The sequence below is a fragment of the Palaemon carinicauda genome, chromosome 17, assembly GCF_036898095.1.
Source record: "Palaemon carinicauda isolate YSFRI2023 chromosome 17, ASM3689809v2, whole genome shotgun sequence".
In the NCBI taxonomy this organism is placed as follows: Eukaryota; Metazoa; Arthropoda; class Malacostraca; order Decapoda; family Palaemonidae; genus Palaemon; species Palaemon carinicauda.
The window spans coordinates 60,134,792-60,261,211 of NC_090741.1; the positions used below are offsets into that span (position 1 = coordinate 60,134,792).

Sequence of the window (126,420 nt, forward strand, 5' to 3'; positions counted from 1 at the left end):
TGTGACATAATGCACAACACTTAATTACTTAGAACTTTTAGTCATTGTAAATTACCCCCAAACATGATGGATGGGGGATAAACCTAGTACAGTACAAAACTCTATAAATGAGAAAGCAATGACCCTTTTTAAAGAAAGCCAAAACAAGACGTGGTATGATCACATATTCATCAAAGAAGCTGATTGCTTGAGATAAGATATACACGCTGTTGTTCAAGGGAAATGAGACAAATACTCTGTTGCTTAAGAACAATTCAACCCATGGCTAATGTACTGTACATCAAATGAACAATAGCATATCGCAAAACTTGCAACTACCTTTTTATTTAGTCCTGGTGATATTTTCGACCAAAAATTTTTTCGTTACTTTTCCTTGACGAAACCAGATAGAACAAAAAGCTAAAGATTCAATGATACGTGTAGCTCATAATCGAATGAAGGGTGCAACTGCACTGTTTTTACAAAATACTTAAGTAAAACATCTAAAAAATGTTATTTTTATTAATAAAATAAATTTTTGAATATACTTACCCGGTGATCATATAAGCTGCAACTCTGTTGCTCGACAGAAAAACCTACGGTCAAAATACGCCAGCGATCGCTATGCAGGTGGGGGTGTACATCAACAGCGCCATCTGTCGAGCAGGTACTTAGTACTCCAAGTAAACAAAGAACCAATTTTCTCCTCAGTCCACTGGGTCTCTATTGGGGAGGAAGGGAGGGTCCTTTAATATATGATCACCGGGTAAGTATATTCAAAAATTTATTTTATTAATAAAAATAACATTTTTCAATATTAAACTTAGCCGGTGATCATATAAGCTGATTCACACCCAGGGGGGTGGGTAGAGACCAGCATAACATGTTTACATTATTATGAGCTAAGTATTTTGTATTTCATTTTAGCAGTTATTCAAAATAACAAACATAAAATAAATAAGTACCTGGTAAGGAAGTCGACTTGAACAATTACTCTGCCTTTTTAAGTACGTCTTCCTTACGGAGCCTCGCGATCCTCTTAGGATGCTGAGCGACCCCTAGGATCTGAAGTATCAAGGGTTGCAACCCATACAACAGGACCTCATCAAAACCTCTAATCTAGGCGCTTCTCAAGAAATGACTTTGACCACCCGCCAAATCAAGTAGGATGCGAAAGGCTTTTTAGCCTTCCGGACAACCCAAAAACAATAATAAAACATTTCAAGAGAAAGATTAAAAGAGGTTATGGAATTAGGGAATTGTAGTGGTTGAGCCCTCACCCACTACTGCACTCGTTGCTACGAATGGTCCCAGAGTGTAGCAGTTCTCGTAAAGAGACTGGACATTCTTAAGATAAAAAGACGCGAACACTGATTTGCTTTTCCAATAGGTTGCGTCGATTATACTTTGCAGAGATCTATTTTGTTTAAAGGCCACGGAAGTTGCGACAGCTCTAACTTCGTGTGTCCTTACCTTCAGCAAAGCTTGGTCTTCCTCATTCAGATGGGAATGAGCTTCTCGTATTAACAGTCTGATAAAAATAGGATAAAGCATTCTTTGACATAGGCAAAGATGGATTCTTAACTGAACACCATAAAGCTTCAGACGGGCCTCGTAAAGGTTTTTAAATAGAACTTAAGAGCTCTTACAGGACATAAGACTCTTTCTAGTTCATTTCCAACCATACGATAAGTTTGGAATATCGAACGATATTGGTCAAGGCCGAGAAGGCAGCTCGTGTTTGGCTAGAAAACCAAGTTGTAGAACATGTAGCCGTTTCGGATGAGAATCCGATGTTCTTGCTGAAGGCATGAATCTCACTGACTCTTTTAGCTGTGGCTAAGCATATCAGGAAAAGAGTCTTTAAGGTGAGATCTTTCAGGGAGGCTTATTGTAGCGGTTCGAACCTGTCTGACATAAGGAATCTTAGTACCACGTCTAAATTCCAACCAGGTGTAACCAAACGACGCTCCTTCGTGGTCTCAAAAGACTTAAGGAGGTCCTGTAGATCTTTATTGTTGGAAAGATCTAAGCCTCTGTGACGGAAGACTGATGCCAACATGCTTCTGTAACCCTTGATAGTGGGAGCTGAAAGAGATCGTTCTTTCCTCAGACATAAGAGAAAGTCAGCTATTTGAGTTACAGAGGTACTGGTCGAGGATACGGATAATGACTTGCACCAGATTCGGAAGATTTCCCACTTCGATTGGTAGACTCTAAGGGTGGATGTTCTCCTTGCTCTAGCAATCGCTCTGGCTGCCTCCTTCGAAAAGCCTCTAGCTCTCGAGAGTCTTTCGATAGTCTGAAGGCAGTCAGACGAAGAGCGTGGAGGCCTTGGTGTACCTTCTTTACGCGTGGCTGACGTAGAAGGTCCACCCTTAGGGGAAGTGTTCTGGGAACGTCTACTAGCCATCGAAGTACCTCGGTGAGCCATTCTCTCGCGGGCCAGAGGGAAGCAACTAGCGTCAACCATGTCCCTTCGTGAGAGGCGAACTTCTGCAGTACCTTGTTGACAATCTTGAACGGAGGGAATGCATATAGATCTAGATGTGACCAATCTAGTAGAAAAGCATCTATATGAACTGCTGTTGGGTCCGGGATTGGTGAGCAAAATATTGGGAGCCTCTTGGTCATCGAGGTTGCGAAGAGATCTATGGTTGGCTGGCCCCAGGTGGCCCAAAGTCTCTTGCATACATCCTTGTGGAGGGTCCATTCTGTTGGAATTATTTGTCCCTTCCGACTGAGACAATCTGCCATGACATTCAAGTTGCCTTGGATGAACCTCGTTACTAGTGATATGTCTAGACCTTTTGACCAGGTGAGGAGGTCCCTTGCGATCTCGTACAATGTCAGAGAGTAGGTCCCTCCTTGCTTGGAGATGTACGCCAAAGCCGTGGTGTTGTCCGAGTTCACCTCCACCACTTTGCCTTGAAGGAGAGACCTGAAGCTTTTCCAGGTCAGACGTACTGCCAGTAGCTCCTTGCAGTTGAAATGCATTGTCCTTTGACTCGAGTTCCATAATCCCGAGCATTCCCTACCGTCTAATGTCGCACCCCAGCCTACGTCCGATGCGTCCGAGGAGAGAACGTGGTTGGGAGTCTGAACAGTCAGGGGAAGACCCTCTCTAAGGTTGATATAGTCCTTTCACCAAGTCAGACAAGACTTTAACTTTCCGGAAACCGGGATCGAGACCGCTTCTAGCGTCTTGTCCTTTTTCCAGTGAAAAGCTAGATGGTATAGAAGAGGACGGAGGTGTAGTCTTCCTAGTGACACAAATTGATCCACGGATGACAGTGTCCCTACCAGACTCATCCACAGCCTGACTGGGCAGCGTTCCTTCTTCAGCATCTTCTGGATGGATAGCAGGGCTGGGGGCTGATCGTCTTGTTCAGCAACGTCCTCATCAGAGGGTTCCTCATCCGAAACTGATGAGGAAACGGCAACGGAGTGGGCAACGTCTGACTCGCTGAATCCGGTCGCACTGGTGGATGCGTGACGGAGCCGGACGCAATATCATGGCACTGCTGCACAGTCTGTGAACTGTCAACAACCATGGGTGCGCGAGGAAGTACAGCGTCAACCCGAAACTGTCTAGACTGTCTGGGTTGTGCAGTCAACACCCTACCGGGTTGCTGAGGTTGACACACTGCGTCACAACAAGTCACCTCTGCTGGTTGTTGAACGTCCTGAACGTCAACAACCACCTCCGAGCGTCGCTTAACGTCAACGTGCGACTGGCAACCCACACTGGGTCGCATCGGTGGAGGAACCACCTCAACTGGCAGACGCGAGTAGGTTACCTCAGCGTCAACAGGGCGCACAACCGACCGGTTGGAAGGTTGTTGGCCAGAAGGAGGAACCACCTCAACTGGCAGACGCGAGTAGGTTACCTCAGCGTCAACAGGGCGCACAACCAACCGGTTGGAAGGTTGTTGGCCAGAAGGTTCTTCTCCGCATTTAAGTCCTCTATCAAGGACGCAAGCTTGGACTGCATGTCTTGCAGCAAAGCCCATTTAGGGTCTACGGGAGCAGGTGTGGCAACAGACGGGGTTAGCGACTGAGGCGGAACCATTTACCATCCCTGAAAGCCTTGTTATGTGTGACATAATAGTACAGCAAAACTTCAAAGGCTCGACAAAAGTTGAGAAGTTGACCTGTAAACAACTTGGAGCGTCTCCTGGCTAGGCGCCAGGGCGAGTCTACCAGAATTGAGAAGTCTATCTGGGCAGAGGCATGAACTCCCAAGCCGAGAACTTCTCTCGTGTCCTATCAGACTCTCGCTCTATAAGCCAGTTTAAAAGAAGGGAAATCAAAGGCTGTATCCCTAAAACTCCTCCTGGTGCAAAAACCAGTCGCCTAGCCAACGTAACGCTCTCTAGGAGAGCGAGAGAGCACTAGCTTAAAAACAACGGCTTCGAAGTAGCTAGGCCTAGTGTAAGTTCTGACGTTTAGGCGAACGAGGAGCAGCAGTTACAAGATCCGGACGAAGATCCTTAAAAAATCATCATGATTTAATTAATGTCCATAGGAGGCTAAGCAGCTTAAGGCTCCTCTCCAAATGACAGAGTCCTCAAGGGAATATCAGTAGGAGGGAGAACAGCACTTTCTCATCCACAGGAACCTTGTCCGATAAAAGCTAGGTTATCTCAGTGTCTCTCTCACTGGTGCATTAGTAGCAGACCAGAAGGCAACGTCATGTAACTGCTTGACAGTCTGTGAACTGTCAACAACTGAACTGTCAACCACAACAGGTGCGTGAGGACATACAGCACTGGTGCATTAGTAGCAGACCAGAGGGCAACGTCATGTAACTGCTTGACAGTCTGTGAACTGTCAACAACTGAACTGTCAACCACAACAGGTGCGTGAGGACATACAGTGTTCACTCGAGACTGCTTTGACTGTCTATACTGAGCAGTCAAAACAACTCTAGAATGCGGAGGTTGACGCACCGCGTCAAAACAAAACAACTTAGACTGTTGTTGTACCTCGCGAACGTCAACGGAAGGTTCCGTGCGTTACTGAACGTCAACATGGCAGGGTACACTGGAACGCATGGGTGGCGGGACTCTCTCAGCTGGAGTGCGGCAGAAGGTCGCCTCAGCGTCCACAGGACGCACAACCGTGTTGGTTGTAGGCTAGAGGTTGGTGCAGTGTCAACCTTCTCCGCACGAAAGTCCCGCATCAATGACGTTAACTGAGACTGCATGGTCTGCAGCAAAGACCACTTAGGGTCTACAGGAGCAGGTGCGGCAACAGACGGTGTGACTGCCTGATGCGGTACCGCTTTGCCTCTCTTAGGAGGTGAGCAGTCGTCGGAAGACTGCAGCGAGTCCGAACTGACCCAGTGGCTACAACTGGGCCGTTGGACTTGCGCGGAAGGGACCGACTTGCGCTTAATAAGCTGCGAGACCTTGGTCCATGGTTTCTTACGAGAAACCTCTTCCGCAGACGAGAAATAAATGGGCTCTCTCGTCTTTGTGTGGGTGGGGCGATCTTGGGTAGATACGCCCGAAACCACGGAGGGAAACGTCTGTTCGTTGATCAAGGCCTGACGAACCCATAAGTCGTTCGACATTACTTCTCCCCTGGGCTTGGGAGCTTGCAAGAGGTCCCGGACTAGGTGAACGACAGGCACGAACAGACGAACACTCGGACGCAACACTGTAACACTTTGCGCATATCACTTTATCACTTCGATTTTCTGTTTTGCACTCATTTCACTGAAATCGAAACTTTTACTGATTTCTACCTGAAACACGCAATTCTACCCTTCATTAAAAGGTAGTAATTGCGAAATCAGTCGTATAATGCAGCTCATTAATACTAGCAAAAAACAGAAAACATATATAAAGATAAAAAATTCAGTGGCTGGGAAAGAGACTAAACACTAGTTCAAATAAATTACGTTTACAATCTCTCACCGCACATAGCCTGGGGACAAGAATAAAACCCTAGAAACGTTTTACCTTCTTCCCCGTACAGCGACTAGGGAGGAGAGTAACACGAGAACAACGATACCCGCTTGAACGGAACGTTTTCTCTCCTCTCTCTCCCTCCGTCTCTATCTCTCTCTCTCTTTCTCTCTTGATTTCGCACCTAAGAGAAGAGCCCAATTATATATCGTCAAAAAAACATGTTATTTGACTAAAGGAAAAAACTGAAAGGTTTTCCAAATAAAAAGTTCCTTTAATTTAGAATTTAAAACATTTAAGCTAAGAAAGAATGAACGAAACGTCAGAATCGATTTACTCTTACTGCAAAGTGAAACCGTGATACACTCTCTCTCTATCGTAACGATAGAGCGCATGTTGAACGTCCTGAACGTCAACAACTGCGTAGTCTAAAAAACTAAACGTTAGTTCATCTTTGAAAACAGTACGAAGACTATCAAAGAAATTCTTTCATAAAACATTAAATTTAAAAAGTTTTAAATTCTTTAAAGGCTAAATACGATATAACGGGCTCACGTTGATTAACTTCGGTTCCAAGTTAGGACCGCCTACTATCAGGAAAGGTCGCATATAAACAAAACATAAAAATTTATTTTTATATGTTTATAATAAATGGAAAGTTAATCGAAGAGGCCTAATAAAGGCGGAGAGATATAAAATATATAGATCTATAACGTGTTAAGCAAAATTACTAAAAACCTAAACACACTTCCGTCTAAGGGAAGGGTCGGCCATTTAAAAGTGGAAGAGAGTCCATACTCTCTTTGTCACCGTAATTAAATCTATCCAAAACGAGTTCAAGTTTTGAGATGAAGATAAAACACCTGCATAGCGAAAGCTCAAAACTAGAATAGTGTACTTCACCAAATAGTTGTGAAAACAAATCCAGTTAGTAACAGCGTATTAGTAGGTCTTGCCGGTAGCCCGACAGAGAGAAAATTGGTTCTTTGTTTACTTGGAGTACTAAGTACCTGCTCGACAGATGGCGCTGTTGATGTACACCCCCACCTGCATAGCGATCGCTGGCGTATTTTGACCGTAGGTTTTTCTGTCGAGCAACAGAGTTGCAGCTTATATGATCACCGGCTAAGTTTAATATTGAAAAAAAGTTAATAATCAAAAGGCTTATACTCTTCAAAGACACTGGGATGGGGAAAAATCATTAAAATTATAAATACAGTACACCAATGCTAAAAACAAGCCAGTATATAAAGAAAGAATAACAAGGTATTGAAAATAAAATTTGCACTTAGCTAAAGCTTACCAAATCTGGAAAGACGAGTATTAACTACAGAATTAAAACTAGAGGGATACATGGCCACATGAAAGATTCTTCTTTTCTTCTATGATGTGTATCTGCAGAGCAGCTTCCTGCAGGATTTAGGAATTGTTAACTGATGGGGTTGTTATATAAAGCATGATTAATACAGCAAGTTGACCATGAAACTCCTCCAATATGGTCAAGAAACACTTCAGAAATGGTTAGAAATTTTATTCCGACTTATGAAAAATACACTGAAAAGAAAAAAGGGAGAAAATGTCACTTCATAAAATATTATATTCAATTAATTTATAAAAACAAAATCAACAGTATATACTGTATAAGGAATTGAAAAGGAATCTAGAAAATTTAGGAATATCAGAGAAAATTCTTCGGCAGAGCACTGACAAGTCTTTGATATTCCTATTTCGCAATTTCCATAATAAATAATTCTTTTACCTCAATAGAAATTTATACAATTTGAAAATAAATAAATACATATAAATATATAATTAATTACGTTATAGTGGTTTGCGGACTTTATAACAGTAGAGTGAACCCTCGCTACTTCGCGGTTCGACCATCGCGGATTCACCACTTCGCGGATTTTTTCCATAACCCATATATATACAGTAATATATATATATATATGTATGCATGTATTTATGTATATATGTAGGTATGTATATGTGTATACATATAAATATATATATATATATACACACACACACACATATATATATATATATATATATATATATATATATATATATATATATATATCTAAAGTAGGAAGATGTGATGTAGTTCTAAGGGAAAAGTATGGGAAATATGTCTGGGTAATAAGCAAAGCTCTACCTCCAGTTTGTTTCTTCATTATGATCAGAGATAAATGTAAACAAAACATTGGTTGCCATTTTTTATCGTGCTTTTTAGCGTGTTTAGGAAATGCATGATATAAAATCACCTTTAATATTTGTGCCTGTTTTAGTTTAGGGTACTGTAGTACATGCATTAAGTGTTCTGTACATTAAAGGGTAGTTTGTTAACAGTACTACTTACAAGGGAAGGTTTTAAAAGTCTGAATATACATGTTGAATAAATAGGTAAATAGGGTGTCACTACTTCGCGGATTTTCACCTATCGCGGCCGCGACTGGAACCTATCTACCGCGATAAACGAGGGTTCACTGTACTTGAAATGGTACTTTATGCAACAGAAAGGGATATCACTTATTGTTAGCATAAAGTTCAAATAAAATCTAGTTTGGTTTTTGTACGATAATATTATTTTGAAGGATATCATCGGTACAAACACTATCACCTTCACTACAAAGTCATAGAATTCAACTGTGTTGCCATTAATCACAGAGGTATGGGCACACGGACATTGCCTATGCAACAATTCCTCTTAATTTTGGTCTGTATGACGCAAAGCCATCCATTTTCACTACATGCATCTTAGGAGGCTGGAGAGAAGCATTTGCAGGATATCTCCGGCCAGCAATGTCTATTTCAAAGCGAGATTTGCCTATGATGTATTCAGGAGCCACAGCTTTGCCATCATGATGTTTTACCCATCCAAGGCATATCATTTTATTGAGAGTAAATCCAAAGCTGAAAAAAAGGAAAATAATTTAAGTCAACAGTTATTATTATTATCATTATTACTTGCCAAGCTATAACCCTAGTGGGAAAAGCAAGATGCTACAAGTCCAAGGGCTCCAATAGGGAAAAATAGCCCAGAGAGGAAAGGAAATAAGGAAATAAATAAATGATGAAAACAAATTAACAATAAATCATTCTAAAAACAGTAACAACGTTAAAACAGATATGTCATATATAAACTATTAACAATGTCAAAACAGATATGTCATATATAAACAACAAAAAGACTCATGTCAGCCTGGTCAACAAAAAAAATTTGCTGCAACTTTGAACTTTTGAAGTTCTACTGATTCAACTACCCGATTAAGAAGATCATTCCACAACTTGGTCACAGCTGGAATAAATCTTCTAGAATACTGTATAGTACAGTATTGAGCCTCATGATGTAGAAGGCCTACAAAGTTTTACAATGTTAAAAATATGAAAGAGAAACACGTAAGCCAGGCTTCAAAAGGGATTTCTTATTAAATTCTTTGTTAGCATTACACTTTCAACAGTCAGCTTGAGTTCCTTGCTTCAACAGGGGTTTTCACATCTCCACTTAGGAAATGTTCTCATTACTTAAATAAAGAATCATCATATAATTTCCAATGATCAATATATACTTTCTATTGAGTTATACTGTATACATGATATATTCAGGATTCATTTACAAAAAAAGAATTCCAATACAAATATTTTTCAGTGGAATATGTTATGAAATTTTCAAGACAGATGATCTCACAACATTGAATTCTATATAAAACCCAAATGCCTTTATCATGCATTACCAAGTTTTTATACTCATGATGTTTTATCTCATCTTGTTAAAACCCTATATTTATTTATGAATAATACTTCAAGAGCATTGTTCTCAAGATAAAGTCAGCCCTCATTATTCGCAGGTTCTATTTATGTGGATTTGGCTATATGCTATTGAATAAAAAATCATGTATTCGTGGCTTTGCGATATGTGCTCTTGTGGCCTGATGTTTCAAACCGACCACACTCCTTTGCGCCTGGCATGATTTGTGCCGTTTCCCTTTCTTCACAGTACAACACCCCATCTCTCGCTGACTCTGCCTCAGTCCTGCATCGTTTTCCTCGTGTGTGCATCTCCCGCTTCAGTCCTTTTTGTGCAGAAACATGTTTTGGTGTAAAAAAGTGATGTAAGAAACTTGTACAATTCCAGTGTTTATAGTGACTTTAGTATAAAACATGATACGTATATTACGCTACTCCGTGCGCAAAACAGTCGACGGCTCAAGAGTTGCATCATACTTCAAATTTACTGCGTAGACTTTGTATGTAAATGGTTAGTGGTGTTGTACAGATACTTTTTATTTAAATTTTTATTGTGTTAGTGAATTCATTGTATATTAGTGCTATTGTATCAACTACTTTACGGTACTGTATACGAATTACCGTATTTTACAGGAGTACTGCATTATAATGTAAGTACTGTATAGGCTACGTGTACAGTGAGTTTGAATAGTATGAGTAAACATGCCGAAAAGAGCGATCACTTACGAGTGTTACCTTAGCTAATTAAGCTGTACTGTAGTACTGTAATAGTACTCGACATATATTACAGTAATATACACTTCAATATCAGTGTGTTGTTAGATTGGAGCAACACTTTTATTGTTACTGTACGCATTATATTTACATGTATAAGTGTGGCGATAACTCGCGTTAAGTACGTAGTACACGTGTACATGTACTGTGCACTTACTAAAATGTGTTCCTTCATTAGCACAATACTTATACTGAGATAAAAACCTAAGTAAAACAATATCAGACAGTACAGTGGGTTACCATGTATAGGTAATGGGCAGCAAGTTGGTAGGTTGGGAGTTAACCCACCCTAGAGCAAGTAAGTATTCGCATTTCACACTTGTTTCTGTTATCTACCTCCCGCATTCGAATAAGGAGGGCTATATAAGCTTTAAAGTATAAAATCAATAATAAAATCACAGAGAACATCATTCATGAATAAATTAATGATGCTGTGTTGGTCATTTCCTATGAATGTTGAGATGAAGTCTGGGAAATTCCTTCAAAATCTGAATACTGTATTAGCTATTCAAGTGATGTTCACTGAGAGCTACCTCCATCTTTCTTAATACTGTACTGACCTTGATGTCTAAGACTGTGAATCTAGCTGAGAGAAATTTTTAGAGCAGGATGTAATCAAATCCCTTGCTTTAATGCAAACAAACTGAAAGTTTACTCAAGAAGCCTAACTGGCAACTTCTGGCTTGAAATGTAGGATATTCAGATTATTGCACTTCTGGTTATGGGAATGTCTATATCTCATGTTTTAAATATTTATTTGTTATGAAAACATTGATTTTATTGCTAAATAGTCCTTTTTATAAATCTATTTATTATTGGCGGTGTAGCCTGCTACGGGAGAGTACCAAGCAAATGCTGGTGTGGAGAAATCAATGGGGAATTCCACCAAACCCTAAAAAACTTGCTGATGCAGATGCAAGTACTCTTGGAGCATACTCACCAGGGCTCGAACCGAACCAGGGGAGCATATCTAAGAGCTTTAGCAATCGACAAACTTGATGAAGAGAGAAAAGTACTATACTGTACAGACTCTTCGGCATAACCTTGGACGTTGCTAAGGATGATGTTGGAGAAGATTTACCCTTCCTTTTCATTTTCAAAGAATATGTCTGCCGACAATCTTTCCCCCACCAAGTGCAAGAGTCAGTGGATTTACATTGATTGTTGCCATGAACCAGTTACAGTGTTCATCCTTTTCTATGCATTTATGAGATTCCTGCTTCAATTAAAAAAATTGATGTGAAGCCAAAATTTAATCATTCACTCAATAAAGAAAAAGATAAAAAAGCTTTAGGATAAGACGCAACAGAACATGTACTCATTGTAGCAGATGACAAAAGTGAAGTGTCTCTGACAGGAAAGTGGACAGGGCTACTCACCTGCACTCATCACCAGTCATTAACTACCTCGTTAACAAATTCAACAGTCATTCCATTTCTACTAAAGACATTCAGAGACAAAAGGTTTGTACAGTATATGCATTGGAAAAATTTTCGTGTCGCTTACTTCTCTACATACAAATCTCCATGTCAGATATCTGTAAGGCACTTTAAACAAGTGCATTCTTTTTTAAAATTAACCACTAAAGCAGTACATTACATTTAAAAGAACCAAAAGTAATGAACACAGTAATTAAGACTTACGATGATGAGGTAGTATTCCCGACGTAAATGCCATTCCTATAGATAGGCTCTCCTCCCCAAGGCCATATATCTTCATCTACGTCAAAACTGTCATCTAATGTGAAATGGACCAGACGCCTTGTCATGCCCTGATTGGCCTGACGCATAAGGGCAAATTTACCAATAAAGTATTCTTTCTGAAAAGTAAAAATAAAATATGTACCAAAAGCATCATATTTAAAAGAAAATCAACAATCAATGGTAAGATTACTGATCTAGAAGTTCACTTATTAATTACAAGTGAAAAAATACAATAAATCCTAGCTTGTTTAAAACAAATATAAATTGACTGAGCTACAGAAATCTGTCATTGTAAATGAATTCGGACTATCAACAGAAATATCCTTAATAACATTGTCATAGTTTATTAAGCAATTTATTTCTCTCTACGGAACGAAAGCTATTACTGTATTACCGAACTACAAATCCAAGAATACAGAACGAGAAGGTCCAGTTCTCTTTTTGCCGTGCAACTCGTAAGAGAAAAACTCATTATGTATATTGTTTGACAGCAGTGAAAGTATCAAAAGAAATAAGGATCAAACACATTATCACTGAATCTTCTATATATGACCAAAAGTAGCATTTCCCAAACTGGGGAAAATTAGAAGCTACCTGGGGGGAAATAATTACTCTGCTCACTAGCAATAAAGCAATAAAAAAGTTAGATACCTTTTCTCATGAGAGAGAGAGAGAGAGAGAGAGAGAGAGAGAGAGAGAGAGAGAGAGAGAGAGAGAGAGAGAGAGAGAGAGAGAGAGAGAGAGAAAATATCATTGTTGTAAATGTAACTACAGTATACATGTATCAATATATCAGAAATTTTTGTAAATAAATTAGTAAATAGTCAGTGTGTTTTGACTATTCTTTCTCTCATATTCATGAAGGGGGAAATCTTGATGGTTGAAATGGGTGCAGGGGGAAATGACAAAAAAAAAAAAATTGCTTGGGAACCAGTGATTTACAGTGACAAAATGTCAAAATCTTGAGATCTTACATTTAATTTGACCTTGTACCCACGTCCGACTTCATAGGGCGTTACAGAAGAATCTAGCTCCTCGGCCCAAAAGGGAATAAATTTTTCCACTCGTAATGCTCTCATGGTCATCATGCCTACATTTCGTAACCCATAATCATGACCAATCTGAAAAACCAATGTATCAATAGAATCAGATATACATCACTAAAGTATCTAATTTATCTTTAACCCTTTTACCCCCAAAGGACATACTGGTACGTTTCACAAAACACATCCCTTTACCCCCATGGACGTACCGGTACATCCTTGCAAAAAAATGCTATAATTTTTTTTTTTTTTTTCATATTATTAATAATTTTTTGAGAAAATTCAGGCATTTTCCAAGAGAATGAGACCAACCTGACCTCTCTATGACAAATATTAAGGCTGTTAGAGCAATTTAAAAAATGATATTTTAATTATAAAATAAATTTTTGAATATACTTACCCGGTGAATATATATAGCTGCAACTCTGTTGCTCGACAGACAAAAAACAGTAAAAACTCGCCAGCGATCGCTATACAGGTTGCGGGTGTGCCCACCAGCGCCAACTGTCGGCCAGATACCATACTCGATGTAAACAAAGACTCAATTTCTTCTCATCCCACTGCGTCTCTATTGGGGAGGAAGGGAGGGTCGTTTAATTTATATATTCACCGGGTAAGTATATTCAAAAATTTATTTTACAATTAAAATATAATTTTTAAATATTTAACTTAGCCGGTGAATATATATAGCTGATTCACACCCAGGGTGGTGGGTAGAGACCAGTTAAATATGTTTACATCGTATAAGCTAAGAGTTTTTATTTCATTTTGGAAGGTATCAATATAACAAAAACAAAATAAATAGGTACCTGGTAAGGAAGTCGACTTAGACGATTACTCTGCCTTGTAAGTACGTCTTCCTTACGGAGCCTCGCGATCCTCTTAGGATTCTGACAGACCCCTAGGAGCTGAAGTATCAAGGGCTGCAACCCATACAACAGGACCTCATAATCTGGGCACTCTCAAGAAATGACTTTGACCACCCGCCAAATCAACCAGGATGCGAAAGGCTTCTTAGCCTTCCGGACAACCCAAAAAAAACAACATTAAAAACATTTCAAGAGACAGATTAAAAGGATATGGAATTAGGGAATTGTAGTGGTTGAGCCCTCACCCACTACTGCACTCGCTGCTACGAATGGTCCCAGTGTGTAGCAGTTCTCGTAAAGAGACTGGACATCTTTCAAGTAAAATGACGCGAACACTGACTTGCTTCTCCAATAGGTTGGGTCCATTATACTTTGCAGAGATCTATTTTGCTTAAAGGCCACGGAAGTTGCTACAGCTCTAACTTCGTGCGTCTTCACCTTAAGCAAAGCTCGGTCTTCCTCACTCAGATGTGAATGAGCTTCTCGTATTAACAATCTGATAAAGTATGACAAAGCATTCTTTGACATAGGCAAGGATGGTTTCTTAACTGAACACCATAAAGCTTCAGATTGGCCTCGTAAAGGTTTAGTACGATCTAAATAGAACTTAAGAGCTCTAACAGGGCATAAGACTCTTTCTAGTTCATTGCCTACGATCTCCGATAAGCTGGGAATATCGAAAGATTTAGGCCAAGGCCGAGAAGGTAGCTCATTTTTGGCTAGAAAACCAAGTTGCAGCGAACAAGTAGCTTTTTCCGACGAAAATCCGATGTTCTTGCTGAAGGCATGAATCTCACTGACTCTTTTAGCCGAGGCTAAGCATACTAGGAAAAGAGTCTTAAGAGTGAGATCTTTCAGGGAGGCTGACTGTAAAGGCTCAAACCTGTCTGACATGAGGAATCTTAGTACCACGTCTAAATTCCACCCAGGAGTAGCCAAACGACGCTCCTTAGTGGTCTCAAAAGACTTAAGGAGGTCTTGCAGATCTTTATTGTTGGAAAGATCTAAGCCTCTATGCCGGAAGACCGATGCCAACATGCTTCTGTAGCCCTTGATAGTGGGAGCTGAAAGGGATCGTCCTTTTCTCAGGTATAAGAGAAAATCAGCTATTTGGGCTACAGAGGTACTGGTCGAGGATACAGAAACTGACTTGCACCAGTCTCGGAAGACTTCCCACTTCGATTGGTAGACTCTAATGGTAGACGCTCTCCTTGCTCTAGCAATCGCACTGGCTGCCTCCTTCGAAAAGCCTCTAGCTCTCGAGAGTCTTTCGATAGTCTGAAGGCAGTCAGACGAAGAGCGTGGAGGCTTTGGTGTACCTTCTTTACGTGTGGCTGACGTAGAAGGTCTACTCTTAGAGGAAGACTTCTGGGAACGTCTACTAACCATCGAAGTACCTCGGTGAACCATTCTCTCGCGGGCCAGAGGGGAGCAACTAACGTCAACCTTGTCCCTTCGTGAGAGGCGAACTTCTGCAGTACCTTGTTGACAATCTTGAACGGTGGGAATGCGTAGAGATCCAGATGTGACCAATCTAGGAGGAAGGCATCTATATGTATTGCTGCTGGGTCCGGGACTGGGGAGCAATAGATTGGAAGCCTCTTGGTCAGCGAGGTTGCAAAGAGATCTATGGTTGGTTGACCCCAAGTGGCCCAAAGTCTCTTGCACACATCCTTGTGGAGGGTCCATTCGGTTGGAATTACTTGCCCTTTCCGACTGAGACAATCTGCTATGACGTTCAAGTCGCCCTGGATGAACCTCGTTACTAGGGAGATGTCTCGACCTTTTGACCAGATGAGCAGGTCCCTTGCGATCTCGTACAACGTCAGTGAGTGGGTACCTCCTTGTTTGGAGATGTACGCCAAGGCCGTGGTGTTGTCCGAGTTTACTTCCACCACTTTGCCTCGAAGGAGATACTCGAAGCTTTTCAAGGCCAGATGAACTGCCAACAGCTCCTTGCAGTTGATATGCATGCTCCTCTGACTCGAGTTCCACAGACCTGAGCATTCCCGACCGTCCAGCGTCGCGCCCCAGCCCAAGTCCGATGCGTCCGAGAAGAGAACGTGGTTGGGTATCTGAACAGCCAGGGGAAGACCCTCTCTTAGGTTGATATTGTCCTTCCACCAAGTCAGACAAGACTTTATCTTTCCGGAAATCGGGATCGAGACCGCCTCTAGCGTCTTGTCCTTTTTCCAGTGAAAAGCCAGATGGAATTGAAGAGGACGGAGGTGTAGTCTTCCTAGTGATACAAATTGCTCCAGGGATGACAGCGTCCCTACCAGACTCATCCACAGCCTGACTGAGCAGCGTTCTTTCTTCAGCATCTTCTGGATGGATAGCAGGGCTTGATCTATTCTGGGGGCCGACGGAAAAGCCCGAAAAGCTTGACTGTGAATCTCCATCCCTAAATACAGAATAGTTTGGGATGGGACCAGCTGCGACTTTTCCAAATTGACTAGGAGTCCCAATTCCTTGGTCAGATCTAGAGTCCACTTGAGATCCTTCAGACAGCGACGACTGGAAGAGGCTCTGAGAAGCCAGTCGTCCAAATAAAGGGAGGCTCGGATGTCCGATAAGTGGAGGAATTTGGCCACATTCCTCATCAGGAAAGCTGAACACATGATTATGCTTTACAAAACTTATGTGCGTAGTACACTCGAGTACTGCAATGTGATATGGTACCCACACTACCAAAAGGATATTGCGCAAATAGAGAGTGTACAAAGGTCCTATACTGCTAGAATAGAAGAAGTTAAGGACCTTGATTACTGGGAAAGACTGCAATTTTTAAAACTATACAGTCTAGAAAGGAGAAGAGAACGCTACATGATAATACAAGCATGGAAGCAAATAGAAGGAATTGCTGAAAACATCATGGAGCTTAAAGTATCAGAAAGAGCAAGCCGAGGTAGATTAATAGTGCCAAAAAGCATTCCAGGTAAACTGAGAAAGGCGCACAGGACATTAATCCACTACGCACCAGCATCGATAATGCAGCGACTATTTAATGTGCTGCCAGCTCATCTAAGAAACATATCAGGAGTGAGCGTAGATGCATTTAAAAATCAGCTCGATAAATACCTAAGATGCATCCCAGACCATCCAAGACTGGAAGATGCAAAATACACCGGAAGATGTATTAGCAACTCTCTGGTGGATATACGAGGTGCCTCACACTGAGGGACCTGGGGGAACCCAAACAAAAAATAAGGCAAATAAGGCAAATAAGGAAGCCTCGTAAATACGAGAGGAGCTGTGCTTAGGCCAAAGCACAGGGCCCGAAACTGGTAAACCACATCTTCGAAGACGAATCTCAGAAAAGGTTGGGAGTCTGAGTGAATGGGGATGTGGAAGTAGGCGTCCCTTAGGTCTAGCGAGACCATCCAGTCTTCTTTTCTGACCGCTGCTAAGACTGACTTTGTGGTCTCCATGGAGAACTTCGTCTTTGTGACAGACATTCAGAGCACTGACGTCTAGCACCGGTCTCCAACCTCCTGTCTTCTTTGATACTAGGAAGAGACGGTTGTAAAATCCCGGTGATCGAAGGTCCGAGACTTTGACCACCGCTCCCTTCTCTAGCAAAAGAGACACTTCCAGTTTCAGGGCTTGTCTCTTTTCTTCCTCTCTGTACCTGGGAGAGAGATCGATGGGGGACGTCGCTAGAGGGGGTTTGCGTACAAAAGGGATTTTGTACCCCTCTCTGAGTAACTTCACAGATTGTTGATCTGCACCTCTCTTCTCCCAGGCTTGCCAGAAGTTCTTGAGTCTGGCTCCTACTGCTGTCTGAAGTTGCGGGCAGTCAGACTCTGCCCTTAGAGGACTTGGATCCTTTCCTCTTCCCTCGCTTCCCTTCGGCACGAGCACCTCCTCTGCTGGAGGCTCTGCCACGAAAGGGCGGAATAAAGCGAGACGCTGGAGTGTCTATCCTCGGTCTAGCAGACAATGTAGGCAAAGGGGGAGCTTTGCGAGCCGAGGACGCAACTAGATCGTGGGTGTCCTTCTGAACTAAAGATAAGGCAATTTCCTTTACCAAGACTTCAGGAAACAGGCACTTGGAAAGGGAAGCAAAGAGTAGCTCAGATCTTTGGCATGGCGTCACTCCAGCAGACAGGAAAGAACAGAGAGACTCTCGCTTCTTCAGGACTCCGGACGTGAATGAGGCGGCTAGCTCGTTGGACCCATCACGGACGGCCTTGTCCATGCAGGACATAATGAGCAAGGAAACATCCTTATCTGCAGAAGAGATTTTCCTGCTCAGGGCTCCTAAGCACCAGTCTAGGAAGTTAAAGACTTCGAAAGCCCTAAATATCCCTTTAAGAAGGTGGTCCAGGTCCGATGGTGACCAACAAATCTTCGAGCGTCTCATGGCAAGGCGGCGGGGAGAGTCTACAAGACTTGAGAAGTCGCCCTGGGCAGAGGCAGGAACTCCCAACCCGAGAACTTCTCTCGTGGCATACCAGACGCTCGATCTAGACGAGAGTTTAGATGGGGGAAAGGCAAATGCTGTCTTCCCTAAACTCTTCTTAGACTCTAACCAGTCTCCCAACAGCCGCAAAGCTCTCTTGGATGAGCGAGAGAGAACGAGTTTAGTAAAGGCAGGTGCGGTAGCAGGCACGCCTAATACAAACTCTGACGGCGGCGAACGAGGAGCCACAGAAACAAAGTGGTCAGGGAACAACTCCTTAAATACAGCCATGACTTTTCTAAAGTCCAATGATGGTTGAGTTGCCTTAGGCTCGTCAAGTTCTGAAGGTTGATCCTCTTGTGGTTCAGCAACGTCCTCATCTGATAGTTCCTCATCCGAAAACTGATGAGGAAACGGCAACGGAGTGGGCAACGTTTGGCTCGCTGAGTCCGGTCGCACTGGTGCATGCGTGACGGAGCCGGACGCAGCGTCATGGAACTGCTGCACAGTCTGTGAACTGTCAACAACCATGGGTGCGCGAGGACGCACAGCGTCCACCCGAGACTGTTTAGACCGTCTGGGTTGTGCAGTCAACACCATACCGGGTTGCGGAGGTTGACGCACCGCGTCAAAACAAGTCACCTCTGATAGTTGCTGAACGTCCTGAACGTCAACAACCACCTCCGTCCGTCGCCTAACGTCAACGTGCGGCTGGCAACCCACACTGGGTCGCATCGGTGGAGGTACCACCCCAACTGGCAGACGCGAGAAAGTTACCTCAGCGTCAACAGGACGCACAACAGACCGCTTGGATGGTTGTTGGCCAGAAGGTTCAGCAGCAACCTTCTCCGCATTAAAGTCCTCCATCAAGGACGCAAGTTTGGACTGCATGTCCTGCAGCAATACCCATTTAGGGTCTACGGCAGCAGGTGCGGCAACAGACGGGGTGAGCGACTGAGGCGGTACCGCTTTGCCTCTCTTAGGCGGCGAGCAGTCATCAGATGACGGCAACGAGTCCGAACTGACCCAGTGGCTACAACCGGGACGTTGGACTTGTCCTGAAGGGACCGACTTACGTTTCAAAGGTCGTGAGACCTTGGTCCAAAGTTTCTTACGAGAAACACCTTTGGACGACGAGGTAAAAACGGGCTCTCTCGTCTTACGTAGGTAGGGGCGATCTTGGGGAGATACGCCTGATACCATGGAGGGAACGTCTGTTCGCTGATCAAGGCCTCTCGAACCCATGCGTCGTACGACATTGCTTCTCCCCTGGGCTTGGGAGCTTGCAAGAGGTCCCGGACTAGGAGGACGACAGGCACGAACAGACGAACCCTCAAGCGCAACACTGTTCACAACACTTTGAGAAACACTAGGCACTTTATCACTTCCCGCGGCACTTTGGCACTTTAGTTCCTTAACATCCGCCATGAGTTGATTGCGGTCACTTGCAAGGGACTCAACTCTCTCCCCCAAGGCATGGATAGCACGCATCATGTCAGCCATCGATGGTTCCTGAGTGCTAGGAGGGGGGTTAGGAACAACCACTACAGGGGAAGGATTAGGTAGAGGGGCATGAGGAGAGGAAAAATCTACCGACCTAGAAGAACTTCTCCTTACCCTATCTCTCTCTAGTCTGCGTGTATACTTCTCAAATTCGATAAAATCGAATTCCGAAAGGCCCACGCATTCCTCACACCGATCTTCCAATTGACAGGTTTTACCCCGACAATTGGAACAAACAGTGTGAGGGTCGAGAGAAGCCTTTGGAAGACGCCTATGACAGTCCCTAGCATTGCATTTTCTGAACTTGGGAACTTGTGAAAGGTCAGCCATTTTGAATTGGTCAAGGGAAAATTCCAAAAAACGATCTAAGTCATCAACAATGAATCCGATACAAAAAAGAGTTCAAGGATTTATTTGAAGAAAAACCCTGTACTGCGAAAGCTCAAAACCAAATTAAAGTACTTCACCAAATATGATGGGAAAAAACTCCAGGTTTCAACAGCGAGTAAAGTACGTCTTGTCGACACGTCGACAGAGAAGAAATTGAGTCTTTGTTTACATCGAGTATGGTATCTGGCCGACAGTTGGCGCTGGTGGGCACACCCGCAACCTGTATAGCGATCGCTGGCGAGTTTTTACTGTTTTTTGTCTGTCGAGCAACAGAGTTGCAGCTATATATATTCACCGGCTAAGTTAAATATTTAAAAATATATACTGCAAAATGTGCTGGGGAAAAAATAACCCCTTGGGGGTTAAGGGTTGGAAATTTCCAAAGAGCCTGGGGGTAAAAGGGATAATAAGTGAATAGTTTTAATTTCTTTTGAAAAATTCATAGAACTGTACAGTACTGGGAAGAGAAAGCATGTATAAAAAAAATCACATTGATAGATATATAATTATACAGTAGTACAGTATTTTATAAGCAAAACAATTAATTTAGCAAACATTAGTAAGGAGAAATAAAAATAACAATTATCAATCATCAAATTATTGAATGTCTTCTGCCAGACATTTCAGATATATTTCATATATACTGTAGTAATCTTTACATTCACGAAACTTTAGTTTACTTATAACTTGAACATTTGGCTTACAATACAATACTCTCAAAGTAGTGCATTCTCTGTGGAAAGGGGATCCCTTTACAATATCATAAGTGTGATCAGATCTGAAATACTCACTTCAGTCTAGCTGATCTAGGAGCCTTTGCCTTTTCCCTTAGACTCAGATTCTGTTGACTCTGTCTATGGCCACCATCTGGATGGGATATAATCTCTGTTGCCTGGCTTAGAGACGTTAGCCGTCCAATTGGTTCGGTGCTGGACCACGACTCCAGACCGTGTTGAAGAAGATCTTGGTTTTCTCCAATTCTCACACTTCTAGCAACTTCTACATCTTGAAGGGGCCAAGCCTTCTGTACCTCCACCCAGGCTCAATATATTAAGGGGGCTATGAGGATAAAGACGGGGGCAGTGACAGAAAGTAGGGATTCATTAGATGGGTCTTCCTCTTGCTATCTCATATCCAAGTTGAGTTTAAACCTACCTTCCATGTTCCATCTATGGGTATGCAGGCCTTCAATTACTCCAAAGCACCTTTTTTGTTCCTCTGGTATCCCTCTGAATGTTAAGCTTGGGAAGCCTAAAATGCCTCTTCAGAATCTTTCCTGGACATATTGAGACTATTCCTCGATCTTTTTATAATTGGAGAAGTCTGATCACTCTCCCAAGTAAAGGATGAATACCTGGGTATGCAATTTGATTGGGCATTTCCTCGTAATAGTATCAGGAAACTCTGTGGTAGTGCATTGGTTACTGATCAGCTGGAACCTCTAACCCACTTGTGGTAGCAAGGAAGAGATGTCGAGAAAAGTTAGTTTGCTCTCTCTTCACTTCCTACTCTTCCAGCTCTTTCCTCAACTTTCTCTTCTTCAAAAACTCCTTTTTAGATGTAAGAAGTAGTCGCAGTTGCACAGGAGATCTCTCGCTAAAGCTTCTTGGGACTTTTAGAGCGACAGTTACTTTAGAGTTCGTTTAGGTGAGTCTGTAGGCCAGGTGATGGTAAGTATTGCTCTTTTATTCATTATTCTTGTGACATAGGAGCACCCTGACCCTAAAGAAGATACTCTACCTCTTCTGGAGTGATTATCAACTCACATCCTTCGACCGGTATCTCCAGAGATGTTGCAACGATTGTAAGCCTTATATGACGGTTTTCTCCTTGCATGCAGGGATGAAGTCCCAACGAGGATTCAACTCTGACTCTAAAGGCCAAGGGAAAGAGAGACTTTCCACACAGCTTCTCCATTCCTGCTAGGAATAAGAGGAGCATTCATGCCCTAAGAGAGCCAGTCTCCTCCACCAGAGAGGAGAAAAGGAACTCACTTGCTGATCGATTCCTTCAGGTTCCGTTAAACAGGGCGTGAGCCTGGTGTGACAGCTACCACTGTGGTAGAGGTTGCAGGTTAGCGGTCCCTCAAGCACCAATCACCAGCACTCCAGGCCAGGTAAAGGTTAGGGCATATGCCACCCTTGAAGGCATCCTCTTCCTTCTGAGGGAGAGAGGGAGAGGATACCTGGTGACTGTTTCACAGGACTTGGTCAGCTGGTCTGTAAGAGAGGTATGGCAGATCATTTGACATACCAGCAGCTGGTAATGGTCCTTACAGGATAGAGTACCCACAATGTACAGGGAGAGTGGAAAGCTTTGTCTGCCTCCATAGTCTCTTTTGTGGTACACTCTGGGGTGACCTCAAGTTGAGTGTTGTCAGTTTCTGCTAGCTCTCAGGTAGGCCCCAAGAGACAGTCTACGTTGGAGGTCATAGAGAACATGTTTCCCCACCAAGAGCTATTTTCGGAAGATTACGATCTTCCTTTCCTGCTTTAGGTTGATGCTCCTTGGTGGATTTTGGATCTATCTTCTTCGGGAGAATGGTTCACTTTTCAAAGAAGACTATCTGAAAGACTTAAGGAGGCCCAAAACCCCTTAGGCTACTCGTCGTCAGCGGTAGCACAATCAAAGAAGGACCTACAACTTCCGATTGGGTGTGGTGAACCACACACGCCACCAGAACCTGAAACCTTCTAACGTAGGTCCGAGGACTCCTTGCTCCTGTCACAAACTCTCTGGGAAATTATCCAGGGGAGCAAGCACAAGGGCAGCAAAATTCGAAGCACCCAATGAGTAGAAGGATAAAGCAAACCTTTATTCCTCCCCATCAAAGCATACATCTGCCATCATAAGGAGGCCACGACCTACACTCGGCACATGGGGATGATTGAGAACAATCATGCCCCTAGCAAAAGCACACAGTGTGTGGATTTACAGCTGGTTTAATAAAAACAACACTGAATATAAAGACCATCTTCCCACAACGAGTGTCTTGCTTCACAAAAACAATCAAGAGACAGAATTCATCTTCCTGATTGAAAAAGATAATGAAAAGTTTGCTAGAGGGCACATCAGTATGTCCGTACTCGATGCGGCCGGAAACTTAAGTGAAGAGACTGACAGGTAAGGGGGCGGGGCTCCTTGTCCTTGCTCCCATCATTAACAATTTCAACGGCTGTTCCAGCTTGCACTAAAAACACATCAACACATAAAGGACGATGGCTTGACTCTATGTAGGAACAATCAAAAGTACCTGAAGACAGATCATCATTGGAGGAGAAGGGAACCAACAAGGAATGGGGCCTTATTTGATGATGAAAACAATTACCGAAGCATCATCTTGTAGACATGATCAGCCTACAAGGAACTGGCCGTAGGTCTTACAAGTCTTGAACTATTTTGACCAAGGAATGAATCACTAAAACCTTCCTACTGAGGGCAAGAAGAATTTCTTAGACAATTTAAGAGGAACATTTAGACTAAAAATTATGCCATGGCAATTGAGAGTATATATAGCCATAATCATAAGAATGTATGGATTCCAGATAAACTGCTGACTGTGTGCCCTAATACTGTTTAAAGGCTTAGAACTAGTCTGTTGGCAGGATCCATTCAAGAACCAATACATCACAAAAGACTTCAAAGTCCTTTGTGAATGAGGATAAATATCTACACTGACAGCCATTCAGGCAATGGAATATCTTTAAGACTGAAAAATGAACTGAAACAACAGAGTCAAAGGCACAACAAATGTCACATCAGCCCTGGGTACAAATCACCACAAGAGGGAAGGGTGAGAGGAAAGGGGTGGTATGTTGTCAGAAACTGGTGTAATATGATCTTTATTCCTCATCATAAACTTTTACGTCAACTCTATTGACATAAACATTATACTAACTTATAGATGTCACATGGGGAGTTGCAAAAACTATTAGGACATAAAATTTCACAGGATTTATATGCTTTTGTTGCTTGATATATCTCTGATATATAGTTTTAAAGTAGCCAAAGCACCCAATGTTTAAAAAATTTCAGTAATATCAGATTCCACTGGGAAACACTATATCTCTTTTTCTTTATTGTTACAAATTGCAATCGAGATGACATCAAGCTGCCTGACCATCCTGACTAAGAAAATCTCCAAATTAATATTATGAAAAAGTGTAACTGAAGAGAATAGAGCAAACTAATGCTCCAGCATTATACACAGAAATACTAGAGGAGGTAAAGATATTTGTGACATAGTAAGGCAGTAGGTTCTGGTGAAGAAAACTAACCTGATGAAGAAAGATTAAGGACTTCTCTTGTGCATTAGTTATAGAGTATTGATATTTGCTTAAACCATACAAGACAGTACTGCATAGCATGATTAATATAATAGGTTTGTAAACTGTTTGCATTCAACATTGCTGTAAATGTTCTCCTTCCACAGATACTGTAAACAAATAAAAAATTACTTATTTCCTCATAGGATTCTAACCTTCATAAGTTGGTTATAGATGTGAAGAGTATACTCCGCAGGTATGATAAGCGTGAAACCTGGTTCACCCATGTGCGTGAAGGACAGTACTACCACGCCTGATGCATAAGCTATATTGATTTCCTGAAAAATTGAAAAGTCATCCACCTTTCTCAGATCTAATTTTCTAACCAAATCTCTCATCTTGAGGAAATACTGTATTGAGAACAAGACTGTGTACTATTCATATGTAAATAATGTAATAAAAAATACTCAGAGATCTAAATTATACATTTATATATATACTGTACTGCATATATATCATTTGTAAAATATTAGACATTATCAAATCAAACTAGAGAGGCACCATACCTTAGCCATATGACCATGGAAGTTGAGATTCTGATTGCATATAAGAGATAACATTTCTCTAGACTTTGGTCCAATGACGCTAAGTACAGTATACATTGATGTGACATCAGACACAGACACACAAGCATCTGCTGTGATCTGCCGTCTCATCCAATCCATAATGCGAGTCTGTTGAGTTGTCGGGGCCAGCATTAAATAACTGGAATTAGAAAACATAAAATAGTCAGTGACAATGTTCATAATTCTTGGCAGACCATAGACATCTAAACATATTGAGTGTTGAGTACAGAGCTTGCCAAGAAAATTAAAATTCACATATTCTAGGAATGAAAATTTATCTCTATAGGAATACATTAACTGTTTATCAATCTTTATTATCTCACCTGCTCATAATCCTTCCATGTCCTCATTTTATTAAGTGGAACATTAACTAAAAAATGCATGCGAACCTGAAATTATTACTAACACGACTTACCAACTCTAAAAAATACAGTACTCATAAATTCTCCCAACAGCTAATGCAACTTTTCATCAAAAACATAATCAATGTTGCATAGCTTCCGAAGATTCAAAATTCCACGTCTATCATTACAGCACTATAAAATTATTAAACCTCTTTACAAAAACTACAGTAACTCAGTCTATATAAGGAGGACACTCCAAAATCAAACCATAGTTCTCTAGTCTTCTGTACCATGGCCTTCCATTGTCTTGGGATAAAGTTCCCTTGCTTGAGGATACATTCGGGCACACTACTCTATCTTATTCATCTTCCTCTTGTTCTTTTGAAGTTTTTATAGTTTATATATGAAAGATCTATTTCGATGTTGTTACTCTTCTTAAAATAATTTAATCTAATTTGTTCATTACATGTCCCGTAGTTCATTTATTTCCTTGTTTCCTTTCCTCAATGGAGTATTTTTCCCTGTTGAAGCTCTTAGGCTTATAGCATTCTGCTTTTACAACTACGGTTGTAACTTAGCTAGTAATAATAACAATAATAATAATTAGCGAGTAATAACAATAAAAATAATAGTATCAATAATAATAATAATAGTAACATAAGCTTGTTTTGGAGTAGTTCTGGGTAAACTAATTAACAGTAATTATAAAATACATGAAGATCTTATATCGTCAACATTTGATGTTACTGTGGTCAAACGATAAACCTACATTATCAATAGATAAGAAAATTAGGTTTAAAGGCCACTCATGAATGGCAGAGACTGACCATATATCATAGGATCAGCGCCGAAGCCCTCTATCCACCCAAGCTAGGACCAGGAAGGGCCAGGTAATGGCTGCTGATGACTCAACAGGTAGACCTATAGGCTCTCCCAAAGCTCCCATCCTTAACTCACAAGGATGGTGAGATTGCAGACACTAAGGAACAAACAAATATAAGCAAGGCTCAAACCCCCATCAGGCGATCACTCGGCAGACATTACCAATAAGGCCACAAAAAGAAAAAAGATTATGGTACAGTTCAAGTAACTTAGAACTTGACTGAAAGAACACAGTGCACAAAAATTGGCTACAATTTATCAAGCTACCATAAAGAGTGAGCAAAAATTGTGTGCATTTTTCATTTCTTAAAACTGGCAAACACTAAGTCTGGGATAACTTTGTCATCTTCTCTAGTAGAACTATTCAATAAAATTGACAATAGAATAATAGATTATACTGATTTTATTAGAATTCTCAGGAATAACAAAATTTTCCTTACGAAGCCTAAATGAACTAGCACTGAAATTTATGAATTTCCTTTGAGTACAGGAAATATCATATTCTAGTTGAGAAGAAACTTATAGAGTATATTTACTGTACTACTGTTACACTAGCATTAAATATGTTATTTTCATTAGTAAAATAAATTTTTGAATATACTTACCCGATGATCATGTAGCTGTCAACTCCGTTGCCCGACAGAAATCTACGGTCGGGATACGCCAGCGATCGCTATCCAGGTGGGGGTGTACACAACAGCGCCATCTGTGGTCAGGTACTCAAGTACTTCTTGTCAACAAGACCTCAATTTTCTCCTCGGTCCACTGGTTCTCTATGGGGAGGAAGGGCGGGTCCTTTAAATCATGATCATCGGGTAAGTATATTCAAAAATTTATTTTACTAATGAAAATAACATTTTTCAATATTAATCTTACCCGATGATCATGTAGCTGATTCACACCCAGGGTGGTGGGTGGAGACCAGCATACATGTTAACAAAGAAGCTAAGTATCCCGTATTTCATTTTATTAGTTATTCAAAATAACAATATAAAAATAAATAAGTACCTGGTAAGGAAGTCGACTTGAACCATTACTCTGCCTTTATTAAGTACGTCTTCCTTACTGAGCGTAGCGGTCCTCTTAGGATGCTGAACGACTCTTAGGTGCTGAAGTATAAAGGGCTGCAACCCATACTAAAGGACCTCATCACAACCTCTAACCTAGGCGCTTCTCAAGAAAGAATTGACCACCCGCCAAATCAACCAGGATGCGGAAGGCTTCTTAGCCGACCGTACAACCCAAAAACAACAATAAAAAGTATTCAAGAGAAAGGTTAAAAAGGTTATGGGATTATGGGAATGTAGTGGCTGAGCCCTCACCTACTACTGCACTCGCTGCTACGAATGGTCCCAGGGTGTAGCAGTTCTCGTAAAGAGACTGGACATCTTTGAGATAGAATGATGCGAACACTGACTTGCTTCTCCAATAGGTTGCATCCATAACACTCTGCAGAGAACGGTTCTGTTTGAAGGCCACTGAAGTAGCCACAGCTCTCACTTCATGTGTCCTTACCTTCAGCAAAGCAAGATCTTCTTCCTTCATATGAGAATGAGCTTCTCTAATCAGAAGCCTGATGTAGTAAGAAACTGCGTTCTTAGACATTGGTAGCGAAGGCTTCTTAACAGCACACCATAAGGCTTCTGATTGTCCTCGTAAGGGTTTTGACCTTTTTAGATAGTACCTAAGAGCTCTGACTGGGCAAAGTACTCTCTCCAGTTCGTTACCCACCAAGTTGGACAGGCTAGGGATCTCGAACGATTTAGGCCAAGGACGTGAAGGAAGCTCGTTTTTAGCCAAAAAACCGAGCTGCAAGGAACATGTAGCCGTTTCCGATGTGAAACCTATGTTCCTGCTGAAGGCGTGGATCTCACTTACTCTTTTAGCTGTTGCTAGGCATACGAGGAAAAGAGTTTTTAATGTGAGGTCCTTAAAAGAGGCTGATTGGAGCGGTTCAAATCTAGATGACATAAGGAACCTTAGGACCACGTCTAGATTCCAGCCTGGAGTAGACAACCGACGTTCCTTTGAGGTCTCAAAAGACCTAAGGAGGTCCTGTAGATCTTTGTTGGTGGAAAGATCCAAGCCTCTGTGGCGGAAAACCGCTGCCAACATACTTCTGTAACCCTTGATCGTAGGAGCTGATAGGGATCTAACGTTCCTTAGATGTAACAGGAAGTCAGCAATCTGGGTTACAGTGGTACTGGTTGAGGAAACTGCATTGGCCTTGCACCAGCTTCGGAAGACTTCCCATTTAGATTGATAGACTCTGAGAGTGGATGTCCTCCTTGCTCTGGCAATCGCTCTGGCTGCCTCCTTCGAAAAGCCTCTAGCTCTTGAGAGTCTTTCGATAGTCTGAAGGCAGTCAGACGAAGAGCGTGGAGGTTTGGGTGTACCTTCTTTACGTGAGGTTGACGCAGAAGGTCCACTCTTAGAGGGAGAGTCCTGGGAACGTCGACCAGCCATTGCAGTACCTCTGTGAACCATTCTCTCGCGGGCCAGAGGGGAGCAACCAACGTCAGCCGTGTCCCTTTGTGAGAGGCGAACTTCTGAAGTACCCTGTTGACAATCTTGAACGGCGGGAATGCATACAGGTCGAGATGGGACCAATCCAGCAGAAAGGCATCCACGTGAACTGCTGCTGGGTCTGGAATCGGAGAACAATACAATGGGAGCCTCTTGGTCATCGAGGTAGCGAACAGATCTATGGTTGGCTGACCCCACAGGGACCAAAGTCTGCTGCAAACATTCTTGTGAAGGGTCCACTCTGTGGGGATGACCTGACCCTTCCGGCTGAGGCGATCTGCCATGACATTCATATCGCCCTGAATGAACCTCGTTACCAGCGTGAGCCTTCGATCTTTTGACCAAATGAGGAGGTCCCTTGCGATCTCGAACAACTTCCTCGAATGAGTCCCCCCCTGCTTGGAGATGTAAGCCAAGGCTGTGGTGTTGTCGGAGTTCACCTCCACCACCTTGTTTAGCTGGAGGGACTTGAAGTTTATTAAGGCCAGATGAACCGCCAACAACTCCTTGCAATTGATGTGAAGCGTCCTTTGCTCCTGATTCCATGTTCCCGAGCATTCCTGTCCGTCCAATGTCGCACCCCAGCCCGAGTCTGATGCGTCCGAGAAGAGACGGTGGTCGGGGGTCTGAACAGCTAACGAAAGACCTTCCTTGAGAAGAATGCTGTTCTTCCACCACGTTAGAGTAGACCTCATCTCTTCGGAAACAGGAACTGAGACCGTCTCTAGCATCATGTCCTTTATCCAGTGAGCTGCTAGATGATACTGAAGGGGGCGGAGGTGGAGTCTCCCTAACTCGATGAACAGGGCCAGCGATGAAAGTGTCCCTGTTAGACTCATCCACTGCCTGACTGAGCATCGGTTCCTTCTCAGCATGCTCAGGATGCACTCTAGGGCTTGGTTGATCCTTGGGGCCGACGGAAAAGCCCGAAAAGCTCGACTCTGAATCTCCATACCAAGGTAAACAATGGTCTGGGATGGGACGAGCTGGGACTTCTCTAAATTGACCAGGAGGCCCAGTTCCTTGGTCAGATCCATAGTCCATCTGAGATTCTCCAGACAGCGACGACTTGTGGGAGCTCTTAAAAGCCAGTCGTCTAAATAGAGGGAGGCTCTGATGTCTGCCAAGTGAAGGAATTTCGCAATATTCCTCATCAGTCTCGTAAACACAAGAGGTGCCGTGCTTAGGCCAAAGCACAGGGCTTGGAACTGGTACACAACCTTTCCAAAGACGAATCTTAGGAAAGGTTGGGAGTCTGGATGGATGGGGACGTGAAAGTATGCGTCTTTCAGGTCTAACGAGACCATCCAGTCCTCCTGCCTGACCGCTGCTAGGACCGACTTCGTCGTCTCCATCGTGAACGTCTGCTTGGTGACATAAGCATTGAGAGCACTGACGTCCAGCACCGGTCTCCAACCTCCTGTCTTCTTGGCTACCAGGAAGAGACGGTTGTAAAAGCCCGGGGATTGATGATCCCGGACTATGACCACTGCTTCCTTTTGTAGCAAGAGCGACACCTCTTGTTGCAACGCTAGCCTCTTGTCCTTCTCCTTGTAGTTGGGAGAGAGGTTGATGGGAGATGTAGCTAGAGGGGGATTGAGGCAGAACGGAATTCTGTATCCCTCCCTTAGCCACTTCACAGACTGAGCGTCTGCACCTCTGCTCTCCCAAGCTTGCCAGAAGGTCTTGAGTCTGGCTCCTACTGCTGTCTGGAGAGGAAGGCAGTCAAAACTTGCCTTTTGCGGACTTGGAACCCTTCTTGGACTTGCCACGGCGACTGTCTGCACGGGTACCTCCTCTGCTGGAGGTTCTGCCACGAAAGGGCGGGATGAACCTAGAAGCAGGTGTATCAACTGCTAAAGGGCAGAAGGGTCTAGGCACGGAAGGTAAGGTTTTAGCCTTACGTGCAGAAGAAGCCATGAGGTCATGCGTATCCTTCTGGATAAGAGAGGCAGCCATCCCCTTAATCAACTCCTCCGGAAACAGACACTTGGAGAGAGGAGCAAACAGCAACTCTGACTTCTGGCAAGGAGTGATACCAGCAGATAAGAAGGAGCACAGATGTTCTCTCTTCTTGAGGACCCCTGATACATATGAAGCCGCAAGTTCACCAGACCCATCCCGTATTGCCTTGTCCATGCTGGACATGATCAGCATGGCCGAGTCCTTGTCAGAAGGGGAAGTCTTCCTGCTTAAGGCTCCCAAACACCAATCGAGGAAGTTGAATATCTCGAAGGCACGACAGACTCCCTTCAACATATGATCAAGATCGGAAAAGGACCAGCAGATCTTCGAACGTCTCATAGCCAACCTGCGGGGAGAGTCAACCAGACTTGAGAAGTCGGCCTGGGCAGAGGCAGGAACCCCCAAGCCAGGTTCCTCTCACGTGGCATACCAGACGCTCGACTTAGAAGCCAGCTTGGGAGGAGGAAACACAAAAGAGGTCCTTCCCAGTTGCTTCTTGGAATGCAACCAGTCCCCCATAACCCTCAAAGCTCTCCTTGATGATCTGGCGAGAACAAGCTTGGTGAAGGCAGGCGCAGCAGACTGCATGCCCAGAGCAAACTCGGAGGGAGGAGAACGAGGGGTTGCAGACACAAAGTGTTCAGGATACAATTCTCTGAACAAAGCAAGGACTTTGCGAAAGTCTAAGGAGGGTGGCGAAGACTTGTGTCCTTCAACATCAGAGTGAGGATCATCCAGATGAGCAGCTTCATCCTCCGATACATCCTCATCCGAAAGTTGAGTTGTGAGTGGCAAAGGCAGAGCAGCAAGCTTAGCGGCTGAATCCTGCAGAACGGGTGCATGCGTGCCTGCGGATCCATCATCATGCCTCTGCTGGACAGACTGTGAGCTGGCAACAACAAAAGCAGAGGGCCGGTGTGTGGGAGGGTCTGCGGTGGGCTGAGGAGCATGCGGTATGGTATGCAGAGCATGATGTAAGGCATGCGGCTCATGCTGCATGGTATGCGGCTCATGCTGCATGGTATGAGGCTCATGCTGCATGGTATGCGGAGCATGCTGTAAGGTCTGCAGAGCATGCTGCATGGGCTGAGGAGAATGCCGCATAGTGCTGGAACCCGGCAACTCCTGATGCGGCAGCTCACGCATGTTAGCAGATGGAGCAGCAAGAACATGCGTCTGGCAGTGAGGACTGCGCATCGGTGGAGGAGCTCTCACAGGTGGGGTGTGGGAGCAGGCAGCCGCAGTATCTGCTGAGCGCACAACCTCTGCGGGTTGTAGGATAACAGGAGAGGTGTTAACCTTCTCGGCATGATACTCCTGCATAAAAGCCGCAAGCTGAGACTGCATAGTCTGCAGCATGGACCACTTAGGGTCTACTGTGGTTGGAGCAACAACAGACGGAGCAGAGGCCTGTTGAGGGACCACTCTACCTCTCTTGGGAGGTGTGCAGTCATCAGATGACTGCGGCGAGTCCGAACTGACCCAGTGGCTACACCTGGGCCGTTGGACTAGCTCGGAAGGGACCTTGCGTTTGAGCGGTCGTGAGACCTTGGTCCACCGTTTCCTCCTGGAAACCTCTTCCACAGTCGAGGAATGTAAGGGCTCATTCGTCTGGGAGTGGAAGGGACGATCCTTAGCAGATGCGTCCGCAACCACTGAGGATACATCCGTGCGCCGATCAAGGCCTGCCGAACCCTTTGGTCCTTCGACATTGCTTCTCCCCTGGGCTTGGGAGCTTGCAAGAGGTCCCGGACTGGGAGGACGACTGGCACGCACAGATGTACCCTCATGCGCAACACTGACACTGACACTATGCACAGCACTAGCACTAACACTTCCCACTGCACTCTTCGCTTTCAGCTCTCTGACATCTGCCAAGAGCTGATTGCGGTCACTAACCAACGACTCCACCTTATCCACAGGGGAAGGAAAAGGTTGAGGGGCATGGGGAGAGGAAAAATCCACAGAGCGAGAAGAACTCCTCCTATCTCTCTCCTTCTCTAACCTACGTGTATATCTGAGGAATTCATTAAAATCGAATTCCGAAAGCCCAGCACATTCCCCACATCGATCTTCCAATTGACAGGATTTTCCCCTACAATTGGAACATACGGTGTGAGGATCTATAGAGGCCTTCGGAAGACGCCTATTACAAGTCCTAACACTACACTGCCTGTATTTAGGAACTTGGGAATGGTCAGACATCTTGAATATAGAGGTAGTCAAAGGGGAATTCCAAAATAAAGCAAAGATCGTTAACCAATGAATCAAATTAATTCCAAAAGCTTGCTAAGCTAAGGATAAAGCTTCCTGAACAGCGAAGGCTAAATTTCAGAGCAAATACATCACCAAAACGTGAACAAAAGACTCCAAAATCAACAGCGTATCCATGTAGGTCTTGCCGGCGGCACGACAGAGGAAAAATTGAGGTCTTGTTGACAAGAAGTACTTGAGTACCTGACCACAGATGGCGCTGTTGTGTACACCCCCACCTGGATAGCGATCGCTGGCGTATCCCGACCGTAGATTTCTGTCGGGCAACGGAGTTGACAGCTACATGATCATCGGGTAAGATTAATATTGAAAAATCTAAATCAAAATACAGTAGTTGCTAATATGCTTAATATTCCACCAACTTCATTACATCACTTCCAGTTACAATTAAAGCTATAGCCATTACCTGTTATCTGTTCGTCGAATGAGAAGACAATCGTTTTCATATCCACCGCGCTCATTTTGCATTCCTGTGTGTATGACCCCTCCTACAGGTGTGTTTACATCATTGCTGCATAACTTCTGCATATATTCAACTACCTGGTTGCCAGCAGACTGAGAGGAAACAAATAATAAAAATTAGATTGAATAATATTTCCTATATTTAGATATTACCACAAATTGCATGATATTGATTAAACCAAAACATGATCGTAAGGCAATTAGAGAATAAAAAGAATATATATATATACATATATATATATATATATATATATATATATATATATATAATTCTACTGCTTTGAAGATTAAAATATAAATGAAAAGTAATAATCTCTAAAAGAGAAAATATCCAAAATCATATAAATTATTTTTTTTCTCACACGACTCCCACACAATCAACAGTTTTTATGCAAAAGAATGGACAAAGCAATACAAAATCTTGTAAATCTACCCACACCTGGACAGAAAAATATGTAACTTACTTATCTACCCATTTCCAAAAGAAAACCTGTGCCACAGTTCACAATATTATGCAGTGCACAGTAAGCTATTGGTGATATAAAATTTATGTACAATTATACTTTTCTTAGCTTACAAAGAACCACTCAAAATCTGATACACCACACAAGTGTATCACCCAGTTTATTTCAAGCAATCCAAAGCTTAAGCAAGATAAAGATTTTAGATAAGTAATACAGAAAAAGCTTTTGATGGATGTTTAAGAAGTTGAAAACCAAAAAGACAAGCTCCATGGGCATGGACAAACCCTGAGAAAATAAAAGCAATGCAAATTAAAAGATTAAAAACAAAACACAACTTCTAAAAGACATGCTAAATCAAATGCCATAATATCAATAGATACGCTTTGATTTCACAATTATTTGAGATAAAGACGAAAATGAAGTTTGGATGATTATGGTACATTGAATTAAGCCCTCTGATTACCGATTGATCAATTATGAGCTTTAGGCCATGAGGTGAAGCCCCGAAACTATATCACTCTTGTTTTGTTACAGTTTTTATAGTTTATATGGAAAATATTTATTTCAGTGACGTTACTGCTCTTAAAATATTTTATTTTTCCTTGTTTCCTTTCCTCACTGGGCTATTTTCCCTGTTGGGATCCCTGGGCTTTTGGCATCCTGCTTTTCCAACTAAGAAAATAATAATAATAATAATAATAATAATAATAATAATAATAATAATAATAATAGCAATTTTCATTGACTAGACCGGCCTTAAAGTATCAATGAACATTGAAGGTTTTACTATTTCATAGAGTAATTATATATAAATAAATGCATAAGTAAATAAATTTATTGAAAGCAATAGGCTTGTAATCTTAGCATCTTTTAAATAACATACATTTACATTCGGATTTGAAAGTTGTGAGATACACATATCATTTATGTGGCATTTACTTTTCAAATGATGATATCTAGAGCAGTAAACCAGAATCTATATGTACGCTTGTGTACGGTTAAAATGAAGCTATAATATAATTTTCAACAACAGTGGAACTATACACAAAGGTGAGAAGGAATGATTTTATAAATGTTCACAGAGTTTGGTGAGGATATAAGCTTTACAAAAAAAAAAATTAAAAAATTTATAAATAAATAAATTAATTAATTAAAAGCAAGAAAGAAATTGAACATATTGTACCAAGAAAACAGATCTTTTTAAAATAATCATGATATCTTTGAAACATCAAGAAGTGCAAAAGAAAAGGATATTAAGAAATAAAAAAAAGAATTCCTTGAGTTAGAGAGCCTTGAAAAGAATTCTTACCAGGCTTATATTAAATGCAGACAAACATTCAACCAAAAAGAATGGCAGTAATTTTTAAAGATATATCAAGAAAAAACGAAGATAATGCCGATTAAAAAATCACGGCATGACCTATTTTGACAAAAGGGGATACGACTGCTTTGGAAAGATAGATTAAAGAACCTCATTAAGTATTGTACGGTACATCAATATAAATTTTTTAATTAATTTGTAAAAAAAAAAAAAAAAAAAAAAAAATCTCCTAGGTAGGATGGTCTTATAAACTGACAAATGAAGTGTGTACCTGTTCAAGACATCAACTACTTTTTAAATAATTTTCAATAAAAAAACAAATACATATACATAATGTATACAATAATTGTGGCTTCCCTCTCTATCACACTTGGCATCTGAACATTCATATTCCTCAGTTATAGCTTTATTTATTTTGAAGATTATTTGGAATGAAAAAAATAAAATATCCTTATATATCTTCTTTTAAATTCAATCCTTACCTCAAAATATTTTCAAGTGCTATTTGTTCACCTGTCATCAGTAGGTGACATGGATTTTTGAAGCATCGATACAAAAATAAAGGCTTAAAACTTTTATATATGATCCATCTGTAATATCAATGAATGGGGCACTTCAAATGAATTAGGGCCAAAAAGATCTTACCATAAAAAATTACTAGCAACTCTTCTCTGATGGTGAATTTTGTTTGTTACTGGAAAAAGTTATGTAAATTGTAATACTCCTTTTCTACACTTGTTACTTTACCCTCCACTATTAACTATTTCACCCAGACCTTCATATCCTATACTGTATATATACAAGCGTAAACATTCCACATGATCATTTAAATGCAGCATATGGTTCCACCTTAACAATGACATGAACACACAAATTGATAAAATACCTTTCCACAAAGAAACACACTTGATATACATAAATATACAGCTATAACAAACATTTATACAAGTAAAAAAAGTGATATAAAAAAAATTTTCCTACAAAAGGGGGACCCGAAAGTTTGGTCCGGAAAATGTTTGTGTTAATTATAATCTTGAAATTTCTTACAAGATTTATAGTTTACTTAGTTTAAAGAACATAATGATTAGGATATTATGTTTTGCAGGGATTTTGTCTCATAGCTAATATCATAGGCTGTATAAGCCTTTCCTCTCATCTTTTCAATAACTATCACACTCAAAGAAGTCTTTATTTACCTTCTCTTCTTCCATAGGTAATGGTTGAAAACATTTCATGAAAGTGCAATTGATTATTCATTAATATGGCCACACAGATTTTCCACACTAAGTTCAATATGACCACAAAGTAAGCATGCTCTAAATAGAAAGGTTACAGATCTTGAAGAATAAAAACAAGAGATAGAAATGAAGACACAGTGATTCAGTGCTGAAATTGAAGTTGGTGTAAAAGTACGAACAGGTTGTCAATGCTTTGATTGTGGTGCTAATATGATGTAATCAACAATATTTCGTAATATTGTGACCTTAGTACTGAATGGTTGCGGTTTACGTTGAAAGTAAAGAAATGTAAAAAAAGGAGTAGAAGCGATGAAGCGATATTAGACCCATAGATAAAAATAGAAAATTAATTATTTGTGTTCAGTGAGTAGATCAGCATTTGTGAGTTTTTAAAAGTCTATCAATGAGAGTGAATGTGTAATCAAAACTAACGTCTTGAGAATTAGTGGATGATCAGATATCAGTGCATTTAAGAATGCAAATGGTTGACTCACACAAATAAATTGGATGTCCTTGCGAAAAAAAGAGAAAGATACACGATCAAGTTATGGGTACAACTTAAGGTGCATGTAGTTACAACTTTATAAACTTTCTACACAAAAATATTGTAATAAATAATATTCATAAGGATACATCAATACATAAGCATAAAAACTTCCATCATAATAAAATTCATACTGTTGTGATCAAATCAAATTAGTTGTGAAAAGTCATTTACCCATTTGCTAGTAGAAATTAACTTTGAAAATGATATTATCAAAACTGAAATGTAGAATAACTTGTTATAGTTTGCTTATCCTGTAAAATGTTCCTTACACACTTTTTTCATCATATAGCCTGAGCTTTTCAACTTGTGGTAAAAAGTATAACCCCAGACTCCAGTACACAATTATTCTCTGTGATATAAAGCCATTACATATTTTGCAAAATTGGCAAAACCTTTCTGATATTTCCTGATAAAAATGTTTCAGTGGTTTGGCCAAACCTCCTAAAGATAATCAAAACTCATAAAATGGGATGGATTAAACTTTCTTTTCATTGAAATACAAAAACCTAAAAATGTATTGTACATATCTCTTCCAATATCAAATCCATATGGGTACATATAATTCAGCGATTAGAATAGTTAGTTGCCAGAATTCAAATGAAATCTTACAGGTTACAAGTAAACATAACCTCAAACCATATTTCTTAGTATAAATAAATATTGAATCTGGTTAATGAACTTTACAGTAATTAGGAACAGGGTTTTGGTTTCCCAGCACTCCAACTCAAAAAGGTTCATTTCATGCAAAAGTTAAATTCCTAATGTCACTTTTCCAGTCATGAGACTCACCTCTGTTAAACACTTTTCGTGAAAACCCATTTCTCACTTTATAAGTAATTTGACTAAACAAATACGACCATAAACACCAAAAATCACACAAACAAAGTAAAAGCGTATGTTCACGGCAGGTGCAAAACAATACCTTACTAATATGTTGCTTATCCACATCATGTAAATAGTTCTCTACATTAATTGTACTAATCTGGGTTATATGTAGCTTTTATAATTTGATACTTTTTTATACGACCAATTGTCCTGAAATTCATAATATGCACTAATGAAGTTTATTGTAGGTTATCTAATGCATAAATTACACACGCTAAGAAAGCAATAATCAAATCATGTCTACTGACTTCCCTCACATACATTTAATAATATTTACTACAGTAATATATACAAAATCATAATGAAAAAGGCCCCATAAGCACTATAAACCCAAACACATCCTGCCATATTCTTATTAAAAATTGGTATTTAAGAGAACCAAAATATAGCCATAACAAAACAGAAAGATTTTTAGCAAATTAATATCAAAGGTTTCATAATTAATTCTTCAAATATTTGGAAAATAAGGATTGCATGGGGAAAAGAAAATCAAAATGCAGTGAAAATCATGAGGGCATCAGCATATTTCCAGTCCTTACCTTTGACCTATATAGATTGTCAGCTGTACTCTGTGAAAAGATTATTCAAAATTTTTTAATCATATCTAAAAACATTTTCCCTTACAACATTATTTTTAAAAATAAAATGTTTTCATACTAACCAATTACACCAATTTAGCCCTTTGCTCTTGAAACAGATAATAAATGGAAGTCAGCTGGCAATACAGTACTATACTATGTATGCAAGAGCAGATTCAAGGGTCTCTGCCAACTACAAGACATTATTCACGGAATCTTATCTATACACTGCAAGAAATAGTAGTACTGTACAGGAAGGCAGAAACTAGCAACATATGTAAAGAGGTCTTATGAAAACGATATCTTAGTTTTCAAAAGATCATATTCTTTTACCATACACCCAAAACTTGAAATTAGCCCAAATACAAGTTTAGGTTGAAAGAACTCAACAACTAAAATTTGCTATTTTCACTCTAGTGTGTGCAGTTCACTGACTCGTCTCAAAGCTACAAAAGCCAGATGAAATTATCTCCAGAATAAGAAAGTCAGAAAAGCCTGACCTAAAAGCCCATAGGGAGATTCAGAAATACTCCCAAGGACAACAAAAGATCCCATCTAGGGGGTTTTGGTTCTTCAAGGGAACCCCCTTCTCACAGCAATGACACAACCACCTCCATTACAAGTGAAATACCTAGAGTGAGTCTACATATTGAAGACTTGAATACTATAATTACATATAAAGAAGACAGAAGAGAAGAAGCTGGATGTGGCAGAGATGAGAATGTTGAGATGGATGTGTGGGGTGACAAGAAGAGATAAGATACAGAATGAGCTAATTAGAGGTATAGAAGGAGTTAGAGAACTATCAGATAAGATCCAAAAAAGTAGACTGAGGTGGTATGGTCATGGCATGAGAAGAGATGAACAGTATATTGGGAGGAGAATGATGGAAATGGAGGAACAGGGAACAAGAAGGAGAGGGAGACCAAAGCGAAGGTGGATGGACTGTATCAAGGATGACCTTCGATCAAAGGGATTAGCTGGTGATGAAGTGTGGGACAGAGGTAGATGTAGAACGCTGGCCAGAAACATCGACCCCACATAGAAGTGGAAAAAGATGCAGACAAAGAAGAATACTATAATTACATATCTAACATTTATAGCTAAGACTGAACTTCTCTGCTATCTTATTAACAAAGAAATAGACCTAATGAAAAAGTACCAGCACTGATAAATTGAAACAATTAAATTTTGACTTACTGTAAACAAAATTCACATGAGTAAACTAAATATCACATAGGTAGAAAATATTTGATAAAAAATCCAGCTAGTGGTAAGCCACAAAATTTTAACATGTGCACCAGAACACCCAAAACATAAACAATACATAGGGGAGCATTTCACGTTTACACATAAGTGTCATTACAATGGATCTTTCTATTTAATTCATACTTTCGACACACTTATATAACCACAACTTGAAACGGCAACCAACGCCTTATAAAAAATGTTGTTACAATCCCTGTCATATAAGAGTGAATGGAAGGGTTACTGCAACTCTAATAAAGATCAAATTAAAATGAACTTTCTCAGGGCTACAGTATGCTGCTGTCTGCTTCCCAAGTAGAACAGGGAATTCAATATGACATGATATACAAAAGAAATATTATTTTCCCTCTCCTGCAATGTCTGAAGGTGCAAAGCACGTACTCAGTATGCATAGGGACAACCTATAAGCTAATGCTCTATAGAATATGTCACAAAACCAATGTTGAATTCACTTGCTAACTGACGCAATGTCACCCACTGAGAACCATTGTTGACAGCAAAGACATTCCTTACCCAAGATTTTGTTTCTTACACATCAAACCCCCTTTATGCTGATTGTTGCTCCATAAAGACATTATTTTGTACTCTTGACTTGACGATCACTGGGATTCTACCTCACTACTAATACCAGAAACTGACAAAAATTCTGAAGATAACCTCATAGTGTAAGCAAAATAAACACACCATGAGGATATGAATTAAAAGTAAGATAGAATATAATTTTTGAAATGAGATCACTATGGCAGTAAATGCACTCCCAGACATAAGAATAATGACTCCTGTAATTTTCTGAGACCTTAGGATCCACCCGCAAGTGCAGTACTGCCAACTAATTGCAATTTTTTCTCTATTTTGAGAAGGGCAGTTTTGTCTCATGACCTTGTGGCACACAGAAAAAGAAATGGGTTTGACATAAAACAATAAGAGATTATTGGCTTTATGCTATGGAAAAACTTGTAACTAAATACAAATACATAGTTCAAAATAAAATTGGGACACAATTAGTTTACTTCCAAACAAGGAGAGGATGTCCATAACCTATTCACAGTCTTTAAAAACGAAATACTTTACATAATACATCCATGTGACAACTCAACCCTGAATAATTCTAGCACATCTATTACTAATGTATGAAAAAATATTGGTAAATCATATGCAGAAGACTTGAACAAATAAATGCATATGAGGCCCAAATTCTAAAGGTAGAAAATTCTTTTCTAATGGACAACTCCTTGTTCTGCCCACTTGTGAGAAACATTTATACTTTACAGGGATGTAAGTGAACAGTTCACTGCAGCATGACACTTTCCTATTTGCCATGCACAATAAACTCACGGCTTGATCACCAGTATAAAACTTTTAAACCGTAAAATATAAAAAACACCAAATTTAGCCAGGAACATTAACATATTTCTTTCTACCATTTTGTTTGTTATTTAGAAGTTATTGATAGCTCAACAATCCTCAAAATAACCTTGATCATTTGAAAACCAATGACAGCCTTTTGATTTTCATAAAATACAAATAGGACTAAAAACTTAACTTTACCCTTTTCTTTCCACCAAAACAAACATATTTTGCATAATTCATTTCATACATACTACCATAAAAGACCTTTCAACTGATCTTTGCCATTATGTATTTCAAAGTGAACCTGGAAATATATAGTATTTTGGAAACTGTTGGTATATTTATCAATGAAATCATGAGAATGAATGAAGTTTTAATTTGGCTAAAAAGTAACTGAAGTTTATAAACTGCCACTAAATCTATTCCTGATTTTCAAGTATCCACTTTTCACTCTGACTTCCACAATTAAGTCTTAATTCAGGTTTCTAACTCAAAATCTAAATGAATGTCAATCTTAATCTTCAGAAGGTCCCCAACTTACAAGCATTCAGAGATACCAACATAAATCCAACAGAAAATAACAGAGATAAGTTAAAGAAATACTGTAATAAAACAATATTATAACATTTAATACAGTGAGCAAAAGGACATTTTTAATGACCTGATATGTATTTCATATGAAACCCGACTATTTGTTGACTTTTGTAGCTGGATATTATAGGCATGGGATTCAGGTTAGGCCTACCAGAGGCCGAAATGTAACAAAATTTGACTTACTAACCGCTTCTTGGAACCTATTAAGTTTGTAAGTTGAGGACATTCTGTACAGCAAAAATATAGTTAACCACAGATCAACAATAAGACTTCAAACTAACATTTTAAATACTGTACATTGATTTCATAAAATATGTCTGCTGTCAGAACCTTGTCTTGCCTAATTTCAAATTTTGTTTTGGTATTGTAAATCTGTAGCTGATAATATCATCAGTAATTTTCTTAAAAGTTAATGAAGCTGCAGAGAGATGTGTTAAGGTCTGGAAAATCGATAGATCTTACAATATGAAGATGATCTGGAGATTAAATGAAAAAAGATGATTCACTAGTTAGGTGGTGATAGAAGCATTATGACATCAAACATTAGAAAGCCCTGGATGATCAATCAAAAATTTATAAAATGATTCGGAAGATATTATCAATAAGTGGAAGCTAGACATGGCAAAAACAACAAAGAAAAATCATGAACCTAAACCTGTAAAGAAAATACTTTCATTAAAATATTGACTTTCATTACGTGTATTATCAAACATAAAGGATGAGTTTCTTAGTTAAAAGAAGACTCATCTTCATAGATATTCTAAAGTTCTTTCAGCATCATTTGGTCCATCACGAAGCTCCATTACTTTGTCAGTTGCAAGATATAGTTTTCTTGAATAACTCATTCTTCCATGTCTTGCCAAAACTGAATTAGAGTACTGTGTAGAAGTCATTTGTTTCCTCTTAAGCACTTTTTTTTTTATCTTGAGGCAACATATTGAACAGACTGCTAAGGTTAGCTTATAAAAGTACATACAGTTACATATTACTTCAGAGAATTGCTACGTGGTTGGTTGAAGAAGTAATCGCTTTGAAGTACTGTATGAATTTTGAATTGGTCCCATGCATTGTATTCTCAGCTTTTGCTAGAGCATTTGTAAGAACTCTGTAGGCACACAAGTCTTATCTTTGCTAGCTCAGAGTTAGCTTGCAGCACTCATCACTATGTATTGTTAACTGATCACACAAAAATACACAAATACTGTACAAAAATGGATCTGTTCAATACATTAATTTCAATGGATACATAGAAAGTTTCAAATTTTTCATTAATTTCCAAAAGCTACAGGAAAACTAGGAGACAGCCCAAGGATTAATTAAAAGACCTCTCCTCAAATACAAAACGAATAAAATCCAAAGTTATCGTTCTTAACAAAATCTAGTCACAAAATATACATGTACGTATAATGATACTAACACGTGAAAGTAAAATTCTTTATGAAACTATACACATAACATCACATTGCGAATGTGTGGGTGTACCTACCCGTAAACTAGTTTAAGTAATTAAATAGGAATTTCAATCAGACGAACTATAGTAAAAATCATCCAGATATCACATGCTCGGACTAACTAATAACATCACAATAAATGAGTGATTGCAAACATATGCAAAGGAAATTGCAATTTAGCCTTTAATATCAAACTATTTTGAACACAAGAATCCTACACATATTGGAAAATAATTTTGGTTAAAAATTTCACCAGAGAACAGTACAGTATTAAAGTAAGTGCATTAGTGACATCTGAAATTATTGTAATAATTATAATAAAAAAACTAGTAATACAAAACCCCATAACGTGTCTAAAATTTGGGTACTGCATTAAAAAGTCATACAGTATATAATGTACTGTATTAAAAATACAGTCAAACATCATTGTATATTCTGCATATGTATGGAACTTTCACAGTCTTTCCAAATTGCTTCTCCATCTGAAAGGCACTTTGAAAAAAGTGTAAAAGGTTTGGACTTAACAGAATATACAATAACTATAAATATAAATATAAAGATGTCAGGTTTCATTTCTGATTTCATATGGCGAGATACTCATCAGACCATCAGCCAGGCAAGCCCAAACCTCCAACCATAGCAGTAACCTACAAGTAAGCAGCTTAAGCTCACTGGCCGGAGACAGTATTCAATCTGCTGTCCATGCGAATGCAAGGCTAACTACATTACCACTGTACCAACAGGAATACTATATATACTGTATATATTTAATATCCAATAATAATAATAATAGTAATAATATCATGAAACAATATTGATGTACTACACATGTTCATTTCCCCCCCAAAAAAAATACACCACCACCATTTATACAAAACCCAAAAATGAGGGTTTATGTTTAAACGTGAGAAGTGGATAGGGTATACAAAAAGATATCTCGATACCATCACAGATGCACAAACTCAAAGAGCCCTATCCCATTGTGCAACCTAGCAAGAATCCCACAAAAAAACTTGTGTTTAACAGATGCTTGTAAACAACAGGTTTAGGAATCATACCAGAGGTTTAAAAGAACAAATAACTAGAATAATGTACAACTGAGTATCAAGTTCTTTTTTTAAAACAATTTTGCATGAATATTACTACGCAAGGATATTGTTATTGAACTATGATTTATTAAGATGATAAAACCAGAGGATTAATTATAAAAATTACTCTCTCTAAGTAAGACAAAAAGAGGCATCATGTCATTTACTACTTCGAATATTCTCTTGAAGAAGTTGTCCTCACATCTACGTGGAAAAGGCATTTACAAAATTAAGCAACTGTCTCTTATCTTAACTCCATGAGGGAGGCATTTTCAATGAATTCATAACAAATCATGACAGAAAGAGATCATCAAGAATTATAAAAATATCATACGTGTTAGATGATCACTGATTCCCACTTATAAATGAGCTACTCATCTGCTCTTCGCATCCCTCAAAAACAGAATGTAAAAGAGAAATTGAGTAATTAAGTAGTAACCTCAAGAGGATAATAACCCAGATCAAACTATAACTAGAACACAAGAACACCAAGAAATAAACTATAACAATATAGAATAAAGAAATATGACAAATTCGATATGGACAAGGGCGAGAAACAGAATTATCTGAGGAAGGTAAGCATACCTTCTCTTAATTCTGCTTCCAGTGCCTTACCATTCCCCCATGAAAAATCCACCTCGCGTGTGTCATTTATTGCCTTTGCATGACGAGGGAAAGAGCTTTCAGAAGTGTGTCACACTCGATAACATACTGCAATATCGACTTCTAACTCCGATAAGAACAACAATGGTGAAATAAAAAATGGTTTATATTTATAAACTTGGATGGTGTGTTTACCCTAAGGTATACAGTGGTTTATAGTGAAACAGTGACATGTATATACTGTACAGTGAATTTATATTTCCATACTATTGAGATGTAATTTAAAGATTATTTATATTTTGCTAAATAAAAGCTGAGACTAATTACATCACAAGGTATTACTCAAATCCTCCCTTGGGAGTTTATTGAATTCAATCACAAAAGCGCCAAAACAAATCACTGGATAATCAAGCTTTTTAAAAAATTGATTAAATATTCGCTACATCCACAGTCAAGAAGAAAAAGCTAGCTGATGACAAGCCACAGAAAAGGAGAACCAAAATCTTATAAGAAAAAGGCCCATCAAACATTTGTAGAAAACATCCTCGAGATGGTATAAATCTACAGAATAAGATATAAAAAGGTATAGAATAGGTTGTGAAAGCATGTAGAGACCTATATCTTTTCAATGATACAAATACATGTCTCCAAGCTACAGAAAATCCCAAAATTTCTCGCAATCTACAGATTAAACAAATGGTTTAATTATTCTACAGGAGCAAATTTTTAAAATTATATCAGATAATAGTTTCCCTGACAAAACACATTCAAGTCTTCATCACTGCCACCAAAAGTTAGTGATCTGGAAGGCTTACCCACTAAATGCTTTCAATACCTGTTCCTGTTCTTTGGATATTCTGCCAATACACAAACATGGTTGAAAAAATGACTTTCCTTAACCTCTGTCAGGGAAGGAAATTTAGATGAACTAGCAAGTCAGAAAGAAACTCATAGCATGAAGATATAAGAAACAATAGATCTCAATGTTTTTAGTATCTAGGCATCAACTGCAATGGATTAAAAAGATCTGGTCATGTCATAGCTTGCAGCAGATAGCACTAAGCAATCATTTTAAAATCATAATGCAATCTGTCAATATAATGGACCTCCAAGTAAATGGATCAGACCAAACTGCTTTTTACCCTAAAACTAAATCCCTGTGACAAATAGTATATTCAGTACATGTATATATCACTGTAATTGAGAGCAAAGTTTTTTAATTCGGCTTCAATAAAAATCTACATTCCATCTGCCATCAAAGGAATTAAATATTCAAACTAGGGAGCATATCTATTAACCATTATTTCTGAAGTATATTTCATTGACAAAAACAGTAATAATACAGGATATTAAAAAAAAAAAAATTCAATTTAAGGTTTCTAAGGAAAAATCATTACTTTTCAGTGACTAATCATCTCCATTTAAAGGTTTAAAGGCCCCTCATGAATGGCAGGGGCAAGGGACAGTGACATTGCCCTACTGAGCAGGATAATGCCCTAGAGACTGACCATATACACATATGATCAGTGCCCAAGCCCCTCTCCACCCAAGCTAGGACAAAGGAGGGCCAGGCAATGACTAATGATGACTCAGCAGATAGACCTATATACTTTCCTAAACCGTCCATCCTTAACTCACAAAGATGGTGAGGTTGCAGCGACCAAAGAAACTAACGAGTTTGAGCAGGACTCGAACCCCAGTCTGGCGTTCACCAGTCAGGGACGTTACCACATTTACATTTATTTAAATGTAAATGGGCATGGACAATTTTCTATTACATATAGTGTTTAGATAAGTTTTAAGGAACAAAATCTAGAAAAAAAACATCACTGAACTAATAACAGACCAACTTCACTATCAAAAAATTACCCAAGACACCAAATCCCTGGTTAAAAAAAAAAGGTATTTAACACAGGTAAATAAAAGTAGGTTCGTCTATACACCACTCCAATTCCTGCATATCCAAAACCCAGGTAGAGGAGCCATCACATTTTGTGACAGGTCAGGATATGGGAACTCCATATTACAAATATTGGCCTTGAATGAAACTCCTAATTTTATTTCATGAAAATAAACCCAGAAGATAGAAGTAGCCAAAATAAAAATTCAGAAGGGAAAGACAGAGTTGCTAAAAATCCCAGACTGGATGAAAGAGAACAAGTGAAATGATTTAGCGCTCTGGGCATCGATTTAGTAACGGGGAACTTGGACCTAACACAGAATGGAGTTCAGTTTGACAGAAACCCTGGTAAATAAGAGTGACTAAGTTTAGTAATTGTATGCACCCAAATACCAAGTCCATTATCTGCAATTAGTTAAGACTTATCAATACTGTACAAATCATTTGTAATACTGTACTGTATTAAAGTAATGCCAAAAGAGGGAATACCTACAACGAGATTAGGAAAAATTAGTGGTTTTCCTCTAAAATAAACAGTAACAGGGTAAATAGGTAAATAATCCTTGTTAGTAAATTACAATCCATCATGATTTGGAATAAGACTGCCAAAGATTCATTCCGAGACACTTTTGAAGGGTAAAAGAGTGATAAATTAAATCTAAATATCATCATATAATTTGATATGAGACGCGTAAAATCAAAATTGAAAAGTATGACGTAAAGTACCAGCAAAAATCAAACTGACTAAGCAATCCTGGAAAGTCAATCAGAAAATGTCTGAGCTGTGGGTTGTTTTGCAGCCTAAAGAAGAGAGAAGATGCTGAAGACTCAAGGAACGGCACACGAGTGTGTACAGGTACTGGCTGAATGCCATCATTACTTTGTTATTCTTAAGGGGAATACATGTGATCAGTATTCTTGTCATTGAAAATACTGTCAGTACAGTAAAAACATGTTCAGTATTTATTACTGAATGAAGTGTCAGTACCTTCAGTGAACAAACTTCGAGAGGTTGTCGCTATTACGTTCTATTGAAATGAGGAATACAGAGAAAGCATGTGTTGGTATTATTGTAGTTTCTCGTTAAAGACTGGCTAGCCAAACATAAGATTTACTCTCATTCAAATCTGTTAAATGAGATAAAAATGTTATTTTGATTATAAAATAAATTTTTGAATATACTTACCCGGTGATTATATAGCTGCAACTCTGTTGCTCGACAGACAACTCTATGGAAAAACTCGCCAGCGATCGCTACACAGGTTGCGGGTGTGCCCAACAGCGCCATCTGTCGACCAGATACCCAGTTCTCAATGTAAACAAAGACTCAATTTTCTCCTCGTCCCACTGCGTCTCTATTGGGGAGGAAGGGAGGGTCATTTAATTTATAATCACCGGGTAAGTATATTCAAAAATTTATTTTATAATCAAAATAACATTTTTCAATATTTAACTTAGCCGGTGATTATATAGCTGATTCACACCCAGGATGGTGGGTAGAGACCAGTAATATATGTTTACACTTTTATGAGCTAAGAGTTTTTTATTTCATTTTAGAAGTTATCAAAATAACAAAAACAAAATAAATAGGTACCTGGTAAGGAAGTCGACTTGAACAATTACTCTGCCTTTTAAGTACGTCTTCCTTACGGAGCCTCGCGATCCTCTTAGGATGCTGATCGACCCCTAGGATCTGAAGTATCAAGGGTTGCAACCCATACAACAGGACCTCATTAAACCCCTAATCTAGGCGCTCTCAAGAAATGACTTTGACCACCCGCCAAATCAACCAGGATGCGAAAGGCTTCTTAGCCTTCCGGACAACCCAAAAAAACAACAATAAAAACATTTCAAGAGAAAGATTAAAAGGGTATGGAATTAGGGAATTGTAGTGGTTGAGCCCTCACCCACTACTGCACTCGCTGCTACGAATGGTCCCAGTGTGTAGCAGTCCTCGTAAAGAGACTGGACATCCTTTAGATAAAAAGACGCAAACACTGACTTGCTTCTCCAATAGGTTGCGTCCATTATACTTCGCAGAGATCTATTTTGCTTAAATGCCACGGAAGTTGCGACAGCTCTAACTTCGTGTGTCCTCACCTTAAGCAATGCTTGGTCTTCCTCACTCAGATGTGAATGAGCTTCTCGTATTAACAGTCTGATAAAGTAGGATAAAGCATTCTTTGACATAGGCAAAGATGGTTTCTTAACTGAACACCATAAAGCTTCAGATTGGCCTCGTAAAGGTTTAGTTCGCTTTAAATAGAACTTAAGAGCTCTCACAGGGCATAAGACTCTTTCTAGTTCATTGCCTACCATATTCGATAAGCTGGGAATATCGAACGATTTCGGCCAAGGTCGAGAAGGCAGCTCATTTTTGGCTAGAAAACCAAGTTGTAGCGAACATGTAGATTTTTCTGACGAAAATCCGATGTTCTTGCTGAAGGCATGAATCTCACTGACTCTTTTAGCTGTGGCTAAGCATACCAGGAAAAGTGTCTTTAAAGTGAGATCTTTCAGGGAGGCTGATTGTAGCGGCTCAAACCTGTCTGACATGAGGAATCTTAGTACCACGTCTAAATTCCAACCAGGTGTAACCAAACGACGCTCCTTCGTGGTCTCAAAAGACTTGAGGACATCCTGAAGATCTTTATTGTTGGAAAGATCTAAGCCTCTATGCCGGAAGACCGATGCCAACATGCTTCTGTAGCCCTTGATAGTGGGAGCTGAAAGGGATCGTCCTTTTCTCAGGTATAAGAGAAAGTCAGCTATTTGAGCTACAGAGGTACTGGTCGAGGATACAGAGACTGACTTGCACCAGTTTCGGAAGACTTCCCACTTCGATTGGTAGACTCTAAGGGTGGATGCTCTCCTTGCTCTAGCAATCGCACTGGCTGCCTCCTTCAAAAAGCCTCTAGCTCTCGAGAGTCTTTCGATAGTCTGAAGGCAGTCAGACGAAGAGCGTGGAGGCTTTGGTGTACCTTCTTTACGTGTGGCTGACGTAGAAGGTCCACCCTTAGAGAAAGACTTCTGGGAACGTCTACTAGCCATCGAAGTACCTCGGTGAACCATTCTCTCGCGGGCCAGAGGGGAGCAACTAGCGTCAACCTTGTCCCTTCGTGAGAGGCGAACTTCTGCAGTACCTTGTTGACAATCTTGAACGGTGGGAATGCGTATAGATCTAGATGTGACCAATCTAGGAGAAAGGCATCTATATGTATTGCTGCTGGGTCTGGGACTGGTGAGCAATATATTGGGAGCCTCTTGGTCATCGAGGTTGCAAAGAGATCTATGGTTGGTTGGCCCCAAGTGGCCCAAAGTCTCTTGCATACATCCTTGTGGAGGGTCCATTCTGTTGGAATTACTTGCCCTTTCCGACTGAGACAATCTGCCATGACATTCAAGTTGCCTTGGATGAACCTCGTTACTAGTGTTATGTCTTGACCTTTTGACCAGATGAGCAGGTCCCTTGCGATCTCGTACAACGTCAGTGAGTGGGTCCCTCCTTGCTTGGAGATGTACGCCAAGGCAGTGGTGTTGTCCGAGTTCACTTCCACCACTTTGCCTCGAAGGAGAGACCTGAAGCTTTTCAAGGCCAGATGTACTGCCAGCAGCTCCTTGCAGTTGATATGCATGATCCTTTGACTCGAGTTCCACAGTCCTGAACATTCCCGACCGTCTAATGTCGCGCCCCAGCCTACGTCCGATGCGTCCGAAAAGAGAACGTGGTTGGGAGTCTGAACAGCCAGGGGAAGACCCTCTCTGAGGTTGATACTGTCCTTCCACCAAGTCAGACAAGACTTCATCTTTTCGGAAATGGGGATCGAGACCGCTTCTAGCGTCTTGTCCTTTTTCCAGTGAAAAGTTAGATGGTATTGAAGAGGACGGAGGTGTAGTCTTCCTAATGACACAAAAAGTTCCAGGGATGATAGCGTCCCTACCAGACTCATCCACTGCCTGACTGAGCAGCGTTCCTTCTTCAGCATGTTCTGGATGCATAACTGGGCTTGGCTTATTCTGGGGGCCGACGGAAAAGCCCGAAAAGCTAGACTGTGAATCTCCATCCCTAAATACACAATAGTTTGGGATGGGACCAGTTGCGACTTTTCCATATTGACAAGGAGACCCAATTCCTTGGTCAGATCTAGAGTCCACTTTAGATCCTTCAGACAGCGACGACTGGAAGAGGCTCTGAGAAGCCAGTCGTCCAAATAAAGGGAGGCTCGGATGTCCGATAAATGGAGGAATTTGGCTACATTCCTCATCAGCCTCGTAAACACAAGAGGAGCTGTGCTTAGGCCAAAGCACAGGGCCTGAAACTGGTAGACCACCTTTTCGAAAACGAATCTCAGAAAAGGTTGGGAGTCCGGGTGGATGGGGACGTGGAAGTAGGCGTCCCTTAGGTCTAATGAGACCATCCAGTCTTCCCTTCTGACCGCTGCTAAGACTGACTTTGTGGTCTCCATGGAGAACGTCTGCTTTGTGACAAAGACATTCAGAGCACTGACGTCTAGCACCGGCCTCCACCCTCCTGTCTTCTTTGAAACCAAGAAGAGGCGGTTGTAGAATCCCGGAGATTGAAGGTCCGAGACTTTGACCACCGCTCCCTTCTCTAGTAAAAGAGACACTTCCCGTTTCAAGGCTCGTCTCTTGTCTTCCTCTCTGTACCTGGGAGAGAGATCGATGGGAGACGTTGCTAGAGGGGGTTTCCGTACAAAAGGGATCTTGTACCCCTCTCTGAGCAACTTCACAGATTGTGCATCTGCGCCTCTCTTCTCCCAGGTCTGCCAGAAGTTCTTGAGTCTGGCTCCCACTGCTGTCTGAAGATGCGGGCAGTCAGACTCTGCCCTTATAGGACTTGGATCCTTTCTTCTTCCCTCGTTTCCCTTCGGCACGAGCACCTCCTCTGCTGGAGGCTCTGCCACGAAAGGGCGGAATAAAACGAGACGCTGGAGTGTCCATCCTTGGTCTAGCTGACAAGGTAGGCAAAGGGGGAGCTTTGCGAGCTGAGGACGCCACAAGATCGTGAGTGTCCTTCTGCACTAACGAAGCGGCTATTTCCTTAATCAGGACTTCTGGAAAAAGGCACTTGGAAAGAGGAGCAAAGAGAAGCTCAGATCTCTGGCACGGTGTAACTCCAGCAGAAAGGAATGAGCAGAGATTTTCTCGCTTTTTTAGGACTCCGGACACAAAAGATGCAGCAAGCTCATTAGACCCATCACGTACGGCCTTGTCCATGCAGGACATAATGAGCAAGGAAGTCTCTTTATCTGTTGAAGAGATCTTCCTGCTTAGGGCTCCTAGACACCAGTCTAAGAAGTTAAAAACTTCGAAGGCCCTAAAGATTCCTTTCAAAAGGTGGTCCAGGTCCGAAGATGACCAACATATCTTTGAGCGTCTCATGGCAAGGCGGCGGGGAGAGTCTACAAGACTTGAGAAGTCGCCCTGGGCAGAGGCAGGAACTCCCAAGCCGAGAACTTCTCCCGTGGCATACCAGACGCTCGATCTAGAAGAGAGTCTAGCAGGGGGAAAAGCAAAGGCTGTCTTCCCTAAACTCTTCTTGGACTGCAACCATTCTCCTATCACCCGCAAAGCTCTCTTGGACGAGCGTGCGAGGACGAGTCTAGTAAAGGCAGGAGTGGTAGACGGCATGCCTAAAACAAACTCTGAAGGCGGAGAACGAGGAGCCACAGAAACAAACTGGTCAGGAAACAGCTCTTTGAAAATGGCCAAAACTTTTCTAAAGTCCAAAGAGGGTTGAGTAGACTTAGGCTCGTCCAATTCTGATTGTGGTTCATCTATATGTGCAGCAACATCATCATCAGAAAGTTCCTCATCCGACAACTGATGAGGAAACGGCCACGGAGTGGGTAACGGCTGGTTCGCTGAGTCCGGTCGCACTGGTGCATGCGTGACTGAGCCGGACGCAACGTCATGGAACTGCTGCCCAGTCTGTGAGCTGGCAACAACCATGGTAGCGCGGGGACGCACAGCGTCTACTCCAGACTATCTAGACTGATGTGGGTGCGCAGTGGAAACCACACTGGGTTGCGGAGGTTGACGCACCGCGTCAAAACAAAGCAACTCTGACGGTTGTTGAACATCCAGAACGTCAACGGCAACCTCCGTGCGTCGCTTAACGTCAACATGCGGCTGGCAGATCAAACTGGAACGCATGGGTGGAGGAACTCTCTCAATTGGTGTGCGTGAGAAGGTTACCTCAGCGTCCACAGGACGCACAACCGATCGCGTGGAGGGTTGTAGGCTAGGTACTGCACTAGCTGGTACGGCAGCAACCTTCTCCGCACGAAAGTCCTGCATCAGAGACGTAAGTTTAGACTGCATGTCTTGCAGTAGAGACCACTTAGGGTCTACGGGAGCAGGTGCGGCGACAGACGGTGTTACTGTCTGAAGCGGTACCGCTTTGCCTCTCTTAGGCGGTGAGCAGTCATCGGATGACGGCAACGAGTCCGAACTGACCCAGTGGCTACAACCGGGCCGTTGGACTTGTGCTGAAGGGACCGATTTACGTTTTAACGGTCGCGAGACCTTGGTCCAAAGTTTCTTGCGAGAAACACCTTCAGAAGACGAGGTATAAATGGGCTCTCTCGTCTTAGTTAGGTAGGAGCGATCTTGGGTAGATACGCCCGATACCACGGAGGGAACGTCTGTTCGCTGATTAAAGCCTCTCGAACCCATGCGTCGTACGACATTGCTTCTCCCCTGGACTTGGGAGCTTGCAAGAGGTCCCGGACTAGGAGGACGACAGGCACGAACAGACGAACCCTCAAGCGCAACACTGTCCACAACACTATGACTTGGCACTTTAGCACTTCCCACTGCACTTTGGCACTTAAGCTCCTTCACATCCGCCATGAGCTGATTACGGTCACTAGCAAGGGACTCAACTCTCTCACCCAGAGCCTGGATGGCACGCATCATATCAGCCATCGATGGTTCCTGAGTGCCAGGAGGGGGGTTAGGAGCAACCACTACAGGGGAAGGAATAGGTTGTGGGGCATGAGGAGAGGATATATCAATAGAACGAGAAGAACTTCTCCTAACTCTATCTCTCTCTAGCCTACGTGTGTACTTTTGAAATTCGATAAAATCGAATTCCGAAAGGCCAACGCACTCCTCACACCGATCTTCCAATTGACAGGTTTTATCCCGACAATTGGAACAAACAGTGTGAGGGTCGATAGAAGCCTTCGGAAGACGCCTAGAACAGTCCCTAGCATTGCATTTCCTAAATTTGGGGACTTGTGAAGGGTCAGCCATTTTGAATTGGTCAAGGGAAATTCCAAAAAACGATCAAAGAGTCATCAACAAAGAATCCGTTATCAAAAAGAGTTCAAGGATTTGTGTGAAGAAAAACCCTGCACAGCGAAAGCTCAAAACTAGAATATAGTACTTCACCAATAAGATGTGAAAAACTCCAGTTTAGCAACAGCGAGTAAAGTACGTCTTGCCGACACGGCGACAGAGAGAAAATTGAGTCTTTGTTTACATTGAGAACTGGGTATCTGGTCGACAGATGGCGCTGTTGGGCACACCCGCAACCTGTGTAGCGATCGCTGGCGAGTTTTTCCGTAGAGTTGTCTGTCGAGCAACAGAGTTGCAGCTATATAATCACCGGCTAAGTTAAATATTGAAAAACTACAAATATGGAAGCCTTTGCACGTTATTTTCGGATGGACGAAATCAGTTACAACAAACTTTTGGAGATGTTAAGACCATATATAACCAAGAAGAATTCAGTTATGAGGGAAAGCATATCTGCCAATGAAAGACTTTGCGAAAGTTGCTTCGAAACGTATTTATTTTCTTGTTTGCATCTTCGACACTTGCATCAATTTAGATTTTCTTATATACGGTACTTTCAATAATTTTTCATATGTTGCTTGATTCATGTCTCTCTTCACACAATTTCCACTCTGAATATCCTACAACTCTGGTAAGCAACAATATAATAGAATAAAATCCTGAACATCTATTTTCCCTTCTTACTTTCCTGCCATTGTAACTACCACAGCAGCTTTGATAGTACTGATGGGAATGAGAGTACGGCAAACACAACCTCAGTAATATAAGACCTGTCCAAATACTGACAACTGGATTTTGAAGTCGGTAACCACCATTTTGTGGTACTGATGATACTCCAGTATGATGCACACCGTCAGTATTACTGATGGTACACAAAATATTGACAGTAATACTGATTGTGTGTATGGCCCTTTATAAATGGGGACTGATGTCTCAGGAACTTTGCTGATCATGAAACTGAACTGATTATAAGTAGTGTGTTATGGATTAAGCAAACTGTTATTCCTACTGATTACTGGATCCTTAGCCTGAACATTACATTCTTTGATGGCATAATTGCAATTTCTAGTAATAATAATTCACGCAATACACGACTATATAATCTACACAATCGGTGGTCAGTGTACGATTACCATACTAACAAAACAGTTGTCTTCGACAGATGAAAGCATAAGCATGCAGCAAAAGACAAAGCATAGAAATTATGCTCTATACTAATACTGAAATGTCACACAACTAGGCTAAACATAGTTACTTGACCAAATTTACCTTCATTTCTTCAGCATCAAACTGCCTGTTTTTGTCAAAGCCGACAGACTTTGGAAGAAAGTAACTTGAATTAGTACTAACTTCAAGTAGCATACAATTCATATAGTTGAGAATTAAAATGTACAACTAACATGAGCTGTTTAGTCTTCAGTTAACCGCAGAGTCAGATATACTAGCAAATTTTTCTCTTGCTTTAATAATTAACATTTGTAAGTAAAATGTTCTCTTTCAACATCTAAACCAAAACACCAACAATAGCAATGAGAAACTTAAAAAAAAGGTTAAATAATTTTTGTTTCATACATCATAAATAAAGATATTACCATGATAGTAAAATATTCTCTAGCCCATTACTTTTACATAGCCTTTTGTACCTGTAAAAATTCGACATTTCATTGAAAGAAAAATTTAAAGAATACCCACAGGTCCTAATGGATGGCATATTTGCCCATCCAAAGGTGAGAGCTGAACAATTTATTGTGTTTCCTAAGCTTTCTGTTAAAATGTTATTTTTATTAATAAAATAAATATTTGAATATACTTACCCGATAATCATGTAGCTGTCAACTCCGTTGCCCGACAGAATTCTATGGAGGGATACGCCAGCTATCACAATACTAGAAGGGGGTGTATTTACCAGCGCCACCTGTGGCCAGGTACTCAAGTACTTCTTGTTGACACCTCCTCAATTATTCCTCGGTCCACTGGTTCTCTATGGGGAGGAAGGGAGGGTCGATTAAATCATGATTATCGGGTAAGTATATTCAAAAATTTATTTTATTAATAAAAATAACATTTTTCAATATTAAACTTACCCGATAATCATGTAGCTGATTCACACCCAGGGGGGTGGGTGAAAAACCAGTGTACAAGACTAAAGGATAGCTAAGTATCCCGTATTTCATATAATCAGTTATCCACAATAACAATGAAATAATAAGTACCTGGTAAGGAAGTCGACTTGAACCGTTACTCTGCCTTTAATAAGATCGTCTTCCTTACTGAGCGCAGCGTTCCTCTTGGGAGGCTGAATCAACTCAAAGGTGCTAAAGTATACAGGGCTGCAACCCATACTAAAGGACCTCATCACAACCTTTAACCTTGGCGCTTCTCAAGAAAGAATTGACCACCCGCCAAATCAACAAGGATGTGGAAGGCTTCTTAGCCGACCGTACAACCCATAAAAAGTATTCAAGAGAAAGGTTAAAAAGTTATGGGATTATGGGAATGTAGTGGCTGAGCCCTCGCCTACTACTGCATTCGTTGCTACGAATGGACCCAGGGTGTAGCAGTACTCGTAAAGAGACTGGACATCTTTGAGATAGAATGATGCGAACACTGACTTGCTTCTCCAATAGGTTGCATCCATAACACTCTGCAGAGAACGGTTCTGTTTGAAGGCCACTGAAGTAGCCACAGCTCTCACTTCATGTGTCCTTACCTTCAGCAAAGCAAGGTCTTCTTCCTTCAGATGAGAATTTGCTTCTCTAATCAGAAGCCTGATGTAGTAAGAAACTGAGTTCTTAGACATTGGTAGAGAAGGCTTCTTGATAGCACACCATAAGGCTTCTGATCGTCCTCGTAATGGTTTTGACCTTCTTAGATAGTACTTAAGAGCTCTAACTGGGCAAAGTACTCTCTCCAGTTCGTTCCCCACCATGTTGGACAGGCTTGGGATCTCGAACGACTTAGGCCAAGGATGGGAAGGAAGCTCGTTTTTAGCCAAAAAACCGAGCTGCAAGGAACATGTAGCCGTTTCAGATGTGAAACCTATGTTCCTGCTGAAGGCGTGGATCTCACTTACTCTTTTACCTGTTGCTAAGCACATGAGGAAAAGAGTTTTTAATGTGAGGTCCTTAAAAGAGGCTGATTGGAGCGGTTCAAATCCTGATGACATTAGGAACCTTAGGACCACGTCTAGATTCCAGCCTGGAGTGGACAACCGACGTTCCTTTGAGGTCTCAAAAGACCTAAGGAGGTCCTGTAGATCTTTGTTGGAGGAAAGATCCAAGCCTCTGTGGCGGAAAACCGCTGCCAACATACTTCTGTAACCCTTGATCGTAGGAGCTGATAGGGATCTTACGTTCCTTAGATGTAACAGGAAGTCAGCAATCTGGGTTACAGTGGTACTGGTTGAGGAAACTGCATTGGCCTTGCACCAGCTTCGGAAGACTTCCCATTAAGACTGATAGACTCTGAGAGTGGATGTCGTCCTTGCTCTGGCAATCGCTCTGGCTGCCTCCTTCGAAAAGCCTCTAGCTCTTGAGAGTCTTTCGATAGTCTGAAGGCAGTCAGACGAAGAGCGTGGAGGTTTGGGTGTACCTTCTTTACGTGAGGTTGACGCAGAAGGTCCACTCTAGGAGGAAGAGTCCTGGGAACGTCGACCAGCCATTGCAGTACCTCGGTGAACCATTCTCTCGCGGGCCAGAGGGGAGCAACCAACGTCAGCCGTGTCCCTTTGTGAGAGGCGAACTTCTGAAGTACCCTGTTGACAATCTTGAACGGCGGGAATGCATACAGGTCGAGATGGGACCAATCCAGCAGAAAGGCATCCACGCGAACTGCTGCTGGGTCTGGAATCGGAGAACAATACAAGAGGAGCCTCTTGGTCATCGAGGTAGCGAATAGATCTATGGTTGGCTGACCCCACAGGGCCCAAAGTCTGCTGCAAACATTCTTGTGAAGGGTCCACTCTGTGGGGAAGACCTGACCCTTCCGGCTGAGGCGATCTGCCATGACATTCATATCGCCCTGAATGAGCCTCGTTACCAGCGTGAGCTTTCGATCTTTTGACCAAATGAGGAGGTCCCTTGCGATCTCGAACAACTTCCTCGAATGAGTCCCTCCCTGCTTGGAGATGTAAGCCAAGGCTGTGGTGTAGTCGGAGTTCACCTCCACCACCTTGTTAAGCTGGAGGGACTTGAAGTTTATCAAGGCCAGATGAACTGCCAACAACTCCTTGCAATAGATGTGAAGTGTCCTTTGCTCCTGATTCCATGTTCCCGAGCATTCCTGTCCGTCCAGTGTCGCACCCCAGCCCGTGTCCGATGCGTCCGAGAAGAGACGGTGGTCGGGGGTCTGAACAGCCAATGGTAGACCTTCCTTGAGAAGAATGCTGTTCTTCCACCACGTTAGAGTAGACCTCATCTCTTCGGAAACAGGAACTGAGCCCGTCTCTAGCGTCATGTCCTTTATCCAGTGAGCAGCTAGATGATACTGAAGGGGGCGGAGGTGGAGTCTCCCTAACTCGATGAACAGGGCCAGCGATGAAAGTGTCCCTGTTAGACTCATCCACTGCCTGACTAAGCATCGGTTCCTTCTCAGCATGCTCTGGATGCATTCTAGGGCTTGGAAGATCCTTGGGGCCGACGGACAAGTCCGAAAAGCTCGACTCTGAAGATCCATACCCAAGGAGACAATGGTCTGGGATGGAACGAGCTGAGACTCCTCAAAATTGACCAGGAGGCCCAGTTCCTTGGTCAGATCCATAGTCCATTTGAAAATCTCCAGACAGCGACGACTTGTGGGAGCTCTTAAAAGCCAGTCGTCTGACGGAGCCGGACACAAGATCATGATACTGCTGCACAGTCTGTAAACTGTCAATCATGGGCAAGCGAGGAAGTACAGTGACAACCCAAATCTGTCTAGACTGTCTGGGTCGTACAGACAACTCCTTAACGGGTTGCTGAGGTTGCCGCACTGCGTCACAACAAGTCCCTTCTGTTGGTTGTTGAACGTCTTCCCCGTAACACATTGACTCCGTAAACAAAAAATCCTCTAACAAGGACTAAGCTTGGACTGCATGTCATGCAACACAGCTCAAGGTCTATGGGAGCAGGTGTGGTAACAGACGGGATTAGCGGCTGAAGTGGAACCATTACCTTCCCTGTAAGCATGTTATGCTTAAATAAAAGTCCATAAGAGGTTATGCAGCTAAAGGCTCCCTCCAAATGACAGAGTCCTCAAGGGAATATCAGAAGGAGGGAGAAAAGAACTTTCTCATCTACAGGGACCTTATCCTAGAAAAGCTAAGTTCTCTGAGTGAGGGTTCACTGGTGCAAAAGCAGCAGACTAGAAGGCAACGTTATGAAACTGCTTGACAGTCTAGTGAGTTGGCAACAACCCAAGATGTGTTGAGAAGCATGCGGTAAGGTATGCAGAGCATGATGTATGCAGAGTATGCTGTATGCAGAGCATGCTGTATGTAGAGCATGTTGTATGCAGAGCATGCTGAATGCAGAGCATGCTGTATGCAGAGCATGTTGTATGCAGAGCATGCTGAATGCAGAGCATGCTGTATGCTGAGCATGTAGTAAGCAGAGCCTGCTGTAAGCAGAGCCTGCTGTAAGGAAAGCAGAGCGTGTGCATGGCGTTTAACATTTCTCAGAAATTCCATGACCAGTGCTAGAGTGCTTTATGCATGCTTGCATGGGGTTTAAACCATGGTATGAAAATGGAGGTAAGGTATGCTGAACAGCAGAGTCAGAACGAGCTGGAACAACAATAGTTGTGGTTTCCTCTTCAAGACTCCGATGAGGGAACACCTGAGGCTCAGTCTGCAAAGGCTGAATAAAAGACAAGCAGAAGGAAGGCGCATGGGTGGAGGAGGCTGACTCCTAGCATGAGTGGTTGAACCCAAGGGTTGCGCTTGCTGAGCGGTTGGCGGAAGCGGAGTAGCAAGTTCCAGTTCCTGTGGTGTGAGCGGAGCGCGATGAGGAAGAGGCTGCGCAGAACAAGGTAAATGTCTCGCAAGCTGAGGCTCCTGAGGCGCAAGGCTAAGGTGTTGTGGTGCTTGCCTTGTGGAGGGTTGAGCTCGCTGCAGCGAGAGCTGAGGAGACTGACTCATGGACGGGAGAGGTTGTTGTACCTCAACCGAGTGTTGCATCACTGGTGGAGCAGCAAGTGGAGGCGGAGGAAGAGAGGTATAATCCTCCTGATCCCAATGTAAAGGTTGCCTTAAGGAAGGCGGAGGCTGAACACCACAGGGAACAGCAAACTCAGCACGTGGCTCAACATCGTACGCCTGGCAGGTGGAACTGCTGGCAGGTGGTACTGCGATCAGGCGGAGCGAGTGTAGGTGGAGGGAGTGTAGGCGGAGGCGGAGGAGCAACACTCTCAGCCCGACACTCACGCATCAAGTCCGAAAGCTGTGCTTGCATGGACTGTAGTAGAGTCCACAACATCGTACGCCTGGCAGATGGTACTGCGATCAGGCGGAGCGAGTGTAGGTGGAGGGAGTGTAGGCGGAGGCGGAGGAGCAACACTCTCAGCCCGACACTCACGCATCAAGTCCGAAAGCTGTGCTTGCATGGACTGTAGTAGAGTTCACAACATCGTACGCCTGGCAGGTGGTACTGTGATCAGGCGGAGCGATCATAGGCGGGGGGGAGTGTAGGCGGAGGCGGAGGCGCAACACTCTCAGCCCGACACTCACGCATCAAGACCGAAAGTTGTGACTGTATGGACTGCAGTAGAGTTAACTTGGGGTCGGCAGACACTAAGTTCTGCTGAGGTAAAGCCTTAACAGCAGAGATCTGTTGTGGCAGAACCTTACTCCTCTTAGGCGGAGTGTAATCAACTGATGACTGAGGAGAGTCAGAGCTAACCCAATGACTGCATTCGGGTTGTGAACTTTAACTTCGTACGTCTGGCATAGGTCTGGACTTAACGTTTAAGAGGTCTTGAGACCTGAGACCAGCGTTACTCTGCCTTTATTTTCTCCCCTAATCTCTTCTGCAGACGAGCAAAATAAGGGCTCAATCGTCTGCGGGTGGGAGTGACGGTCTCGGTAAGACACGCCCACAACCACCGAGAATACTTCTGTGCGCCGATCAAGGCCTGCTGAACCCTTATGCCCTTCGACATTGCTTCTCCCCTGGGCTTGGGAGCTTGCAAGAGGTCCCGGACTGGGAGGACGACTGGCGCGCACAAAAGTACCCTCACGCACTAATCACTTATCACTTTGATTTCTGTTTGCACTTATTTCACTGAACTCGAAACTTTAAGTGGTTTGTACCTGAAATACGCAATTCTATCCTTTCTCAAAGTTAGTAATTGCGAAAACAGAATTACAATGTAACAGAAAAATCTAATGAAAGATAATTCAGTGGATGGAAAGAGACTAAACACTAGATCACTCTAGAAACGTTTAGTTTCTTCCCCTAAAGAGACTAGGGAGAAGAGCAAAAACGATCACGACGTTACTCGTACGCCTGGCAGGCTTGAATGAAACGTTTATCCTCTTTCTCCCTCCGTCTCTATCTCTCTCTCTCTCTCTCTCTCTTGACTTAGAACCTGAGAGAAGAGCCCAATCATATATATCGTTAAAACATATTATTGTTAAAGGAAAAAACTGAAAAGTTCCTTTATTAGGATCAAAACCATTAAGTTAAGAAAGAATGAACAAAACGCTAGACACGGTTACTCTTACTGCAACGTGAAACCGTGAACATTCTTTCTCTATCGTAACGATAGAGTGCAAGTTGAACGTTCTGAACGTCAACAACTGCAGAGACAAAACAAAACGTTAGTTCAACTTTGAAAACAGTACGAGACTGTCAAAGAAAATCTTTCAAACTCTGTGGCGGAAATAGCATAATATGTTAACAGGTAAAACCGAAATGACGGGCTCAAAGTTTATTAACTTCGGTAAAAGACCGCCTACTATTAGGAAGGTCGAATATAAACAAATATAAAAATTAATTTTAATGAGTTTATAATAAAAGGAAGTTAATCGAAGAGGCCTATAAGAGGCGGAGAGATATAAAATAAATCTATAACTTTTGTTAAGCAAAATTAAGAAGGAGAGTCTATACTCTCTTAGACACCAACACTTCCGTCTAAGGGAAGGGTCGGCCATTGAAAGGTGAACGAGAGTTCATACTCTCTCGTCACCATAATTAATCAAATTAATTCCAAAAGCTAACTAAGCTAATATAGAAGTTTCCAGTAAAGCGACAGCCGAAATCAAAGAGAAATACTTCACCAAAGTCGTGAAAATACTCCAAGAACATAAGCGTATCCCAGAACGTCTTGCCGGAAGCACGACAGAGGAATAATTGAGGAGGTGTCAACAAGAAGTACTTGAGTACCTGGCCACAGGTGGCGCTGGTAAATACACCCCCTTCTAGTATTGTGATAGCTGGCGTATCCCTCCATAGAATTCTGTCGGGCAACGGAGTTGACAGCTACATGATTATCGGGTAAGTTTAATATTGAAAAATGCAGATGGATTAGAGACACTATAAAAAGTAAGGTAATAGATTTATACTGAAATCATAAACATCTTTATTTTTTCACCACAAACCCATCACTTTTACAATGCTTGAATAGCTTTTTAGGTAAAAAGACTGTGAACTGATAGCCTTTATGCAGGAAGCATACCTGGATCTGACGGAACAAAATAAATCATCTGGAGTTGAAGAATGTATGTATGGTGCTCAAATCTCTGCAGACTAATAACAGATCAAGAGGTGTATAAGGCCTCATAATTAAAGACCAGTTTATTCTATGGATATCTTGACAGCTGAAAAGAATGCACAACTACATACCTATGAAGGTGTAGTGACTTGAGATCTCAAATTTCTATGCTAACTAGGAAGATAAAAAATGAATATAAGAATATAGATGATTAATGTCTTATATAAATCCAATATAGAACTTATTAAGAGATTTATAAGTCCCATCTCAATTGTAAAACCTAATAAGGGGGAATGTTACTCTTCAAGAACAAGACTTGAAACAACAGTGACATTAAGATTTCTTTCAAATAATAAAAACGTTCCTAAGGCCCCTTCTCATGAGTTGGAGATTTCTTTCTCAGAAATATAGACATAAAATCTTATAAATACGCGTTTACTTTCCCATGCCTATGGGTAAAAACAAAATAGGATCACCCTTTTAAAAAATCCTCAGTCTTTTGAATACAATCTTTCACTCTTCTGACTGATAACAGAAGGTCTCCTTTCTTCCCTACTTAATAGGAGAAAGTAAAATGGCATAATCTGGCAGAATGGGGTTGTAAAGTGACCATGGGGGTTGAGGTGAATAACGATATCATCTCAATTGTTTGACTGTGTAACCTAACAAGAAAATGTATGAATTCACAGACACAAAATAGAAGTACTGTAAATAAAATTATAGAAATCCCAAACCTGTTGGTTTGAGGGAACATGGAAAAGCCTTTTAATCAAAGCATTAATGCAACTGCTTCAATTCACAAGAGGCCTTGAAACCTATACTGTAGAGTATCCCAAATCTCAAACACCTGAACTAAAGCTATATACTTTTCTTTAACCCTCTGCTGACCCCTGCCATGACAAAATCATTGTTAGGCTCATGACTTTTGGCCAGGAAGCAATGACTTATGTGAACATTTTGCAGCTTAATTAACAAGGAATGATAGTCCGTAACTGATTACTGCGTTACAAAGCTGAATAAAATTTCTATCAAGCATTTATGGTCACATGAACAGATGATGCCAAAGTGCATCCATGAATCCTGAAAGGGTTAATAGCCAATTCCAGCAGCATCTTCAATTGGTATGACAAGACCAAAATGTCTGCTACATTGGGTATCAAGGTCTAATCTACTGTGCCAACTACAGAATATTTTTCACCTGTAGTGATACAAGTTTGAAGAGGGTCTTTTTTACTTAAGCTACTTCTGCCAAAAATGTTATTTTCATTAGTAAAATAAATTTTTGAATATACTTACCCGGTGATCGTATAGCTGTCAGCTCTGCTGCCCGACAGAAAAACCTAAGGACAAAATACGCCAGCGATCGCTATACAGGTGGGGGTGTACATCAACTGCGCCATCTGTCGAGCAGGTACTCAAGTACTCCATGTCAACACAGAACCAATTTTCTCCTCGGCCCACTGGGTCTCTATTGGGGAGGAAGGGAGGGTCCTTTAATATATGATCACCGGGTAAGTATATTCAAAAATTTATTTTACTAATGAAAATAACATTTTTCAATATTAAACTTAGCCGGTGATCATATAGCTGATTCACACCCAGGGGGGTGGGTAGAGACCAGCATTACATGTTGACATTATTATGAGCTAAGTATTTTGTATTTCATTTTAGCAGTTATTCAAAATAACAAACATAAAATAAATAAGTACCTGGTAAGGAAGTCGACTTGAACAATTACTCTGCCTTTTTAAGTACGTCTTCCTTACTGAGCCTCGCGATCCTCATAGGATGCTGAGCGACTCCTAGGAGCTGAAGTATGTAGGGTTGCAACCCATACTAAAGGACCTCATCAAAACCTCTAATCTAGGCGCTTCTCAAGAAATGACTTTGACCACCCGCCAAATCAAGTAGGATGCGAAAAGCTTCTTAGCCTTCCGGACAACCCAAAAACAATAATAAAACATTTCAAGAGAAAGATTAAAAGAGGTTATGGAATTAGGGAATTGTAGTGGTTGAGCCCTCACCCACTACTGCACTCGTTGCTACGAATGGTCCCAGAGTGTAGCAGTTCTCGTAAAGAGACTGGACATTCTTAAGATAAAAAGACGCGAACACTGATTTGCTTTTCCAATAGGTTGCGTCGATTATACTTTGCAGAGATCTATTTTGTTTAAAGGCCACGGAAGTTGCGACAGCTCTAACTTCGTGTGTCCTTACCTTCAGCAAAGCTTGGTCTTCCTCACTCAGATGGGAATGAGCTTCACGTATTAACAGTCTGATAAAATAGGATAAAGCATTCTTTGACATAGGCAAAGATGGATTCTTAACTGAACACCATAAAGCTTCAGACGGGCCTCGTAAAGGTTTTTAAAATAGAACTTAAGAGCTCTTACAGGACATGAGACTCTTTCTAGTTCATTTCCAACCTTACGATAAGTTTGGAATATCGAACGATATTGGTCAAGGCCGAGAAGGCAGCTCGTGTTTGGCTAGAAAACCAAGTTGTAGAACATGTAGCCGTTTCGGATGAGAATCCGATGTTCTTGCTGAAGGCATGAATCTCACTGACTCTTTTAGCTGTGGCTAAGCATATCAGGAAAAGAGTCTTAAAGGCGAGATCTTTCAGGGAGGCTGATTGTAGCGGTTCGAACCTGTCTGACATAAGGAATCTTAGTACCACGTCTAAATTCCAACCAGGTGTAACCAAACGACGCTCCTTCATGGTCTCAAAAGACTTAAGGAGGTCCTGTAGATCTTTATTGTTGGAAAGATCTAAGCCTCTGTGACGGAAGACTGATGCCAACATGCTTCTGTAACCCTTGATAGTAGGAGCTGAAAGAGATCGTTCTTTCCTCAGATATAAGAGAAAGTCAGCTATTTGAGTTACAGAGGTACTGGTCGAGGATACGGATACTGACTTGCACCAGTTTCGGAAGATTTCCCACTTCGATTGGTAGACTCTAAGGGTGGATGTTCTCCTTGCTCTAGCAATCGCTCTGGTTGCCTCCTTCGAAAAGCCTCTAGCTCTCGAGAGTCTTTCGATAGTCTGAAGGCAGTCAGACGAAGAGCGTGGAGGCCTTGGTGTACCTTCTTTACGAGTGGCTGACGTAGAAGGTCCACCCTTAGGGGAAGTGTTCTGGGAACGTCTACTAGCCATCGAAGTACCTCGGTGAGCCATTCTCTCGCGGGCCAGAGGGAAGCAACTACCGTCAACCTTGTCCCTTCGTGAGAGGCGAACTTCTGCAGTACCTTGTTGACAATCTTGAACGGAGGGAATGCATAAAGATCTAGATGTGACCAATCTAGTAGAAAGGCATCTATATGAACTGCTGCTGGGTCCGGGATGGGTGAGCAAAATATTGGGAGCCTCTTGGTCATCGAGGTTGCGAAGAGATCTATGGTTGGCTGGCCCCAGGTGGCCCAAAATCTCTTGCATACATCCTTGTGGAGGGTCCATTCTGTTGGAATTATTTGTCCCTTCCGACTGAGACAATCTGCCATGCCATTCAAGTTGCCTTGGATGAACCTCGTTACTAGTGAAATGTCTAGACCTTTTGACCAGGTGAGGAGGTCCCTTGCGATCTCGTACAATGTCAGAGAGTAGGTCCCTCCTTGCTTGGAGATGTATGCCAAAGCCGTGGTGTTGTCCGAGTTCACCTCCACCACTTTGCCTTGAAGGAGAGACCTGAAGCTTTTCCAGGTCAGACGTACTGCCAGTAGCTCCTTGCAGTTGAAATGCATTGTCCTTTGACTCGAGTTCCATAATCCCGAGCATTCCCTACCGTCTAATGTCGCACCCCAGCCTACGTCCGATGCGTCCGAGAAGAAAACGTGGTTGGAAGTCTGAACAGTCAGGGGAAGACCCTCTCTAAGGTTGATATAGTCCTTTCACCAAGTCAGACAAGACTTTATCTTTCCGGAAACCGGGATCGAGACCGCTTCTAGCGTCTTGTCCTTTTTCCAGTGAAAAGCTAGATGGTAAAGAAGAGGACGGAGGTGTAGTCTTCCTAGTGACACAAATTGATCCACGGATGACAGTGTCCCTACCAGACTCATCCACAGCCTGACTGGGCAGCGTTCCTTCTTCAGCATCTTCTGGATGGATAGCAGGGCTGGGGGTTGATCGTCTTGTTCAGCAACGTCCTCATCAGAGGGTTCCTCATCCGAAACTGATGAGGAAACGGCAACGGAGTGGGCAACGTCTGACTCGCTGAATCCGGTCGCACTGGTGGATGCGTGACGGAGCCGGACGCAATATCATGGCACTGCTGCACAGTCTGTGAACTGTCAACAACCATGGGTGCGCGAGGAAGTACAGCGTCAACCCGAACTGTCTAGACTGTCTGGGTTGTGCAGTCAACACCCTACCGGGTTGCTGAGGTTGACGCACTGCGTCACAACAAGTCACCTCTGCTGGTTGTTGAACGTCTTCCTAGTGACACACTGAACGTCAACAACCACCTCCGAGCGTCGCTTAACGTCAACGTGCGACTGGCAACCCACACTGGGTCGCATCGGTGGAGGAACCACCTCAACTGGCAGACGCGAGTAGGATACCTCAGCGTCAACAGGGCGCACAACCAACCGGTTGGAAGGTTGTTGGCCAGAAGGTTCTACTCCGCATTTAAGTCCTCTATCAAGGACACAAGCTTGGACTGCATGTCTTGCAGCAAAGCCCATTAGGGTCTACGGGAGCAGGTGTGGCCAACAGACGGGGTTAGCGACTGAGGCGGAACAATTTACCATCCCTGGAAGCCTTGTTATGTGTGACATAATAGTACAGCAAAACTTCAAAGGCTCGACAAAAGTTGAGAAGTTGACCTGTAAACAACTTGGAGTGTCTCCTGGCTAGGCGCCAGGGCGAGTCTACCAGAATTGAGAAGTCTATCTGGGCAGAGGCATGAACTTCCAAGCCGAGAACTTCTCTCGTGTCCTATCAGACTCTCACTCTATAAGCCAGTTTAAAAGAAGGGAAATCAAAGGCTGTATCCCTAAAACTCCTCCTGGTGCAAAAACCAGTCGCCTAGCCAACGTAACGCTCTCTAGGAGAGCGAGAGAGCACTAGCTTAACAACAACGGCTTCGAAGTAGCTAGGCCTAGTGTAAATTCTGACGTTTAGGCGAACGAGGAGCAGCAGTTACAAGATCCGGACGAAGATCCTTAAAAAATCATCATGATTTAATTAAAGTCCATAGGAGGCTAAGCAGCTTAAGGCTCCTCTCCAAATGACAGAGTCCTCAAAGGAATATCAGTAGGAGGGAGAACAGCACTTTCTCATCTACAGGAACCTTGTCCGATAAAAGCTAGGTTATCTCAGTGAGTCTCTCACTGGTGCATTAGTAGCAGACCAGAAGGCAACGTCATGTAACTGCTTGACAGTCTGTGAACTGTCAACAACTGAACTGTCAACCACAACAGGTGCGTGAGGACATACAGCACTGGTGCATTAGTAGCAGACCAGAAGGCAACATCATGTAACTGCTTGACAGTCTGTGAACTGTCAACAACCATAGCTGTGTGGGGAAGCAAAGCTTCTACTCCTGACTGACTAGTCTGCTGTGGGCGAGTAGCGGTAACCACCGTGGGTTGCGGAGGTTGACGCACAGCGTCAAAACAAAGCAACTTAACTCCACTCTCCTGTTGTTGTGGTAACTCGTGAACGTCAACGGAGGGTTCCGTGCGTCAGTGAACGTCAACGTGCGGCTGGCAGGGTACACTGCGCATGGTTGGTGGAACTCTCACAGCCGGAGTGCGGGAGCAGGTAGCGTCAGCGTCTACTGTACGCACAACCGTGGTTGGTTGTAGGCTAACGGGTGCAGCGTCAACCTTCTCCGCACGAAACTCCTGCATAAAAGATGCTAACTGTGTCTGCATGGTCTGCAGCAAAGACCACTTAGGGTCTACAGTAGCAGGTGCGGCAACAGACGGTGTTACTGCCTGTTGCGGTACCGCTTTGCCTCTCTTAGGAGGTGAGCAGTCGTCGGAAGACTGCAGCGAGTCCGAACTGACCCAGTGGCTACAACTGGGCCGTTGGACTTGCGCGGAAGGGACCGACTTGCGCTTAATAAGCTGCGAGACCTTGGTCCATGGTTTCTTACGAGAAACCACTTCCGCAGACGAGAAGTAAATGGGCTCTCTCGTCTTTGTGTGGGTGGGGCGATCTTGGGTAGATACGCCCGAAACCACGGAGGGAAACGTCTGTTCGTTGATCAAGGCCTGACGAACCCATAAGTCGTTCGACATTACTTCTCCCCTGGGCTTGGGAGCTTGCAAGAGGTCCCGGACTAGGTGAACGACAGGCACGAACAGACGAACCCTCGGAAGCAACACTGTAACACTTTGCGCATATCACTTTATCACTGCGATTTTCTGTTTTGCACTTATTTCACTGAAATCGAAACTTTTACTGATTTCTACCTGAAACACGCAATTCTACCCTTCATTAAAAGGTAGTAATTGCGAAAACAGTCGTATAATGCAGCTCATTAATACTAGCAAAAACAGAAAACATATATAAAGATAAAGAATTCAGTGGCTGGGAGAGACTAAACACTAGTTCAAATAAACTACGTTTACAATCTCTCACCGCACATAGCCTGGAGACAAGAATAAAACCCTAGAAACGTTTTACCTTCTTCCCCGTACAGCGACTAGGGAGGAGAGTAACACAAGAATAACGTTACCCGCATGAACGGAACGTTTTTTCTCCTCTCTCTCCCTCCGTCTCTATCTCTCTCTCTCTTTCTCTCTTGATTTCGCACCTGAGAGAAGAGCCCAATTATATATCGTCAAAACATGTTATTTGGCTAAAGGAAAAAACTGAAAGGTTTTCCAAATAAAAAGTTCCTTTAATTTAGAATTTAAACCATTTAAGCTAAGAAAGAATGAACGAAACGTCAGAATCGATTTACTCTTACTGCAAAGTGAAATCGTGATACACTCTCTCTCTATCGTAACGATAGAGCGCATGTTGAACGTCCTGAACGTCAACAACTGCGTAGTCTAAAAAACTAAACGTTAGTTCATCTTTGAAAACAGTACGAGACTATCAAAGAAATTCTTTCATAAAACATTAAATTTAAAAAGTTTTAAATTCTTTAAAGGCTAAATACGATATAACGGGCTCAACGTTGATTAACTTCGGTTCCAAGTTAGGACCGCCTACTATCAGGAAAGGTCGCATATAAACAAAACATAAAAATTTATTTTTATATGTTTATAATAAATGGAAAGTTAATCGAAGAGGCCTAATAAAGGCGGAGAGATATATAGATCTATAACGTGTTAAGCAAAATTACTAAAAACCTAAACACACTTCCGTCTAAGGGAAGGGTCGGCCATTTAAAAGTGAAAGAGAGTCCATACTCTCTTTGTCACCATAATTAAATCTATCCAAAACGAGTTCAAGTTTTGAGATGAAGATAAAACCCCTGCATAGCGAAAGCTCAAAACTAGAATAGTGTACTTCACCAAATAGTTGTGAAAACAAATCCAGTTAGCAACAGCGTATTTAGTAGGTCTTGCCAGTGGCACGACAGAGAGAAAATTGGTTCTGTGTTGACATGGAGTACTTGAGTACCTGCTCGACAGATGGCGCAGTTGATGTACACCCCCACCTGTATAGCGATCGCTGGCGTATTTTGTCCTTAGGTTTTTCTGTCGGGCAGCAGAGCTGACAGCTATATGATCACCGGCTAAGTTTAATATTGAAAAATCCTAATTTTCAATGAGGCATCTCTTGATTGGATTTAATTATTGAATTTGGGCCATATAAACCATTGCTGGGACCTTGAAGACCTTTCAGCACCAAAGTGCAAATAAGGGTGAATCGCAAAGTTGCAGAATGAAGTGAAAGCAAAAAGAAGCTGGACAGTAGGATGAGAGAAAGAAAGAGAATAGAGGTAAAGTAGATGGTTATAAAGTGAGATAGGGGCCAAAAGGGTGCTGAGAAGACCGTCGAATAACGCTTACAGTTCTCTTTACAAAGCAGCTTCCATTAACCATCAGTAAATACTGAATAGTAATATCAAATGACCCTAGGCACATCAGAAATTAATAAATATATAACTAAAGCACAAGAAATAGGCATAAGGCACCATCAAGGAAAGACATTCAACTCAAGACTATTGAAGGCCAATTTCATCACTAGGAGAAGAGGTAACAAAATGGGGCATCCGCGATGACTCAATACCCACAAATAGTAGTCAAGGGAATGCAACGTATCCCACACCCCTATAATTTAATTGTGTATTGTAATCATTATGATCATTATTTATATCATCAGTATCAAACATTCTTTCCAGATATAAAAGGCAATAAGAAGTTATGATTAAAACATCACAGTATACAGCTATTTTAAACTAAATAACAATAAATATTAAATCATGATTACAAACCATGAATAGTTTCATCTGAATAACTATATACGGAAGAAGATAAGCTAATAAAATAAAAGGGAATATTTGATCATTTTTGACATTACCTTCAAACCTTTCGCTTTTTAATTCTGGTTTAAATGTAATTTCATAAACTCACAATCAAGAATTTAAAAAATACATTTAAGGAAATCTTTGCAATTCATTTTCTCGTGCAAGGGATTTTATAATACAGAAAAATATATAAAAAAAATCTTAAAAGAAATTCTTATGATTTTTTAGTATACAATTACCAAAAAAGGTACATACAAAATCTACCAAGAAAAGTTTGAAATATTGAAAAAATAACTTCTTTTTAAATCACTTACTTTAATTTCGATTTTGGTGAAAGACGAAAGGTCTATGACTCCAACTCCCTCACGACATGCCTGGTATTCCTCTCGAACGCAATCAAAGAAAGCAGGTTTCCGAAACGAGCCTTCGGGCATTTGTGACGGTGGATCACCTCCTGAGTGTGCAAAAAGCGTAAAAGTTGAATGACTACAAAATATCAGCAATTCATTTCAAAATAAAATGTCATGGCATTGTTTCTATCTATCTACCTACCATGGCCCTTCCCCAATTTTGGGAGGTAGCCAACATAAAAAAAAAAAAAAAAAAAAAAAAATGGGAACTTTTCTTCTCATTGTTCCTCTTTGCCTAACGAGGGACTCAGCCAAGTTTGGTTGATACTGTCACTACCCACCCTCCCCTGTTTTCCAACACTAATGAAGCTTCATAACTTGAGTCCCCTACTGCCGCTACCTTAGCAGTCACCAAGGAGATCGGAGGAAGCGGCAGAGCCTATCGGAAGTATGTCAAAATCACTTACCATTCATTCCTATTTCTAGCATGCTCTTTTGCCTCTCTCACATCTATCCTTATGTCACCTAGGGCTCTCTTCACCCCCCCATCTATCCAAAACTTGGCCTTCCTCTCCCACCTCTCCAATCAACTCTTGCATTTATCACCTTTTTCACCAGAAGGCCTTTTCCAATTGGCATTGTTGAGCATTAATATATCCCAGGCTTTCATAAAACTATATAATCTACTATGACGTTTGTTTCATGGCAAACAAATTACTTATGATTAATAGAGTTTTTACAATCAAATATATTTTTAGGGTCCAAACCTATTACTTTACAGTGACCTGTTCCTGCTGTTAATCACCAGATAAATTAAACTTATTTTTCAACACAAACCAATAAATTAGGGTTAATGGCCCTCCCACCCAACCCATATTACAATTGTCAAATACTTAAGACAAAAAGATGACTGGGGTTGTTACTCGGGGCATGCTGTACAGCACAGCCAATGTACACTGCTCATCCGTCAATGAGAGATGAGAGTTATTTTGGGAAACACTTAGTGGCAAATAAAATGGCCCTACTGTATAGGCTATGGTTTATACTAAAAGCAATAAGAGTGGCTTTGTTTCCTAGAAAAAAAAAAAAATTTTTTGTTTTGAAAAAACTGAAGTTTGACCTAAAAGAACACAGCAATTTATACCAAATTCTTTCAATTATACACTTCAGCCATGATATTAAGCTCAGAAGTACGCTTTTACCAAATAATCATATTGCACGTACTATTAGTAAAGCTTCTTACACTCACAATTTATTACTTTAAACACAGAAGCAATTTTTCTCTTTATGTAATTACTTTTTAATCAATTTCATCATAAATAAAAACAGACTGTCATCCAGCAATGGAAGGGACATAAACATACGTTTGTGGGAGAGATCAAAGTACAAAGGTCGTTCAAATCCCATTCGTGTCCCAAAGACAGCACCTCGAGATTCTTGTTCGCTATAAATTGGTGAGCATCGAAGTTTTCTTGCAAGCCGGTATTCACACTGACCAGGGTACAGGATTTCATAGTGCCTGTAAATAAAAATTAGTTTACTATTTATAGATATGAAAAAGGAGATTATATAGTTTACAACTGTATATCATTATGGTGTATATTTTATAATTGCCTTGTATCTAAACTAAGCTGTCCCTAGAAAAAAAATTTACAGTTAGTGTTACGTAGGTTAATGAAATTCTTTACGTCATAGCCCAATCATTTTTACTCAGCCTCAATACAACAATGGTGAAAGGAGGCATTTTCTATTACTACTTTCAGATTTCATTAATGATAAAATTATGGTAGTAAATTTCTATTGTTAACAACTTTTGATGATTTCACTGCTTTTTATTCTATTTTTCTACTTATAAAAAAACAATCTTACATATAATTTTGTTGCAAACCAGTCCTGACAAATTTCAGTCTCCATTCATTGCAAACTATTTTACTACTGCCTCCAAACCATTGGAGAAATCATTACTGGTGATATTAACCAAATTAAGTTAAAGTTGGCTGAAAATATTACAAATGTCACAGAAAAAGGGCAAAAGATATATTCAGAAAGTAATGGATAAAATAAACGCTAAATAAATCAAAATATAGAAATAACATTTGGGAATTCTGAAAAGCATCAAAGTAATGGGAATTTTTAGATGTTGGCCAGTTGATAGATACACAAAAAGTGACTCGGTTAACTAGAATGACTTTTTGCACTTGGATAACCTAGTAGAGCCACCAGATCCTTTTTCTTGGATAGCGGAATGACACTTCTGGAATTTAATGTGCTGCAATGCACAAAATTGGCAATGTTAAAGTAATGGGTTTGTGGCAAAACAGATAATACAGTACTTTCTCACTGGCTTACTCCATTAGCCTTACCTGCCAACCACCTCACGAACTCTTTCCTTCAAGTATCGTCTATTGTTATGAAGATCTATGAAGCGTCTTACGTCGAAAGCTAGCATTTCCTTGGCGGGGCTTCCGTACATAATCCACTCTGCTATTGCTTGGGCAGCTCCACCTGCACCCTGTAGGCTGTTGCCATTCATCCCTACAGCTACAAAATAGTTATCAATCTGTGGATGAGAGGATGTATAAACATGTATGTTCATTTACTTGATTCACAAATCATATCTGGTCATATACAAATGACTAAGCATATTTTGAATTAAAAGTAGTTTTTTTTGCATGGCCCCGCTGGTCTTAATCTAGAATAAGGGTAAGGGAGATGTGCATGACTGTTGTAATTCAAGAGGTATTAGTTTGTTAAGCGTAGTTGGAAAAGTGTATGGTAGAGTAATGATTAATAGGATCAAGGATAAAACAGAGAATGCAATCTTAGAAATACAGGGTGGTTTTAGAAGAGGTAGGGGTTGTATGAATCAGATTTTTACAGTAAGGCAGATATGCGAGAAATATTTAGCAAAAGGTTGCGTTTATGGATCTGGAGAAAGCGTATGATAGAGTTGATAGGGAAGCAATGTGGAATGTGATGAGGTTATATGGAGTTGGTGGAAGGTTGTTGCAAGCAGTGAAAAGTTTCTACAAAGGTAGTAAAGCATGTGTTAGGATAGGAAATGAAGTGAGTGATTGGTTTCCGGTGAGAGTGGGGCTGAGACAGGGATGTGTGATGTCACCGTGGTTGTTTAACTTGTATGTTGATGGAGTGGTGAGAGAGGTGAATGCTCGAGTGCTTGGACGAGGATTAAAACTGGTAGACGAGAATGACCAATAATGGGAGGTAAATCAGTTGTTGTTTGCGGATGATACTGTACTGGTTGCAGACACAGAAGAGAAGCTTGGACGATTAGTGACAGAATTTGGAAGAGTGTGTGAGAGAAGGAAGTTGAGAGTTAATGTGGGTAAGAGTAAGGTTATGAGATGTACGAGAAGGGAAGGTGGTGCAAGGTTGAATGTCATGCTGAATGGAGAGTTACTTGAGGAGGTGGATCAGTTTAAGTACTTGGGGTCTGTTGTTGCAGCAAATGGTGGAGTGGAAGCAGATGTACGTCAGAGAGTGAATGAAGGTTGCAAAGTGTTGGGGGCAGTTAAGGGAGTAGTAAAAAATAGAGGGTTGGGCATGAATGTAAAAAGAGTTCTATATGAGAAAGTGATTGTACCAACTGTGATGTATGGATCGGAGTTGTGGGGAATGAAAGTGATGGAGAGACAGAAATTGAATGTGTTTGAGATGAAGTGTCTAAGGAGTATGGCTGGTGTATCTCGAGTAGATAGGGTTAGGAACGAAGTGGTGAGAGTGAGAACGGGTGTAAGAAATGAGTTAGCGGCTAGAGTGGATATGAATGTGTTGAGGTGGTTTGGCCATGTTGAGAGAATGGAAAATGGCTGTCTGCTAAAGAAGGTGATGAATGCAAGAGTTGATGGGAGAAGTACAAGAGGAAGGCCAAGGTTTGGATGGATGGATGGAGTGAAGAAAGCTCTGGGTGATAGGAGGATAGATGTGAGCGAGGCAAGAGAGCGTGCTAGAAATAGGAATGAATGGCGAGCGATTGTGACGCAGTTCCGGTAGGCCCTGCTGCTGCCTCCGATGCCTTAGATGACCGCGGAGGTGGCAGCAGCAGGGGATTCAGCATTAGCATTATGAAGCTTCATCTGTGGTGGATAATGTGGGAGGTTGGGCTGTGGCACCCTAGCAGTACCAGCTGAACTCGGTTGAGTCCCTTGTTAGGCTGGAGGAACGTAGAGAGTAGAGGTCCCCTTTTTTGTTTTGTTTCATTTGTTGATGTCGGCTATCCCCCAAAATTGGGGGAAGTGCCTTGGTATATGTATGTATGTGTGTAAGATTTGCATTTCATTAAAACACGAACAAAACTATTTCCGTTCCACCCTGGGCTATTATTCCCTGTTGGAGCCCTTGGGCTTATAGCATCCTGCTTTTCCAACAAGGGTTGTAGCTTGGCTAATAATAATAATAATAATAATAATAATAATAATAAATGTGTCAGCTTCCAGTTCCATCCTCCCACCGTGGTTCCTAGCCGAAACAGTAACCTCCCCAGTAAACTGCTTAAACCACTGCCCGAGGCAGCACTCAACCAGGTTTTTCATGTGAGACTAGCACAAAATCAGTCACGTAGTGCCCATACAGCAACTACACAGTGTTCATGCCATTTTCATATACTAAATAAAAGGTAAAAGCAGTCATCTCAATATAGGTTTCTTGGTAAAATCAAACTTACGGTGTAAAGAAAATATGACCAAGTATCCATAAAGTGTAGATTGTGTTATTCAATTAGTGATAGTGTATGTCACTCGAGAGAAAACTCCTGATATTTTAGCAGAACTGCTTATGGAGGGATATTCTCCTTCCAAGCAGTAACTCCCTCCTACTCTCTCATCTCCTTCATGCCAGCCATGACTCTCCTCAAAGATGAAGTGCAAGTTACTTTGTCAATTCTTTCTACATTTCATTTTTAATTATTCATTTTTATGAATCACTTATGTTAAGAATTAAAATTTGTACAATAATTACAATTAAAAAACTTTGTCAATTCTTTCTATATTTCATCTTGAATTATTCATTTTTATGAATCACTTATGTTAGGATTTAAAATTTCTACAATAATTACAATTAAAAAACTTTGAAAATCAGTATACAGTACTGTATATGCATATTTATAGATACTGTATATGGAATACATCAAGTGAATTAGCTCCCAGAATGAATTAAACTCGTAACCCAAGGTACTACTGCATTTAAGTGCTCTGTGATGTTGTATAAGTTAGAAACCGATTGAAGGCATCAAAATAACCCTACTAAAAGCCTGACAAATATTAGGTAAAAAAAATTCTTCCTTATATGCAATTTCATTTATATGTTATATCTCTGGGTGATAGGAGGATAGATGTGAGAGAGGCAAGAGAGCGTGCTAGAAATAGGAATGAATGGCGAGCGATTGTGACGCAGTTCCGGTAGGCCCTGCTGCTTCCCCCGGTGCCTTGGATGACCGCGGAGGTAGCAGCAGTAGGGGATTCAATGTTATGAAGCTTCATCTATGGTGGATAACGGGAGAGGGTGGGCTGTGGCACCCGTAGCAGTACCAGCCGAACTCGGTTGAGTTCCTTGTCAGGCTGGGAGGAACGTAGAGAGGAGAGGTCCCCTTTTCTGTTTCATTTGTTTGATGTCGGCTATCCCCCCAAAATTGGGGGAAGTGCCTTGGTATATGTATGTATGTATCTACAATGAGCAAATTACAGTATGCTATAAAGTCCCATCCATATACCAAGGCACTTCCCCCAATTTTGGGGGGTAGCCGACATCAACAAAGAAACAAAACAAAAAGGGGACTACTCTCTACGTTCCTCCAGCCTAACCAGGGACTCAGCCGAGTTCAGCTGGTACTGCTAGGGTGCCACAGCCCAACCTCCCCCAATTCCACCACAGATGAAGCTTCATAATGCTGAATCCCCTATTGCTGCTACCTCCGCGGTCATCTAAGGCACCGGAGGAAGCAGCAGGGCCTACCGGAACTGTGTCACAATCGCTCGCCATTCATTCCTATTTCTAGCACGCTCTCTTGCCTCTCTCACATCTATCCTCCTATCACCCAGAGCTTTCTTCACACCATCCATCCACCCAAACCTTGGCCTTCCTCTTGTACTTCTCCCATCAACTCTTGCATTCATCACCTTCTTTAGCAGACAGCCATTTTCCATTCTCTCAACATGGCCAAACCACCTCAACACATTCATATCCACTCTAGCCGCTAACTCATTTCTTACACCCGTTCTCACCCTCACCACTTCGTTCCTAACCCTATCTACTCGAGATACACCAGCCATACTCCTTAGACACTTCATCTCAAACACATTCAATTTCTGTCTCTCCATCACTTTCATTCCCCACAACTCCGATCCATACATCACAGGAGTGATGTATAAAGTATAAAGTACAGTGAAATAAATCTTACCTCGGGAGTTTCGCCAAGAATCCACTTTCCATCAGGGGTAAAGTTGTCCGGTGCATTAACCAAAGGCTGATATTCAACCTCTCTTAAAAGAGGTAGCCTGTGTTCTGCTGCCTTACGTATAGGTCCTTAAAACAAGATATATTTGTCAGTACCTCAACTTAGAAACATTCAGAAATACAAACACAAATTCAACTGATATCATGAATCTCATATATAATATCAAAAATTCAAAATGAAATCCCATAATAAAACAATATAATAATTCAATTCAGTTAGCAAGACGACATTTGTAGTATGAAACAGGATTATTTGTTTAATTGTGCATCTGAAATTATTATTATTAATTGCTAACCTACAACCCTAGTTGGAAAAGCAGAATCCTATAAACCCAAGGGCTCCAATAGAGAAAATAGCCCAGTGATGAAAGGAAACAAGGAAAAATAAAATATTTTAAGAACAGTAACAACATTAAAATAAATATTTCCTATATAAACTATAAAAACTTTAACAAAACAAGAGGAAGAGAAATAAGATAGAATAGTGTGCCCAACTGTACTCTCAATTGTAGGCATGTGAGTTAGAAGAAACCTGCCCTAGGCCAAAATTTAACTTACAAACAGTTTCTTGGAACATATTAAGCTTGCAAGTTGACGACTTTCTATGATGTGATGACAATTATCTAGTACTTATCATACTATCCCAGACAAAAGTGGAAAGTTCTAACTCATCATTCTAGTGGAACTATTTATTCCTCAAGAGATTCTGATAACATCATCTGATGTAAGCTACAAACCCTTCGAATTATGACGACTGCAAATTATATTATCCATAAAAACTGCTCAGCTAACTTCCATTAGTACTTTTGACTATATTTGTTTACCACTGAAGTCATTGATGCTATATGTAACCACTGTTACACATTGAAAAATAAATTTACAGAGAATACAAGAAAAATTTTCTATGCACATAAGTCAGAGACAATTTTCCACAGAGGAGTTTTAGGTTCTTAAGATAAATGAGATATACTAATACATGACTGTATAAAATAACTAATCAAAATTGATAATTAAATTAAATCATATTTAAAAAAAAAAACCATAGAAATCTAATCAAAATATACATTACAGTATAGTTTAATGAAATTTGAAACTTAACTCTTCCTGACCGTTTAAAGAGATAACTTCTTTTACTTACAATATTTTTTACCTTAGGTCACTGCAAAACCATAAAAATGACTTACCAAACTGTTCATAATCTCCCTTCAGAGTTTCTCGCCAATTGTGTGGAATTCCATAATCAAAGGCTGGCTTTGCGTGACGTTCAAAACCCCCAATCATAAATTCTTTATTTTTTGTTAAGCAGAACATGTGCGAATCATAGTCCCGAACAACTGGCAGACCGTCTAAAGCTTCCATAACAGGACTGAAAGTTATCAAAAATATTAATATGTACAGTACTATACTGCCATTAAAAGAAATACATTTTAATAATAATACTTACTTTGTACTCATCATGCTAATAACTTGAAAGTAGTTTCTTTGTGTTATCATGATGACTACAAGGTAAGATTAATTTAAATATGATAAGAACTAATCACATTGATAATGTGTTCATGTAGTACAGTACATATATTATAAATTTAACAAGAAAAGTAAAAATAAAAACACTATACATGTATAAAAAACTTTTCCGTTAATCTCTAAACATACTCTCTGACAACTTCTATGGCATATTTGCTGGTGACGTTTCTCAAAGGAAGACCCCATACGGAGATACTACTTGAAACTCATGGGACATCTTATGTAGTATGTTCAGTAACCTGAAATTCCAATGGGTAGTTACCAATATTAGGCCAAAGCCCTGATACCCGAGGGAAGATCTCATACTTGGAAGAAACATCAGACATTTAGAAATTCTTCAACTTTAAATATTCTAGAGATAGTCTGAGAAAAACCCAGTTTAAATTAAAGAAGGTTGAAGATGAGTGAGTATTATCTGCAGCTTTAGATTCTGTTGTCATTATCGACTTCCTCAATTGTACTCTCTCTTCACATTTGAGATTTCACATACTAATACAGTTTCAAGGTAAATGCTTTCTGAAAAAAATATCATATCTGATAATACCTAGGAAAGCAACACTCATGTTCTCTCCAAATCTCACTATGATCAGAAATATCCCCTCGAACATGAGAGTTGGTGTAGGGAGATATGTTTACACAGAGATGACTACTCCTTTACAACTCCAAACAAAGAGAAGTGTACCATTCACCAAAAGCTACGAAAAAGACTTCCCACTAAAAGGAAAGCAGGCAAAGGAGACCCCCTCAAACAACTTCTTACAAGACAAAATCTATGCTCCACATGTCAGCAAACAGAAGCAAACCCTTTTATCTCATCTAGGACCTTGTAGTAAGGAATTCTAGACTATGAGAGTACCCAAGAATGACTTCAATTGTTTGGTTGGCACACAAAAAGAATGACAAAGGAAGATTTCTAAATAAATTTAACCCTTAAAGCACTAAACTAGACAACTGAGTATAAATAAAAGTTAGTAAAATACTGAACAGAAAAGTAACTAATGATACACAAATCACTTTGATCTTACGCTCCAATTAAATATTATATCCAAAGAAACAAAATATCTAATGACACAGGGATATTTAGTACATACAGAAGAAAAGCAGCACCTCCCTTGGGAATCAGATACAAAAACATCAAATAATTTCCTCATTTTTAAGGGCTGAATTGCTCTTAATGTTAGTGTAGGAACAAACGAAAGCAGTGAAAAATCTTCTGGTGGTGACAAAAATTCTCAGCCATAAAACATAACTAGAAAAAACAAAGACAAAGGAGATGAATAACTGATGAGAGGATAAACTTCTGAGAAGAGATTTTGAAAACAAAGTAAAATTAAAAACTGCAAAGTCTAGACTACTGTGGCAAACTGCCATTGACTCCCCAGAAGCCACATGTTGTGGCCTGATTGGTAACGTCTCTGCCTGGTGATCGCCAGACAGGGGTTTGAGGCCTGCTCAGACTCGTTAGTTTCTTTAGTATCTGCAACCTCATCCTCCTTGTGAGCTAAGGGTAGGGGGTTTGGGAGAGCCTATAGGTCTATCCGCTGAGTCATCAGCAGCCATTGCCTGGCCCTCCCTGGTCCTAGCTTGGGTGGAGAGGGGGGCTTGAGCGCTGATCATGTGATATATGGTCAGTCTCTAGGGCATTGTCTTGCTTGCTAGGGCAATGTCAATGTCCCTTGCCTCTGCCATTCATGAGCAGCCTTTAAACCTTTAAACTGGAAGCATGACAACTGAGGACAAGAGAATCTATGAGCAAAGGTTCAAGGCTACCATCTACCACATTCTGTCTTCTTTTCCTAAAGAGGACTACGAGATTGGGAATTAATTTCCAACCTATGAAATACGCCAATTCACAAGTTATAGGGCGTCTTAATCATTACTATTACAAAAAGTTGACAATTAATTACTTACTATGTATGAAGGTAAAAATGCTCTGCAGGGAAAACAGGCACTCGGACTTTTGGAGAACTCTGCTCCCCTAGATTACGAGCCCACTTGAAAAGAAATGGGATTTAAAAACAGCTTAATCAGCTTTATGATTTAAAGCAGTTAATAGACAATTTCTATTTGATATATATATATTCAGCTAAAGAAACCTAAGTCAAAATAATAAAAATAATGAACATACAAAATTTCATCAAAATTTAATTTTGCACTTTTTTTAATTTTATTTTAGCTAATTTTTCATAATTTTAGCATAAAACTTATCTCAAACTCAATATGGAATCACTTCAAATAACCAACATGTCACAAATAAATCAATAAGCTAAGGAATGGTTAACATGAAATGCAATTATAGAATTTTATGCAAAGACTTGACCATGTTGACTTTCTTTAAAAAATACTTCCTGGGAGATGAAGAAAACACCACTTGGGGCCTTACAGTAATAAATTATTTCATGTAGAACAAAATATCCTGAGAGAGAGAGAGAGAAGCTAACTTGAAATTCACAATCTTGAATCAAATATCAAGAGAAAAAATACTGGTGAATCAAACTAGTAAAAAGAAAATGTCACCTTTCAATGCAAGGTAATTGTGTTCAAGAAGGCAAAAGAATTATCATCATTAACTTTCTTACTTATTTGAACTTTCACAAAGAATTTACTATTCTTGACCTTTTCCTCCCCAATCAAAACACAAATTCAGAATCTCTAAAATTAATAAATGCTCACAGTCAAGTTTTTGTAAATATTGCAAGGTTCTTGGAGACCAAGTGATGGCAATAAAACGTCTCTCATCCTGAGAACATGAAGTTCTACAATAAAAAATTGAAGGGCAGTTAGTTAAATAATCTATGTCTGACACCAAGGGAAGAGTAGTTCCAATATTACTGGCAGTTTAGTTCTGGCAAAATCAAACACAGTAGACATTCAACGGCAAAGCTTACCATTCCGGAGGCATTCACAAAATATTCACACTTAATTGAACCTTCCGAAGTTAGAATTTCAGTGACGCGAGGTACTATTTGCGAGTGAGGTACTTCATCTGTAACAATCCTTTTTACAGTGCAACCTTCAAAATATTTTGCTCCTGAAAGGATAAAGATCATTTAGCAAGAATAGTCACCAACTTGTGATGTACCTACCTATCAAGTTTCATTAAAATTAGCTAAAAAATAAAAAACTATTAATAACGATACCAACGACAATACTGTAATAGCAATACTGCACTTTACTTTCAATACAGTATACAGTAGTTGAATGGTGACTGGAACTAAGGACATTATTGCCAAACAATACCTTATTCCTTTTTACTCTATTTCTTAAATGCCTTGAGCTCTGAAGTACTTTGTATACATAAACAATTTAATAATTACTGTATATAGAACTAGTTGTTTAGGTATCATTTTGATACAAAACAATCTGTCATCCTAAAATAATGTGCTGCTGACTCCCCAGAAGCACATCAACTGAAAACATGGCAACTGAGGACAAGAGAATACAATATTGTGTAACATATTTTATACTTCACAAATACACAGTACGCAAATGTTTTACATTTCCATGATATGGGGAGGGCTCTAAAACCTGACTAACTGTCATTTAAAAAATTTTGATCATACTGAAGCCAGAGAGCAAGCTACAAAAGGGAGTTGCTTTCATTTAATTAGATATAATTACAGATTAAAGAAACTCTTTTCTTACAAGTGATGAGTTCAAGTTACCTTGTCTTTGAGCAAGAGAGGCAAGAGTGTTACAGACTAGATACGGATCAGCAACAGCATCATCAGGGACCCAAACGCCACCTTCTAAGTCATCGGTGTATAAGTTAGGATGGAGCCTTTTGATTTCATGGCGATCCAGCCACTGCAATACCGTAAGAAAAACTCTGTATTACTATTAGATCAAACAGAAGAAATAAAAACAAATTTTGTTTTGTAGTTGCAAACCTTTCCTTTACAAATTCCTTTCATTTTAAATGCCTTGTTGACTCAGAAGGGCCAATGAAGTAAGGTGTCACTGGTATCAAAACCTGGGTTACAGTTTACAGATCTACATCAATGAAGAATACTAAAGTTCACAGCAAAGCAATGTTTTGTCTATGAAATATACGATATAAGCTTTCAAAAATATATCTAACCTGTAAATATGAAATCATCAACTACAGAGTAGTTTCTAAAGCATCAAGCTGATCCTAGAGCCTGAATACAGTTTAAATATATTCTTATCTAAATCTTAACTGAATAATCTCATTTATGTTTCACAAACCCAACACATTACTTTAATGTAGTTACATTCATGCATCATGCTAATTCCCTGACACCTCAACAGCTGAAACTGGTAGGTTGCCTAATGCTTATAAGGTCACTCAAAGATTGCTTGTGATCAACTGAACTGCTGTATATTTGCCGATTAGTTAACAGCTTCAGGAATTCCTGGACTATTAAAAACAGAAGAGAAGTTTGACCGACTAGTGACAGAATTTGGAAGGGTGCGTGAGAGAAGGAAGTTGAGAGTCAATGTGGGTAAGAGTAAGGTTATGAGATGTACGAGAAGGGAAGGTGGTGCAAGGTTGAATGTCATGTTGAATGGAGAGTTACTTGAGGAGGTGGATCAGTTTAAGTACTTGGGGTCTATTGTTGCAGCAAATGGTGGAGTGGAAGCAGATGTACGTCAGAGAGTGAATGAAGGTTGCAAAGTGTTGGGGGCAGTTAAGGGAGTAGTAAAAAATAGAGGGTTGGGCATGAATGTAAAGAGAGTTCTGTATGAGAAAGTGATTGTACCAACTGTGATGTATGGATCGGAGTCGTGGGGAATGAAAGTGATGGAGAGACAGAAATTGAATGTGTTTGAGATGAAGTGTCTGAGGAGTATGGCTGGTGTATCTCGAGTAGATAGGGTTAGGAACGAAGTGGTGAGGGAGAGAATGGGTGTAAGAAATGAGTTAGCGGCTAGAGTGGATATGAATGTGTTGAGGTGGTTTGGCCATGTTGAGAGAATGGAAAATGGTTGTCTGCTAAAGAAGGTGATGAATGCAAGAGTTGATGGGAGAAGTACAAGAGGAAGGCCAAGGTTTGGGTGGATGGATGGTGTGAAGAAAGCTCTGGGTGATAGGAGGATAGATGTGAGAGAGGCAAGAGAGCGTGCTAGAAATAGGAATGAATGGCGAGCGATTGTGACGCAGTTCCAGTAGGCCCTGCTGCTTCCTCCGGTGCCTTAGATGACCGCGGAGGTAGCAGCAGTAGGGGAGTCAGCATTATGAAGCTTCATCTGTGGTGGAAATGTGGGAGGTTGGGCTGTGGCACCCTAGCAGTACCAGCTGAACTCGGTTGAGTCCCTGATTAGGCTGAAGGAACATAGAGAGTAGAGGTCCCCTTTTTGTTTTGTTTCATTGTTGGTGTCGGCTACCCCCCAAAATTGGGGGAAGTGCCTTGGTATATGGATGGATTAAAAACTTAAGGATTGCCAGTGTTGTCTTAAATATTCCAATTATCTATCTACTATGGCACTTCCCCCAATTTTGGGGAGTAACCAACACAAAAAGGAAACAAAAGAGGATTTTTCCTCTTTGTTCCTCCCTGCCTGACAAGGGAGTCTGTAGAGTTTGGTTGGTACTGCTAGGGTGCCACAGCTCACCCTCACCCCATCTTCATTGCAAGAGAATTATCACTTGTGCAGCTCTAAATAGATTAAACTATTTGTTTATTTTACCTAAAATGTTCTATATGCAATAACCAGCATAAATAGCAATAAATATATTATCCCTTTTACCCCCACCATAAGGTTAAATTTCGAGCACATTTTGCTATATAATTTTTTTAAATTGCTCTAAAAAGCTTAATTTTTGTCCTAGAGAGGTCAGGTTGGTCTCATTCTTTTGGAAAATGCCTGAAGTTTCTCATAAAATTATAAAAAATATGTAAAAATATGTAATTAACAGTGTTTTGCAAGAACGTACCGGTACGTCCTTTGGGGGTGAAAGGGTTAAGACTCAAAACAAAATTCCCCATGCTTTTTTTATGGTACAAAAAGAATTAATGAATCGCTACTACATTCTTTTAAATATTCCACTCTCTTCTGTCATTTATTCTCTCTACCTGAACTCCTATCAGGTCTAGGTCTTCTTATATACCATTTAGTATGATTTCTAGGTCTCCATTTTGCCCCTTCCAAATCCCACTTTAGAGGATTCCTATATCAGTTTTTGTTATAAAGCACTAGCATATTCTGTACAGTACCTCAATTTGCATATTTCTGAATAAACAAAGTTATACAACATAAAAAATGTTATTTTTATTAGTAAAATAAATTTTTGAATATACTTACCCGGTGATCATATAAGCTGTCAGCTCTGCTGCCCGACAGAAAAACCCAAGGACAAAATACGCCAGCGATCGCTATACAGGTGGGGGTGTACATCAACAGCGCCATCTGTCGAGCAGGTACTCAAGTACTCCATGTCAACACAGAACCAATTTTCTCCTCGGCCCACTGGGTCTCTATTGGGGAGGAAGGGAGGGTCCTTTAATATATGATCACCGGGTAAGTATATTCAAAAATTTATTTTACTAATAAAAATAACATTTTTCAATATTAAACTTAGCCGGTGATCATATAAGCTGATTCACACCCAGGGGGGTGGGTAGAGACCAGCATTATATGTTTACATTTAAGAGCTAAGTATTTTGTATTTCATTTTAGCAGTTATTCAAAATAACAAACATAAAATAAATAAGTACCTGGTAAGGAAGTCGACTTGAACAATTACTCTGCCTTTTTAAGTATGTCTTCCTTACTGAGCCTCGCGATCCTCATAGGATGCTGAGCGACTCCTAGGAGCTGAAGTATGAAGGGTTGCAACCCATACTAAAGGACCTCATCAAAACCTCAAATCTAGGCGCTTCTCAAGAAAAGAATTTGACCACCCGCCAAATCAACCAGGATGCGAAAGGCTTCTTAGCCTTCCGGACAACCCAAAAACAACAATAAAAAACATTTCAAGAGAAAGATTAAAAAGGTTATGGAATTAGGGGAATGTAGTGGTTGAGCCCTCACCCACTACTGCACTCGCTGCTACGAATGGTCCCAGGGTGTAGCAGTTCTCGTAAAGAGACTGGACATCTTTAAGATAAAAAGACGCGAACACTGACTTGCTTCTCCAATAGGTTGCGTCCATTATACTCTGCAGAGATCTGTTTTGTTTGAAGGCCACTGAAGTTGCGACAGCTCTAACTTCATGTGTCCTTACCTTCAGCAAAGCATGGTCTTCCTCATTCAGATGGGAATGAGCTTCTCGTATCAACAGTCTAATATAATAAGAAACTGCATTCTTCGACATAGGTAAAGAAGGTTTCTTAATAGCACACCATAAAGCTTCTGACTGTCCTCGTAAAGGTTTAGTTCGTTTTAAATAGAACTTAAGAGCTCTAACAGGGCACAAGACTCTTTCTAGTTCATTTCCAACCAAATTGAAAAGGCTTGGAATATCGAACGATTTCGGCCAAGGACGAGAAGGTAGTTCGTTTTTGGCTAGAAAACCAAGCTGCAAAGAACATGTAGCCGTTTCAGATGAAAATCCGATGTTCCTGCTGAAGGCGTGTATCTCACTGACTCTTTTAGCTGTAGCTAAGCAGACGAGGAAAAGAGTCTTCAAAGTGAGATCTTTAAAGGAGGCTGATTGTAGTGGCTCGAACCTTTCTGACATAAGGAATCTTAGTACCACGTCTAAATTCCAACCTGGTGTGGCCAAACAACGCTCCTTCGAGGTCTCAAAAGACTTAAGGAGGTCCTGTAGATCTTTGTTGTTGGAAAGATCTAAGCCTCTGTGACGGAAGACTGCTGCCAACATGCTTCTGTAACCCTTGATCGTGGGAGCTGAAAGAGATCTTTCCTTCCTTAGGTATAAAAGGAAGTCAGCTATCTGAGTTACAGAGGTACTGGTTGAGGATACTGATACCGACTTGCACCAGCTTCGGAAGACTTCCCACTTCGACTGGTAGACTTTAAGAGTGGATGTCTTCCTTGCTCTAGCAATCGCTCTGGCTGCCTCCTTCGAAAAGCCTCTAGCTCTCGAGAGTCTTTCGATAGTCTGAAGGCAGTCAGACGAAGAGCGTGGAGGCTTGGGTGTACCTTCTTTACGTGTGGCTGACGCAGAAGGTCCACTCTTAGAGGAAGTGTTCTGGGAACGTCCACTAGCCATTGCAGTACCTCGGTGAACCATTCTCTCGCGGGCCAGAGGGGAGCAACCAACGTCAACCTTGTCCCTTCGTGAGAGGCGAACTTCTGCAGTACTCTGTTGACAATCTTGAACGGGGGGAATGCATAAAGGTCTAGATGGGACCAATCCAGAAGAAAGGCATCTATATGAACTGCTGCTGGGTCCGGGATCGGCGAGCAATAAATTGGGAGCCTCTTGGTCATCGAGGTTGCAAATAGATCTATGGTAGGTTGGCCCCACAAGGCCCATAGTCTCTTGCATACATTCATGTGAAGGGTCCATTCTGTTGGGATGATTTGACCCTTCCGGCTGAGGCGGTCTGCCATGACATTCATGTTGCCTTGAATGAACCTCGTTACTAGAGACAGGTTTAGATCTCTTGAACAGGTGAGGAGGTCCCTTGCGATCTCGTATAACGTCATCGAATGAGTCCCTCCTTGCTTGGAGATGTACGCCAAGGCTGTGGTGTTGTCGGAGTTCACCTCCACCACCTTGCCTAGAAGGAGGGACTTGAAGCTTCTCAAGGCCAGATGAACTGCCAGTAGCTCCTTGCAGTTGATATGTAACGTTCTTTGATCCGCGTTCCACGTGCCCGAGCATTCCCGACCGTCTAATGTCGCACCCCAGCCCGTGTCCGATGCGTCTGAGAAGAGAACGTGGTTGGGGGTCTGAACAGCCAGTGGCAGACCCTCTCTGAGGTGAATGTTGTCCTTCCACCAAGTCAGTGAAGACTTCATCTTCTCGGAAATAGGGATCGAGACCGCTTCTAGCGTCTTGTCCTTTCTCCAGTGAACAGCTAGATGAAATTGAAGGGGTCGGAGGTGCAGTCTCCCTAACGCAATGAACTGGTCCAGTGATGAAAGCGTCCCTATCAGACTCATCCACTGTCTGACTGAACATCGGTCTTTCTTTAGCATGTTCTGGATGCATTCTTGGGCTTGACTGATTCTGGGGGCCGACGGAAAAGCCCGAAAAGCTTGACTCTGAATCTCCATTCCTAGGTACACTATAGTTTGGGATGGGACGAGTTGGGACTTTTCCATATTGACCAGGAGACCCAATTCCTTGGTCAGATCCAGAGTCCATTTTAGATTCTCCAGACAGCGACGACTTGACGAAGCTCTTAGAAGCCAGTCGTCCAAATAGAGGGAGGCTCTGATGTCTGCTAAATGCAGGAATTTGGCAATATTCCTCATCAGTTTCGTAAAAACAAGAGGCGCCGTGCTTAGGCCAAAGCACAGGGCTTGAAATTGGTATACAACCTTCCCGTAAACGAACCTTAGAAAAGGTTGGGAATCTGGGTGGATGGGGACGTGAAAGTAAGCGTCCTTGAGGTCTAAAGAGACCATCCAGTCTTCCTTCCTGACCGATGCTAGAACCGACTTTGTCGTCTCCATGGTGAACGTCTGCTTTGTGACAAAGACATTCAGAGCACTGACGTCTAGCACCGGTCTCCACCCTCCTGTCTTCTTCACGACTAAGAAGAGACGGTTGTAGAAGCCCGGGGATTGATGGTCCCGGACTTTGACTACCGCTCCCTTTTGTAGTAAGAGAGACACCTCTTGCTGCAAAGCTAGTCTCTTGTCCTCCTCTCTGTACCTGGGAGAGAGGTCGATGGGAGTTGTTGCTAGAGGGGGCTTGCGCAAGAATGGAATCTTGTACCCCTCTCTGAGTAACTTCACAGATTGTGCGTCTGCGCCCCTGTTCTCCCAGGCCTGCCAGTAGTTCTTGAGCCTGGCTCCCACTGCTGTCTGAAGAAGGTGGCAGTCAGACTCTGCCTCTAAAGGACTTGGAACCTTTCTTCTTGCTCCCACGTTGACCTTCGGCACGAGCACCTCCTCTGCTGGAGGCTCTGCCACAAAAGGGCGGAATGAACCTTGACGCTGGAGTATCCATCCTGGGTCTAGACACGGAGGGCAAAGGGGTGGCTTTGCGTGCGGATGACGCAACCAGGTCATGTGTGTCTTTTTGAATCAAGGAGGCAGCAATCTCCTTGATCAACTTCTCAGGGAAGAGGCACTTCGAGAGAGGAGCAAACATAAGCTCCGATCTTTGACATGGGGTTACTCCAGCTGACAAGAAGGAGCAAAGGTGTTCCCGTTTCTTGAGGACCCCGGAAACGAAAGAAGCCGCAAGCTCACTAGAACCATCCCGTATGGCTTTGTCCATGCAGGACATTATGAGCATGGAAGTTTCCTTGTCAGAAGGGGAGGTCTTCCTGCTCAACGCTCCCAAACACCAGACCAAAAAGTTAAAAACTTCGAACGCTCTGAATACTCCTTTCATCAGATGGTCTAAATCCGAAGGAGTCCAACAAATCTTGGAGCGTCTCATGGCCAGCCTGCGGGGAGAGTCTACAAGACTTGAGAAGTCGCCCTGGGCAGAGGCAGGAACTCCCAAGCCGAGAACTTCTCCCGTGGCATACCAGACGCTAGATCTGGAAGCAAGCTTGGCAGGGGGAAACATGAAAGCTGTCTTCCCAAGTTGCTTCTTGGACTGCAACCAATCTCCCAGCACTCTTAAAGCTCTCTTGGATGAGCGGGCGAGGACGAGCTTCGTAAAGGCAGGTGCGGATGACTGCGTGCCTAAAGCGAACTCAGAGGGAGGAGAGCGTGGTGCTGCAGACACAAACTGATCAGGATATAAATCCTTGAACAGTGCAAGCACTTTCCTAAAGTCCAAGGAGGGAGGCGTGGTCTTGGGTTCGTCGATGTCCGTGTGCGGGTCGTCAAGATGTGCAGCGTCGTCATCATCAGAGAGTCCATCGTCTGAATGTTGAGGAGGAAGCGGCAAAGGAGTAGGAATCAGCTGGTCGGCTGAGTCCGGCAGCACGGGTGCATGCGTGACTGCACTGGACGCAACGTCATGGAACTGTTGGTCAGTCTGTGAGCTGGCAACAACCATAGCTGTGTGGGGAAGCAAAGCTTCTACTCCTGACTGACTAGTCTGCTGCGGGCGAGTAGCGGTAACCACAGTGGGTTGCGGAGGTTGACGCACAGCGTCAAAACAAAGCAACTTAACTCCACCCTCCTGTTGTTGTGGTAACTCGCGAACGTCAACGGAGGGTTCCGTGCGTCTGTGAACGTCAACGTGCGGCTGGCAGGGTACACTGCGCATGGGTGGTGGGACTCTCACAGCCGGAGTGCGGGAGAAGGTAGCCTCAGCGTCTACTGTACGCACAACCGTGGATGGTTGTAGGCTAACGGGTGCAGCGTCAACCTTCTCCGCACGATACTCCTGCATAAAAGATGCTAACTGTGTCTGCATAGACTGTAGCAAAGACCACTTAGGGTCTACAGCAGCAGGTGCGGCAACAGACGGTGTTACTGCCTGTTGCGGTACCACTTTGCCTCTCTTAGGAGGTGTGCAGTCATCGGAAGACTGCAGCGAGTCCGAACTGACCCAGTGGCTACACCTGGGCCGTTGGACTTGCGCGGAAGGGACCTTGCGTTTGAGAGGCCGAGAGACCTTGGTCCATCGTTTCTGGCGTGAAACCTCTTCCGCAGACGAGGAATGAACGGGCTCTCTCGTCTTCTTGTGGGTGGGGCGATCTTGGCAAGATACGTCCGAAACCACGGAGGGAACGTCTGTCCGCTGATTAAAGCCTGTCGAACCCTTTGGTCGTACGACATTGCTTCTCCCCTGGGCTTGGGAGCTTGCAAGAGGTCCCGGACTGGGAGGACGACAGGCACGAACAGACGCACCCTCAAGCGCAACACTAACACTTTTCACAGCACTACCACTCACTTCACTTCCCACTGCACTCTTACCCTTCAACTCCCTGACGTCAGCCATGAGTTGGTTGCGGTCACTCGCCAATGACTCGACTCTCTCACCCAGAGCCTGGATGGCACGCATCATATCTGCCATCGAAGGTTGTTGAGTACTAGAAGGGGGATCAGGAGTAACCACTACAGGGGAAGGAATAGGTTGTGGGGCATGGGGAGAGGAAAAATCAACTGAGCGAGATGAACTCCTCCTGACTCTATCTCTCTCTAGCCTACGTGAATATTTAAGGAATTCGAGAAAATCGAATTCCGAAAGCCCAACGCATTCCTCACACCGATCTTCCCATTGACAGGATTTACCCCTACAATTGGAACAAATGGTGTGAGGATCGATAGAGGCCTTCGGAAGACGCCTAAAACAGTCCCTAGCACTACACTTCCTGTATTTAGGGACTTGAGAAGGGTCAGCCATCTTGAATTAGTCAAAGGGGAAATTCAAAATCTATCCAAGTCGTCAACAAATAATCCAAAATTCAATCAAAGAATGCAAGGAAGTATTGAAGATAACCTCTGCAAAGCGAAAGCTAAAAACTAGAAATGAGTACTTCACCAAAATCTGTGAAAATCAATCCAGTAAGCAACAGCGTATTTAGTAGGTCTTGCCAGTGGCACGACAGAGAGAAAATTGGTTCTGTGTTGACATGGAGTACTTGAGTACCTGCTCGACAGATGGCGCTGTTGATGTACACCCCCACCTGTATAGCGATCGCTGGCGTATTTTGTCCTTAGGTTTTTCTGTCGGGCAGTAGAGCTGACAGCTTATATGATCACCGGCTAAGTTTAATATTGAAAAAGAGAATTTTCATAATTTCAGCAAATTACATCAAAATGTGATGTAAACCACGAAAATTAACAGACGTATCTTTCCAAAGACATTCATTATACAATAAAGAAAAAATAATTAGAAAAATTACAGGGCTGCATTTAATATGTGTTGCAAACCTAATGCTTACCTCACACTCTAAACCAGAAGGTTTTGTATAAGCAAGCCTTCTTTTCATTGCAATAGCTCTATCTCTTGTTCTTGCCAAGTTAAGGCTACCACACTGCTTGAAATCTGTAAAATGAGGTCAAGTTAATGTATGAAGAATGTAGATAGTATTTTATATCACTGTTAAGAATAAATTCATACTGTACTTATAATACCACTAGTTAATGCTATTTATGTGATTAAAGAATTTTTATCAAATCTATTGTTCTACAATCATAAGGTATTAATTCGGAACTGCAAATAAAAATACAAAATAAATTTCACTGTTCATTACATTCCACCCTCCTGGAGCAGAGTTGCACTGTAATTATTAAAAAGCTAACTCACAGCAAGTGTAATACAGTAATGGAAACATATGGAATTCCATTTATTTAGTAATTCATGCCTTACCTAAATTATAGCCTTGATCCTGCAAACTCTTTATAAGACTGACAGAGTAACTGACAAAATGCCTTTCTGATGATGGCTTGAACAATCCAAGAACACCAGAGCCATTGTGTGAAGTACCAGATCCAATCCTGGAATATAAAAAGTATCGTAATGTACTGTATAATACATTCCGATGAGTATATTTCTGATAAATCCCCAGTCCATAAAAGTAACCTAGAAAGCTTGAAATATTTAGTACAGTGAGAACGGGTGTAAGAAATGAGTTAGCAGCTAGAGTGGATATGAATGTGTTGAGGTGGTTTGGCCATGTTGAGAGAATGGAAAATGGCTGTCTGCTAAAGAAGGTGATGAATGCAAGAGTTGATGGAAGAAGTACAAGAGGAAGGCCAAGGTTTGGGAGGATGGATGAAGTGAAGAAAGCTCTGGGTAATAGGAGGATAGATGTGAGAGAGGCAAGAGAGCTGCTTCCTCCGGTCGCCTTGGATGACCGCGGAGGTAGCAGCAGTAGGGGATTCAGCATTATGAAGCTTCATCTGTGGTGGATAATGGGGGAAGGTGGGCTGTGACACCCTAGCAGTACCAGCCGAACTCGGTTGAGTCCCTTGTCAGGCTGGGAGGATTATAGAGAGGAAAAGTCCCCTTTTTTCCTTTGTTTGATGTCGGCTACCCCCCAAAATTGGGGGAAGTGCCTTGGTATATGCATGTATGTACTTGAAGATCCACTAGGCATTAAATTCTAAACAGGAGTGCAGTAATACATTCAAAAATATTTTTCCTCTCAAAATAATAGCCTTAACATTCACAAATTACAAATAAGCTAATCTAATATGTTATTTTCATTAGTAAAATAAATTTTTGAATATACTTACCCGGTGATCATATAGCTGTCAGCTCTGCTGCCCGACAGAAAAACCTACGGACGAAATACGCCAGCGATCGCTATACAGGTGGGGGTGTACATCAACAGCGCCATCTGTCGAGCGGGTACTCAAGTACTCCATGTCAACACAGAACCAATTTTCTCCTCGGCCCACTGGGTCTCTATTGGGGAGGAAGGGCGGGTCCTTTAATTTATGATCACCGTTTAAGTATATTCAAAAATTTATTTTACTAATGAAAATAACATTTTTCAATATTAAACTTACCCGGTGATCATATAGCTGATTCACACCCAGGGGGGTGGGTAGAGACCAGCATATATGTTAACAATAAGAGCTAAGTATTTCGTATTTCATTTTAGCAGTTACTCAAAATAACAAACATAAAATTAATAAGTACCTGGTAAGGAAGTCGACTTGAACAATTACTCTGCCTTTTTTAAGTACGTCTTCCTTACTGAGCCTCGCAATCCTCATAGGATGCTGAGCGACTCCTAGGAGCTGAAGTATGAAGGGTTGCAACCCATACTAAAGGACCTCATCAAAACCTCTAATCTAGGCGCTTCTCAAGAAAGAATTTGACCACCCGCCAAATCAACCAGGATGCGAAAGGCTTCTTAGCCTTCCGGACAACCTAAAAAACAACAATAAAAAGCATTTCAAGAGAAAGATTAAAAAGGTTATGGGATTAGGGGAATGTAGTGGTTGAGCCCTCACCCACTACTGCACTCGCTGCTACGAATGGTCCCAGGGTGTAGCAGTTCTCGTAAAGAGACTGGACATCTTTAAGGTAAAATGATGCGAACACTGACTTGCTTCTCCAATAGGTTGCATCCATTACACTCTGCAGAGATCTGTTTTGTTTGAAGGCCACTGAAGTTGCGACAGCTCTAACTTCATGTGCCCTTACCTTCAGCAAAGCATGGTCCTCCTCATTCAGATGGGAATGAGCTTCTCGAATCAAAAGTCTGATATAATAAGAAACTGCATTCTTCGACATAGGTAAAGAAGGTTTCTTAATGGCGCACCATAAAGCTTCTGACTGTCCACGTAATGGCTTAGTACGTCTCAAATAGTACTTAAGAGCTCTTACAGGGCATAGTACTCTTTCTTGTTCATTTCCAACCAAATTAGCAAGGCTTGGAATATCGAACGATTTGGGCCAAGGACGAGAAGGAAGTTCGTTTTTGGCTAAAAAACCAAGCTGTAAGGAACATGTAGCCGTTTCAGATGTAAATCCAATGTTCCTGCTGAAGGCGTGTATCTCACTGACTCTTTTAGCTGTTGCTAAGCAGACGAGGAAAAGAGTTTTCAAAGTGAGATCTTTAAAAGAGGCTGATTGAAGTGGTTCGAACCTTGCTGACATAAGGAATCTTAGTACCACGTCTAAGTTCCAACCTGGTGTGGCCAACCGACGCTCCTTCGAGGTCTCAAAAGACTTAAGGAGGTCCTGTAGATCTTTGTTGTTGGAAAGATCTAAGCCTCTGTGACGGAAGACTGCTGCCAACATGCTTCTGTAACCCTTGATCGTGGGAGCTGAAAGGGATCTTTCCTTCCTTAGGTATAAAAGGAAGTCAGCTATCTGAGTTACAGAGGTACTGGTTGAGGATACTGATTTCGACTTGCACCAGCTTCGGAAGACTTCCCACTTTGACTGGTAGACTTTGAGAGTGGATGTCCTCCTTGCTCTAGCAATCGCTCTGGCTGCCTCCTTCGAAAAGCCTCTAGCTCTCGAGAGTCTTTCGATAGTCTGAAGGCAGTCAGACGAAGAGCGTGGAGGCTTGGGTGTACCTTCTTTACATGCGGCTGACGCAGAAGGTCCACTCTTAGAGGAAGTGTTCTGGGAACGTCTACTAGCCATTGCAGTACCTCGGTGAACCATTCTCTCGCGGGCCAGAGGGGAGCAACCAACGTCAACCTTGTCCCTTCGTGAGAGGCGAACTTCTGCAGTACTCTGTTGACAATCTTGAACGGGGGGAACGCATAAAGGTCTAGATGGGACCAATCCAGAAGAAAGGCATCTATGTGAACTGCTGCTGGGTCCGGAATCGGTGAGCAATAAATTGGGAGCCTCTTGGTCATCGAGGTTGCGAACAGATCTATGGTAGGCTGACCCCACAAGGCCCATAGTCTGTTGCATACATTCTTGTGAAGGGTCCACTCTGTTGGGATGATTTGACCCTTCCGGCTGAGGCGGTCTGCCATGACATTCATGTCGCCTTGAATGAACCTCGTTACAAGGGATATGTTTCGATCTCTTGACCAGGTGAGGAGGTCCCTTGCGATCTCGTACAACGTCATCGAATGAGTCCCTCCTTGCTTGGAGATGTACGCCAAGGCTGTGGTGTTGTCGGAGTTCACCTCCACCACCTTGCCTAGAAGGAGGGACTTGAAGCTTCTCAAGGCCAGATGAACTGCCAGTAGCTCCTTGCAGTTGATGTGCAACGTTCTTTGATCCGTATTCCACGTGCCCGAGCATTCCCGACCGTCCAATGTCGCACCCCAGCCCGTGTCCGATGCGTCCGAGAAGAGAAGGTGGTCGGGGGTCTGAACAGCCAGTGGCAGACCCTCCCTGAGGAGAATGTTGTTCTTCCACCAAGTCAGTGAAGACTTCATCTTCTCGGAAATAGGAAACGAGACCGCTTCTAGCGTCTTGTCCTTTCTCCAGTGAACAGCTAGGTGAAATTGAAGGGGTCGGAGGTGGAGTCTCCCTAACGCGATGAACTGGTACAGTGATGAAAGCGTCCCTATCAGACTCATCCACTGTCTGACTGAACATCGGTCCTTCTTCAGCATGTTCTGGATGCATTCTTGGGCTTGACTGATTCTGGGGGCCGACGGAAAAGCCCGAAAAGCTTGACTCTGAATCTCCATTCCTAGGTATACTATAGTTTGGGATGGGACGAGTTGGGACTTTTCCATATTGACCAGGAGACCCAATTCCTCGGTCAGATCCAGAGTCCACTTGAGATTCTCCAGACAGCGACGACTTGACGCAGCTCTTAAAAGCCAGTCGTCCAAATAGAGGGAGGCTCTGATGTCTGCTAAATGCAGGAATTTGGCAATATTCCTCATCAGTTTGGTAAAAACTAGAGGTGCCGTGCTTAGGCCAAAGCACAGGGCTTGGAACTGGTATACAACCTTCCCGAAAACGAACCTTAGAAAAGGTTGGGAATCTGGGTGGATGGGGACGTGAAAGTAAGCGTCCTTTAGGTCTAACGAGACCATCCAGTCTTCCTTCCTGACCGATGCTAGAACCGACTTTGTCGTCTCCATGGTGAACGTCTGCTTTGTGACAAAGACATTCAGAGCACTGACGTCTAGCACCGGTCTCCACCCTCCTGTCTTCTTCGCCACTAAGAAGAGACGGTTGTAGAAGCCCGGGGATTGATGGTCCCGGACTATGACTACCGCTCCCTTTTGAAGTAAGAGAGACACCTCTTGCTGTAAAGCTAGCCTCTTGTCCTCCTCTCTGTACCTGGGAGAGAGGTCGATGGGAGTTGTTGCTAGAGGGGGCTTGCGCAAGAATGGAATCCTGTACCCCTCTCTGAGTAACTTCACAGACTGTGCATCTGCGCCCCTGTTCTCCCAGGCCTGCCAGTAGTTCTTGAGCCTGGCTCCCACTGCTGCCTGAAGAAGGTGGCAGTCAGACTCTGCCTCTAGAGGACTTGGAACCCTTCTTCTTGCTCCCACGTTGTCTTTCGGCATGAGCACCTCCTCTGCTGGAGGCTCTGCCACGAAAGGGCGGTATGAACCTTGACGCTGGAGTGTCCATCCTGGGTCTAGGCACGGATGGCAAAGGGGTGGCTTTGCGTGCGGATGACGCCACCAGGTCATGAGTGTCTTTCTGGATCAAGGAGGCGGCAATCTCCTTGATCAACTCTTCAGGGAAGAGACACTTCGAGAGCGGAGCAAACATAAGTTCCGACTTTTGACATGGGGTGATTCCAGCAGACAAGAAGGAGCAAAGGTGATCCCGCTTCTTGAGGACCCCGGACACGAAAGAAGCCGCAAGCTCACTAGAACCATCCCGTATGGCTTTGTCCATGCAGGACATAATGAGCATGGAAGTTTCCTTATCAGAAGGTGAGGTCTTCCTGCTCAACGCTCCCAAACACCAGTCCAAGAAGTTAAAGACTTCGAATGCACGGAAAACTCCTTTCATAAGATGGTCCATATCCGAAGGAGTCCAGCAAATCTTGGAGCGTCTCATAGCCAGCCTGCGGGGAGAGTCTACCAGACTTGAGAAGTCGCCCTGGGCAGAGGCAGGAACTCCCAAGCCGAGAACTTCTCCCGTGGCATACCAGACGCTAGATCTGGAAGCAAGCTTGGCCGGGGGAAACATGAAGGTTGTCTTCCCAAGTTGCTTTTTGGACTGCAACCACTCTCCCAGTACCCTGAAAGCTCTCTTGGACGAGCGCGCGAGTACGAGCTTCGTAAAGGCAGGTGCTGCTGACTGCATGCCTAAAGCGAACTCAAAGGGAGGCGAGCGTGGTGCTGCAGACACAAACTGATCCGGATATAAATCCTTGAACAGCGCAAGCACTTTCCTAAAGTCTAAGGAGGGAGGCGTGGTCTTGGCTTCGTCGATGTCCGAGTGTTGGTCGTCAAGATGTGCAGCTTCGTCATCATCAGAGAGTCCATCGTCTGAAAGTTGAGGAAGAAGCGGCAAAGGAGTAGGTAAAAGCTGGACGGCTGAGTCCGGCAGCACGGGTGCATGCGTGGCTGCACTGGACCCAACGTCATGGAACCGTTGGTCAGTCTGAGAACTGGCAACAACCATAGCTAAGTGGGGACGCAAAGCGTCTACTCCTGACTGTGGTCGGATAGCGGAGACCACCGTGGGTTGCGGAGGCTGACGCACCGCGTCAAAACACGGCAACTGAACTCCACCCTCCTGTTGTTGTGGTAGCACACGAACGTCAACGGAGGGTTCCGTGCGTCTGTGAACGTCAACATGCGTCTGGCAGGGTCGACTGCGCATGGGTGGTGGAGCTCTCACAGCTGGAGTGTGGGAGCAGGCAGCCTCAGCGTCTGCTGGGCGCACAACCGTGGTTGGTTGTAGGCTAACGGGTGCAGCGTCAACCTTCTCCGCACGATACTCCTGCATAAAGGAAGCTAACTGAGTCTGCATAGACTGTAGCAAAGACCACTTAGGGTCTACAGCAGCTGGTGCGGCAACAGACGGAGTTAATGCCTGTTGCGGTACCACTTTGCCTCTCTTAGGAGGCGTGCAGTCGTCGGAGGACTGCAGCGAGTCCGAACTGACCCAGTGGCTACACCTGGGCCGTTGGACTTGCTCGGAAGGGACCTTGCGTTTAAGAGGCCGTGAGACCTTGGTCCATCGTTTCTGGCGTGAAACCTCTTCCGCAGACGAGGAATGAACGGGCTCACTCGTCTTCTTGTGGGTGGGACGATCTAGGCAAGATACGTCCGAAACCACGGAGGGAACGTCTGTCCGCTGATTAAAGCCTGTCGAACCCTTTGGTCGTACGACATTGCTTCTCCCCTGGGCTTGGGAGCTTGCAAGAGGTCCCGGACTGGGAGGACGACAGGCACGAACAGACGCACCCTCATGCGTAACACTGACACTTTTCACTGCACTAACACTCACTTCACTTCCCACTGCACTCTTACCTTTCAACTCCCTGACGTCAGCCATGAGTTGATTGCGGTCATTCGCCAATGACTCGACTCTCTCACCTAGAGCCTGGATGGCACGCATCATATCTGCCATCGAAGGTTGATGAGAGCTAGCAGGGGGGTCGGGTGCAACCACTACAGGGGAAGGAATAGGTTGTGGGGCATGGGGAGAGGAAAAATCTACTGAGCGAGACGAACTCCTCCTGATTCTATCCTTCTCTAGCCTACGTGCATATTTCAGGAATTCTTGAAAATCGAATTCCGAAAGCCCAACGCATTCCTCACATCGATCTTCCAATTGACAGGCTTTACCCCTACAATTGGAACAAATGGTGTGCGGATCGATAGAGGCCTTCGGAAGACGCCTTGAACAGTCCCTAGCGCTACACTTCCTGTACTTGGGGACTTGAGAAGGGTCAGACATCTTGAATTAGTCAAAGGGGGGAATTCAAAATCTATCCAAGTCATCAACAAATAATCCAAAATTCAATAAAAGAATGCAAGGAAGTATTGAAGATAACTTCTGCACAGCGATAGCTAATAACCAGAAATGAATACTTCACCAAATAACGTGAAAATCAATCCAGAAAACAACAGCGTATTTAGTAGGTCTTGCCGGTGGCACGACAGAGAGAAAATTGGTTCTGTGTTGACATGGAGTACTTGAGTACCTGCTCGACAGATGGCGCTGTTGATGTACACCCCCACCTGTATAGCGATCGCCGGCGTATTTCGTCCGTAGGTTTTTCTGTCGGGCAGCAGAGCTGACAGCTATATGATCACCGGGTAAGTTTAATATTGAAAAATTTCATATTATAGCCAATGTTATTTTCCATGAACCTTAAACTAGCTTCACTTATTGAGAGAGTATCCATATTGCTGGATTATCAAGCTACAAGAGATCATATTGTAATACTGTACTGTATGTTGACTGAAATCCCTAGATTACAAAAGTAGTTAGGATTTGATTTCATATTGAGATGGTTTATATATCATAGAATAAATTTTTTTCTTCTAACTAATAAAACAAGAAAGCAGAACAACAATATGCATTGTGTGCCTCGAAAAAAGAAAAAAGAAAAAAGAAAGAAAGAAAAAAGAAACAAGCTGCTAATTATCCTATCCCAAACCACCTACAAATAAAAGTTGCAGATTATCCTTAACCAACATCCTATCCCAAACCACCTACAAATAAAAGTTGCAGATTATCCTTAACCAACATCCTATTCCAAACCACCTACAAATAAAAGTTGCAGATTATCCTTAACCAACATCCTATTCCAAACCACCTACAAATAAAAGTTGCAGATTATCCCATAACCTAAATCACCTATACACCTAAAAAAAATCAACCAACACCTATGGGCTGCAAGTGTGCAAGAGCCTGTGCCTGGCCGTACGGGCCAGGCAATCTGAAACAACAACACATATGCATAACAAAAAGATCATTACCCATTCAACCGAAACCCACGTATAATTATTACTGAACTTCAAAACTACAAGTTAAGCCTATAACATCCAGACTTCAACAATCAAGAAATAAATTATGAATTTATTCTTATGATCTAAAAACCAAAATAAGAACAACAGCCATGAGAAAAAAAGATTAGGATACGCAAATATAAGTATGAAACAAAACTTCCCTAATTATGTACTGCATTCCAGCATCAATTTTGTAATGGTATTTTTACATTAAATTCTAGTTTTAAAGCCAATAATAAGAAATTGATGAATAGACATAAAATTACATAAAAAGCACAAAATGATATTTTGATTATAAAATAAATTTTTGAATATACTTACCCGGTGAATATATAATAGCTGACGTCTCAGGCGGCTCGACAGAAAAACACAAAAAACTCGCGAGCGATCGCTATGAAGGTTGCGGGTGTGCCCACCAGCGCCAACTATCGGCCAGATACCGCATATACATGTAAACAGCTCCAGTTCTTCTCATCCCGCTGGGTCTCTATCGGGGAGGAAGGGGGGCCTTTAATTTATATATTCACCGGGTAAGTATATTCAAAAATTTATTTTATAATCAAAATATCATTTTTAAATATTTAACTTAGCCGGTGAATATATAATAGCTGATTCACACCCATGGTGGTGGGTAGAGACCAGAATTAATAAAGTTTACAGCGTATATGCTTAGAGTTTTTGACAGTTATATCATAACAAAACCCAAATATATATAGGTACCTGGTAAGGAAGTTGACTTAGACGATTACTCTGCCTTGTTAGTCTGTCTTCCTCACGAAGCCCAGCCATCCTCTTAGGATGCTGAAAGACTCCCACGAGCTGAAGTATCAAGGGCTGCAACCCATACAACAGGACCTCATCAAACCCCTAATCTGGGCGCTCTCAAGAAATGACATTTGACCACCCGCCAAATCAACCAGGATGCGAAAGGCTTCTTAGCCTTCCGTACAACCCAAAAACAAGATTAAAAACATTTCAAGAGACAGATTAAAAGGATATTGGAATTAAGGGAATGTAGTGGTAGAACCCTCACCCACTACTGCACTCGCTGCAACGAATGGACCCAGTGTGTAGCAGTCCTCGTGAAGAGTCTGGACATCTTTTAAGTAAAATGACGCGAATACCGACTTGCTTCTCCAAAAGGTCGCGTCCATAATACTTTGCAGAGCTCTATTTTGCTTAAAGGCCACGGAAGTTGCTATAGCTCTTACTTCGGGCGTCTTAACCTTAAGCAAGCATCGGTCTTTTTCATTCAAGTGAGAATGAGCCTCTCGGATTAAAAATCTGATAAAATATGACAAAGCATTCTTTGACATAGGTAATGATGGTTTCTTAACTGAGCACCATAAGGCCTCAGATCCACCTCGTAAGGACTTAGTACGAGCTAAGTAGAACTTAAGAGCTCTAACTGGACACAGCACTCTTTCAAGTTCGTTGCCTACGATCTCTGACAGGCAAGGTATATCAAAAGACTTAGGCCAAGGACGAGAAGGCAGTTCATTTTTGGCCAGGAAACCAAGTTGAAGTGAACATGTGGCTTTCTCTGTAGAAAAGCCGATGTTCTTACTGAAGGCATGAATTTCACTGACCCTTTTAGCCGAAGCCAAGCACACTAGGAAAAGCGTCTTGAGGGTAAGATCCTTCAGGGAGGCTGAATGTAATGGCTCAAACCTGTCTGACATGAGGAACCTTAGGACCAGGTCTAAGTTCCATCCAGGAGTTGCCATACGACGTTCCTTAGAGGTCTCGAAAGACTTAAGGAGATCTTGGAGATCTTTATTGTTGGAAAGATCTAAGCCTCTATGTCGAAAGACCGAAGCCAACATGCTCCTGTAGCCCTTAATAGTGGGAGCTGAGAGGGAGCGAACATTTCTCAGATGTAAAAGAAAATCTGCGATTTGGGCTACAGAGGTACTGGAAGAGGACACAGATGCTGACTTGCACCAGTCTCGAAAGACTTCCCACTTCGACTGGTATACTCTGATGGTAGAAGCTCTCCTAGCTCTCGCAATCGCACTGGCTGCCTCCTTCGAAAAGCCTCGAGCTCTTGAGAGTCTTTCGATAGTCTGAAGGCAGTCAGACGAAGCGCGGGGAGGCTTTGATGAACATTCTTTACGTGGGGCTGACGTAAGAGATCTACCCTTAGAGGAAGACTTCTTGGAATGTCTACCAGCCATTGAAGTACCTCGGTGAACCACTCTCTCGCGGGCCAGAGTGGAGCAACCAACGTCAACCTTGTCCCTTCGTGAGAGGCGAACTTCTGCAGTACCTTGTTGACTATCTTGAATGGTGGGAATGCATATAAGTCCAGATGAGACCAATCCAGTAGAAACGCGTCTATGTGGATCGCCTCTGGATCTGGGACTGGTGAGCAATAGATCGGTAACCTTTTGGTCAACGAGGTGGCAAAGAGGTCTATGGTGGGTTGACCCCAAGTCGCCCAAAGACTCTTGCACACGTCCTTGTGGAGGGTCCATTCCGTGGGTATCACCTGACCCCTCCGACTGAGACAGTCTGCCAAGACGTTCAAGTCCCCCTGGATGAATCTCGTCAACAGGGAGATGCCTCGATTTCTTGACCATATGAGAAGGTCCCTTGCGATCTCGTACAGCGTGTGGGAGTGTGTGCCTCCTTGCTTGGAGATGTACGCCAAAGCTGTGGTGTTGTCTGAGTTGACCTCTACCACTTTGTTTCGAAGAATGCTTTCGAATTTCATCAAGGCCAAGTGGACTGCTAATAGCTCCTTGCCGTTGATGTGCATGCTCTTCTGACTTGAGGTCCACAGACCCGAGCATTCCCGACCGTCCAGGGTCGCACCCCAACCCAAATCCGACGCGTCTGAGAACAACACGTGGTTTGGGTTCTTGACTGCTAGGGATAGTCCCTCTCTCAGACTGATATTGCTGTCCCACCAGTTCAGGCATGCCTTTACTGGTTCGGAGACTGGGATTGATACCGTCTCTAAAGTCTTGCCCTTGTTCCAGTGAGAGGCTAGATGGAACTGGAGAGGCCGAAGGTGTAGTCTCCCTAGCGAGACAAACTGCTCCAGGGATGAGAGAGTCCCTACGAGACTCATCCAACTCCTGACTGAACAACGTTCTCTTTTCAGCATTAGTTGGACTTTGAGCAGGGCTTGTTCTATTCGGGTGGCAGACGGAAAAGCCCGAAAAACTGGACTGCGAATCTCCATCCCCAAATATAGAATAGTCTGGGATGGGATCAGTTGGGACTTTTCTAAGTTGACCAAAAGTCCCAACTCCTTGGCCAGACCCAACGTCCAATGTAGATCCTGCAGACAGCAATGACTGGACGATGCTCTGAGAAGCCAGTCGTCCAAGTACAGGGAGGCTCGGATTCCCGATAGATGGAGGAATTTTGCCACATTCCTCATGAGCCTCGTAAACACGAGAGGAGCAGGACTGAGGCCAAAGCACAGGGCTCGAAACTGGTACACCACATTCCTGTAAACAAACCTCAGAAACGGTTGGGAATCCGGGTGTATAGGAATGTGGAAGTACGCATCTCGTAGGTCGAGAGAGACCATCCAGTCTCCCTCTCTGACCGCTGCTAAGACAGGCTTCGTGGTCTCCATCGTGAATTTTGTTTTTGTAACAAAAACATTGAGCGCACTGACGTCTAGCACCGGCCTCCAACCTCCTGTATGCTTTGGGACTAGGAAGAGACGGTTGTAAAACCCCGGTGATTGAAGGTCCGAGACTTTCACCACCGCTCCCTTCTCTAGCAACAGAGACACTTCTTGATTTAGGGCTTGTCTCTTTGACTCCTCTCGGTACATGGGAGAGAGGTCTATGGGAGTTGTTACTAGAGGAGGTTTGCGTACAAACGGTATTTTGTACCCCTCTCTGAGCAACAGAGCAGACTCTTGGTCTGCACCCCTCTTCTCCCAGGCCTGCCAGAAGCTCTTCAATCTGGCACCTACCGCTGTCTGAGGCTGTGGGCAGTCAGACTCTGCCACGGGAGGACTTGGCTCCTCTCTTCTTACCTCTCTTTCCCTCGGCACGAGAGCCTCCCCTGCTGGGAGCTCTGCCACGAAAGGGCGGGATAAATCTAGACGCAGGAGTCTCGATCCTGGGTCTCACAGCAAAGGATGAAGAAGGAGCCCCTTTGCAAGCAGAGGACGCCATCAGGTCATGGGTGTCCTTCTGCACAAGCGAAGCAGCTATATCCTTAACCAGCTGTTGTGGAAACAAGGCCGCTGATAAGGGAGCAAAGAGCAGTTCCGATCTCTGACAGGGAGTAACTCCTGCCGAAAGGAAAGAGCAAAGGGTTTCTCTCTTCTTTAAGACTCCCGACGTAAAGGTGGAGGCGAGCTCATTGGAGCCATCACGGATGGCTTTGTCCATACAGGACATGATAAGTAAGGAAACATCTTGGTCGGCAGACGAGATCTTCCTACTTAAAGCTCCTAATGACCAGTCAAGAAAGTTAAACACTTCAAAGGCCCTGTATACGCCTTTAAGTAGATGGTCAAGGTCCGAGGAGGACCAACAAATCTTCGAGCGTCTCATGGCCAGGCGACGGGGAGAGTCTACGAGGCTTGAGAAGTCACCCTGGGCAGAGGCAGGAACTCCCAAGCCGAGAACTTCTCCCGTGTCATACCAGACGCTCGATCTAGAAGCAAGCTTAGAAGGTGGGAAGGCAAAGGCCGTCTTCCCCAAACTCCTCCTGGTATCCAACCAGTCGCCTAGAAGACGTAAAGCCCTCTTAGAAGAGCGAGAAAGCACTAGCTTAGTAAAGGCTGGCTTGGTAGCAGCTAAGCCTAGAGCAAACTCAGACGGAGGCGAACGAGGAGCAACAGCAACAAAGTGATCTGGAAAAAGATCCTTGAAAATCATCATGATCTTCTTAAAATCCATCGAAGGAGGAACAGCCTTAGGTTCATCTACATCTGAAGGATTATCATCAGGATGAGGATCAGCACCGTCCTCATCTGAAGGAGCTTCGTCCGACAACTGATGAGTCTCAAGCAAGGGAGAGACCTGCCTTGGTGGCAATGCTTGACAAGCAGAGTTCACACGCACCGGAGCATCAGTAGCAGTCCAGGACGCTACGTCATGTAACTGCTTAACAGACTGACTAGCAACAACAACAGGAGCGGGAGGACGCTCGACGTCAACTCGAGACTGCCTTGACTGCCTAGACTGAGCAGTCAAAACAACTCTTGACTGCGGTGCTTGACGCTCAACGTCAAAACAAGTCAACTTCGCTGGTTGGCGAACGTCCTGAACGTCAAAACGAGCATGCGGCAGCGGCTGAAAGTCAACACGGGACTGCATCGAGTGAGGCTCTACAAAACGTGACTGACGTGACTTTGTAACGTCAACGTCAACAGGACGAGCAAAGGCTCGTTTGGGCGGCTGACGGCCAGGATCTCGATCAGCTAAGCGGCGAGGATCATCGTGAACCTGCTCAGCAGAATAGTCCTCCATAAGAAAGGCAAACTTATTCTGCATGTCTTGCAGTACAACCCATTTAGGATCAACGGGAATGGGTGCGGTAAGAGACGAGGGTAACGTCTGTGACTGCAAAACATTGCCTACACTAAGATTCTCGGAGCCTGTGTTACGCTTCTGTTTAGGCGGCGAGCAGTCTTCCGATGACTGCACAGGGTCAGAGCTGTCCCAATGGCTACAACCAGGACGCTGGACCTGTCCTGAAGGGACTGACTTTCGCTTTAAGGGTCTCGAAACCTTGCTCCACGGTTTCTTACGCGATAAGCCTTCGGATGACGAGGAGAAAACAGCCTCGCTCGTCTTATGGTAGGGGCGGTCTTGACGAGACACGCCTGAAACCATAGAGGGAACGTCTGTTCGTTGGTTAAAGCCTCTCGAACCCATAAGTCCTACGACATTACTTCTCCCTGGGGCATGGGAGCTTGCAAGAGGTCTCGGACTAGGCGAACGACAGGCACGAACAGACGAACCCTCTGTCGCAACACTGATAACACTTTGCGCACAAATCACTTTCTCCCCACGATTTTCTAATGTGGCACTCTGACACTTTAACTCTTTTACATCCGCCATGAGTTGATTACGGTCCGTAGCTAACGACTCAACTCTCTCGCCAAAGCTTGAATGGCACGTAAAAGCTTGAATGGCACGTAACATATCCCGCATTGATGGTTCCTGAGTGCTAGTAGAGGGTTCAGGCACAACTACTACTGGGGAAGGATTAGGTTCAGGGGCATGGGAGGAGGAAAATTCTAACGATCTAGAGGAACTTCTCCTCACCCTATCTCTCTCTAGCTTACGAGAATACTTGTCAAACTCAAGCCAATCGAATTCCGAAAGGCCCACGCACTCATCACACCGATCTCCTAATTGACAGGTTTTACCCCGACAATTAGAACACACAGTATGTGGGTCGAGAGAGGCCTTTGGAAGACGCTTATTACAATCCCTAGCATTACATTTACGAAATCTAGGAATTGGAGAAGGGTCAGCCATTTTGAAAAGTCAAAGAAAGTCCAAAAACAATCCAAAGTCATCAACAATTAAATCTATCTAAAAAAGAGTTCAAGAGTTTAAGTTGAAGATAAAACACCTGCACTGCGAAAGCTCAAACCAAAAAGAAGTACTTCACCAAGACTGTTGAAAAACTCCAGGTTAACAGCGAGTAATGGAATCAACTTTTCGATCAGACCGACAGAGAAGAACTGGAGCTGTTTACATGTATATGCGGTATCTGGCCGATAGTTGGCGCTGGTGGGCACACCCGCAACCTTCATAGCGATCGCTCGCGAGTTTTTTGTGTTTTTCTGTCGAGCCCCCGGAGACGTCAGCTATTATATATTCACCGGCTAAGTTAAATATTTAAAAATATACGATTACCAGTTTAAAGAAATTGCAATAGAATAAGCGAAAATCATTAGAAAAGGAGTCTCACAACAGGGAAGACAGGTATTCTACTACTTTAGTATCTGATACACTAATGTCACTGGGAGATACACAAGTATTAAAGGTTTTGTCCTAGTGCTACTGTATATCATATGACGGGACATTACATAATTTTCAAGGAATCAGGTCTTTTGAAGATCATAGAGTGGTTCCTTTCTCAATATTTAGTCCAAATCTTTTATGTACAGTACTAATGTGCTGCTTACTCATATTGGTCCAACACTACAACATCAGTCCATCCATCACGTGTTAAATGGTAGGCTATGCTGTTTCCAACAACACCAGCACCACAGATTACAACCTGAAATAGAAAGAAGCATTCATTATGACAGAGACTAATGACCAATTAACAAAGCATAAACTTAATCTTAAACATTGTTCGTTACTTAGAAATCTTAATTTACTGTCGCATAATTCATATACCATTTTTGTATTTCACTTATAAATTAACTTATATTTCATCTACAAAGGGATGAGACTTGGAGATAAGAGATGTTACTATTTTCTTTCACCAGATAATTGTTATTGATGGAAAGGATAATAATCTGCTAGTGCTAGTTATTCTACCTCTCCTTAGACAGTATGTATACTTAGTCCAGTGATGGAGCTGGTATTGCTACATAACTACTCAGCAACACCCTTACAACCTAAGGAAAAGGGGTCCAAAGGTCTGTGGGTAACATCTATAAGATACAAAGAGGTGAAGGTGCGACACCTTCAAACACACCTTCAGCTTCAAGTATGCCAACAGATAAACCAAAAGGCTACACTGAGGGCTAGGCTTGTGAGTTCTTACTTAAGGTGGCACATCTACAAGCAAACAGCTTTACCAAGCTTGAAGGAACAGTGTCTGAATACTTCCTTCTTGTTCCTGATGGGGTTAATAAAAAGGTTACAATGCTTGCACGTGAGGTGTTTAGTTCTCTTTGTACCATGACGTGACACCAGGCAACTTCAGGTCAACTTACACAGAGATTGTATCGAGGTCCTGAACTGGTGCCCAAGACTGACTAGTAATGGCTCTTTACTGCACAGTCTGAGACAGGAAACCCCTTTCCTCAAAAGTTTAACATCAATAAATTCTCCTACTTTCCTGCTGATGCAGAGGAGAAAGTCTTGAGGGAAAGATTCCTATGATCCCTTCCTCAGGTTAGCAGTAGGCACGTACAATAGTGCCCTGAGGATGAGAACCATCCCAACCTAGTTCCAGTTCCAGGCAAGGAAGTCGGTGGTCTTCTGAAAAGTGCTCTGGCTAGAGAGATCTGTTTTCTACAGCCCCCCACACTAGATATTGTCTCTCTCAGGACCTACCTGACAGCTAGCAGAATGGGAAACCACTCAACTTAGGGCAACCCTAGTGCCCCATGAAAAGGATCAGGACGGTGGATTAACATGTACCACTCTACCTGGATGGTCCAAGTACTTGATCGTGGAAAGGATCGTTAAATCCTGCCACTTTGACATAAGAATCGACCATACCAGGCTCACGGTACAGCTGACCAAGACCTGTAGAAAAAAAAAACCAGATGAGCTCCAGTACCGTACTACCTCTCAAAGGACCCAGAAGGAATCAATCAGTAGGACAAATATATTCTTAAAAATAATATACTGTATTCCTTTTATATTATAAAAACTTTACTACTTTAAGTTTGTAAGTATAGTTTTACTTTCCATTCTCTGCATCGAAAAAGAAATGAAAATGCAAGTCATACTACGTAGTAAATACGTAGCTTACGTCATATGACTGTGACGTCATAGTGTTGGCGGAGTTCCTACCGCCATTATTTTCAAGAATAGGTTCGTTAGTTTTACAGTAGGTTGAAAAAACTTCTAATCTTACCTTTTAAGCTATGAACATAGCGATCAAATACCAAAGAAAATCAAAATAAGCGAATGCCAATAACCAATTTAGTAGTGCATCACCACGATAACTGCCAAAATTCAAGTTAATAACGAGTGAATATCTAACGATGTTGCCGGCATGAGCGGCTGAGATAATCTGAGGGTTCATGGGATGGTTCTAGTACCTTCGCCAGAGGGCACGCAGGTGTTACACCTGGCTACTCAATCTGCGATTGCCGCGAGAGACTAAAGCTATATTTATATAAACACCGGGTAAGTCTTGTGTTTAAAAACGAGTATTGTACAAGGAAAATATTCCCAGTTGGACAGCATTCCCAGGTATCTGTTCTTTGTTTGGGCATGAAATCTGACCCGTTCTGGGTTTGTTTCCTCTCCCTTGAATATAAATTATAAAATTCTAAAGAATCTTGGAACGTATTGTCGGGAGGTTGATCATGATTTGTGAACAAACTTGTTCCATATGTGGGAAACAGCCCTGACACCAGAGAGAAAGAGCAGCAAATAGTAACCTTTCTCTGGTGAGCTCAGAAGCGAAGAGAGGGGACAAGTCTCTTGCCGGCTCAGGGAAGTCCACAGTATGTTAGGCAACAGGACCGGTATTGAGCGGAGGTATCTACTCTTTCGAAAGTACTGAAATATTTTGCGAAAGAAAAGAAACTGAAGATGTAACATCTATCATTCCCTCAATTCAGGATACCAAAGTATCACTAACAAGGAAATAATCAGTATTCTGGGTAAAAAAGGTAAAGGGAGTGCAAACTACTCCAACTCCTTGCAAAAAGAAAGAGTGCCCCCACACAGGGTTGTGCACAAGGTCACGGCAGAAGGGCCATTCACGGGTCCGCAGCAGTGCAATAGGCCATGCATCTTAGGCCTGCCTGGCTACAGTAATGGGGTAGTCAAGCCAACAAACCGGGCCCAGGCTCCAGGCAGTGGCAAGGGGGTATAGTCTCGACCAGCTGGGAGCCATCCACATTCTCAAGAGAGAGATAGAGTAGTATAGTATAGTATAGTATAGTGCTCTGTCCAGATGGATCGATCATCTGATACCAGAAAAACCAGTGAATACAAGTCACTGTTGCATTGGTTTCACCTTGCTGATTGACCTTTAAATATCCAGTCCATAAAAAAACTCCATAGTGACTTTAATATGAACAGAGCTAGCTGTTACCCCAGCCTAACGATCACAAACCAACTTTACAGGTATCGGTTGGCATGATAATTCCTTCGGCTACGTTCCTTAACAGCATGAGGAGTAGTGTAAAAGATGCCCATATTGTGAATATCATTATCACAATAATAAAAATAAAAAATCAGAACTATCACAAACACATGTAAAAAAAATCCAACAGTTGAGAGAGGAAGAAGACAGTTCATCTGTACCTATTGCGGCCAGACAGATAAGTGGACGGGACTTCCCTCGCGCCACCTTTCCTTAACTAATGGCCATTCCAGCACTGCTTCAGAGCTACCTCTATTTTCAAGGATGAAAGGTTTGTATACATGTTGGAACAAACTTGGATGTGCCCAACTTTAGGAGCATTTCTCGTCTTCCTGAAAATAACAGCACACTCCTTTCTGCAAAATGATATTTTCATAATAAAATAAATTTTTGAATATACTTACCCGCTGGTTATATAAAAGAGCTGAAGTCCCTGACGCCAGGGCAGAAATTCAAATCTCGCGCTATCGAAGATACGCCAGGTGTACCAACCGCACCCTAGCGGTAGAACAGGTGGAACTACACACCAACTCCAGTTCTTCCATGCCTCATAGCCATACCATAGGTAGTCTCTAGAGGGGAGGAGGGTGGGTGTTAAATTTATATAACCAGCGGGTAAGTATATTCAAAAATTTATTTTATTATGAAAATATCATTTTTAAATATAGAACTTACCCGCTGGTTATATAAAAGAGCTGATTGACACCCCTTGGTGGCGGGTCAGAGACAGCTACATATAGAAAATTCACTTAAGGGTTACATACAATAAACTTAAGCAGTTCTCACCTGATAAGGAAGCTGACAGCAATGATACTCTGCCTCATTTCGTCCGCTATCCTTAAGAGATCCAGTAATCCACTCGGGCTGAAAATCTCTAGGAGCTGTCAAACGGTACAACCACCTATAACATGACAGAACCTCAACCAATACCCTTGTTCCGGGTGCACTCAAGGAACAAATTGACCACCTAACCAAATCAAAGATTGCGGAAGACTGACGCCCAATCTCCACAAACAACCATAACAAACGAGTTCCAAGAGATAGAAAAGGGGTATTAGGAAAAAAGGGAACGTAGTGGTAGATCATTCACCTACTATCGCATTAGCCGCTATAAAAGGACCCAACGTAAAAAAGTCCTCATAGCGAGTCTGAACATTCTTCAAATAATGGGATGCAAAAACAGACTTACTTCTCCAAAATGTTGTATCCATCAGACTTTGCAGAGAACGGTTCTGTTTAAAGGCCACTGAAGTCGCTACCGCTCTGACTTCTTGTGTCTTGACTTTGAGGAGCCTCTGATCCGACTCATCACACTGAACATGAGCTTCTCGAATCAACAATCTAACGAAAAAAGACAAGGCATTCTTAGACATGGGCATCGAGGGTTTCCGGACTGCACACCACAGAGCGTCTGAGTTACCTCTCAGATTCTTAGTCCTGTCCACATAAAGCCGTAGCGCTCTAACTGGACAGAGAACCCTTTCCAATTCACCGCCAGCCAAATCAGAAAGGTTAGAAATCTCGAAGGATTTGGGCCATGGCCGAGAAGGGTTTTCGTTCTTGGCCAGGAACCCCAGTTGCAAAGAACAAATGGCTTTCCCATTCCGAAAACCAATGTTCCTGCTTAAAGCGTGTACTTCACTAACTCTTTTCGCAGTGGCGAGGGTAACTAGAAAAAGGGTTTTCAAGGTTAAGTCCTTAAATGAAGCCGAGTGTAAAGGCTCAAACCTGTCACTCATGAGAAATTTAAGGACAACATCCAAATTCCAGGCGATGGGAGCTGATTGAATCTTCTTGGTCGTATCAAAAGACCTAAGTAAATCTCGTAGATCTTTATTATTAGAAAGGTCTAGGTTCCTGTGTCGAAAAACCGTCGCCAACATACTCCTGTAACCTTTAATAGTCAATGACGAGAAGTTATGCTTAACTTTAAGGTCCAAGAAAAAATCTGCTATTTGGGAAAGCGAGGTACTGGAAGAGGAAATCGCGTTAGTTCTACACCATTCCCTGAACAACTCCCACTTGGACTGATACACCTTGATGGTTGAAGACCTTCTTGCCCTTGCAATTGCCTTGGCTGCCTTCTTCGAAAATCCTCTAGCTCTAGCGAGTTTTTCGATAGTCTGAAGGCAGTCAGACGTAGAGCTCGGAGGTTTTGATGATTTCGGGCCAAGTGAGGTTGTCTGAGAAGATCGGGTCTCATGGGAAGGCTTCTCGGAACATCCACCATCCATTCCAGTACCTCTGGAAACCAGCTCCTTGACGGCCAGAACGGAGCTATCAGTGTCATTCTGGTCTCCTCGTGTGAAATGAACTTCTGAATCACTTTGTAAAGGATCTTGAACGGAGGGAAAGCATAAACCTCCATGTGTGACCAGTTCATCAGAAAAGCGTCTATGTGCAAAGCTTCGGGGTCTGGAACCGGAGAGCAGTAACACTCTAGCCGTTTGGTCTTCGCGGTGGCAAAGAGATCCACGAGAGGTCGACCCCATAACCGCCACAGACTCTTGCAGATGTCCGGGTGCAGAATCCATTCTGTGGAGAGAACCTGACCTTTCCTGCTGAGTCTGTCTGCGCTCACATTGTTGACCCCCTGGATGAACCGCGTCAAAAGAGTCACCTTCCTTTCCTCTGCCCAGATGAGGAGCAGTCTTGCAATCTCGTACAGAGGCCAAGAGTGGGTCCCGCCTTGTTTCACAATATAGGCCAGAGCTGTCGTGCTGTCCGCATTGACTTGGACCACCTTGCCCCTGATCTGCTTTTCGAAGCCGATGAGAGCCAGATGAATAGCTAAAAGCTCCTTTTGATTGATGTGGAGAGAGGTTTGCTCCACCGTCCAAGTCCCCGAAAGCTCCTGCTTCTCTAGAGTGGCTCCCCACCCCGAATTGGAGGCGTCGGAACACAACACGAGGTCTGGGTTCCTCTGAAGTAAAGACAAGCCTTCTTTCAGTCTGGGTTCGTTGTCCCACCATTGAAGATGAGACTTGATGGAAGCCGAGATGGGAATGCAATCCCTGTCGAGGCTGTCCCCTTTCTTCCAATGGCGGTTGAGATGAAACTAAAGAGGACGCAAGTACAACCTCCCCAGGGTCACGAACTTCTCTAACGACGAGAGAGTCCCCAGAAGACTCATCCAATCTCTGACGGAGCAAAGATCTCTCTTCAGGAACGTTTGGACTTTTAGGAGGGCTGCTTGGATTCTCACCGACGACGGAAAAGCCCGAAAACTTCGACTGTGAATCTCCATCCCCAAATAAAGAATCTCCTGGGATGGAATCAGTTGTGATTTTTCCAAGCTCACCAGGAGACCCAGTTCTCTGGAGAGATCCAAAGTCATCTTGAGGTCCTTCAAACAACAATCGGCTGAGGAGGCTCTTATCAGCCAATCGTCCAGATACAGAGAGGCCCTGATTCCCCTCGAATGCAGCATGCTTGCCACGTTCAGCATGATCTTGGTGAACAATAGAGGAGCCGTGCAGAGTCCGAAACAAAGAGCCCTGAACTGGAAGACCTTGTTTCCGTCCATGAACCTCAGATAACGTCTGCAGCTGGGATGAATCGGAAGGTGGAAATAGGCATCCTGAAGATCTAAAGAGACCATCCAATCGTCCTTCCTCACAGCTGCCAGAACTGTTTTCTGAGTCTCCATAATGAACGTCGAGTTCTGGACGTAACCATTTAGCACACTTACGTCCAGAACCGGTCTCCACCCCCCGGAACTCTTGGGTACTAGAAAAAGGCGGTTGTAAAACCCCGGAGACGTAACATCCTGCACTTCCTCTATTGCTTGTTTCTCTAATAAAAGAGACGTCTGTAGAAGCATGGCTTGCTTCTTGGGACCCTCTCTGTATTTGGGCGAAAGATCCACTGGATCTGTGACTAAAGGAGGATTGGTCAGGAAGGGGATCTTGTAGCCTTCCTTTAACACCTGGACGGACCAGGGGTCCGCTCCATTCCTCTCCCAAGCCTCCCAAAAGTGAGTCAACCTGGCACCCACTGCTGTCTGAAGGAGAGGGCAGTGAGACTTTACCTCGGCCGGACTTGCCCCCTCTGCCTCTAGGCTTCCTTCCTTCTGGTTTAAAAGAGCCTCTACCAGAGGACTTCCCACGAAAGGACTGAGGTCGAAACCCAGAAGAAGATTCCTTAGGTTTACGAGAGGAGAATGACGGAGGCAAAACTTTCCTAGTCGAATGAGTAACTAAGTCATGTGTGGCCTTCTGCGTGAGAGCAGTAGCCACCTCGCCTACCAATTCCTGCGGAAATAAGGAATTAGACAAAGGTGCGAAAAGAAGGCCCGTTTTCTGGTAGGGAGACACTCCTGCAGAGAGAAAAGAGCACATCGTGGCCCTTTTCTTGAGAATTCCAGCTGTAAACAAGGCAGCAAGTTCGTTGGAGCCATCCCTCACACCTTTGTCCAAGCAGGACATCAAATGAACCAAACCACTAGTGTCCGTTTCCGTCATATCAGAGACCCTCTTACTCAAAGCCCCCAAAGCCCAGTCCAAGAAATTAAAAACTTCGAAGGCCCTGAACAGACCTTTAAGCAAATGGTCGAACTCTGGAATGGACCACCAAATCTTCGTCTTCCTTAAGGCAAGACGACGAGAAGCATCTACCAAACTTGAAAAATCCCCTTGGGCAGACGAAGGAAAACTCAAGCCCAACACTTCACCAGTCTCGTACCACACACTAGATTTAGAGGCTAACCTAGCGGGAGGAAAGGCAAAGGCCGTCTTGCCAAAAGATTTCTTGGAGTCCAACCAAGAACCCATTAATTTCAAGGCCCGCTTAGAGGATCGAGAAAGAACCATCTTGGTATAAACTGGGACCTTGGTAGCTTTACCTAAGATGAATTCAGAAGGCGGAGAACGAGGGGCCACAGGGGTAAAAGAATCCGGGAAAATTCCAGTCAGAATAAGCATAAACTTGCGAAGGTCCACAGCATGCTGATAATGCTTTTCCTCCTCATTCTCAGAGACTTCCTCAATAGGATCATCCTCATCCGACTTTTCCTCTGGTTCGTCTTCTGGCAGTGCAGCAACAGCCGCAGCCTGAACCGAAGGAACAACGTCTGGATGGGACTGCCTGTCAAGGCCAACATCTGCGTCAATCTGATGGGGAGAAGTAGAAGTAGATTGATGCGAAACACGGACGTGTAGACGATCATCCTCAACCAACAACTGCCTAGACCGCTTAGAATCCGACTGTTGTTGAACAGAAGAACGCTTGAAATCAGAAGGTAACTGTCGAAGATCGCCGCGAGGTCGCGTAAAGTCCGAGGACTGTTGACGCGAACGATCAAAGTAGTCAGGATGTCGACGCTGCGAATCAATGTTTTGACGCGAAGCGTCCAAAAGTTGTTGACGCGGACGATCCACTACTTCAAATCGTTGACGCGTCTCGTCCACTTGTCGACGCCGATGTTCTTCCCCGCGACCAGAATACGAAAACTGGTCAACCAAAACTCTCTGACGCGACTCATCAAAATCAACCTGGCGTTGAACACTATGACTGGGAGACCGCCTAAGTGATAACTCGTCAAGACCAGATACCATCGAACGTCTGTGCGATAACTGGTCTGACATCGAACGCCCAGACATAACGCGAACACCTGGTTGATAAGAATCCATCAACGACGAGAGTTGTTCCTTCATAGACATAAGCGCAGACCATTTCGGATCAACAGAACTCCTAGAAGGAAGATTCGCACCAACGTCACCACGCATTTCGGGGGAAGAAAGCCAATCCGATGGAAGAGGGGGAGCATGAATAGTAACAAGGTCCGAATCGGAAGGAATCATATCCACACGAACACGGTGATCTGAACGTTTGGCCGGAGTGCAAGCGCTGGGAGAACGAAAACGTTCCGGTGAAACCCACGAACTACATCCTGGACGCACAGGCGATTCCCGACGCTGTGAAACATCATGCGTCCGTTTAAGCGGTCTTGACGCTCGACGCCAGATCTCACTCCCCGACCCTTCATCGGAAGACGGGGATAACGCATGAACCTCACCTTTCCTACGATGAGGGTGAACGACCTGAGCTACGGCAACAGGAACGTTCGAGGGGACGTCTGCACGATTGATGACGCTTCTCGTTCCCTTAAGCCGTTTGACATTACTTCTCCCATGGGTTCGAGAGCTCGAAAGAGGTCTTAGGCTAGGTGAACGACAAGATCGTGCCGACGCACCCTTCGCAACACTAAACACATTATCAACACTTGTCACAACACCGAGAGAGTCACGATTCTTCGGTATCACATCAGACACTGAAACACTTTCCACAGTTCCGATAGGCTCACGGTTTTTCAATACCTTTAACTCGGAAAAGATAGTATTTCTATCGGCTGCTAAGGACTCAACTTTCTCACCAAGAGACAAAATAGCAGTGAACATGTCATTCATAGTAGGTTCCTGATCTACCACCACAGGGGAAGGAACAGGATTAGGAACAGGTAAATTAGGTAGGGCTCTATCCACAGATCGGGAAGAACTACGCCTAACTCTATCTCTCTCTAGTCTCCTAACATAACGATCGAAAGTAACAAAATCATCATCAGTTAAGGAAAGACACTCATTACACCTATCATCTAATGAACAAAATTTACCCCTACATTTTACACAAATAGAATGAGGATCAATAGATCCTTTAGGAAGTCGTGTACGACAACCCTCACTAACACACCTACGCTGAGCAGGGGAGGAGTCGGCCATTTTTAAAACTAACGTGAGAGACCGACAAGCAAAAAGTAAGGGAAAAAGCAATAAAGAAAATCTCAAACAAAAAGATTTCAAGATAAGAACCAAGGGAAATTAATCAACGATAGCTTAAACTCAAAAAAGAACGTTGTACATCACCAAACAACTTCCCAAGAGAGTAAAACAGGAGAGCGAACTTCTATATGTCAGTCAGCTATGACGGCAGAGAGAAGAACTGGAGTTGGTGTGTAGTTCCACCTGTTCTACCGCTAGGGTGCGGTTGGTACACCTGGCGTATCTTCGATAGCGCGAGATTTGAATTTCTGCCCTGGCGTCAGGGACTTCAGCTCTTTTATATAACCAGCGGGTAAGTTCTATATTTAAAATTCTTGAAACTCAGATCATTATTCAAAGAAGGAAATCATCTGGTTATATAAAGGTATTGTTTATATTCGACAGAACATGATTTCTTTTAAAAACCATAATAAAGCTATCTTTGTGTCCAAAGTAAAATACAAAAAGATAATTATTCTACTGTAAACTTGAGCTACAAACCTACATCATCTAGGAGCGATATTAGGTAATTGAATTGCTTGGACCATAAAATAATCTATGCCTCAGCATAAAATTTACCAAATTCATCATCATCATCTCCTCCTATGCCTATTGATGCAAATTGAAAATTGAGAGAATCTTCATCTTCATATTACCATATTAGGCAATAACATTGTTGACTTGACCAAAGATTCCTTACAATTCTAATGGAGAAAAATACAATTCAAATAGTTAATATAGTTTTTTTCAGCAAAAAGTACCTGAGCTTGGCTGGGAAGAGAAAACACAGATCTGACACTTGTAGCTAAAGGTGTCCGGAATCTATTCTTCTGCGAGGTAGATATTTGGCCTCTCGATCTTGGCAAACAAGACTCACTGGATACTTTCTGAAGTATCCAGTTTCTCGGGACCAACTTTCTGAACATTTTGAATGTTTCAGAAAGGTGTGAAGTTCACAACCTGTAAAGAAAAATTCATTATAGAAAATTTTAATGGGGCAAAGTAATACTTAACTAAATTACCAAACAGATAGCTTTAACTATATGCAATAGCTATTTGCACAACAGTGGTGTAAATAGACTTTGCTTAGTGTGTGCATGTCGTAAATATATCCTCGGCAGTGTAACTTATACATATACAGTACATTACTTATGACTAGTGCAATATACATTTTTGGGTTCATGGTTCCTAACTACTCACTCTGCAAAATAAATGTATGGGTACTCTACCACATAATAGATAAGTGCAAAGCTTCTACGCTTATACATATTACTGTAATTGAGCTTGTTTACCTGTACAATAAATAATATTGTTCAGAAAATCTTAGTCTTTAATTTCATTCCGTTCTACCTTAAAATCAGTTGGGATAATACCTTGCTATTAATCCCTTTGACAACCTATTGTGGTCAATCTTTTTGCTATTAATCATTTTGGAGTGAAGAAAGCTCTGGGTGATAGGAGGATAGATGTGAGAGAGGCAAGAGAGCGTGCTAGAAATAGGAATGAATGGAGAGCGATTGTGACGCAGTTCCGGTAGGCCCTGCTGCTGCCTCCGATGCCTTAGATGACCGCGGAGGTAGCAGCAGTAGGGGATTCAGCATTATGAAGCTTCATCTGTGGTGGATAATGTGGGAGGGTGGGCTGTGGCACCCTAGCAGTACCAGCTGAACTCGGTTGAGTCCCTTGTTAGGCTGGAGGAACGTAGAGAGTAGAGGTCCCCTTTTTTGTTTTGTTTCTTTTGTTGATGTCGGCTACCCCCCAAAATTGGGGGAAGTGCCTTGGTATATGTATGTATGTACTGTGGTCAATTTGGACTTTCTAAATTGTTATTTCAGATGCATTAGGCCTACCCTACTTATGTATACAAACAGATCCCTGGTAGGATTTTGTTCTATACCTACACTTATGTCTAGTTTCATTAACGGTCCTAATTTTGGGCTTGAAAATATACTGTATGTTCTGTCATATTTTCTTCATCTTTGCATAGGTCATACACATCATCTGTGTATTTTCCCCTGAAATTTGCTTTCAGATTGAGCATAATAAACCTTGCCTACACTAAATGAATTGCCTTATCCGAATCCAGTTTCCCTCACTGGTATCACACTGGGATCATCACCAACAGAGTTTTATTATAGTTATGAATGGAAGAAGCTTTTCTACTAATAAAACAGGTGTTTCTTATGGAAAATTGTCCGTTTCCTACGAAAATGACAATTTCACAGCAAAAAAAAAAAAAAAAACATTATCTAAGAAATAATAATCAATGGGGTTAGTATGTACAGTTCAGAATGTATCCCTTGCCAGTATATAAGAGCTTGATGTTTTCCTTTTTCCAAGAGCAAAGCAAGCCCACGGAAAAGCAAAAACCATTAAATTTCTAAAAAAATATCCACATTCTTTAAGGGTCTGACAGGTTTTCAGCTTATTTGCTGTTGAAATGAAGGTCAATTTCATTGAAAACAAATTATTTACTACAGAAAAAACAATTTTTCCTGTAGAAAATGTTGTTCCGCCCGTAACTATAATTTTACCCACCAATAGTTGTTATACTTGAGGAAACAAAACCGATTGGTTTGCAATACTAATTATGATTAGAAATGCATAAAACGTAAGACCAGTTGAAAAATATATTGGTAGAGTATTTTGTGTCGAAATAAAGTATCACACCATTAATATTAAAGTTTTAAAAATATCTATTTTACAACTAAACCATCCCGGTTAGGTTACAAACGGATATACGTACCAAGGATCAACTATTTCCCATTCTTAAAATCAGCAGGAAACTTGTTGGCTATATTTTCATGAATATAAGTCATTAGCGTACATGATCAATTTCACCTGTCATGAAACAAGGTGATGTAATTAAGCACCAAATGTAAAACTTGTAGATTTCAGTTCTAGTTAACGAAAAAAATTTGCGAAAGGTTACGACGACTCGCGAATAGTAGTAGTAATAGAAGAATCCTTCTTTATAACGGACCAATTCTAGTTTGTCTCGGATTACATTTAACTTTATCTTCTCTTTTTAAATACTATTCAAGATTTTTTTCTCATATTTCTAGTTTGTTCTTTATAAATATCTGAAGAAGCCTTTATCTGCATGATATGGCTACCACAGGAAATTAAATATACTACTAAAGTTTTGATATAACATATGCAGGAGAATCAGATGCTATTCAAGAATTATTTCATATTTCTAGTTTTTTCTCTAGAAATATCTGAAAAAGTCTTTATCTACATCAGCGGTTCCCAATTACTTTTGGTCATTACCCTACTTCTTCCAAAATCTTGGCTAGCAGCAAGCTCGTTACCCCCACAACGTTTCTGTCATTTTGTACATGAATAATGTAAAACAAATTCTTTTACTTTTACTTGGTTGAATCTTCCTTTATTCGTTTATTATTGAGGCAAGTGTACCCAGCAGTACTATTTCTTCTGTTGTAAAAAAAATTATACATATAATAAGGTTGAAAATAAATGAAGAATATATAATTGAAATAATGTTCATCTGAGGGAAAAAGACAAATAAATCAATATATACATCTGTTGGAAATAAATCAAATAATTTTATGTGAATAATAACATCTTCAGTTGAAAATAAGTAGAGAAAAATATATATGTACTTTACAAAAATCTTCAGTGGTGTGAATAATAACACCAGTTTGAGATATTTTCAGTAATGCGAGGAGATGAATATGTAAGGCAATTTCTGATGTCATTTTCTGGGGTCAATCTATTTCTGTCTTTTCTTTGGATGGTCAAAAGAGCTGAAAAGCCACATATAAGTTGAACCAAATGGTAAACGCATCTTAACTGGTTCTAAACTTGCCAGAGAACTCTTTGTTACAACTAATACAAAATGAAGATAATTTCATGGGGTTAAATTCTTATTGTACGGGGTTTCTTGATTTTATTTCAAGTATTTCTTTTGAGAGTCCATTTGGTTCATATGGCAGATGTTCAGTGTTACATATGAATGAATTCTGAATCCAAGCATTGTTGAGTGGGTTAATTTCATAGAAATATTCTTCCATCCTCAGACGCAGGCTAATTAAATGCGCACTCATTATTCGCTTCATATCACTCAAGTGTATAGAATCCTTATCTTCCAAAAACTCCTAAATTAGGAAATTCCGCTATTCTGTCAGTTTTCAATTTTGAGTCCCAAATATCCAATTTGCTATGAAATGCTTGTACTTTTTCACTCAATAAGACAAAATTTTCTTCCGGCCCTTACAGTGATGTGTTCTGGGTATTTATATGCAAAAATATGTCTACTAAATAGCACAGAATGGAAATCGATTTTAGATCTCTGTTTCCCTGCTGAATTGTGCCCCTCATCATCCAAAAATCCTTCAATCTCAGTTTTGAGCTGAAATACTCACTCGTTCGAGAACATTTCCTCAGATAGCCATCTGGTTGGAGCATAATACAACACTTGAAACACTTGAATTCATGTAATTAACTATTTCCATGACAAAACACATCACCTCCTCCAAAACAGGTCGCTCAGACTTGACTGCCAGTGCTTGACGACGGATAATACAGTGTGTTGCAAGAACAGAAGGATTTTTCTATTTCATATATGCTTAAAATCCTAAGTTAACACATGGCATAGATGCCACAACATTTATTGTTACTCCAATGCAGTTTTTCCAATCTAGTTGCATATCTGGTTCATCAAAAGTGCATCAACTTTTCTGAATACATTCACACCCTTTGTAGTCGTTTGAAGTGGACTACACTGTTTGCACATAAGTAGATCATCTTCAATCTCTCGTTCTCCTTTGTACCGGATTTATACCATTAATTGTGTATTATTCGCAACATTTGTTTCATCCAGGTGAATGGCTGATACCACTTTTTTTTTTCCTGGGAAATTAATTGATCCTTAATATAATTTGATATTAAGGATATCAAAATGAAAACTTCCCTTACCCCCATCAAATGCGGATTTACCCCCAGTGGGGTAATTTACCCCTATTTGGGAACCGCTGATCTACATGATATGGCTACCACAGGAAATTAAATATACTACTTAAAAGTTATTATTATTATAATCAATACTTGCGCCAACGAAGGTTAAGAAGAGGGTATGTTTTCAACACAGTTTCTCCGTTTGTTTGTTAGTTTGTGAACAACTCCCTGGCCCATTTTACTCATAGTGTAGTGAAACAATCTGGGATTAATTGTTATGTTGAGACGTGAAAATAATTCAATTTAGAAAGCCGTAGGTCAAAGGTCAAAGATCAAGATTAAGCAAAAGGCCGACCGAATTAACGTTAACCTTAATCCCTAGTTCGCATATGGTTGTCACACAGACTTCAAATACGCCTACGGTTTAAATTGATTCTCGGAAAGGCAACTTGGCTTCAAGAAATAAGCTGCCGTGGCGGAGGTCTACAATCTCAGAGGGTTTTTTTCTGGCTATTATTATTATTATTATTATTATTATTATTATTATTATTATTATTATTATTATTATTCCAAACATCCACATAACGGAGTGTTAGACTATGTAGGCCTAGTTTAGTAACTATCCCTAGTCATATTTTCACTTTCATGACACTGTAAGAGTATGGATTCTATATTCAGCATTGACTTAGGCCTATACGTCTCTGTTTGCTTATAAATTTGTCCCAAATTCCATGTAATTCATATAAAAAAATCAGTAGACAATACTGTTGGTCACAAAACTGGGCGACCAAAACATTCAAAATGGTTATGAAATCTCTCTCTCTCTCTCTCTCTCTCTCTCTCTCTCTCTCTCTCTCTCTCTCTCTCTCTCAGGCCAAAACATTCCTAATGGTCGTGGCACTACATTGTTTTCACTCTCTCTTGTAAATGCAAATGCATTAAACTCCTTTCGCTTTCAAATATCTCCTAAAAAAAATGCTCTCAAACACCACTTTCTTCAGTTAAGAAAACTTTCTTCGCCCGCTGCTCTTCTAACTGAGCCAAGTGGCTTTAGTCCAACACCTTTTAAAGTCATCCCTGTGGCTGTTAGCGGTGGATTCACTGGAATAGCGATCGAAAGGGAGGGGACTGAAAGTAGTCGACGAAAGCAGATCAACGACTTCTTCTTGGAGAAGGCATTTCTTAGCGGGGGGCCAAAATTGTGCATTCCACTGGAGAGGGTGAAATGTCGAGATCTGGATACCACCAGGCTTGTTTGCACCTTCACTTTTGGAGGGTGACCAAAAGAGGTATGTTTGGGCTAAATGGCGCATATATATATATATATATATATATATATATATATATATATATATATATATATATATATATATATATATATATATATATACATATATATATATATATATATATATATATATATATATATATGTGTGTGTGTGTGTGTGTGTGTGTGTGTTTATACCTTAACGTGCACATCACCGTGATCAGCAAAGCTGTAGGCTACTAGTCAGGCCCACCCATACTAGATTGGTTTGATTTGAGCTGTCAGACGAGTCTCCCACCATCACCAGTCCGCACTGGTCAGCGTGAGGGTGAAAACTGGCCAAACTCCAGATATGAGTAGACATAACTGAGGCCTTTGTCCTGTAGTGGACTAGAAACAGCTGCATTTGTTGTTGTTGATGTTATTGATGGCACCAAATAGGAGTTCTTGTGGTGGCCGATGTGCTAACGTCCCTGACTGGTGAACGCGAGACTGGGGTTCGAGCACCGCTCAAACTCGTTAGTTCCTTTGGTTGCTGCAACCTCACCATCCTTGCGAGCTAAGGAGAGCCTGTAGGTCTATCTGCTGAGTCAGCAGCAGCCATTGTCTGGCCCTCCTTGGTCCTGGCTTGGATGGAGAGGGGGCTTGGGCGCTGATCATATGTATATAAGATCAGTTTCTAGGGCATTGTCCTTCTTGACAAGGCAATGCCACTGTCCCTTACCTCTGCCATTCACGAGTGGTCTTTAAACCCTGTAAATTATTGTGAGGTAAATTAACATAAGTTTTACCTGGATTCAGGTGTTAATGAACTCAGTAACCCCCAAGCCTACTAGTTTTGTTCTAATCCAGTTTCACTGGAGGCTTTTAAAAGCTAATTAAGATGGAACAAGTCTTTGCCTCGTGATGTTTTTTTTCAAGTTTTTCATGCTTCAAGAGTATTTGATTTGAAAATTAAAAAGGATTACTTTTTTCATTTACACGAATTTTACAAAAATAAAAAAATGGAGAAATATGTACAAAAAAACAACTTTCAAAAGAAACACCCTTTCTTCTTCTTCTTCTTCTTCTTTTAGTAGGAAATCAGGCTTAATCCTTGGAGCCAATGTACTCCCCTGTAAATATGATACCAAATAAAACATTACAATTAATCAATGCAATTGACGAAATTAAAATGTTAGTCTTTTAGTAAATGTTGAAGAGATGAACCGTTAAAATCCCACCTGCCACAGAATAAACCTTTAAAATTCCACCGGGTATAACCGAACGATTCTCGGAAACAAAATCCTAGAGCACATCAACGCGGGCGAAAAGAGAGAGCGGGAATATGTTTAAAGAAATAGGTTATCTAAATCGTGCTCTTAATTGCTTCTGGCGTGATATATACGTATCGAGGGAAACTCGTCTGAGCCAGTAATGATCATTATCATTATCATCGTCCTTGTTTAGATTTTTGGGGGTTTCTGTTAGTTCTGATAAGGTCCATATATAGTTTATATATGACATTTTTGTTGTTGACGTTGTTAATAGTTTATATATGATATATCTCTTTTGACATTACTTTTTTTTAGAATGATTTATTGTTAATTTGTTCTCTTCAGTTATTTATTTCCTTATTTCCTTTCCTCACTGGGCTATTTTTCCCTATTGGAGCCCCTGGGCTTATAGCATCTTGCTTTTCCAATTAGGGTTGTAGCTTGGATAGTAATAATAATAATAATAATTAGGCACCCTGCCTTTTACTTGTCGGGTGTAGTCGATGTGTCTGGAAAGAAAAAAAATAGATTACCAAGTCATGTAGTATGACTGTGGTTTCAACAAGGGTAAACAAAAAAAAAAACAACAAAAAAAGTCAGATTTCACTTTTATCAACATCAGAGAAATGTTGGTATGTTATCAACGTAAATTAAAAGGGAATAGAAAGTAATGATTCTTTATCGTAAATGCTAATCGAACCTTCTCTATTAAACCACCTACAATGTATTTTGAATGTTTAAAGTTTTTACTCGTGAGCGACAGGAGTGAAAAAAATGACAGGGCGTGAGAGAGATCATGTTATATTTCTATATATTCTTAACTAATTCTCTTGGGGTTGTGTTAGCCTATCAGAAACTGTCCTGCTTGTCAATCTGCTGGACTAGGGTTCGAGATTTTGTCGTGCTTGTAACCTCACAATACTTGTGAGCTAATGATAAGGTGTATAGTGCTGCTTATATGTCTACCTGCTAAGTCATTAGCAGCCATTGCCTGACCTTCCTCAGTCCAAGCTTGGGCGTTAATCCTATGCAGAATTTATGTCTCTAGGGCATTGTCCCGCTAGTTCGTTGTTACTGTCCCTTGCGTCTGCCATTCATGAGTGACCTTTATACCTTTAATCTATGGAGAGCTTCATATA

The 126,420-nt window shown here is 42.0% G+C and overlaps 1 protein-coding gene across 4 annotated transcripts; it reads right to left on the reverse strand.

Moving 5' to 3' along the window:
• Positions 1–8,201: 8,201 nt before the first annotated feature.
• LOC137656803 (pyruvate dehydrogenase phosphatase regulatory subunit, mitochondrial-like) lies at positions 8,202–120,778 on the reverse strand. Of its 4 annotated transcripts, XM_068391107.1 has the most exons (21): positions 120,585–120,778; positions 118,600–118,798; positions 108,205–108,299; positions 93,079–93,206; positions 92,651–92,754; positions 83,417–83,558; positions 82,640–82,782; positions 81,663–81,745; positions 79,412–79,593; positions 78,172–78,296; positions 74,120–74,316; positions 73,121–73,275; positions 71,721–71,860; positions 55,559–55,606; positions 38,670–38,699; positions 33,620–33,768; positions 25,163–25,361; positions 24,812–24,934; positions 13,096–13,242; positions 12,062–12,237; positions 8,202–8,810 (listed from the first exon to the last, which is right to left on the reverse strand). In XM_068391107.1, exons 2-21 carry the CDS (start codon positions 118,762–118,764, stop codon positions 8,588–8,590), a joined length of 2,754 nt encoding a protein of 917 aa, XP_068247208.1. In that variant the 5' UTR covers positions 118,765–118,798; positions 120,585–120,778; the 3' UTR covers positions 8,202–8,587. The 4 variants fall into 4 exon arrangements, with proteins under 4 accessions (XP_068247208.1, XP_068247209.1, XP_068247210.1 ...); XM_068391108.1 differs by lacking the exon at positions 38,670–38,699 and having other exon boundaries at positions 8,203–8,810; XM_068391109.1 differs by lacking the exon at positions 55,559–55,606 and having other exon boundaries at positions 8,204–8,810.
• Between the last annotated feature and the right edge of the window lie 5,642 nt (positions 120,779–126,420).

Bases quoted from the DNA above. Each gene is read 5' to 3' on its own strand.
- LOC137656803 (XM_068391107.1), bottom strand. From the start codon at position 118,764: ATGTTCAGAAAGTTGGTCCCGAGAAACTGGATACTTCAGAAAGTATCC. The intron at 25,362-33,619 runs GTAATGGCTATA...TTCTAATTCCAG, and splicing joins ATTCGACGAACAGATAACAG to TTATTTAATGCTGGCCCCGA. The intron at 13,243-24,811 runs GTTAGAATCCTA...TTGGTTTTTCAG, and splicing joins TCTATAACCAACTTATGAAG to ATTGGTCATGATTATGGGTT.